We start from the raw sequence: 121896 nt of genomic DNA on the forward strand, positions 1-121896 counted from the left end.
AACTGTTATTTTTATATTTAATTTAGGATTTGGTGATGTCTGGTTCTTTCAAGCATGTGGTAATAAAACCGTATTTTTAAATATGTTACGTCAACGGTTAAAAGACAACTTTTTCAGGTTTGGCATTGTGATTTATCTGAAAGCCCCAAAATGGCTTACCATGCACAGTTTAAACCATCCACTTCATGTGAGTACTATTTGAGTAGTATTACAGTAAATAAATTCGGAACCACATTGACTCGTTTTCGGCTTAGTTCTCACAATTTACAAATTGAACGTGGACGACATTATGATATTCCTCGTGAATTTAGAAAATGTAAAGTTTGTAACTTAAACCATATCGAAAATGAATATCACTTTTTGTTAATTTGTCCAGCTTATAGCCATTTCAGGCAAAGTTACATGATATCTTAATTTTACATCTTTCCAAATATTCTGAAGTTTAATACAATACTGTCATCGTAAGACCCTATTATCAATATGAATACAGCAAAGTACTTGTTTTATGCCAATGCTTTAAGAACACAAATACTCCAACATGTATAATGTGCAATTATGTTAAAACTGCTCATGTTAGAAAGCAAAGAAATGTGTATTATATCTGATACTGTTTGCACCTTAATTGTATTTCGTCTGTGAGATGGCAATTTCAACTTTCCTTTCATTTGAGTATGAGTATGGCTTTTGGTTGATCTTGGGTTGAATTTTGTATAGCCATCTGCCGATCTTACTTGCGTCCCACTTGGCTTACCGTCTTTGGGCTATGGAGGCTTTGATTTTACTTTCTATTCGCAGTTTACTAAAGGGAATAGGCTGTATCTCCACCTTGTCTAGAGCAAGCTTCGCCAGTGTGTCTGCTTTTTCATTCCAGTGAATATGTGGAGGCGGGACCCAACACAGCGCCACCTGTTGCCCTTGGTCCGATAGTTTTGTATATTCGTAAAGAATAGTATTGACTGTGTTTCGCCTGGAGTTTGAGTTTCTGAAGGCTTGAAGTGCTTTTAGCGAGTCTGATAGAACGACTGCCTTTGCTTCCGGTATTTCCGTTATGAGTTTGAGTGCATGACGAATTGCCTCCAATTCAGCGGTGAATACTGACTGACCATCAGACAGGCGAACCACATGTGCTTGGGGTTTGGAGCTGTGGATATAGATCCCGTAATCAGCACTGTTGTTGATAGGATTCTTGGATCCATTAGTGTATATATGGGCCCAGCTGTCCCTGGTGCTTTGAATTTTAGTGATAGCTTAATATCCATTCTTCTGATCATGTGTCTTATATAATATAGCTACTAATTTCAGTAAAAAAATCCCAACTCGGATGGATTTAGCTATGAGACTAAACAGATCTACTCAGTGAACATATCAGTGACAACAAACTGTGAAATATTAAAATATGAAGTACATACACATCAAAGGGATTACAGTTTTACAGGATACCTTTTAATTGGCCTACTCACTTGTGAAAACAAACTGGTTATGTTAACGAAGTCAATTATACTCACTTGTAAATACAATCAGTTAGCATCGTCTCACAAACTTCAGTGAAAACAAACATATTTACAGTTTAATCAAGCCGTTTAAAACGTCAAAGAGATTGCCAGTGTCTGGGTCATATTATTATGAGTAAAAGGGTGTGTATAGGTTAAAAATATTCCACTGTCTGACAACTGGGTGTCTGGACAAATGGGAGGACCACCGCTCTATTTATCGATGAAGTACACATTATTACAACTGTTAAAACTGCCGTTTTCTCTCTCTCTCTCTCTCTCATTTAGCGTAAGCCCCGTGCCAATTGTTTGGCATAAAGACAACACAATCAACAATGTGTTGACAATGGTAAGCGTCAATCTACACATGGCACATTTTACATAGAATAACTGACTTATGATTTTATTTCATTAGATAAACATCCATTTTATTGTCAAGTCGGGTTAACGTTTAATACCAGATTTTGTTCCCTCGTCTTTACGTGGTAATATCTGATAGATCTACCTCGCTTTCCTCGCTGCTGTCAAGACTTTTTTGACCAACCAGGGGCTCATTTGGATATGGACAAATATGTGTAAGGTCAATGAGCGAAAATTCAACGTTTTCATCAATGTCGGGTGATGCCATGGCGAACGCTAGTAATCTACCAAACACTACACAGAAGCACTGATCGTCTGCAAGTCAACTCTCCACAGAGACATCAGGTCACGTGATGACATCTCTGCTTATTAATTGTTGGTAGTTTCCCGAATAGGAGTAGGTTCTTAAGATTTTTTCTACTTATATTGACTTTAGAAAACAAATCGTCTTCAAGATATTTGATATATCCTTTATAAATGATTTAATTCAATTCCATATTATTTTACTGCACACTTCCTTTATTGTTAATGACGACAGAGCATGGGATAACAAGTTCAATTGTCTATTAGTACTGGGTTTCTAAATACATAGAGACTGAGTTATGTTTCTTATGTTGGTAATTTTGTAGCTTTTCTAAATATTGCAATCATATTAAATTTTATTATTTAGATGTCATGTATATATGAGGTCACTTAAGCTTTGCTGGCAAAATGGTTATAAAAGCTTCAACATGAGTGTATGTCAATAAGCTACCAGGAATGGTTCAATAAGTTTTCTAGTTATTTTCATAGAATTTCTACATGTAATTATTACACTTATATCCACACCCAGACGTGGCATAACATCTTTAAAATGTCAGAAATTAAACATGGCAATGGGTAGTAATTACAGATAATAAGCAATACAATTTTTATACGAATTTGTAGTTATAAGCAATCTGAAAAAAAAATGTATTCCGTTTTCGTTCCGTGTTACCACTTTTTATACGCTGCCAAATTTAGATACAATGGCGGACATCGAGTTAATAGCACTGCCATTGGTGCACTTTGCAAAGCGGAGTTAAAGTAAAATGCACAAGTGCAGGTGATTTTGTTCTTACTGTTTGTCGATTAAATACATAGTTGCATGCGACACATTTTATTCTCTGTGGTGTTTATCCAAGTTCTGGTCTCAACACACGCCGCCAGGGCACGATGACAAGCAGTTGACCAGGTCAACGAGCGTGACTACCTGATCCAGTAAGTGGCCTCTTACAACCTGGAGCAGATGAGCTGCCACAATTTGAGCTCCTGGGTCCTCGTGAATTGAGTTCGAGTGGCGAATGGGTAGCTAAAGTAAAGGGTTCGATTTCCAAAATGGGTAAACTTTGCCCCTCTCGATATAGTTGAAATATTATCAACAACGATTTAGAATTATCCCCAACTACTCTCATGAACCCTGTAAGCCGCTGTATGCCATTTGTCCGGGTGGAGTGTCTGGTGCATAACAGGTGAATTCTACCTCATATTTGTTGGAAAAGGTGCATTATATCAGTATAGGTAGTTACTGTGTGTGGAGACCGCCTCCGTGGCCTAGTGGTAGAGCGTCCACCCGGAGAGCGGAAGGTCCGAGTTCGATCCCCGGCCGCGTCATACCAAAAGACGTTAAAAGATGGTACTTGTTGTGACCCTGTCTGGCGCTCGGCATTAAGGGGCTAAAACAAGGACTGGTCGGCTCGGAGTCAGTTTACTGTGTCTGAGTGGGATATCCATGTTAAACTGCGGCATGGTAGCTCAGTGTGCTAGCTAGCACTATGAATCGGCATCAGTCCGGACTAGTACAAGCAACCACACACACACAGAGGTGCATGCATGTCACTATTTAAGTGCAGTAGTATTGGACGCGACGTTAAACCCCATTTCATCTCACCTTGTTGGCCATTTGCTGCTGTCATAAACCACAGGTCTGACCTTCAACACGTTACTTAAAAGTCGGGTAGACGTGCAGCTGGAATATTGCCGACACGTCATTCACTTTATTACTACATGACGTTTAGCCGTCACTTTTGTGCAATTAAAAGATGCAGATTCGCTGAATGGGATATCGCGTCACTGCTAACAAATTACAAACATTATTTTCATAATTACCGTTAGTCCAAAGTAGCCTCTATAAAGGCAGGGTTGGTGCACATTCAAGCGTGTGTGCGCTTCTACTTGTCCGGAATAATGCCGATTTTATAGTGCTAGCCCACTGAGATACTATGCCGCAGTAACCGACCAGTTCTCGTTTTAAACCATCAATGCCGAGCGCCAGGCAGGGTAACAACAAATACCATCTTTTAACGTCTCTCGGTATGACATGGCGGGGATCGAACCCCCGATACGTTCGCTCTCTGGGTGGACGCCTCTACCACTTGACCACGGAGGCGGCCGATTCAATTAGGAGAAAGGGGCTGAATGATGTGTTACCCATTTCCTGTAAATTTAATGAGTTTTGCTTCAGACACTTGAAGTCTGATACTTTAAATGAAAGAACTTGGGTTTCTGGACTATAACTTTTGAACTGAAATGTACACTGTTCATGGTTCGTGTGAATATACTTCTACCATAAACTGTTGCCATGTGCCAAATCTGTCACCGTTTGCGATTGAGCCTGCTGACACGGGGCTACTGTTAGCCCTGGTTATTCGGGCGTGTATTAAACATTTGTGTTGATGCCAAAGGAGTGTGACTCATTTAGCCAAGAGACGGCAACAAAAAAAGGTACAAATCTGTACCATATCTGGTTATAAGTGCGCATGCGTAACGTCCTTATTGCCGACGCATAGATTTTTAAATTGCGAAAAGTGATCGTTGCGCAAGAATCCCGACAGCGCGGCACGAGGTCTACCTCTGAGATGTAAAATAGTACATTGCCTATCTGAAAATGTAAATTTTAAATTAATTGGAAATATAAGACATACATTCCTCGCCACTTTAAATAGAATCACGAAATATCGCGATGATTTATTAACGAAGATATCTGCATGTGTGAAAACAAGCCTTTCCGCCGATAATAAATAATACTTACACCAATATAAAAATGTACGAAGTGCGCTTTTCAAGAAGAAATATCCATTTTGCTTGAAATAAACATCATTGAGTTTTGATCACGTGGTTACAATCCGGGTATCTCCGGCAGTCAGGTGACTATACTTAGCAGCGTGTGCAGCGAACGCACATTACCAACACGAACTTAGAGAAAAAATGTGTAGACATAGTATTTAAAGCGCCATTGACCAGGTTCACTGCTAAATATAACCGTTCAGTCACCTGACTGCCGATTCTAACGCAGATTGCAACCACGTGGTCTGAACTCAGTGATCGGTGACCTTTCACATAATGGCGTGTTCAATGACAGGAGTACGCCAGGTATTTAGAGAATTTTCTTTGATTCAGGATCGTATACACATTAATGAACCATAAAAGTAATCAGAATGAATCGTACAATCTGCGTATTTTTTTGTGTGTTTATGGTTTCCATTGCAACCCTATGACTGGGCGAAAAATACAGTGAGTAAGTGAGGTTTTACGCCGCTTTCAGCAATATTCCAGCAATAATATGGGCTTCACACATTGTACCCATGTCGGGAATCGAACCCGGGTCTTCGGCGTGACGAGCTAACGCTTTAACCACTAGTTTACCCGATCGCCCCCGAAAAATACATAATAATATTAATACTGTCGACGATGTGCGCAAGATCGCGTCAGTCATAGCGTCAAGCGGAACATTATTAACTACATGTATTTGTTTTGTATTTACCCAATCACTGTAATGTATCCATTTTCACTCCCCTAATTCTTCTTACGACAATCTTCCCATGCATATTCTCAATAATGTGATCAAATAAGAAAACGTACAACTTCATGGATACCAACTATTGGACAGGTTTAATGCACATAGCCATCAGCCAGAAATTATTATCCATAAAGTTGTGGATTTTCTTACTTACTCACCAACTTAAAAAAACTGCTTAACGATTCTAAGTTTACAGGCAAAGTTTCAGAATGGTTATTAGTGTTTTGATAAATTTCAGATATCCGTGGTCACTAATATGATTCTTTTGTAATCGAATTCTCCAAACTAGTATCAGATATATTGATTTCAAATGATACATGAAATCACGCTGTGAATGGTGATCCAGTATTTATAATGTACAAAAAGGCGATATATTACTATGTAGGCATATTTACCTTTCAGAAGTCGTTTGCAATTGTGTACGAGATGTTTTGAGTTTTACTGAAATTTAAAGGCTTATAGTTTGTTTGTTGTTTAACGCCGCGCTCAGCAATATTCCAGCTATATGACGGCGGTCTGTAAATAATCGAGTGTAGACCAGACAATCCAGTGATTGACATCATGAGCATCGGTCCACATAATCGGGATCGATGACATGCATCAACCAAGTCACCGAGCCTGACCACCCGATCCCGTTAGTCGCCTCTTACGACAAGCATGGTCGCCTTTTATGGCAAGCACGGGTTGCTGAAGACCTATTCTACCCCGGATCTTCAAAGATTAGTGAGGGTTGAAGGGGACACATGTCCCAGCTTCCAGCAGTTTATCAACTACGAAGGCAAAGAGTGAGTGAGTGAGTTTGATTTTACGCCGCTTTTACTAATATTCCAGCAATATCACGGCGGGGGACACCAGAAATGGGCTTCACACACGAAGGCAAAGAAACATGGAGACATGCGCTAACCTCAAAAGTTTGTTTTGAGCTATACATATTACTACAAACTGCTCTGCTGACGTTACTTTTGTCGAGAGCACTTTTACGTCACAAGCAAACTTCACGTTGGCCGCTATTTCTTATCGAGGACCAATGAATCTTTAGCGTCGCCAGCCGCCTGTTTACTGTAGTTTAGACAGACAGGAGCCCTAGTCTACGTTCACTTGTGGCACGAAGAGACAGGGCCCAGCTTAAACAAACCCTCGCAAGGCTTGCTTCATTTCGTTTTCTAAAGGAAGCAAACAATCCAGGGGCGTAAACTGTTCGAAAATCCCCATGGAGGTTATCCGGTAGACTCAATATAACAGACACAAAGATAACACAAACTATGACAGGCAGAGTATATCTGTTGCATGAAATGTGACAAAGACGTTACAAGGTCATCCCTGGGTAGGGTTGTTGAATGTAGGTTCGTGCCGCACCGCCTTCTACATCACACCGAGGTGAGAGGTCCCCCCGCGACCCATACAATTCTGGGTGGAGTCGGTAGACGGAGGGTGCCCTGTGAGAAGTCTTCCTAGTCTTGTAGGCCAGGAAAATCACCGCGAGGACGATAATGAGAACGACCCCCAGCAGACAGCCCACGAGGATGGTGAGCACGTTGGTGGTGTAGACGAGGCTGCTTGCCGTTGTCGGGGGCTCCGGGCGTGGAAATTCATGTTGGAAGTCATGGTGCGTACCATTATCTTGTGCTTAAATAGACAGGTAACGTTAGATCGGTGTCCGTAAATATGTTTACGCTCTCAAAATCGATTTTCATTTGAAATGCAACAAAACAGCGTTTCTTTCCATGTTTGGATAACCTTCGATCCGCAACATACATTGTTGACATACATTTGTGGATATCATTTTAGGAGTGAGTTTTAGGATGGGTTTAACACCGCTATAACAGTATTCCAGTTACATCACGGGGTGTCAGCTTAATGTGGGGGGAAAGCCAGACGTGAGGCAGGTCTAAGACATTTACCACTTTGGTGAAACCCACGAGCACGGGTATGGTGATGACAGACCTATGAACTTAATCGGGGCGAACCGGCAGAATTACAGCGAATAGCGACACCTCTGACGACTGGGCCACTCGTGAATGGGTTGAGTGAGTATGGTTTTACGCTTTTAGCAATATTTCAGCAATATCACACGGGTGGGGGGGGGGGGGGGAATCGAACCCGGGTCTTCTTCGTGACAAGCGAACGCTTTAACCACTAGACTACCCCATCGCCCCTTGAATGGGTTGAAGAGAGAATACGACCACTGCAGTAGCGTACACACATACCTTTGTCCAGGTCATTGAATAATGACCCGAAGCCTATACAGATAAACGACCCAATTGTGTTCTTGCAGATCTGGATCACTCCATACTTTGGGCGTGGACACGCGTTGTGTTGACACTCGTCGACATCTGATGATAAATATACAATAAACAAAACCCATCATGTTAATGAGACAAGAAAGCCGACGCAGAGGGGTCGAAAGTAAATTCGGATGTAAAAGACTGAAAGCTTGAGAACTCTTACATTCTCTGAGAAAACATAAGTTTACGTGTCAGACAGCCAGGGAGAGGCAGAGACATACACAGACAGACAGACCGCCACAGCTGAGAAAGAGAGTAACATTTTTTTCAGCAAAGCCAAAGGTGTTGATGGAGGAATTTATCTTTCAGTATAAGCATCATACTGAGTTTACGAAACGTGTCAGAATGTATTGATTTCCCTCCCTTCCTTTCAAAAGCATTCTCGTTAAACTAAGTTCATTTACACCAATACCATACCTCCCCGAGGAAGATCGGAGTCAACAAGGTAACATTTCTGATTTCAAAGAGACTGGTTCAAACCTACATTATACTGATACTCGTTTAGTTGAAAGAGTTTGCAAGGAGCATCACGCTGCCAGGTTTACCTTCACAGTTTCTCTGGTTCGCTGTGAGATTGTATCCAGGTCTGCAGCTGCACCTGAAGCTCCCTACAGTGTTGTGACAGAGCTGCTCGCAGGGCCAACCAGTGATACACTCATCTATATCTGGAATTGCATGTAAACAATGTGCCACGATGCGAGTGAATGCCGTTTTTCGTCGCAATCTGCAATATTAATACTTTATCACGACGGCCCGTCAAATCGATATTGGCAAGGCTAACCAGTGATTAACAGCAAGAACGACGATCCAAGCCTTTCCACTCCGTTAATTAGTATTGTTAACTTCGTATTTCATATATATGACGCTTGCGCGATTAGTGTTGGCGAAAAGCCGAAAGAGAGGTAGGTCGCTGACATTTATGCACGTCGGTGAGACCCAAGAGATTGGGCATGGTATGGATGACCAGGGATTATTATCCGGAATCACTAGATTCAGCACCGCCATACTGTCAACGAATCGACCAATGATTTATTGATCCAGGCTGCGTCGTCCTTGCCCACTTCAGCTAGCAATACTTGCAGGTTTTTGGTGTGCTCTGACACATTTTTGCAAGGTTCTCCAATAATATATGTACACAGTTATTACGTCATGATAGATGGAGAAGTTAACCGTCTGTCCTAGATTATATGCAAACCATTATTACGTCATGACAGATACGTGAGTGAGTGAGTGAGTTGGGTTTAACGCCGCTTTTGACATCATTCCAGTTATATCACGTGTCAGCTTAATGTGGGAGGTGGGAGGAAAGCTCGAAGTGATGCAGGTCTCAGACGTTTACCACTTCGGTAAAACCCACGGGCACGGGTACGGTGCTGACAAACCTAGAAACATAATTGGAGCGAACCGGGATTCGAACCAACAATCATAGGTTTCTGGCGTGCCCAAGGGACGCAACTCTGCACAGCGAATCGCGGCGCCTTAGACGGCTGGGTCACCCGTGCCCCCGACAGAGATACGTGACGAACGAGAGAAGGCTGAAACTTTCTGCGCCAAACTAAGATGGACTGTGTTGATGGAGTTGGCTGCTAATACTTTTTCAACATAATCTCCTCCGAGGTCCACACACTTCTGCCAACGATGCATATGTACAAGGATCCCACCGCTGTAGAAGGCTTCCTCCGTCAGCAGAAATGACGTCGTCATTTACTTAATGTTTGACAGTTCTTTCCTGCAGTTTGGTGGAAATATGACGGGCGCCAAACCTGGTGAATACGGACGATGACGCCAACAGACTTGTGCACAGGTATGTTGTCCGGTGGAACAACACGCTGCTGTTTCAACTGTCTAAGCAGATTATCCTGATAACACTTACAGTTACATAGTGTCTGTGCACTTCTTCAACCTAACGACTATAGTAGAGATTATGCATGGGTCTGACCTTTCGGTTGATTAGTACAAAAGTAGGATTCCTTCGAAATCCAAGAAACCTTGTCAGCTGATGGAACAGACTCGTCCCTCAGACGTTACAAAAGATGTAACAAATGTTGTATTTGGCATAACACTTTCTTAGTAAAGTACAGATTCTAGTACTTTTGGGGGTTGAGTCCCCTCCGGGATTCGAACCCACACTGCCCGAGTTGGAGCGTTACAAAAGATGTTTCCACTGTTTTGACTGTTTTGACAAGTTTTGACAAGTCTCTGGCTTGTTCCTAAAAGTTATAAATTAGTTTATGAGAAAAGCCTACAGCATTGACTATGTGGGGTGATTTCATTATCATGTCTTATATCTTATCCACATTTCCAGAGTGGGGGAAGTTGAAGGCCAAGCATCCCTCTTTAGGTGGTTAGGTAAAATGGGATTTTACGTCGCGTTCAAGATTACAGCGCTTATATATGTATCACACTAGGTCTTATAGTGCAATCTCATTGATGCCGATACCATGCCGCAGTTTAACATGGATACCCCACTCAGACACAGTATCCTGACTCCGGGCCGACCAGACCTTGTTATTACCTTGATGCCGAGCGCCAGGGTAACAACAGGTACCATCTTTGAACGTCGTTTTGTAGAATGCAGCCTGGGATCGAACCACCAACCTTCCGCTCTCCATGAAGACGCGCCATCCACTAGACCATAGAGGCAGTCTCCTCACTTGAACTCCGGTGCTTATCTCTAGTGGCAAAGGAAGGTGCATCATCTTCTAAATATGACACCATGTCTACTGGAGTCAGAGATACTGAGAAATGGCGGTAGCCAATATTTTCCTTTTATCAATACAGAATACCAAGTCACTTTCATGCCTGATGAAATCTGCTGCCTGATTGTGTATTTGGTTCAAATGCAGCCTATAAGCATGGACAATATTGTACATAAAAAACATGAAAGCTGTTAACATCCTTTGTAGTTAGATTCAGAACGCTTCAGCCATCCCTCGCAAGCACATACCTGACAAAATACATGCTTGCAAAAATAACGTGCACGGACTCAACTTCTACCATGAGAAATATCTTATGTGTGTCACTCAGTTTTTAAAAGGAATCCTGTTATAACTGAAAAAGGTAAAACACTTCTCATTCGTATTGGGGACAGACCCGAAGACATTTGTTGTGGCCCGAGCCATGTATGTTTTTACCGACACAGCTGCACTTATCAGCGGCAAGAGTGTACCCTTTTCGACAGCGACATTCGTGGGAGATGCCAATGTTGACGCAGATCTGCTGACATGGCTTGGGAGTCATCTTACACGTGTCAGGATCTGAAGTGTATAAAATACCTCATTTACCAAAACCGGCTTTAGATTTGGTTGGTTGGTTTGTTGTTTAACGCAGCACTCAGCAATATTCCAGCTATATGACGGCGGTCTGTAAATAATCGAGTCTGGACCAGACAATCCAGTGATTAATATCATGTGCATCGATCCACGCAATTGGGACCGATGACATGTATCAACCAAGTCAGCGAGCCTGACCACCCGATCCCGTTAGTCGCCTTTTACGACAAGCATGGGTTGCTGAAGACTTATTCTACCCCGGAATCTTCACGGGTCCCCGGCTTTAGAAAACAGGCTTCTCAAAGTATCCCGTGAAATGAGTAGCTGAGAGACCTGCAGTAGTAGTGTTCCAGCTGCATGACGGCATCTCACTGACTGATATCGTGGCCAATGATCTGCACAGCCGGGTATGAGGGCACACAATCAACCATTTCGCCCATTGTGACCACCCGATCCTCATTTTCATCAGCTCTTTCGACAAGGATGGGATTCTGACCTACGCTGCCGCCGATTCCCGACAAGTAATCAGGGTTATCGGATACAAACATTATTTCCAACGCTGATATTTTCTTTTGAATGTTCAGTGGAAAGAGGATACCGTTACTGTCGATATTTTTCAACGTACTGTTGCCGTGTGACAGAGTGAGTGAGTGAGTGAGTTGGGTTTAACGCCGCTTTTGACAGTATTCCAGTTGTATCGTGGCGTGTCAGCTTAATGTGGGAGGAAAGCCCGAAGTGATGCAGGTCTTAGACGTTTACAAGTTCGGTGAAACCCACGAGCACGGGTATGATGCTGACAAACCTAGAAACATAATCGAGGGGAACCGGGATTCGAACCCACAATCATAGGTTTATGGCATGCCCAAAGGACGCAACTCTGCACAGCGAATCGCGGCGCCTTAGACGACTGGGCCACCCATGCCCACAAAGTCTGGAATAGAAAATCCAGTGATTGATATTGTGAGCAACGATCCACGCCGTCGGTGTACGGTGACACACTATAAACTAAGTCACCGAGTCTGACCACCCTAACTGTTTGGCCTTACGACCAGCATTGGTCGTTGGGGATCAGTTCTACCCCTGAAACCCCACTTGGGAACATGGAAGTGTTTCATTGACCAAACTTACATTTAAAGAGTTCTCCTTTAGGTCCAGTTACACCAGGTTCTTCTGCAAAGCAGAACCAATGGGAAGAGGCATTACTGTTGGACATTTCGTGTATATAAAGAAATATTTTAATGATTATTCGGGCAGCACATGTTAATCAAGAGTTGTATTATCTTAGTCTACACAAAGGCATCAAGATTTAAGCGAAAGGGGAAAAGCAGCAAGCCTGTATGGTAATAATAAAAAAATCAGAATATCGAGCTTAAAATTAGCAGTAACTGTTTCACAAGCCATCAGTTGTGCCATGGCCTGTCAGCTTTAGGTATTATTAGTGGAATGACGTCTTAGGCTTTTACCACCTTATTGAGTATCGTCTGCTGGACCAGACAATCAAGTGATTGACATGAGCCTCGATCTACACAATTGAGATACGATGACATGCATCAGCCAAGTCAGCAAGCCTGACCACCAGATCCCGTTATTCGACTTTAAGGTGAGGTGAAATTGGGTTTAACGTCGCGTCCAAGATTATTGCACTTATATAGCGACGTGCATGCTTGTGGCTGCTTGTACTAGTCCGGACATGCCGATTTATAGTGCTAGCCCACTGAGATAACATGCCGATGTTTAACATGAATACCCCACTCAGACACAGTATACTGACTCCGAGCCGACCAGTCCTTGTTTTAGCCCCTTATTGCCGAGCGCCAGACAGGGTCACAACAAGTACCATCTTTTAACGTCTTTTGGTATGACGCGGCCGGGGATCGCGAACCCCGGACCTTCCGCTCTGCGGTCGGACGCTCTACGGAGGCGGTCTACGAGCTCATAATTTGAGGGTGAATCTGGGATTCAGATCCATGACCACCCACCGAAGCCTGGGAGTTGATGTACTGCACACCCAGTTGCGGACATAAGACCATTTAACCGGTTTCTGATCTGAAGTCTTTACATCTACGCGAAACAATCAATCTGAGATTATATTATCTTAATCAGTAGGCATCAATTTTACATCTATATCAGCCTGTAATCACAGCAAATAAAAACTCACCCCTCAACCCCATGTCCCCTGTTGCCCGATCATCTCCAAGCGCTCCGGTTTGTCCTGGCATTCCCGACACACCGGTCTCTCCCGCAGGACCGATACCCCCTGTCTGTCCACTGACACCAGAAGGGCCAAAAGGACCCGTTGATCCAAGGGATCCAGAAACACCTGTAATGCCTGTTGGGCCCCAAGGATCAGTGGGCCCAGTGATTCCTGGCAGACCAGATGGACCAACATCTCCAGTGGCCCCAGTTGGGCCCGCTACCCCACTTAAACCATCCTGTCCAGAGGTGTCAGTTACACCAGGCATTCCAATGTCGCCCTTGGTGCCAGACAACCCTGTAAGCCCTGGATATCCAGTAGCCCCGTTTACACCTGTAATGCCAGTTGAACCTGTTACACCCGTTTCGCCATCTATACAACATGGCATATAATCTTGCTTTGTTGTAAGATTCAAGATTTCGTCTGGATCAGCAAATATTACTCGCTTCCCCAAAAAGGTGAAGGGTCTAGTTTTGACCTGTGCGCCATGATATCCTGTTGTTCCCCCTGAACCTGCTCGTTCCGTTGTCGCAACATCACCTGCTTGTCCTGTTGCCACAACATCACCTGCTTGTCCCGTTGCCACAGCGTCACCTGCTTGTCCCGTTGCCACAACATCACCTGCTTGTCCCGTTGCCACAACATCACCTGCTTGTCCCGTTGCCACAGCGTCACCTGCTTGTCCCGTTGCCACAGCGTCACCTGCTTGTCCCGTTGCCACAGCGTCACCTGCTTGTCCTGTTGCCACAACATCACCTGCTTGTCCTGTTGCCACAACATCACCTGCTTGTCCCGTTGCCACAGCGTCACCTGCTTGTCCCGTTGCCACAACATCACCTGCTTGTCCCGTTGCCACAACATCACCTGCTTGTCCCGTTGCCACAACATCACCTGCTTGTCCCGTTGCCACAGTATCACCTGCTTGTCCCGTTGCCACAGTATCACCTGCTTGTCCCGTTGCCACAACGTCACCTGCTTGTCCCGTTGCCACAACATCACCTGCTTGTCCCGTTGCCACAACATCACCTGCTTGTTCTGTTGCCACAGCATCACCTGCTTGTCCCGTTGCCACAACATCACCTGCTTGTCCTGAGATTCCAGCATGGTCAACATAAACTTGCGGCTTTGTCAATTCTTGATGACCCAGCAAACCATCTACACTAGTAGTGTTCGGTGCACCTTTCTGTCCTGGCACCCCAGTATTCCCTGCAAATACTCCTGCCGAGTCAGCGACACCCATGACACCAGGTGTTACCGTGACGCCGGAATGTCCAGTCCGTCCACGTTGTCCAACCGGTCCCAGAGCACCCACAGTTCCTGTAGAATATGTCACTTAGTTTGTTGTCAAACATCGCGTTCAAGAATTTTGCACTTATATAGTGCTAACCCGTTGAGATACCAAGCCTCAGTTTTAACATGAATACCCCACTCAGACACAGTCCTTATTTTATCCCCTTAATGCAGGCGCCAGGCAGGCTAACAATGAATACCGTCTTTTAACGTCTTTTGGGATTACGCGGCCGGGGATCAAGCCACAGACCTTCCGATCCCAGGGCAGACGTTCTGTCCACGAGATCACTGAGGCGGTCACGGGAGAATCTATAACTACATTAGTTATACCAGGCGTTTTTACATGTCTAGTTTGATTTGTTTGTTGTTTAACGCCGCAATATTCCAGCTATATGACGGCGATCTTTAAATAATCGAGTCTGGGCCAGACAATCCAGGGATTGACATCATGAGCATAGATCCACGCAATTGGCATACGATTTCATGCATGAACCAAGTCAGCGAACCTGACCCCCAGATCCCCTAGTCGCCTCTTACGACAAGCATAGTCGCCTCTTACGGCAAGCATGGGTTGTCTTCACGGGTCTTTTTACATGTCTGACATGTAGGTCTTAATCAGGCGTTGATCCCTGTCACAAACAAAAGCATCTCTGGTAAATCAGTTAAATAATTAGATATACTGTGTTTTACGTCCCAATACAGACATCACATGTACGGGTGTCTAACAATACAAGTGGTTTATAGCATGATGTCCATCATCAATGTACGATGTCAGCGCACGGTGACATTTCGAATAAGTTTAAGCTTATGTTTCAACGATGAGTTTGGCCGATTCTTTTCAGGACACCTCATAGCGTCTTTGTTGTGGGTATGTTTTTTACACGAACTTGATACATATTATAAGCTTCTAAAATATCTTGTTTGTATACAGCCGACCTTTGTGTTGCACTTATGCTGTACATACAATCTCAGTTGTTTAGGAACAATCGTATTTCCATACATGAAAGCATTACCTAATGTTTACATTACAAATTACCTGAAAATGGCCTCAACAATAGGATCCTGCTCAAAGGTCTCAAAGAATCTCCGAATAAAATCAGACTCAGTACTTTCTTTTAGTCTTTCAACTTTATATTGTTTAAGCATCCTGACATTTTCAATCTTAAACTCTTGATATTAGTGAGTGAGTGATTACTGTTTTACGACGCTTTTAGCAGTATTCTATCAATATCATGGCGGGGGGGGGGGGGGGCACTAGAAATGGGCTTCAAACCCGGACCTTCAGTGTGACGAGCGAACGCTTTTACCACCATGCTATCCTATCGCCCTATCTAATATTAACAGCTGAAGCAGTATTCCAATATTTTGAATACCCACGTACCGCTGTCAATAGTGGTCCCCACCTCAACGAAGTTGGTATTGAGGATGTTTCATACTTTAAAGTTATATATTTGAAATCAACTTCATATTTTTAAGGCAAACTTACTTTTTCGATGCTTACATTATCGGATATTATTATTATTGATTTGAACATCTACGTAAAGACCTTTACAACGGCTTCCACCTTAAAGTGAGTGAGTGAGTTGGATTTTACACCGCTTTTAGCAATATTCCAGCAACATCACGGCGGGGAACACCAGAAATGGGCTTCACACATTGTACCCATGACGGGAATCGAACTCATGTCTTCGGCGTGACGAGCGAACGCTTTAACCACTAAAGTACTCACGGAAATGAAAAAAAACCTGTTTTTTCGATCTCAGATTGATAAAAAATGCAGTTAATATACAAAATATATAAATCTTCAAACAAGTCAATTTGTACTAATTGGGCCTTGGCACAAATACAGCGTATCAAAGGTTTTTATTTTTTTTTTACACGTAAAAGTGTGTAAAAATATGAACAAAACAGACTATTGTGAAACTGAGCATAACCAGGTGTTAGTAGATCAAGGTGAATGTCCATGACCTATGACACCTTGACGACAGGTGAAAACAGGTGCTTGAAACCCACGTGCATGTGATTTGTCAGTGGTTAGTGATTTGTGAGTGGCATTGTGGGGTAGTGAATCATCGTCAAAATATCAGAACGTAAAAGTAACATATTCCCTTCTCAAACAACAACTTACATGTTATTATTATTATGTACATAAACATAGCTGCTATATTTATTGTTGTTTTGATAACTTTTTCCCAGGCTAATTTGCATAATGCCTATAGCCTGTTTCTGCCATGTCAATTTGAACTTAGTTTTATTTTTGAATGTTGAAAGTGCCTACAAATTATCTCTTGTAAAGTACATTTTGTATTGAGCACTGAGATAAAACTAGCAAATCCAGACTAGTACTTTTCCAGTTGTTTTGTTATTTCGTATTTACATCTACGTAATGCTTTGTGTCGATTATTAAATCCAGCAAAACAGTTTTTTTTCATTTCCATGAGTACTTTAGGCTACCCCATCACCCCTCCACCTTAAAGAAGAAGGTCATGATAAAGCTCCGATATGTAAGAGTTTCATCTTCAAACTCTTCCCATGATCAACTTCATACTATTCAAGCAAGCTGACATTTTAAATTCTTAAATTATTTTATCTTAATAATGCTGTGTAAAGAATACCCACTTACCAATATCAACAATGGCCTCCACCTTAAAGAAGTAGGTCTTGATGAAGCTCCGACTCCCGTATGTCTGCCCTACAACCAATGGGGCGGGGACATTGTTGACAACAATCGTTCCGCTCTCCTGGTCCGGGATAGTGTAGGAGATTGGGCCAGCGTCCTTGTCGTACATCCATCCCAGGAACTGACCCTTGCTGACCAGAGGAGGCTCGGTCATGTTGACCTAAATGTGACCCTGCTACATTTACAGAATGATGTACGAAAGACCCGGTCCCGGTTCCACCAAGCGATCGTAGAAGTGATCGTACCTCTCATAATCTAACATACAGACCGTCGATGAGCAACGAACGGAAGGGAAGAGGGAAGAGTGGGTGAGCATGGTTGTACGTTACTTTCAGCAATACTGTAGCAATGTGACGGCGGAGGACACATGAGTGAGTGAGTGAGTATGGTTTTACGCCGCTTTTAGCAATATTTCAGCAAGATCCCAGCAGGGGACACGAGAAAATGGGCTTCACACATTGTACCCATGTAGGGAATCGAACCCGGTTTTTCGGCGTGACGAGCCAATGCTTTAACCACTAGGCTTCCCCACCGCCCCTGAAGGACACAAGAAATGGACTTCACACATTGTAGCCATGTTGGGAATCGAACCCGGTCTTAGGCCAGGTACACATGTAGGTTCAACTTTGAACAGTATTTCAGATATGCTTTGTTTTTTGTGTGTTGTTTAACGCCGCGCTCAGCAATATTCCAGCTATATGAAGACGGGCTGTAATTAATCGAGCCTGGGCCAGACAATCCAGTGATAGACATCACGAACATCGATCCACGCAATTGGGATACGATGACAACCAAGTCAGCGGGCCTGACCACCCAGATCTCGTTAGTCGCTTTTTACGAGAAGCAAAGTCGCCTTTTACGGCAATTATGGGTTGCTCAAGATCTGTTCTACCCCGGATCTCGAGGGGTCATGAGGCCTTACATACTTACACAATGCCTGCCCTGCGTCCTTGAGAAGACAACACTCTCCTTGAAGATAAGTCTGTATCCACTTTCGGTCTTCTTGAAGACGAAGAATGTCCCCGTGTAGTCGCTGTCGAAGTTTTTGTGGATGTAGAAGCAGACCTGGAGTAGCCGTCCAGACACCAGGGGAAACGCGTCGTTGATGAACAGCGCGTTGCCCCCCTCATCATAGTACTGTATCCCACGCGTGGAGGCGGAGAAGCCGATTGACGTCGTGTGGGACGAGGCTGGAGGGTTAGCAGACTGGCCGGTGAGAGGTTATGAGCTAGATGTGCACTGATGGGTGTGTACGGAAGTTGCGTGGGCTTGTACACCACTGGATAAAAGGGGTGGGACGTGGTGGTTAGAGGAAGTGAGGAGTGGAGGTTTGTGTTGAATAAGGCTGGGGGTAGAGAGGATGAGAGGTGTCTGTCGGATAAGGCCAAATGTGAAGAGGGGGTAGGGAGGCTGGTGTTGGAAAAGGCTGAGGGTAGAGTGGAAGAGAGGCTTGTGTTGAATAAGGCTGGGGGTAGAGCTGAAGAGAGGTTTGTGTATAATAAGGCTGGGGGTAGCGTGGAAGAGAGGCTTGAGTTGGAAAAGGCTGAGGGTAGCGTGGAAGTAGAGTGGAAGAGAGGCTTGTGTTGAATAAGGCTGGGGGTAGAGCTGAAGAGAGGTTTGTGTATAATAAGGCTGGGGGTAGCGTGGAAGAGAGGCTTGAGTTGGAAAAGGCTGAGGGTAGCGTGGAAGTAGAGTGGAAGAGAGGCTTGTGTTGAATAAGGCTGGGGGTAGAGCGGAAGAGAGGCTTGTGTTGAATAAGGCTGGGGGTAGAGTGGAAGTAGAGTGGAAGAGAGGCTTGAGTTGAATAAGGCTGAGGGTAGCGTGGAAGTAGAGTGGAAGAGAGGCTTGTGTTGAATAAGGCTGGGGGTAGAGTGGAAGAGAGGCTTGTGTTGAATAAGGCTAAGGTGTGTGTCGGATAAGGGTTAGTTGTGGATGGGAAGGGGGGCTTTAGGCTGGAGGTAGAGATATGGGTAATACTTCCGCCCGTATCCCACCACAAAAATATATAAAATTAAGAGGATTGAGCGGCAGTGCATACCTATATGACATTTGGAGGGGGGTACGGACGGAAGTCGTTCCGAGATAGGTGGGCCGAATTCACATCACAAACGTTGGGCGCTCATGATCTCAACGTCGGGGAGGAGGGAGGGGAAGAATCTACGTTCACTGGACAAGAAAACAAAATCGCTCACCCTCTACAGCGTCCATCATGACAACTGCGACTGCCATCGTGGTCACACACGCCGTCATCAGATGTAAACTCGGCGTCATCCTGAATGTCAATATCAACTGTTACACACATTGTCAAGGTAATATACGGGAGAAATTCAGAGTTTGGATGTCCGATGCAAATATCAAAATCCTGTGTTGCGAGGACAACGACCATACTTGACAACTATCGCTGGGCGTTAATTTAAATCACGAACTGTGATAATCAAATGAACAAATCAGTTAGGACTATCTGTAACATATAAAAGTGAAAAAGAATGATATCACCTTTCCTGGGGAACAGACACTACCAACGAGCGTGAAGTCCGTGCACGTCTCGTTTATGACACATCACGTGAGCTCGTGCACGTGCAGGACAGCCTGTTTGGGAAATTGTGAGATCGGTTTCACATCACATTTCCATGGTCTGTTTGACGTTTACATTTTGTATATTTGATTTCAATATTTTCACCCAAATTACGACTTTAACGTATGTTTACTTTACTCGTTAAACACTCAGTTTGCTTCGTTGACGCTCAACAAAAGCTACTGTTTGATTCACCCCCATAAGCACAGCAACATATCAGAGGAAAGTACTCACCTCGGAAAGAGCTTCATATTAATTGCTTCTTGGATGCATTTACACTGGGATAGTTTAAATGGTCGGAGAATTATTCTTCTCGCAATAATTCAATTTGTTGTCATATGTTGAATTATTGTTATATTTGTTTGAGAATAGAAATAGAATAAAAGAATCTTTTTTTAAACGTTGATATCTGAATGTCATCCTTGTGATTCACGTGATCAGTTTCAAGCGTTTTTCCAAACTAAACGACTGTAGCGGTCTTTCTGACATTTATCCGACCTATTAAATTATTTTTTTCATACGTAATTGAATTCGAAAATACTTTGGGATTGATATAACTTGTTGACTGACAAACCTTGTCTTATGTTTACAAGAAAATCTTTACTTAAAAGAGAAATGATGCAAGGTAGATTCGTCCATTTTGTTTTCACTTCGCACAGATAACATGGGGTTAAAATGCATATATATAAACGGTATGCTCTTTTAAATGGCCATTTCGAAGAATTTTTTACATATATGTTTGACATTGCCACGTCAGTCGCATATTTGACAAGAATGTTTGACATGGCCACGTCAGTTGCATATGTGACAAGAATGTTTGACATGGCCACGTCAGTTGCATATGTGACAAGAATGTTTGACATGGCCACGTCAGTTGCATATTTGACAAGAAAGTTTGACATGGCCACGTCAGTTGCATATGTGACAAGAATGTTTGATATGGCCACGTCAGTTGCATATTTGACAAGAATGTTTGACATGGCCATGTCAGCTGCATATTTGACAAGAATATTTGACATGGCCAGAATTAGAATTGGTCTTCAGCAGCCCATACTTGTGTAGGAGGCAATTAATGAGATCTTGTGGTCAGGCATACTGACAAGGTTGATGCATGTAACTGTATCCAAATTGCGTTGATCAATGCTTATGTCAGTCACTGGATTGTCTGGGCAAGACTCGAATATTTACAATCTGCCGTCATATAGCCAACCAAACAAACATGGTCACATCTGTTGCATCTTTGACGTGTTTGATGTAAATGTTTGACATGGTTGCATCTTTGACACCGATGCTTGACATAGTCACTGAGTTGTATTTGACATAAATGTGTGCCATGGTTGCATCTTTGACACCGATGCTTGACATAGTCACTGAGTTGTATTTGACATGGTTGCATCTTTGACACCGATGCTTGACAGTCACAGCAGTTCTATTTGGTATCAATGTTTGACGCCACTCACGTCAATTGCATCTTTGAATGGTCATGTCCTCTATGTATTTCACATGATTATTTACAGTGGTTAAGTCAGTTACTCACTGATAATGAAGTTACAGCCATAAAAAATACATATTTGACATGGGTTGTACAGATGACCATGTGAATTGCAACTACATGAAAGAGAGAAATTTACAGCTAATGGTGATATACACAATACGCAACAACCATCTACACATTCATGACTTTATTCCTGAGAAAGTGAGTAAGTTAGTGTACAGTGTTACATTGAGTATACTTCATACAGCCAACACAGGCTGGTTATGCACGGCAGTAGAAACATGTTACGTTAGACACCATCGCCATCAAACTGCTTGCAAGGTAAGGTGGGAAATGCTAGAACCTGCCTTGCCACTGAGTACAGATCACAGGACGGATAGAACATATCACATATGTCACCACAACAATGTTATAACAGATCACAGATGTTTAGAAACATGGACTTTATATGGGCAAGGGCATGGAGTAATATGTATAGATAAGCTGGATATATACTTGACTTGGTTACACCACACGAACATACACACTGGAGTTAATCTGCCACTAGGTAGTTCCGTTTCCATGTGTCTTGTTAAAATATTAGGCAAGTCTTGTCTAGAATACATATCCTTGTGTGAGTATAGAAATGCAAACTTATTTTTTTCATTTGACAATTTAGTTGCTAAATAAATGAAAAGTCACAAATGAAACATGGCACTAGAAAGTTGTTTTTACAAACAGCTATTTGGTGAAAATAAAAAATAAAATAAAAAAAGTATAAATATATTTTGCAACTCTATTATACTGACATGTTGCCAGTATGAATACATACTGAATATTCAATATAAAAAAACCAAGATGAGACTGAAGAGTTTTAGATAAGTTTATATCAGTCCAGTTTTGCAGTGAACAATGACTTACAAACTGTGTCTGTATCATCCTGTGATGAAATGCTGGATGTGGCAGTCAACTAATGGAGGCATTGTGGGAATTCCATGGAAACATTTATCCGGAAACTGATGACATGACTGTAAATCCACAGTACCAACCTGAGCACTAGTTGGTCAACTGTGAGGGACACATTCCTCATAATATCAGTGGTAATATTTTGATTGTTGTCAAATTCTACTCACTATTCTCTAAACAAATAACAAATACTAAGGAACCAGTTTACACTGTTTGTGTAACAGGAAGCCCATGTGTACATCATTTGCAAAAGCAAAACTTTCTTTCTGCACCACCTCATTGTCAAGGTCTATAACAAGCCAAAACTAACGAAAAATTCTTTTAGCACCAAAAATCGCAACTGGAAAGATGAATTTGACATATGAACTGTTAGGACCACAGTTGAACATTTTGATGTGTGTCAAAGAACTTACAACATTCACAGAAAAGGTACACAATACAAGCATAGAGCTTCTATGTCTACTGGACTAACAACAGATTCCCTGACAGCCTGCACAATATTTGTATGGTGAGAGTGAGATATGGCGCAAAGGATAATTGACATGAGGGACTAGGTCACTGGCCTGCTCTTCTTGTTCATGATCAGATGGTCAGTGTGTGGTCAGGTCTCTTTGACCATCACACTCACCACTGCTGTATCTGGCAGTTCTATCCCTACTATGATATATCCACAACATAACCCTACCTAACAAGCCATGTGGACATCTTATTGCTCTCTGAATCAATACAGTAACTGATACTGCAAGCCTGGACTGGTTATTGCACCATCAACTAATACAACCTGATATAGAAGACACTGAAACATCTACAGACAGCACTTGTCAAAACAGAAATGTGAGCAAAATAATACAAAAACAACATCAACTTGGAATGCACATTCCTGTTCTATATGAGCTGGGAAAACTAACAAGTGAAAAAGATACTGAGCCAACTATTGAAAGTGAGATTAATGTTGGAGGAAAAGTCCAACGTGGTACAGTCCGTTGCCATAATAAATCTGGTCACACCAAAATGCACAGTAAAACAGTGACCAGGCAGAATCAGGGATTTGAATAATTAATCCACAGATCCTGGCATGACTAAGGGATATGACTATTCACAATAAATCGTGATGTCTCAAATGACTGGTTCCACACATTAAGAACCTATTTCATTTAGTTTTCATGCAAAACATTAACACGTTTTTTGTATTTTTGACACTAAAACAAACATGTTACCAACATGCACCAATTAGTTACACAAGAAACAATGCTTTCTTCAGCCTTACACAAGTCCATTCACAGGTCACACGTTCAAGAGTACAGTAAATATATTATACATCTATTATGGCAGATAGCGAGTACTATATAACACATGTGGACACTGACAATACAGTCGGACATGATGTTGATGGAATGATGGAGAGATCACAGCTAGGCATAACACTATAACAATATTAGCATTCTAAAAAATCACATAGCATATGTATAATGGAAATGAATGAATTAATAAATAAATGTATCACAGGTTCTAGGAAAGTACAGCAGCTATTCACCATCATGGAACTAAAAGACGCATCATGAGGCCCTGGTGTGGGTGCCTCTCTGCAGTGTCCCAACAGCATGTCACTAGGCATCAGGAGCATTACCTAAAAAACTACTGAAGGTGCAAGATTTGAGAAAAAGATACTGACCTAAGATCTTAGAGATCAACTATGTTATCAAGTATCAGGCACGTAAAACATTATTTTCAACAGGTAATCCATAATTTTAAAAAGTCTAATGGATTATAGTCATTAAATATTGCCTTGTATTGAATAGTTTTGTGGAACTGCCAATTACAAATGTAATGGTATATTCCTATCGAGCTAAGATAACCATTTATATTGACTTAGTCTGTTTCTGGCAAAAATGGACGGAATTGTGAGGAATGACTAATAAAATACAGTCAAACACTGTTGTGTCGAGGTTTAAGGGACCTATGGAAATACTTCCAGTCATCAGAGGTTCGACTTAACCAAAAATGACGAATAAAAAATATGCAGGGACTAATCTTTTACTTTGAGACAACTGAAAGTTCGGCACATCAACATTGGCACTTCAAAGTTCGACACAATGGTGTTTGACTGTATTCCAATATCGGTGAAACGGATTCATGAAAGGCTTCTGTCTCTGGAATGACTTTCTTTTGTAAATATTTGCAAACCTATTTGGATTTCATCCATACTATCTGAACTTCAACAGAAAAGTCGGCAAAAGCACCATTAACATTTTGACTTCATCTCTGACCTATCACAACACAGAGAAAAATGACTTTTTGAAAATCAACTAACAATGCAACATAAAAGTGAGAACAAATGAACAAATAACATCTTTTCTGGCAAAGACATTCCTTCATAATCTCCATGTTATGAAAAGTATGTAGCTTCACAACAGTAAAATATTTGTATGAATGACATTGAATGTATAAACAAGATACATTTGTTAATGTTATTGGTGTCCCAAGCGTTCATATATTGTGGAAGTTCAAACTTCTGACTCCTGTTCCACAAAGTAATCATGTGCTACGATAACTGAACATACCTCAACATCGGCTAACACTGTCAGCATTAGAAACTACCACTAGTCCTTAAGTCCCAACCAAAATTCACAACAGTTAGGGTATCGATAGGACTAGTAGAAATAACTTCAATTTGGAACTTGTGCCTATTCCTATCATCACTGGGGCAAATGACTAAGTCGCTGGAGGTATGTAGCTCTATGGTTGCTTTGTGGAATGGGATACAGTCATTTGAAATCATCATGGGGATTTCCTGGGTGTGACATTTGCACTTCCCGGAGTTTGCCAGGTCCCGGAGGAGTTGAGGAAAGCTAGGTAGACGGGACCATTGCTGCCACAGGAGATGTCACTCATCTGGGAGGCGGTGTCTGGAGACTGGCTCCGGTCAAGGTCATTAGAGTTGAAGTTGTAGTCTTTTGTTGGATTGATGTTCTTCAGTGTTCCATCAGTATATGCTCCGGAGGACAGTATGGCGTGAGCACGAGTCTGGGAGCGGGATATCAGTTCATTGATCTCTTCACTGCGACTCTTGTACTTCCTGTAATAGAAGGAAGTGCATCAACAAGATGCTGTTTCACTTGTCCACTAATCATGACGAGGACTGGTAGGGGCATTACAAGAACTGCGTATGTACAAAGAACTTGGGTGAAGGTGACCTCACACAGATATAACAGTGATTGCAGTCAAAGGATTTTACAAATGTAATACAGATAGATTACAAGTTCTAAATCTCTGAGCTTCCATTTAATCCATTATAATCCCAGCCCATTTAGTTGTTTTTGGAAATTGGAGACAATCAGCAAAGTTGAATACCAAGCAAATGAACTTGCAGATACTTGTCATTACCAATCTTGAAACTTTTTTCTTTTGTATATTTTTTTTCTACATATAAAAGATATAATTCCGCCCCTCATGTCTTTGATGCCAAGAACAAACTTAATCATTTCTGGCAACTCTAAAATGACATCTGCATGGAGCTTCATTACAAAGTAATCCCACAAGCTGTTGCCTAAATGAGAAACTGGCAAGAGGAGGAGACCGAAACATCATGCAACTACTTACTTTTCCGGGGAGGTACTTTTGCGTCTCATTGAAAACATTTTGTCCCTCAGCCTGCTGTTGTCATCCTCCTGAGACTTGAGTGAGCTCCTTGTGATCTGATGAAGAGCTCGCTCAGTCTTCAGCTCAGACTCCAGGGTGGCGACTTGCTTCTTGAAGCTGTTGGCCAGCTTGATCTCCCGGTCCCGAGCCTCCTTGTCGCTGGATTTCTGGGACTCCATGTGCTGATGCATCTGCTGACTTAGGTCCTGGATCACTCGGTTCATCTCTTGCCTGCACAGGGAACATTTCATAAAGAAGGCATCTATAATATAGCATCAGAACTAGTCTTTCAGGGCCATATTCAACAAAGCGATCTCAGCTACAAGCGTCATTTCAACCATACTTCAATGTATGGAGTTAGAATTATTGTCACTTGGATGGCCATAAAATATCATCGATTCACTAGTTCTAGGGCAATGGCTTTTGAAGAATTATCTGTTAGCACATATTTTCTCACTCAGAAAACAATTTAAAGACTAATTGAATCAGAATTATCAACCTGTTTCTGTAAAGCAGAAATAAAACTTCTGACTCGTCGAGAACGTAGTCTTTTAAGTACTCTGATTTGACACCTCTCTCTTACAAGACCCAAACCCAATCTTTACTGATAACTGATACCTCTCTTTGTCAGGATCTGCAGACACCTTTACTAGATTTGGGCTTCAGCCTAGGGGCTTAAGTTTATGACACCCATACATACATCAATATTATTACCACTATTTGTTCCATGTGAGGACCACAACTACACCACTTAAGCCCATGAGTGACTGCCCTTCCTGTTCTCCCACATCAGCTTTATGAGACTGAAGCCACGTACCACATGCCCTTGTTCTCACTGCTGCCTCCCTCCTCGGCCTTCCTGGCCAGGAATGTGCGGAGTCTCCTGAGCTCCTCCTCCTGCTCGCTGAACCTGCTGTTGAGATCTGACTGCATCTGTTCTTCTATGCGGAGAGAGTCCATGGCCTGCTTCAGATTGGAGGAGTTCTCCCGCACCTGGTCCTCCAGAGACAGGATCTCCTCCTGCAGCTGCAACACACAAGGTGACACATGCTGCATAGATGATATCTATCTGGTATCTCCTCCTGCAGCTGCATCACACAAGCGGGACACACATACTGCATGGATGATATCTATCTTGTATCTCCTCCTGCAGCTGCATCACACAGGGGGACACACATGCTGCATGGATGATATCTATCTGGTATCTCCTTCTGCAGCTGCATCACACAAATGGACACACCTGCTGCATGGATGATATCTATCTGGTATCTCCTACTGCAGCTGCATCACACAAGGGGACACACATGCAGCATGGATGATATCTATCTGGTATCTCCTTCTGCAGCTGCATCACACAAGGGGACACACATGCTGCATAGATGATATCTATCTGGTATCTCCTCCTGCAGCTGCATCACAGAAGGGGACACACATGCAGCATAGATGATATCTATCTGGTATCTCCTCCTGCAGCTGCATCACAGAAGGGGACACACATGCAGCATAGATGATATCTATCTGGTATCTCCTCCTGCAGCTGCATCACACAAAGGGACACACATGCTGCATGGATGATATCTATCTGGTATTTCCTCCTGTAGATACCACGCGCAGGGGGACACACATGCTGCATAGTGGATATCTATCTTGTATCTTCTTCTGCAGCTGCATCACACAGGGGGACACATGCTGCATAGTGGATATCTATCTTGTATCTCCTTCTGCAGCTGCATCACACAGGGGGACACACATGCTGCATAGTGGATATCTATCTTGTATCTCCTTCTGCAGCTGCATCACACAGGGGGACACACATGCAGCATGGATGATATCTATCTGGTATCTCCTTCTGCAGCTGCATCACACAAGGGGACACACATGCTGCATAGATGATATCTATCTGGTATCTCCTCCTGCAGCTGCATCACACAAGGGGACACACATGCAGCATAGATGATATCTATCTGGTATCTCCTCCTGCAGCTGCATCACACAAGGGGACACACATGCTGTTTAGATGATACCTATCTGGTATCTGCTCCTGCAGCTGCATCCCACGAAGGGACACACATGCTGCATAGATGATATCTATCTGGTATCTCCTGTAGATGCCACATGCAGGGGGACACACATGCTGCATAGTGGATATCTATCTTGTATCTCCTCCTGCAGCTGCATCACACAAAGGGACACACATGCTGCATGGATGATATCTATCTGGTATTTCCTCCTGTAGATACCACGCGCAGGGGGACACACATGCTGCATAGTGGATATCTATCTTGTATCTTCTTCTGCAGCTGCATCACACAGGGGGACACATGCTGCATAGTGGATATCTATCTTGTATCTCCTTCTGCAGCTGCATCACACAGGGGGACACACATGCTGCATAGTGGATATCTATCTTGTATCTCCTTCTGCAGCTGCATCACACAGGGGGACACACATGCTGCATAGTGGATATCTATATGGTATCTCTTCCTTCAGATGCATCACACAAGGGGACACACATGCTGCATAGGGGATTTATGTCTAGTATCTCCTCCTGCAGATCCCAAACACAGGGGGACACTCATGCTACACAGAATATATATCCAGTTTCTCACCTTAAAGAACACTGTCTAACAGTAAGGAGACATGGGGTTTTAGCAGGATGTAAAAGACTTAATCTATGCAAAAGAAAACAGATGGGGTCCAAGGTATCACTGATAGCATCTTTTTGGAATATGTTAACCGCACATGGACAAAATCTGATTTTTGTAGAAAACGTATATGAAGAGTATTCTGTTTACTATGAACTAAGCTTGGTATGACAGTGTGCATGTTGTTTCTTATCTTGAATATCACATTCATGCCCATATCATTCCATACTGTTGTAAATAAAAGAGACAAAACCCTTTCTTTACTCATAAGAAATCTCTGCTTAAAGCAGAGTCGATTGTACAACTGGTGCCAAATTCAATCTTACAATATTTTATGCACCAGTATTGCAAATACTATATGAAAAGTACACACAAATATTCTATTAATGAATAATAAAGTAGATGTCTTCAACAGACAAGCCAGCAGTCAGTGACTTACCCGAAGGTTCTCCTTGTTCTTAATGGCGATCTGTTCCCGGGCCTGCTCCAGGTGCACAGACAGCTGCTGGGCCTCCTGGGACAGCTTTGCCTTCTCTGTCTCACTTGTCTCTCTGCAACATTCCACGCAACTTTGCAGGGAGCATTCATTGTGGAGGGAGCCCTTCCATTACCAGGATGTTTTGTTTATTCTAATGAACTAAAGCTAATGGGAAGCTTGCCAATTCAAAGGTATGGATCAAATCATTCATATCATAATGCTCTAAAGACAGGACCACACATAATGAACTATGGACCTAGGACTGTTGTACTGGCTGCAACTGAAGCAAAAGCAGATTGCATCTCAACAGATGCTTGACATTAGTTTTATCCAAGATAAGAGTAGATTTGTGTCCCCAGTTGCCATTACAGTATCATACTTTATGTATAGGATAAAACACGTCTCTTAGGTTTTGGATAAAAATGTAAAACCGCAAGCAAGGGAAAAGCCTTCCAGAGCTCAGGTATTTACATCAACCAAAACCTTGGAGGCTGTCTTATCCAACTTTATGAACCGTCTAAAAGCAAGAAATACCATACAAAATAAGAAAACATCGAGATACCTTATAGTGAAACAATACGGCGTGTCGCGGTATAAAAGGATTTCAACCTGCATCATGGACCAGCTGGAGTCATGACATGTAAAACTGAACAACTTCTCATCACCTGCCCCGGTGGGAAAACAGTTGGTTACGAAGCTTAACACAATGTGAGGTTGCAGGTTCGATTCACATCATGGCATTTTCATGCCAAAAACAATATGACTTGTAACCAAACAAAACTCAATATTGTGTTCGTGTGAAGAGGCCAGTTTGTAAAACATCAGTTGTGAAACCTAGGTATTACAACTGAAATGTAAAACCTCAAAGCAGGTTTCGAAGTGTCGCATTTCGAAACTTAGGTTTGGAAGAGAACCGCTTCAAAACCTTGGTTTGGAATATGCACTGGTTACTAGGTTTACCAAGGTTGACAGGAACCTAAAGCGATATAGGATAACATGGTGATAGGTTTATAATGGAGGAGAAAGGTTAAACAAGCATCAACATCATTACTGCGTTGTTCCTTCATGAAGCACTTCAACTCAAAGAGATTTCCTTTAGTGAGTAGTCTACATCTACCCTTGCATAGCTGCCAACTTTGCCAAATTACAATTAGTATTTTGTTAAGGTCTTCTGGTCTTGACACAAAGTCTGATGATATATATGAATCATATACTGGCCCCTGTTCCACAAAGCAATCATAGAACGAAAGTTAACTCAAATACTTTAACACTGACTAATGACAGTCGTAGCACTGAGGTCGCTTTGTGTAACAGGCCTCAGTACAATACAGCCATGAGATTCCTAAACTCTGATCATTTTATTGCTTAGTTTCTACATTAACTACAGCAACTTCTGATGATCTGAGTGTTACGAATGGACCAGGGGTCCGGAAACGGTCATATGCGCCGGACATGTCCGATTGGGAATCTCAAATGTCCAATTTAAAATACTGCTTACCAGACATTTAAATTTTTCTGTCCGGACATTTTAAAAAACAAACAATGCTACCTTCAGGGTCCAAATAATTGATGAGCGTTATCGTATCCCTTCAACGACTTCAGGTGAATAAACAGGCATAACAAACTTGGTCAATAAAAGTATGAAATTTGATATAAAACATCACTAGACATGATGATTTTACTGTTTAAAATGTATTTCCTTCTCTCAAAGGCATTGTTTTATATGCAGAGATTAAGATTACTGGTGATTCAGTTAAAACGTTCCCAGTGATACCACTTTAAAGAATTTTGATGCAATGGTGGGAAGAAATTGTATCTGAAATTATTATTTTATCAGGAAGAATATATTCCAATATCGTGTTATTTTAGATGCAGCTTCCACCAAATATACTTAAAATTATAAGAACCATAAGCGTAGCACTTTGGTACAGATGGTATGCAGGATATTTTTTGACGTATGAAACGATTTTGACCAGTCACCATAGGGACTTCTCGCACTACATGTATTTCGATTGCGAAAACGTTACATTGACAATTAATAGTCAAACTGCCTCAAATATGACTTTTAGCGAGTCATTGTACTGCATTTATGATATGTGTATCCATTCTCTTGCAACTAAAGTTCGTTCCATGCCGTCAATAGCAGTAATCTGACCGTGGTTGCTGTAAATAACGGTGAGTTGTGCGATCTACCGATCACTTCGCATACGATTTCACTGAAATTATTATCATTATTGAATGAAATATTGAATAATATTAATCAAATATATTGCAAACTCTAGTCCTGATAAACAGTGAACAATTTTTTTTATTACCAGATATTTTATAATGATAGTATTAAATTGCGTTCTTCAGTTTGGATTTGTTGACTTGTATTTCTGGTGTTACATGTACGTGATGTACTCAGCTGATAATGTTTTCTGAGAAGGGGGAAAACATTGTGTCGTTGGAAAACTTGAGTTTACTAAAAATGTCAGTAAATTTTGAGAGCCATGCTTTACCGCGTTATAACCGAAGCGCTCAATAACGAGGGAACACTGTACGTAACAACTTGTTATGTGTGTTAAAAGTCGTATGAAAATACGCTATTTGAAGGAGGCGTGGCCTAAATGCAAATGTCCGATTGGGATTTTAAATTTTCCGGACCCCTGGAATGGACAGATGCAACACTACACAGACTTCATACCAGTTGATAAACAAGACATGTTCATAGCAAATGGTGTAAAGCTGTTTACCGATGTCTATGAAAATGTAGTCCTTGTGATTATTTTCTGCATATATTCTATGAATTAAGGAAGAAATCATGTTTTCGTATTTTAGTTGCAAATCTGTAACAAATCCGAAAAAATATAGGACAGTTGGCAGCTATGTTTGTGGCATACCATGGATATCGACAAGAAATCCAGTCAACTTGACATAATGAACTCACAGTGAGTGAATGAGTTGGGTTTAACGGCGCTTTGAACATTATTCCTGTCATATCACAGAGTGTCAGTTTAATGTGGGAAGAAAGCCCAAAGTGATGCAGGTCTTAGACGTTTACCACTAAGGTAAAACCCACGAGCACGGGTATGGTGCTGACAAACCTAGAAACATAATCGGGGCGAAATGGGATTTGAACACATAATGAACTCACAGGTGTTGTTTGATCTCCAGGTTGGCCTTGCGGTACTTGCCTCCAAGCTGTTGTTTCTGTGTGTCAAGGAGACGCTGGAGCTTGCCAACCTCACTCTGCCAACAACACATTCACATCAACAGTCCCAGATGCAAACACAAAATATAAAATGCTGTGAACTAGGTTGTTGGGAGGATGGGTTTAGACATCTGTATTGCGTCTCGTAGTCACTCCATAAAAGGACCATAATCAGGGCAAATCTAGGATTTACACCTACAATAAGCAAATCCTGTCGAGACTAAGAGGTGTAATTCAGCACACCATATTGCAAATAGAAATGTTGAAAATATATATATAAATATGAAACAGTTTCTTTTCAATAAAGTATTTGTGCAGTAACAATTTTTTTAACAGGGCGATGGAAAAAATTAAAGCTTCTGAAAAGTTGAACCACATTTATAATTAATTATTGTTCCTACCTGTAGTATGTCAACCTGCTCCTGCTTAGCTTTAGCAGCTGACTGGTTGCCATGGAGACCCGCCTCCAGCTCCTGCACCTGCCTAGTCAAGGTCATCACTCTTTCCCGCTCCATCTGCAGCTCTGACTCCACTCTGGCCAGTCGTGCCAGCTGCTCAGCTGTCTTCTCTTCCAGGCTTTGCTGCAGCAAGAACCAAGCATGTGTACAGACGGGACACACACTCTATACTCAAAGGTATTACCATGACCATTTGTTACTATTCAATGTTTAATTTGATATTTTAGAAACTCCACTATTTTTCTTTGCTGTTTATCAATTAAGCCAAAGATAGTCCTCACAGGATTTCTACGGATTATTCATGTCTTAACTATATTACTTATTGACTATATTATTTATTATGAGAAAGTCCACCTTCTTCTTCTTTGAGTTCTCGAGATGGGATTTCTGTGATTCCGACCTCTGCTCCAGGAGTTTTCTGTTCATGACTTCCTCTGCCACTTGACCTTTAACCTCCTCAAATGACCTCTCCAAGCTCTTCTTGTCCGCATCAAGTTCATCTCGTTTCTCGGCAACATTTCTCAAGGACATCTCAACAGAACGATGATTTGCCTCCGCCTGCGACAGAATTTCAGAGTAGCTTACCCATATGCACACACATGTTCCAAGCACAAAGATCTAAATACCAAGTCATAGGTATGCACAAACCATTAACATAAAAGGAAAAAGTCGAAGGTAAGCTATTTCTTGAATTTTTCCGTTTACAGATTTGACTGATCACAACCAAATGTACAGAGTTATGTCCCTTTGGCAGCCCCATCACGGCAGTTCCAATGGGAATACAGATACTGCACATGGCAATCTATCGCAACACAATGTTTACAGGCAACAATCCACTGTACTGTTTCAATTCATCTACTGTAGTACAAGATTACTTGACAGTCAATTTACGTGCTTCTAACATGTATTGCATACATGGATACAAAACCTTCCAAATCATTCAAAAACATGACAACCTACTGACAACTGCATGTGTTTTGAAACGACTCTATGGAGTTAATTGACATTGAAGATTTTTACAAACCTGTAGAGGTTATGAATTCTCTGATGAAATCCTCCTTGGGGCACCTTTTGCATTTTCCTTGCTCAAGAAAATCTACATGACATAGTTGTAACCATTTTCCTTAATAAAAAATGTTACCACACAAAAAACTTCGTTTTTGTATGATATACGACCACCCTTACGGGGCCTCACCCTCCACGGCGCGTCGCGCCAGGGGGAGCAACTCTCACCCAAATCACTTTCAATATGTCTAATGCTGATGGAATGTGGGGAGGTGGGTGGCCGTGCCCCAAGGAGGATTTCATCAGAGAATTCATAACCTCTACAGGTTTGTAAAATTCTCTTTCAGATTAAATCCTCCTTGGGGCACCTTTTGCACCAAGATAGACTCCTAAAGATAATAAACGAAGTAGCATCCGTCAGCAACAGGCGTAAATAAATACATCATATTTGATAATTTAACAGAATAAAATATAGAGTTCAATAAATGGAACCAACCTTATCGTGAGGAACCACCGTCGAAAGGCAGGGGATAGAGACAGGTCGTGGTCGACCATATATCATGATAAAGCCTGTTTTTGCGGCTTGTTTTAAGTTGAGAACTCGAAACACCCCCCACCCCCCACACTTTTTTGAACAAGTGATATAGTGGTGTAGATCACGAGAGACTATAACCCGCGCTGAGCTAGGCCAGAGGATCCCTAAAGATCGAAGGAGTGCGTGTGCAAAATACGAGTATTATCGAGTAGTAAGGACTGATATTTATCGACCGCAGAAGATAAAATCCCCCCCCACCCCACCCCCACACACACACTTTTTTGAACAAGTGATATAGGGGCGTAGATCACGAGAGACTCGGGTAGAAGCCCTCGCTTTACTGTCCCTCAGGCCCCGGTTCAATCGCAGCTTTCATAAGAAGTGCGTTGACCTCGTCACGGAGGAATTCCGCCTTCTCTCATGTAGCAGGCACCGGAGTGTGCTTTATCCCGGGGGGGCGGATGATGTTTCCACCGAGGCAAATGGCCATCCCTTAGAGTGGACAGGGTCCAGGGATTGTGATGTAACTGTCTACCATTCCTTCAGGAATAGAGCCAGTCGGCCGCCTACGGGGACATCCGGCTTGAGGCAGTGGACCCCGGCTGTCGGCAGTTCAATAACTTGCGACTGTTGGTCCACCCGGGGCTCTTTGGGCGCTAATGGGAACCCCGGCCCTGCGAAAAAACTGCTGGCCTCGACCAGCTGCCTTGCCCCGGCCCCTGCCTCTCTTGCTCCTCCTGGCGCCCTTACCTGAAGGAAGCGGCTGCTCCCAAGAAGGTGTGGACTTCTGACACGGTGCGTCAGCGTAGGAGTCAAGTGGCGAGGTCCGCTTACGCGGTTTAACGCTTTGTACCTCTAACAAGGCCTTAGAGTCTTTGATGGAAGTATACAATTGAGCGGCCTCTCGGACCACCTGCTGAGCCCCAGGGAAGAGGGTGGCACCCATCTTATACGGCAAAGCAAGGAGGTCTTGGCGTGTGGAAGTCGAGTATTTAGATACCGACATCCACAGTCTGCGCATGCCCATAACAGCGCACATCATCTGCGAGGCACAGCTATGAATAGCGTCCCCCGCAAGATGACTGAACTTCCGTTAGTTGCGCGGCCAACTCCGAAGAGTCGGCCGGCCCCTCTCCCGCTAAGTCCCTCTGTACAGCCGACAGATACGCGGAGTGTATGGACACACGGAGCTGTTGGCATGCATTACGATATTGCTCCTCGAAGCATATGTAAGCAGCCTTCAACTCCGCACCGCACGCGGGAAAGGGGGGCAGCCGCTGGCCCTGCTTGACCTTAGTCAAGTTGGGGGTCTTCGACTCTGGCATGGGCGCAGCCACCTGAGGCAGTACCTGGACAATCCTGTCCCGCATGTGCCTCAACAAGGAAACAAAGGAAAACGTCCCCGAGGTCTCCGAGTCCTCCCCCTCCCCCCACCTATCTTGATTCCGAGACGAAGAGATGAAGCAGGCATCTGAAGGGGATGCCCGAAGGCCTGGGCCCTCGCATCCCCGGGCTGCACCCGGCCTGAAGCCGAGTCCCGGTGCCGAGGGTTCAAGGGAACCCACCTGGCTCTGGACTAGGTATCCACTAGTGGAAGCCTTGGCCACGGAAGAAGCGTCTCAATCCGCTAGGGAAAATTGTGCGTTGGCAGTGCAGGGGCCGGCGCCGTCACTCCTCAGCTTGGGAGCGACCTCGAGCCGGAGCCGAAGCCCGGTCTCGGATCGTCCGGGCATAACGCAAGGTCTTGAAGCCGCGTCCGGCGCCGACAACGGGGAAGGCTCGGCCCGTAGCTCCTGCCGGAGCTGAGACTTCACCTCCTCCATCATCATCCATCCTCCTCCATCTGCGACTTAAGTAACGCAGAAAAGTCTGCCAAAGACGGTGCAGGAGAGGGTGCAGTGCTTACTACGGGGACCCTTAGAGCCTTCTCCCCTGGCCCCCTGAGAGGGAGCTGGGGAGACAGTCTCGGCAGCCTTTTTTCTCTTTTTACTGTTTTTAGATTTTAGCAGATCTGATATCTACCCCCAACTTTAAGAGACCTTTAAGGTGGAGCAAGTCAACTTGTCTCTTTTTGGGGGCCCGGGGGGTAAAGGCAATGCATATCAGGCATGACCCATAGTCATGCCCATCCTCCGCCAGACATTTTAGGCAGCGTTTGTGCCGGTCTTGGGGGAATGGATGGTAGCAGAACAACCCGTACACAGTTCGAAGGTCTGTAAAAAAGACTGTAATTTCTGAGGTGGGCGGGAAGGGTATTAAAGTGTATCAGGGCGATATAAAGATCGGAAAGATACGTGCATAAATTGTGAAACTAGAAGCAAAGGCGTAATGTAGAATGCGATTTGTAACGCGATACTAATAGCCAATGTCGTAGGATGATTATTACACCAAAGAGGGCGTGTTACGTGCGAAAGTGTAAAAACCCGTAAAAAAGGTAAGTGTAGTTTATAAATTAACACACCACCTTGGGTTTATGTAAAGGAAATAATTGTAGACCAATGCTGTATGATATAACAAAACCTCAAGCCGTTTCTAATGGCCTTGGTGTTACATGTTTCAGCCCATGGAACTACAATATGGACACCATTACGGCCATTTGAATTCAAAGGTACCTTACACATGGCGTATAATTACAACTCCACAACTTTACAATGCGAGCTATTACGCCTTTGCAATGAAAGAAATGTACCATACATACAGTTTGGTCAGCCATGGTTCTTGTCGAACGATGGATTCTCTTATTTTGTCTTGTGTGAAAAATCAGCACGTCTGTCTCTTACAGATGACATAAGGAAAGTGATTTGGGTGAGAGTTGCTCCCCCTGGTGTGACGCGCCGTGGAAGGTGAGGCCCCGTAAGTGTGGTCGTATATCATACAAAAACGAAGTTTTTTGTGTGGTAACATTTTTTATCAAGGAAAATGGTTACAACTATGTCATGTAGATTTTCTTGAGCAAGGAAAATGCGAAAGGTGCCCCAAGGAGGATTTAATCTGACAGAGAATATGGAACTATTTGCTGTGTACATTGTCATACACCCACAACCATTGAGAGGACTCACTTAAACCGTAGGGTTAGTAACAAGGCACTGTTTATTGTTCAATGTGGCAATATTGCAGCTCTATGATGTTGGCCTGTACATACTCCAGTCTGGACCAGACAAACCAGTGATTCATAATGTGATCAACATTCCACTCTGCCAGGGTACCATGACACATAATCAACAAAGTCTTCAATTCACATTAGTCACCTCTTATGATAAGCTTGCTTGGGAGCTATTCTAACCCGGACATAGGGTGAAACAAAAGTTTGACCTGTAAGTATTTCATGGTATGTCAGTTTAAGGAGTGACGCAGGTCATAGACTGTTCCTGAAACTACTGACCACAACTATGGTGCTGTATCTGCTTTTCAAACAAAAGATCCTGACAAGACTAAGGTATGCTACTCTGAACAGTAGATTATAAGACGACAGTGTTCCCAACATCCCTTGAACAGCTGCATCACAGCCATACCCACAGCACACACCATACAACCACGATACATCTCTGACAATTGTCGAAGGATGTAACTCACTTGGTTGAGGGCCTCCCTGAGATGAGCCCGCTCGCCTTCATGCTGCGTCTTGAGTTCACTGATGGTGTTTTTGAGGTGCAGCACCTGGCCGGCGGTGGAGTCGGTGTGAGTCCGCAGCTGCTCTTGGACACTGAGGTAGTTCATCTGCGTCTTAGCCAGACTCTCCTACAGGTAACACAGTGGACAACTCAACATAGAAGACAGCAGTTACATGCAAAGCATATGCAGAACTACATTTCTAGGAGCTAAGAGTCTCCAGCATCTATTCATATAGCAATGTCAATTTGCGCTGTGTTTACACAAAATCCTCCTGGTTTCATGAGTCCTGGTAAACAAGACGCAGAAATTAACCAGTTTGTGTTTAACTTAACTTTTGGGTGGTTAATTGAGGCTTGTTCTAATCATATAATGGAATCAGATCTATCATTTTGTTTCATGATAGCCACTTAGGTAACATTAGCCTGAGTAGTTACGAAGCTGTGAAATTGCTAAACTATGTAAATATTAGTCTCTTTAAATCTACACAGATATATAATATGAACACATGTGTAGACATATCATGTGTAATATCGTCAGGGTAGGTTTGTGATGCATGACACATCAGTAGATCATGAGTGAGTGAGTGAGTTGGGTTTAACGCCGCTTTTAACAGTATTCCAGTCATATTGCGGCGTGTCAGCTTAATGTGGGAGGAAAACCTGCGGTGATGCAGGTTTCAGACGTTTACCACTTCGGTGAAACCCACAAGCATGGGTATGGTAATGACAAACCTAGAAACATAATTGGGGCGAACCGGGATTTGAACCCACAGTCATATTTTTCTCGTGTGCCCAAGGGACGCAACTCTGCACAGCGAATCGCGGCGCCTTAGTCGACTGGGCCACCCGTGCCCCCCAGTAGATCATGGTCTCATCCCACAACTAACCTGTAGCTGAGAGTGGGTCTCCTTCAATCCCAGGATCTCAGTTCTATTGGCCTCCAGCAGATACTTGGTCTCCTCAGCAGCTGACTCCATCTTCTCAACCTTCACCTCTAAAGACTTTTTCTCTCTGAAGGTCAAGGGCAAAAGTTCAAATTATCCATTTTATAAATGAGAGCCAAATGTATCATACACCTTGAAAATCAAGTTATTACATGTATGTTTGAGCTATGAAGCTTGAAAAGTACTCACCGAGTGACATCTTCCAGTTGTGTCAGAGTCCGACCGAAGGCGTTGAGTTGCACATCCTTCAGTCTCAGCTTCTCATTCAGCTCACTGATCTCCTCCCTAGGATTAAACATGGAATATTACCAATAACGATTAAAAGATGGAGTGTCTGAACTTCAGATTATTGGGCATTTCCATAAGTCTCAAAGCTGTTTAAACAGTTGAAGAAATAAGCCACATGCCAAATATTTTTTAACTTCAACGTAAGACTTCAGTCTACACAAACACAATTCCTATTAACCCTTAGATGGTGTGTCATGACTATTGTCATGCAGGAAGCAGGGGTGCATCCATTTCCATTTGATTTAAAGTCAAAACAAAGGACATATTCCGATTATCAGAATCACATACTTCACTGTGATATGAAACTACACAATCCTGATCGATTTTTCACCAACATATGAAAAGGCGGCTGTTTTGCAGTGATAGAAATTGGTACTAGTCCTATAGTCTTTGCCAAACTGCCCAACAATCAGTTCAGGTATCCTAAGGACCAGTTGAAATTTGCCATTACTAAGGGTTTTGCTATATGTTATCATTATGAGGATTAGTGGACTAAAAATGTAAGTTTCTGGCGCTGAATTTTGCATCAGTGCATCAAGTACAGGTCATGCCAAAACCATAAGACTGGTGTTTGTGCAAACAAAAATATTAAAAAAGAGGATCAACTATGACATTATGCTGAAGTTTGCATATATTGAGTCAAACTATTCACTAGATCAAGAGTGCAAGAGGATGAGTGTATATTCCTACTTGTAAGTGTTCAGATCTCTTTCTATGGATTCCCGTTCCTGGTCCATTCGGGTCCGCTGCAGTGTTGCATCTCTGTTCACCGCCTCTAGCTTCCGCTCACACTCATCCTTCACGTCACACATCTTCTTCTCCTTCTCCCCCAGCTGCCGACACACATCCTGGTAGTCTGGGAGGCAGGAATGCAGGGCATTAAGGGTGTGATGGTAAATACATGCAGGATATTAGGGGTGTCATGGCAATGAATTCAGGGTATTAGGATTGTCATGGTAATGAATTCAGGGTATAAGAGGTGTCATGGTAATCAACGCAGGACATTAGGAGTGTCATGGTAATAAATGCACGACATTAGGCATGTTATGGTTACCAATGCAGGGAATAAGGGGTGTCAAGGTAATCAATCCAGGGTATTAGGATTGTCATGGTAATCAATGCAGGACATTAGGATTGTTATGGTAGTCAATGCAGGGTATTAGGATTATGGCGGTAATCAATGCCGGACATAAGGATTGTTATGGTAACCAATGCAGGGTATTAGGATTGTCATGGTTATCAATGCAGGACATTAGGCGTGTCATGGTTATCAATGCAGGACATAAGGGGTGTCATTGCAATCAATGCAGGGTATAAGTGGTGTCATGGCAATCAATGCAGGGTATAAGTGGTGTCATGGCAATCAATGCAGGGTATAAGTGGTGTCATGGCAATCAATGCAGCGTATAAGTGGTGTCATGGCAATCAATGCAGGGCATAAGTTGTGTCATGGCAATCAATGCCGGGTATAAGTGGTGTTTTTGCAATCAATGCAGGGTATAAGTGGTGTCATGGCAATCAATGCAGGGTATAAATGGTGTCATGGCAATCAATGCAGGGTATAAGTGGTGTCATGGCAATCAATGCAGGGCATAAGTGGTGTCATGGCAATCAATGCAGGGCATAAGTGGTGTCATGGCAATCAATGCAGGGTATAAGTGGTGTCATGGCAATCAATGCAGGGCATAAGTGGTGTCATGGCAATCAATGCAGGGTACAAGGATTGTCATGGTAATCAATTCAGAATTTTAGGGGAGTCATGGTAATGAATGCAGGGTATTAGGTGAGTGAGTGAGTTGGGTGATTTAAACGCTGCTTTTAACAGTATCCAAGTTATATCAAGGCGTGTCAGCTTAATGTGGGAGGAAAGCCTGAAGTGATGCAGGTCTCAGTCGGTACTGCTTTGGTGAAACCCATGAAATCAGGTATGGTGCTGAAAAACCTACAAACATAATCGGGGTGAACTATTGTTCAAACCCACAATCACAGGTTTCTAGTGTGTCCAAGGGACGCAACTCTGCACAGCGAATTGCATTGCCTTAGACGGCTGGTGCTGAGCAGATCCATGACCACCGGACCCTGGGAGTTGATGTAGCCTTTTACGTCAAGTATGGGTTTCTGAAGACCTATTCTAACCAAGATCTCACAGTGTGTAAGGAAAAACTAACCATGGTCACCACGTATGCAGAGCCATACTTCTAGAGATTGTTGTCTGGCAAAAAGAGGTCACTTGGTATATAGAATCCAGTTTCTGCCCTACCCACAGTCAGGTTTGTTGATAGAGAGCTGTCAAACATGTGTCTGACTCACTATAATTACAAAGGTCCTTTCTTACCCTGGAAAATTGCTGTCTTCTCCTTCTTGAGCTGCTCCAGACTGTCTCTTTGAGCCAGGTTCTGGCCTCGCTGGCTGTCGTGGTCTGCCTGGAGTGAGTTCAACTGTTCCTGCAGGCTCCTCTCCGATGCTTCACATGACGAAAATTCCTCCTGTGCAACACAATCAGTTCACGGCGTGTTAGCCTAATGTGGGAGGAAAGCCTGAAGTGATGCAGGTCTCAGATGCATACTGCTATGATGCTGACAAACTAGAACCATAATCAGGGCGAACCAGGATTCGAACCCACGGTCCTAACTTTCTGGCATACCCAAGGAACACAACTTCCCACAGCGAAATGCGGCGTCTTAGATGACTGGGCCACCCGTGCCTTTGAACAGTGAGTGACTGTGAACAGTTAATCGTTTGAATTGAAGATCGGTATTTATCATCCAAAACTGGATCCCACAGGAGATATCGCTTGGATGAGATCAAGCGATATCTACACTGTAGATATCGCTGCAATGAAATTACATCACAATGCTTTGCAAACCATTGTGACGTCACTGTTACCATGACGTCACAATCAAGTGACATCACTTATGGCTCTGCTACTTAAGCTGTTTGCAGTACTTTTTACACTGAAGATACTGCTAATTACTGTCTACAAATTGAAAAAGTTGAAAGAATGATGTTGGATGATATAGAGAATCTCACCCTCGTGTCTTTTGATATCAAATATATCAACACTCGTTGATAAAAGTGGCAAAAATCCTCGTCAAGCCTCGGAATTTTTCCACTTTTATCAATGAGTGTTGATATATTTGATATCAAAAGACACGAGGGTGAGATTCTCTATATCACAGCTATTTTTAGTCATCTCGTAATAGTTGCATCTGAAGAAGACAAACCAGTGGCTGGTGGCACAATCCAGTTATCAGGTAGTGATGAGAGTGTCTGTCCAGCCATACACCGAATCTACCCATTCCTCATTTCAGTTGGCAATTACAACAAGACGACTTGGAATCCCCAAACATCTCAACAAATACAGATCTGGTTTTCAGGTTCTTGAAAAGTTATAGACTGTTCATCACAGTTTCAACTGTCAGAAGTCTACATCAAAGAACTGGATCATATCAGTAATAATATTACTTTGTGAAACAGGGCCTGGTCGAGGTAGAAAGTTTTGATAGAAAATCAAAGAAAAGCCTTCACTGGTAAAGTAAATTACAAGTCACTCTACGCCAAGTCTCTTTGAAAAGCTGATATGGAAAAAAACATTGGTTCATTCAAAGTAATGCATCTTTACATTTTCTAGGGTAAACAAAGGGGGGTCCAGGAGTCCTTGAACGTTGCTCTTATATTTATTTTATCTTGAGACCCCCTAAAACGTTTGACATTAAGGCTATAACAAGGACCTCAAGGTTAATTCCAAACATGGTCTGTTAACGTACGAGTACATCGTCATTTGTAGATATGTGCAGCTTTGTTTGACACAACATCTTTACTAACCTTGAGTTGCTCACGCTGCTTTCTCTCAGCGTCCAGGTTATTGAGAAGCTGGTTCTGCTCACGTTGCAGCGTATCTAACTTATGTTGGGTGGACACAAGTTCCTCCTTCTTCTTGGCATAGTTCTTCCGCTCACCAGCCAGCTGGGGAAATATCCACAAAACACTTAAAGTCAATTGTAAGTACATTAAGTCAAAACAAGTTCTACATTCTTAAGTTCATCAGCAAAATATCAATATCAATAAATCATTAAAATGAGTTTTGTTGAAACCTAAAACATATGCTACCACATATACAGGCACACACATCATGACAGCATTGATATTCGAAGGTATTTATGACAGGTACAATTGGTCTTTTCCCGTTCACACAGATCCTAGGATGTATGTATTTGCCCACCGATGCCTGCTCCATCTCCAGTCTGTTCTCCAGCGAGTGACTGATCGACGTCAGTTTCTGGACCTCCTCCTTCAGCTGGTCGACCTTCACCTTCAGCTGTTGGTTCTCCGTGTCAAGGTAGGTGTTTTTCCGCTTGGCCTGGCGTAAATCTGTCTCCAGACTGGCGATGTGGCCCTGTCTCTTGTTCAGCTCCAGCACAGTGTCACGCTGACTTGACTCGGACTTCTCCATCTAGATAAGAAATGTGTGAAGATGTACTTATTTAAAAATATTGAACCGTTTTTTTAATAATAGAAATGGAAATTGTTTTCTGGCTAGATAATACGTGATCAGAAACATACTTATTAGGGAACTTTACAGCCTCATTTCAGGAAGCGAAGGAGTGAGTGAGTGCCTTGTACTTTTTCATAACGTCTGACAACTCAGCCTAAAAACTCTGAGTGGGGACAGTTGGGTAGCCCAGTGGTTAAAACGTTTGCTCATCATGCCGATGACCCGGGTTAGATTCCTGACATAAGTACAATGTGTGAAGCCCATTCCTGGTGTCACCCGCTGTGATATTGCTAGGAATATTGCTAAAAGCGGCGTAAAACCATACTCACTCACTCCTATGAGTGAAGCCTTTGTACCCAATCTTGACCTACCTTTTTGATGACTTCTGACACCTCAGCCTACCTCCTGTAGGTGAAGCATTTGTACCCAATCTTGACCTACCTTCTTGATGACTTCTGACACCTCAGCCTACCTGCTGTGGGTGAAGCATTTGTACCCAATCTTGACCTACCTTCTTGATGACTTCTGACACCTCAGCCTACCTCCTGTAGGTGAAGCATTTGTACCCAATCTTGACCTACCTTCTTGATGACTTCTGACACCTCAGCCTACCTCCTGTAGGTGAAGCATTTGTACCCAATCTTGACCTACCTTCTTGATGACTTCTGACACCTCAGCCTACCTCCTGTAGGTGAAGCATTTGTACCCAATCTTGACCTACCTTCTTGATGACTTCTGACACCTCAGCCTACCTCCTGTAGGTGAAGCATTTGTACCCAATCTTGACCTACCTTCTTGATGACTTCTGACACCTCAGCCTACCTCCTGTAGGTGAAGCATTTGTACCCAATCTTGACCTACCTTCTTGATGACTTCTGACACCTCAGCCTTCCTCCTGCGGACGAAGTCTCTTTCCCGCTCGATGTCCCGAGTCAGTTGCTTGTTCTCATGCTGCAGGGTCGACTTCTCCCGGGCCATGTATGTGTTGAGCTCCACTGTTGCTGTCTTTTCTTTCATCTACAATATCAGAAATGCAATACATTTACCACTTTGGTGAACCCATGAGCACAGGCAGAGATGCAGACTGCTTCATTCTTGTGTCTCTGTACAGGCTCTACCATATTCTGGGCTAGTTATACTTTCAGGGTGAGGCTGATGATCTAACTGTTTCATCAATCATAATGTTCGTGGTCATGCCATTGTAAAGTCTACCAAAGATTGAAAATATAACATACATCTGATTGTCCCACCATGGATCTGAGTCCTACATTAATGGTCAGAGTCTGCTGTGTTTAACAACCCAAAGTAATTAAATTACATCACAACATGACAGTTAATCACAACCAGACAGAATTGAACCCACAATCAGTGGATGATGACAAGGTTAAGGGATGAAGATACATAGCGACTTATTAAGCTTGTTGTGTACCTTCTGGAGGAGCTGGCTGCTGAGGTGGCGGACGTCCTCTTGGTTGTATTTGTTCTCCTGGCGGAGTAGCTCAACACGATGCTGCAGGAAGCCTGTCTCCATCTGCTGACGACTACAAACACATCAGAGTCAGAAAATTATTGTCGAACACCAAAACTAGTAAAATTCTAGATCTTTATTACATTTGTATTCTTATCCTGCATGAATCTATGAAAACTGAGGCAACAACTGCAAAGAAGCTCATGTTATTTACCTGATCTTATCATTGAGGGACATGGATTCCTTCTCCCTTCCTTCCACAAGCAGACGAAGAGACTTCAGTTCTGACAGCATCTGTTCACAGCAATCAAAAGATTCACTTATAAATCTATGACGAACATTAACAGTATCAGTAAGCCTCAGGCTGTGTCCACTCTTTGCCAAAGAGTGTTATAGACAGTGACAAAAATACCATTTAATGTTCAACAGTATTTCAACAGAAATGTACCTGTTTGTCCTGTGCTGTCTGTGGCTCAGGGTAGGCTGTGTTGAAGTTGTCATGCTGCTTGCTGGCCTCCATCTGGAACTTGTGCACCACCTCCTGCAGCCGACTCTCTAGCTTGACCAGGTCCTCCTCTGCCTGAGCCTTCTCATCCAGCAGACTATTCCTCTCCTCAGTCACCGCCTACCACAGTCATATAGAGTAAGGATGGGATATATGGGTGAACCTCTTTATTTCAATTAGGATGACATTTTGGAGTAGGTTCTAACACTGTTATCACCATTATCAAGTGTCAAATCACAGTTAATCTTAATAAACTATCTCATCTTACTAATGTTGCTTTAAAACAACAGATTGAAAATTTTAAGTATCATAAAACATGTGAACTTGTAATTCAGGTATTTGGGCCAGAGGCTGAATTATGAACATGACTGAGAGAGAGTTACACAGACCTGGAGCTGCTGATGCAGCTGCACCTTCTCCGCTGACATCTGGCAGGATGTGGTCCTCTCCCTCTCCAGGTCCTCCCTCGCACGAGCCATCTCCGTCCTCTCCCCAGACAGCTCCTCCTCCTTATACTGCAGGACTGAGGCTGCATCCTGCAGGAACAGGTCAACACCCGGGATACTCAGATGTGGGAGCAATCATCATGCCATAATCTCATAATACCGACCAATTTGCTTGGTTATTCAGCATGAACATATGACATAGAAAATGAATTTGGTTTCTATCTATCAATAAATGACACAGTTTGATTTTAGAAACCAGTCCAAGATGCGAGGGATCTTGACCACCTTTATTAGGGGTTGAGATTAGTTCATTTTCATGAGTTTGACTGGTTATTGTCTGAAAGTCCTAAAGATCTTGTTGTTTTAATTTGGCAATGGCGTAAAAAATGTCCAAATACAATTTTCTAAAATAAAAAAAATCCAAATGGAATTTGACTCCGGCATTTTAGTACTTTAAACTGACCAAATTGGTTGACACTAATCCATATTATTAGTTATTATCCAGGAAACTGAAAAAAAAATATCACAGGATGGCAGAAGTCAGATATTTAGCAACTGCAAGGGCTCTATGGCCTGTTGATCTTATGACCGCAATGTCAATAACTCAAATAGAGAAGGCAACATGTGTCAAAATAAGGGAACATCTTCTCAGAGAACAACATCCTTCTCTGTATTTCAAAGTGAATGCGGATGTATGATACATGCACAAGGAAAGCCACATACCACCAGCTGTCCACGGACTTGATTCAGCTCATTCTCCAGTTCCTGTACTCGGACCTCCATGGCAGATCCAGCTCCTGGTGTAACCACATCGGCATCGGGATCCCGGGGCTGGCGTGCATGATGCAGCTCTCTCTCCACCGCCTCCCGCCGACTCCGCTCCTTGCTCAGCTCGAGCTGAATCATGTTGAACTGTGGGCACATCACAAATTCAACTCATGGACATGTTTACTTGTAGAGAATGACCCATTGACAGACTGACAATATGCCATAAATTATGATATATATTTATGTAGTGGAGTCTTGTGATAAAAAAGTTGAGAAATATTCATGCAATAATTCTTTTATTGTTTCATGTAGCATTTGGGTAAAACGTGACAGTGAGTCAGGAATAAAAAAAGGTTGAACTAAGTGACGACTTTGTCTGTTGATTTTCTGTTCTTTTTTTCAATTATCATCGTGACTTAGGATACAGGAACTGTTTTAATCATTTAAAGGAGCTAAACACTACATTCTTGTTTTTCTACTCTATAAAACAGCAATATTTATAAGGTTAAAAGATTTGCCTTGTGATACTAGGTTTAACATAATACAAATGAACAAAATCATCAGAAAAGATATATTGGCAGTATGGAAATGAGACACCCAAGTTACTCATCTTACAACGCAGTCATCAGGCAGGATGTCAAATAATACATCGGAGATATATTTTTGGACCATTTACATCAGAATTTAAAAATATTAATACAATAACATCTATGCCTCCATACCATTTATGAGGTTGCCTATGTCAGTTCCTACCTCTGCCCTGGAGTGGTTCAGGGAGTTGGTGGCAGCATCAAGTGAGTCCTTCACCAGCTGGAACTGCTGGAGCTGCTCCTCCTCCTTCCCACGCACCGTCTCCAGCATCTGCCCTCGCTGCATCACCTGCTGCTCCAGGCTCTCCACCTGCAACACCACAGTGTCTCGTACAGCACACTACAACATCCGTACCTCATACAACAGTGTCTGATACAGCTTCCATACCTCGTACAACAGTGTCTCTGTAGCACAGTGTCTCATACAGCACAGTGTCTCATACAACATCCGTACCTCATACAACAGTGTCTGATACAGCTTCCATACCTCGTACAACAGTGTCTCTGTAGCACAGTGTCTCATACAGCACAGTGTCTCATACAACATCCGTACCTCATACAACAGTGTCTCATACAGCTTCCCTACCTCGTACAACAGTGCCTCAAACAGCTTCCCTACCTCGTACAACAGTGCCTCAAACAGCTTCCCTATCTTGTACAACAGTGTCTCATACAGCTTCCCTACCTCGTACAACAGTGCCTCAAACAGCTTCCCTACCTCGTACAACAGTGCCTCAAACAGCTTCCCTACCTTGTACAACAGTGTCTCATACAGCTTCCCTACCTCGTACAACAGTGCCTCAAACAGCTTCCCTACCTCGTACAACAGTGCCTCAAACAGCTTCCCTACCTCGTACAACAGTGCCTCAAACAGCTTCCCTATCTTGTACAACAGTGTCTCATACAGCACAGTGTCTCGTACAGCACACTGTCTCATACAGCTTCCCTACCTCGTACAACAGTGTCTCTGTAGTAGTGTCTCATACAGCACAGTGTCTCGTACAGCACACTGTCTCATACAGCTTCCCTACCTTGTACAACAGTGTCTCATACAGCTTCCATACCTCATACTAGTGTCTCATACAGCTTCTATACCTCATACTAGAGTGTCTCATACAGCTTCCCTACCTCGTACAACAGTGTCTCATACAGCTTCCATACCTCATACTAGAGTGTCTCATACTGCTTCCATACCTCATACTACAGTGTCTCATACAGCTTCCCTACCTCGTACAACAGTGTCTCATACAGCTTCCATACCTCATACTACAGTGTCTCATACAGCTTCCCTACCTCGTACTACAGTGTCTCATACAGCTTCCATACCTCATACTAGAGTGTCTCATACAGCTTCTATACCTCATACTAGAGTGTCTCATACAGCTTCCCTACCTCGTACAACAGTGTCTCATACAGCTTCCATACCTCATACTAGAGTGTCTCATACTGCTTCCATACCTCATACTACAGTGTCTCATACAGCTTCCCTACCTCGTACAACAGTGTCTCATACAGCTTCCATACCTCATACTAGAGTGTCTCATACTGCTTCCATACCTCATACTACAGTGTCTCATACAGCTTCCCTACCTCGTACAACAGTGTCTCATACAGCTTCCATACCTCATACTACAGTGTCTCATACAGCTTCCCTACCTCGTACAACAGTGTCTCATACAGCTTCCATACCTCATTCTACAGTGTCTCATACAGCTTCCCTACCTCGTACAACAGTGTCTCATACTGCTTCCATACCTCATACTACAGTGTCTCATACAGCTTCCCTACCTCGTACAACATTGTCTCATAATGCTTCCATACCTCATACTACAGTGTCTCATACAGCTTCCCTACCTCGTACAACATTGTCTCATACTGCTTCCATACCTCATACTACAGTGTCTCATACAGCTTCCCTACCTCATACAACAGTGCCTCTGCAGTAAAGTGGCACAGGGTCTCATACAGAAGAGTGTCTCGTACATCATCCTGTTTAGTACAGAACAGTGCCTCTGCAGTAGAGTGTCACAGTGTTTCATATAGAGCAGTGTCTTGTACAGCATCCCAGTCAAGTACAGCACAGTTATTTAGACAGAACCGTACCTCGTACAACAGTGTCTCTGAAGCACAGTGTCTCTGTAACAGTGTCTCATACAACATCCGTACCTCGTACAACAGTGTCTCTGAAGCACAGTGTCTCATACAGCACAGTGTCTCATACAACATTGGTACCTCGTACAACAGTGTCTCTGTAGTAGTGTCTCACACAGCACAGTGTCTCATACAACATCCGCACCTCGTACAACAGTGTCTCATACAGCACAGTGTCTCATACAACATTCGTACTTCGTACAACAGTGTCTCTGTATCACAGTGTCTCATACAGCACAATGTCTCATACAACATCCACACCTTGTACAACAGTGTCTCTGAAGTACAGTGTCTCATACAGCACAGTGTCTCATACAACATTCGTACCTCGTACAACAGTGTCTCTGTAGCACAGTGTCTCATACAGCACAGTGTCTCATACAACATCCGTACCTCGTACAACAGTGTCTCTGTAGCATAGTGTCTCATACAGCACAGTGTCTCATACAACATTGGTACCTCGTACAACAGTGTCTCTGTAGTACAGTGTCTCATACAGCAGTGTCTCATACAACATCCGCACCTCGTACAACAGTGTCTCATACAGCAGTGTCTCATACAACATTCGTACCTCGTACAACAGTGTCTCTGTATCACAGTGTCTCATACAGCGCAATGTCTCATACAACATCCGCACCTTATACAACAGTGTCTCTGTAGCACAGTGTCTCATAGAGCACAGTGTCTCATACAACATCCGTACCTCGTACAACAGTGTCTCTGTAGCACAGTGTCTCATACAGCACAATGTCTGATCCAGTATTTTCTCACACTGAACCAGCACATCAGTGGCTCATGTGCTCAAATCATACAGAATAGAAAAAAACCAAAACTCATTGAAATGACAACACAAACTCTGATTCATTGGGATGCTGGAAACATAAAAACAATTTGTTTCTCAGGCAATAACTTCTATGTCATACCTGTCCCTCCAGATCTGCAATGTGCTGTTGATGGAAGTCCAGATCCTGCCTCGTCTGGTGCAGTGCCATGTCTGACTCGTGGATCTGAGCTGTCATCTTCAGCATCTCACGCTCCTTCTGTGCCACCTCGCCCTCCAACATTCTCACCTACAAGATACAGTTACACTGTTCCAAAACTGATGTAACTACCTCACTTGACTTCTATGCCACCTCAGCCTCCAACAAGTTCACCTATTTTATTTTGGTACAAATAATGTAATATTGACTTTATAAGATGAGCATACAAGACCCACCATAGTTTTACTAGATTGCGGTTGCGACTCGTGGCTCAACTTGCAGTTTGAGTTAAACCAAATTAGTCTTGGTTTACAGGCACCACTGCCTCCTCACAAAGTCTGCTGTTCATTTTGTTTTTATTTCCATTTAAAGAAACACAAATCATTTAAATATTCTGAGTCCCAAACACACGACCCCGGCAGTGAAATGCAACAATAGTTAAAAACAATGCTATCCAATATAGCATGCAGTTACTTCCCTTTATTACTCGCTGGTGAAGAGATCACCCATTTAATAAACATACAGCTGTACTACACCTTGTGTAATACCAAAGCATGTGCTATGTACAATGGGAACAAGTTTCACTAACAAATATTGAAAACTCCTAACATCCCTGGGCTTATTCAGCAACATTTCATGTAGACATGATAGATCACTGAGAGGAGTTTAAACACACTCAATGATCCCAGCAACCTTGTTGCTGGGCTGACATCACATCGCATTGTTTCGCTGAAGGATGTTGAAACTAAATTCCACAAAATTATGTCATATGGTATTGTGATGTGATTGTAAACGTTATGCTGCGGGGCACCATTCCACAAGGCGATCATATCGCACGACAGTGGTACGTCTATGTGAAAGTATGGGAGTAACGATAACCTTAGCGCTATGATAGTTGTTAGGAACAGATGTGAATTCCAAATGGTATAAAAAAAATGTCAACTTTTGAAGTGTTGAAATATTATTCTGTTAAACTCAATTGGATAATGCTGTGGATCACTTAGATATCTCCCTATTTACAGTGAAATTTAAATATTAAATAAAATACTAAACTCGCTCCCGCGTAATTCTAATTTTATCAAACGAGTGATTAGTACTGGTATCTGATGAGTTCATAAAATTGATATTACACGGAAGCTCATATAGTATTCTATATTCACATGCTCACTGCTTTTATGTGCATATCATCTTATGGTGACAGCGACAATAGAAGTTTGTGTGTTTGTTTTGATGTTTTCAAGCTTGGTCAATGGAAACATGAAATTTATGATAAAACATCCCTAGACATGATGATTTACAAATTCAATGATATTTGTGTACTGTATGTCGGACAATGTTTTATATGCTGAGATCAAGAATTTCTTACACACCTGTGGGTGAGAAACCCATTTGAGATAACTGGTATCAAACATATGTGTGAGATCAAATTCCAGGACCTTGATTGGCTACTCCATGGTGATGACCTGGGGTCAGATGATGACGGACTACTTTCCTGAGTGTAAGTCATTCATAAATAGCTCGAATGTTCACCTATGTCTGTATTGAACAGCAAGACCGTGTAATTAATAATAAAAATAAACAAACTCGTCTTCGTCTGCGAGTTTGTTTGTTATTATTATCAGTTACATTGTCTGTTGTTATGGCAACATAACGGTTTTTTCAGAGTGTAAACCACCTGGATGCCACAGCGACACATATGTCCCTTCTCTTTAACCCTCACTTCGAAATCGAATAAAATTCACAATACATCACACAGAACCTTCACAGTTTTGAATTCCCCCTTCTGTTTATCATTTACTGTCATTTTAGGCAATTCAAAATTACTGAAAGTGACTGAAAGTTAGGTACATTGTAAATCTCGCCAAATCACAATTCACGGCGTTATATAAATATTTACTGTGTGTTTAGAAATCTAAATATCGGATATTAACTCGAATAATTAAAGTAGAAAAATAGCATATTAGTGATCACGGGTATCACATCACTAATGACAATTCTGAAACGTCGCTGATAAGCCTTGAATCGTTTAGAATGTTTTGGAAAATACGCATATACGAACGCCGTATTGTACGTTCCGCCATATTGGATTGTTTACAAAATGCCGGTTATGAGACGCCTATTCGATCAGGTATATTTCAAATTCAGCTGCTATACATGCATCCCTGAATTCCTCATACATTTTCGAAACAACGGATAAATGGTCTTTGTCACCAATGCAAATTATCTAGATGAAATCATGCGAAATAAATTAGGTATGGAAACGAAAACTGTGCTCGGAAAACTGTACTTGCTGAAATGTAAACAAAGCAAAATTCAGATTTTACACTGTGTAGCATTTTTAGAGGTACTTCCGACTAATTGTTGCATACATTGGCTCCATCACGAGTTTGAGAATATTCATGGGAAGAGTATCGTTGCTCTAATTATGGAATTACACATATATACAATACAATGATGTGGTAAATTCAACAGAAGACGTAAAAGTTTCTGTCCTGTGTGACGCCATGACTGACGCTAAATCACGCACAACGATGACGGTAGTTGTCTGCATTTCTGACTAATTCTCTTTGATACATTGGAAAACATGGTAAACAAATAACAGTACGCAGATTGTCAGAATGTTTCTGATTACCTACGTGACACATTTATGTGTATACGATCCCTCAATCAACGAAAACCTTCTCTGGAAATCCCGCGTACTGTTGTCAGTGAACACGCCATTTTATAAAAGTCGGTCACCGGTAGTGATGTCATACGGAAGTAAACATTGTTGTACATATTTGGTAACTTCTTTGAGGTGTAAACTTTCAACTTGGCACCCAGCGTGTTCTTGGTTTTTGTCTAGTATGCATTTTCATCATCGCCTTGATAATCCACAGATATGACGGAAACCTTTTTTGTGTAGGGTCACATTATTTATGAGTAGTAAGCAGCACATAGGATGACGTCACCTATGACAGAGGTGTTACGTATTAATGCGCTACTGCAATCATGAGAATAGACAAAATTCATCGGTTCGATGCTAGAAAGGTGCGATTTTAGGATGTGTAAGAAACAGATTACTGCACTCGTGCCTGTCAGATACCATTGATCTTACAACTCGTTGTTACAAAGCGTATCTAACTCGCTTTCGCTCGTTAGATACGTTTTGAAACAACTCGTTGTAAGATCAATGGTATCTGACAGACACTCGTGTAGTAATCTCTATATATGTGTATTTGTAAAATAAGTCAGAAATAGCAATCAGCTGTTCACACATTTTCTCTCTGATCTCAAATTGATTTAGTTTAAGAAATACTTAATATCATGGCCACTATCATAACTGAAAAGAAATTTCAATACAGTGATAGGAAAATCGAAGACTTTGTGTCTCTAACAACTAATGTTCATTTCAAGACGAGTTCATGGTGAGTTGATGTGATTTGCCGATCAGTTCTTACACGATTTTGCCGAAATTACTGAAAACAAAATTGAACGAAATCTTGGATAAAAGATATATAATGGATTCCAAACATAAGTCCAGATACACAAAGAACACTTTTATAGCCAGATAGTGTAATAACAGGACTAACTTGTGTACTTCATTTCGGATTTGTTGACATGCTACTTTGTGTTGAGAAATACAATCGAAGCTCATCGTATGGATGCATTATGCACACACTGGTAGTCAAATACTATATTCCAGTATTTAACTCATCAAGGAATACATTAATGTAGGGAGGCCCTTTCCCGGGTTGATAGTACACAACTGTTTATTTGGTTAAAAACTAGTTTTAACAATCCCCTCCAAAAAAGACGACAGTCTGCACTATATTTTCAAATACCATTGCCTGAGAACCAATCTTTTGTTGTTTAAACCTAATACAACAAACACACTCTACTTTCTTTGCCATCTCAGCCTTCAAACACTCACCTGCAAACTGCAATACTTCTATAGGAACAAAACTAATACAACCATCTCACTCTCCTCCTGTGCCATCTCAGCCTTCAAACACTCACCTACAAACTGCAATACTTCTATAGGAACAAAACTAATACAACCATCTCACTCTCCTTCTGTGCCATCTCAGCCTTCAAACACTCACCTACAAACTGCAATACTTCTATAGGAACAAAACTAATACAACCATCTCACTCTCCTTCTGTGCCATCTCAGCCTTCAAACACTCACCTACAAACTGCAATACTTCTATAGGAACAAAACTAATACAACCATCTCACTCTCCTTCTGTGCCATCTCAGCCTTCAAACACTCACCTACAAACTGCAATACTTCTATAGGAACAAAACTAATACAACCATCTCACTCTCCTTCTTTGCCATCTCAGCCTTCAAACACTCACCTACAAACTGCAATACTTCTATAGGAACAAAACTAATACAACCATCTCACTCTCCTCCTGTGCCATCTCAGCCTTCAAACACTCACCTACAAACTGCAATACTTCTATAGGAACAAAACTAATACAACCATCTCACTCTCCTGTGCCATCTCAACCTTCAAACACTCACCTACAAACTGCAATACTTCTATAGGAACAAAACTAATACAACCATCTCACTCTCCTTCTGTGCCATCTCAGCCTTCAAACACTCACCTACAAACTGCAATACTTCTATAGGAACAAAACTAATACAACCATCTCACTCTCCTTCTGTGCCATCTCAGCCTTCAAACACTCACCTGCAAACTGCAATACTTCTATAGGAACAAAACTAATACAACCATCTCACTCTCCTTCTGTGCCATCTCAGCCTTCAAACACTCACCTACAAACTGCAATACTTCTATAGGAACAAAACTAATACAACCATCTCACTCTCCTTCTGAGCCATCTCAGCCTTCAAACACTCACCTACAAACTGCAATACTTCTATAGGAACAAAACTAATACAACCATCTCACTCTCCTTCTGTGCCATCTCAGCCTTCAAACACTCACCTACAAACTGCAATACTTCTATAGGAACAAAACTAATACAACCATCTCACTCTCCTTCTGTGCCATCTCAGCCTTCAAACACTCACCTACAAACTGCAATACTTCTATAGGAACAAAACTAATACAACCATCTCACTCTCCTCCTGTGCCATCTCAGCCTTCAAACACTCACCTACAAACTGCAATACTTCTATAGGAACAAAACTAATACAACCATCTCACTCTCCTTCTGTGCCATCTCAGCCTTCAAACACTCACCTACAAACTGCAATACTTCTATAGGAACAAAACTAATACAACCATCTCACTCTCCTCCTGTGCCATCTCAGCCTTCAAACACTCACCTACAAACTGCAATACTTCTATAGGAACAAAACTAATACAACCATCTCACTCTCCTTCTGTGCCATCTCAGCCTTCAAACACTCACCTACAAACTGCAATACTTCTATAGGAACAAAACTAATACAACCATCTCACTCTCCTTCTGTGCCATCTCAGCCTTCAAACACTCACCTACAAACTGCAATACTTCTATAGGAACAAAACTAATACAACCATCTCACTCTCCTTCTGTGCCATCTCAGCCTTCAAACACTCACCTACAAACTGCAATACTTCTATAGGAACAAAACTAATACAACCATCTCACTCTCCTTCTGTGCCATCTCAGCCTTCAAACACTCACCTACAAACTGCAATACTTCTATAGGAACAAAACTAATACAACCATCTCACTCTCCTTCTTTGCCATCTCAGCCTTCAAACACTCACCTACAAACTGCAATACTTCTATAGGAACAAAACTAATACAACCATCTCACTCTCCTCCTGTGCCATCTCAGCCTTCAAACACTCACCTACAAACTGCAATACTTCTATAGGAACAAAACTAATACAACCATCTCACTCTCCTGTGCCATCTCAGCCTTCAAACACTCACCTACAAACTGCAATACTTCTATAGGAACAAAACTAATACAACCATCTCACTCTCCTTCTGTGCCATCTCAGCCTTCAAACACTCACCTACAAACTGCAATACTTCTATAGGAACAAAACTAATACAACCATCTCACTCTCCTTCTGTGCCATCTCAGCCTTCAAACACTCACCTACAAACTGCAATACTTCTATAGGAACAAAACTAATACAACCATCTCACTCTCCTCCTGTGCCATCTCAGCCTTCAAACACTCACCTACAAACTGCAATACTTCTATAGGAACAAAACTAATACAACCATCTCACTCTCCTTCTGTGCCATCTCAGCCTTCAAACACTCACCTACAAACTGCAATACTTCTATAGGAACAAAACTAATACAACCATCTCACTCTCCTCCTGTGCCATCTCAGCCTTCAAACACTCACCTACAAACTGCAATACTTCTATAGGAACAAAACTAATACAACCATCTCACTCTCCTTCTGTGCCATCTCAGCCTTCAAACACTCACCTACAAACTGCAATACTTCTATAGGAACAAAACTAATACAACCATCTCACTCTCCTTCTGTGCCATCTCAGCCTTCAAACACTCACCTACAAACTGCAATACTTCTATAGGAACAAAACTAATACAACCATCTCACTCTCCTTCTGTGCCATCTCATCCTTCAACACACTCACCTACAAAAGACAGTAGGTCCACAGGAAGGAAACTGATTCAGCTAACAGATTCAGCTAACAGATGCAGCATTATTATGCAATATTTATCAACGTAGCATTCAATCCCTGCTGTGTAGTGTACAACAGGTTAGTCACCTTGGCTTCAGTGATCCCAGCGGCCATCAGGTCCCTAGATCGGGACTTGGCGAGGGTCAGCTGCCTGCTGGTGTCCTCCAGCTGCTTCTCCAGGTGGTTCTTTTCCACTGTAACACTGCCCAAGCGGTCACTCAGTGACTTGACCTCATCTTGCAAACTGCTGACCTGCATCAACAATATGACCATAAGTTTTACAGATAAGGATATCAGTTGAACACTGTTCACTCCTGAAAGACAGGGGCCCACTTGCACAAAGCCACCATAGCACTAAGACTATCATAAGCCTTTGTTAAATTTGTGACAGTTGTAGTGCTAAACCCACTTTGTGCAAGTTGGCCCAGGTTGGCTTGGTCAGCCTCTGATGGAGTTTATACCTGCTTGTGAAGATTCAAAGCCCAAAGATACTAAGATAATCATAAGACATATGCAAGGAACAGGCATATCATGGTTGATTATTAAAAGGGCTACTTGGCTTTTCTTGTCCGGTAACATGTTACTTTCATCAAGTGACCTGACAGAGTTGTTATTTTATGAATCCCTTGTCAAGGAGACTTAACACGTTTGTACTTTGGTACATGCAAATTGCTTGTCATTTATCGCTGACTCCAAAAACTGCATCGGTCATTGCTGGTGAAATCTAAAACATTATGATTCATACAACAAATGTATGAAGGACACTTCCACCAGCTGCCCCTACAGGTAGCTACCTGAGCCGTGAGTTGGTCGATCTTTTGTTGCCTCCTGTTGTCGGAGTCGTCAGTTTTGCGGTTGTGGGCAATGTCCAGCTGCGACCTGGTCTCCCACAGCTCCTGGTCCCGGGACTTCAGCTGTGACTGCAGTGTCTCTATCTCTGTCTGCATCTGCTGGGTGTTCCGCTGCAGCTGTGATGTCTGCCCTGTGAGGTTGTGGATCTCTAGCGTCAGGGACTCCACACGAGCTGGAATGATCATAGCCAAATGTTATGATATTAATGCACACTTATAGTGTAACGTATCCACCCCCTAAAGCATGTGTAACTGGCCAAAATATTACCCTGCACAACTCATTTGCAATTCAATCTTAACACTTTAGGAGTACACAACCAAAGCTGCCAGTTTTCTTGCATTAACATTACAATCTATCCCACCAGGTACCAATTTTGCTGCTCGATGAACAGGGGCAAAATTCAAACAAAGTCCCAAAGGATACAAAACATATTGAACAACCTTTGCTTCAGTGTCGGACACTACTGAAATCCTAGAAACCCACAAACGTCAAACTTGACTAGTCTTATCACCCATCGATCCACCAACTCGACAACACTTTGTGAAGTGTATACACACGGAACCACATGACTCCATGTGCATCATAATTTCTTCATCAAGATAATAAATGAGAGTAAGAGCTCATTTGAAACTCACCTTCCTGTTCTGCCGAGACTCTCTCTGCATTACAGTCAAGAGCTGCCGAGGCCAGACTGAGTCGTAGCATGTCATTCTCTTTCTTCATGGCTTCCATCATGTCCTCCAGTGTCTGCAGCCGAGCACACGCCTCGTGCTTCTCTTTCACCAACACCGACAGCTGCCTGCAACACAGCAACATCAGAATTACCTCCCTTTGTATAGCCAGTGTCTAAGCTCTCACGGTATCATAACTCGTATCCAAACGGCAATTGCAAGATTCTTGAAAATGTAGTGACATGTGAATGTTTGTGCATGTCTGCAGGAACGTCATAATAGTGAATAGGGCAAAAGTTTACTTCTGACTTACCATTTTTCCCACATTAATCAGATTGGTTTGAGATTGCAGACTAACAGAAAAACACCCATCTTACACCCCATACATTCTCACTCACAAATTACATGATTGTTGAAATGAAATAGAAATTCAAATTTAACAAACAAACAAAACAATTATAGCTCGCGGAAGAGTATTTTGGGGTAACAACATTCATTGCTTGTTTGTAAACATAATGGTCAGTTGGTTGCAAGTTCAAACATCTCAGAGCTGCATCTTTTTAAGCTTCATGGCACATTCTCTGTGTGCATTATACATGTAGTAATGAAATACTTGTCAAAGCTGTGGTTAAAAGTCCCCTAACACTTGTTTCTACTATCAAACTTCTATATAGTTAAAGCCCTGATATCCAAGACTCTGAGAAAACTGATTCCAGGAATCCTCCAACACTCACTCCTTGTACATGTTCTCAAAGGCCATCTTCTCGGAGCGGATGTCCTCAATCTTCTCCTCGACATGATGCAACTTGTTCTCATATTCCCCCTTCATCTCTCGCAGGTTCTGAGTTGAATAAACAGCGTCAATGGTGTTCGTGTCATGGCACACAATGCAATCATAGACCCATGCTTTCCCCCCTTTCCGGGTTTTCTAGGTAAATATATCAAGATGCAGGAGGTGAAAAAAACAGACAAATTCAATGTTTTACAATGTCAGTGGTATAGTTTTGTAGTCACTGTACAACCCCAGTGGGAGGTCTATTAACGACACAGCTGAAGTCAATCTATTAACACTATGTAGTCATACAGCCAAGAATAAAAAACTAAAGTCAAATTATCAAAGAAATGGTGTTACATATCAAACAAAGAGTTACACAAAGAGGTAATTCCCATTTTCTCACAGGTTGTATATTTTGTTTTGTATTTGCTAAAAATAGAGACACTGATATGGTAAGTAGAATGGTCTTTTTTATGGATGAATGTTACATCCATATTTGGTCAAAATATTTGAAAAAGCTACCTACCATAACCCCTAATGATATTTTTAATGCAAATCTGATAACAATGTTAGAAATTTCCCAGTATGCCTCAAAAGTAAAGTGTGAATTTGGGACATTATCACATCTAGCACAATAGAGCACCCAGTGAACCCATCTTTTTTATTTGTACAGTTAGTTAAATCGTTTAGTTTTCATAATACCTGCCTTAGGAAATGTTAAATACTGAATGCAGGCCAGTAAACCTGAAAAGTGTTCATAGAATCAGTAATGTCTGTGATGCTTGATCACAAGACTTTGTTATTTTCTTCCCTGAAAAACTTAGCTAAACATAACTAACAAAAAAAAAAAACTGAGAGGAAAGCATGATATTTCAAATAACAAGAAAAAACATAAACATAAATTGTTAGTATTTCAACAGATCTTAATGAGACAACAAAATCTATATCAGTTACATTGATAACATTATTGCATATATGAGGACAGTAAATTTCACATGACTATTAAAAGAAGATAAAATATTCTTATCATGAATTTCAATCAAGGTCATATCTTCTGTTCTGGCTATCATACAAACAAGCAGGCACAGTACATACATGGCTTACATGGCAAATGATTTTCTTTCAAAGAGGCATAGTTAAGAATTCCACCTAAAACATGAAAGGTGCCTAATTTTCTAAGCAGGCCCATATTGCAGGTTCACACTCGGTGTATATACCGGTAGTGTACAACATACCAGGAACCGAGGCGTTTTGGAACGGGTAATACACACATAGACGGCAGGTATTGGAACAGATAACAGATGTAGAGGTACAGCACCACATCGCGGACAAACACAGGTTTGTCAAACAACAAATATCAGCAGCAGAAGCACGTTGGCTTACAATCAGCAGAAAGTACATTGTTTTTGTTTGTTTGTTTATTGTTTAACGCCACACTAAGCAATTTTCCAGCTATATGACGGCAGTCTGTAGATAATCGAATCTTTACCAGACAATCCAGTGATTGACATCATGAGCATCGATCCAGGCAGTTGGGATGCGATGATATGCATCAACCAAGTCAGTGAGCCTGACCACCATTAGTCGCCTCTTAGGACAAGTATTGTCACCTTTTACGGCAAGAATGGGTTGGTGAAGACCTGTTCCACCCCAGATAATCAAGGTCAGAAAGTAAATAACTACAAAGAGAAATGAGAAAGATTTGAGTCTGGCATATCTAGGTTGTTGTTGTTTTTGTTGTTGTTATGCTTGTGTGTGACATGCTATTTATTGGGAGGCTGCCTCATCAAAAGTCACAAGTAGATTTTGGGTGAAGAAATTTCAGCATATCCACAACCTGGTACTCAACAATAGGCACATTACATTGCCTGAGTTAAAAGAGATGCCATGTTTCTCGTATGGGTCAATAGAAGCAATCCTTCATGAACTTCATCATATGTCAAAAGGTCGTGCTGGGTTCCTAGCACGCTATCGGATGAAATTAAGGCTAAGCAGATCACCACCTCTAATGCTCTGTTAACCCGATACCATCACAACCAACAAGTGTTTCATTTGCTGAGTGAGTGAGTGAGTGAGTGAGTGAGTGAGTGAGTATGGTTTTACGCCGCTTTAGCAATATCACGGCGGGGGACATCAGAAATGGGCTTCACAAATTGTACCCATATCAGGAATTGAATTGAACTGAATTATCATGGCAAGTGCCATGGCAAACTTTGAAGTGGTGTTCTACTCCATCGGGACACTGCCCCAGTTCACATCAGTCATATGTGGACAGGGCTACTGGATTCCACCTTCTACCCCATCCACTTTATTCATTAGGTCTGGCCCCTAGTGACAACCACCTGTTTTCAATTCTAAAAACATTTGCAAGGTCAGACATTTAATGAGGACCAAGAACTGGTTGCTGCTGTGGAGGGCTGGCTGACAGAACAGGATTTGATCTTCTACAAAACAGGGATAACTGACCTGAACTGTGGGGGGGACTACGTTGAAGACTAATTAAAGCTTGTGGTTCCATTGTACAAAGTGATCTTAGCGCTAAGGTGATGTATCTCCCATACCTTAACATAGACTTACGACGGTTGTAGCGCTAAGGGTTGTTTTGTACAACAGCACCTGTGACAACAATTCAGTTCTAAGTATGCTAGCCTCAATATGTGTTACACCCCATGGTAGGTGTCCCTGGCTTGGAGAAGAAATGGAAGATGTTCTTTGAATTGCAAGGGAACTATGTTGAAAAATAATTTAAGTTTGTGACAATATTCTAGTTCTGTGTTGCTTGGCTCAAAACTTTATGATATGCCCACATACATTCATCCCTCTGAAATTCCCTTGAGAAGTCAAATGATCAAAGAAAACAGATCCTGAGATCTTCCCCTAACAAAGATGTAAATAATGAACATTTTGACTCATAGCATCAGTCGTTGTGCTCATTTATCTCGTTATAGGATAAGGCTCTCTTCCCAGTTTCTCTAAGAAATTTTAGCACTGTGGTTATCATAACTCTTAGTGCTAAGGTGTGGCGGAGCAAAGCTCTGGCTCCATTCTGCAGCACTGCCAGCCATCAAAATAGCAAGCACAAAAGAATTACATAATAATGTATCATCCAAGCATCACAATCGCTATGACATCTCAGGAAAGAAAATTACACAACACAAACAGATACATTATTAAACGCACATTAACTCACATAAACGCAATCAATATGGAACGATAATGAAAACTCCAAAATTTACCCTCCACTCCAAACAGAAAGAAACCAGCCCAAAACCTGTGAAAGTTATAAGAGTTTCCTAAAAACAAAACAAGATGCTACTACATTGAATACAGCACCATTATAGTGTGAGGTCAGTCATGCAAACAAGACTACATTGAATACAGAACCATTATAGTGCAAGGTAAGTTATACAAACAAGGCTACATTGAATACAGAACCATTATAGTGTGAGGTAAGTTATACAAACAAGACTACATTGAATACAGAACCATTATAGTGCGAAGTAAGTTATACAAACAAGACTACACTGAATACAACACCATTATAGTGCGAAGTAAGTTATACAAACAAGACTACACTGAATACAACACCATTATAGTGAGGTCAGTCATACAAACAAGGCTACAAGCCACTACAGCTTCAGTACTTGGCAAGGCCACAACTAACTGACGACAGGGTCCTCAGAGTAGCCTTCCCCCTTTTTCATCAATCTGTGTATTCAGATGATTATTACTGATATCAATGCACAAGATACCAGAAGAAACTCCCCAAACTACTTAAAACTCTAAACTCTAAAACAGAAGATGTGTTATCATTTGGGTATCAATATTAGCCGTGTGAATATGTGAACATCTATAAATCTTGTCTGGCAAATAGATTTAGCGACATAAATGCCAAAGCTAACATATTCTTTACTCAAAATCAGTGTAGGTTTACCGAAATGCTTGCCCTGAGAAAGGGAGGATGAATCTACAATAACATTTACTATTTAGGATATTTTATCATTTGACATATACATACGACCATGGTGACAAATATAAAAAAAGTTCTTTCATGCCTGAAAAGAACATATTCTAATATAATCCCAATAGATTTCTCCAAATTATTCTTGTTGAGAGGCTCTCCGAAGGACATGTACGTAATTAGTTGTGGCCCTGCGACTATTTGAGTGCCAGGTCGGGTTCCACCTGCAGCCCTTGCTCCACATCCTCCCCACACAGCTCCAGGTCCTGTAGATGCAGCTCCCACAGCTGCAGCTGGCATCTTGCAGAGTCACGCGTGTTCCACAGATGACAGATGATCTCCTTCTCCTGACCTGCGGTCAATCCTGCCTGCTTTTCCACCTGAGACAGGATGTACTTGATGTCGGAGACCTGGGTGAGTGCAGTGAGGGACAGTGGAAACACACAGGTGAAACACATACAGTGGTGTACAACCCCCCAAAATCAATGTGCCATGCATCCCCAAAAAGAAAACGTGACACAAAGAATGTACTGAAATAAGCTTTCAAAAGGATGCAGCAAGTTAGCATGGTAAGTAACTTTAGTGTCATCTTATTGTTTGATGATTTATTCTATGGCACAAAAAGGTCATGTTAAGTGCATTAAATACAAAAGTATCTTTAAAATAAGATTACATATGTGGGTGAGTGGTATGTAAAGCCTCTTTGAACTATTTCAGTTTTATCACAGCTTGTCAAGTTAATGAGGGGGGAGAGCACAGTTTGTTGAGGTTAGCACCTAACAGTACAGGGAGGTGGTGGGGTAGTCTAGTGGTTAAAGATTTCGCTACTTGTGTTGAAGACCTGGGTTCAATTCTCCACATGATCACAATGTGTGAAGCAAATTTCTGGTGTCCCCACCGTGATATAGCTGGAATATTGCTAAAAGTTGCGTAAAACCATACTCACTCAGTCATTAGAACAGGGATCATGATCAATGCAAATCTTGGATTCAAACCCATGATCAGTGGATCCTGGTAAGGGACACAACTCTGTATTGGAACTGTAGAGCCATAGACACCTGTGCTCCCATATAGACATGCAACAATAGTGATAACAATGACACAATGCAATTAGTATATCACACAAAGGAAACGATACCCTTATGTTTGTCAGCAGAGTGATATTACTGATGATTCAGACTCTAACAGACAAAACGCCTCACCTTTTTTTGGTCTTGTTTCTGTGAGGATTGCTTGTTGCATGGAATGTTGGTGTTATCGTTGATGAGGTAGGAGTCATCAAGGGGGACTGAGAGACGTAGGTTCTCATTATCAACCTTCAGCTCGCGGCATCTCTGGTCTAGGTTCCGTGACTTATCCTTCTCTCTGTGGAGCTGCCTTGTCAGCTCTTTCTCTGATGACTGTAGAAGGCAGAAGAATGTTATTGGTTTGGTTTGGTTTGTTGTTTAACACCGCACTCAGCAATATTCCAGCTATATGATGGCGGTCTGTAAATAATCCATTCTGGACCAGACAATCCAGTGATTGACATCATGAGCATCGATCCACACAATTCTACTCCATAATCTCACCTTGAGACAGGTATGCGTGTACATTAGGCCTATTCTACTCCATAATCTCACCTTGAAATAGGTATGCAGGTACTTTGGGCCTATTCTACTCCAGAATCTCACCTTGAGACAGGTATGCAGGTACTTTGGGCCTATTCTACTGCAGAATATCACTTTGAGACTGGTATGCAGGTACTTTGGGCCTATTCTACTGCAGAATCTCACCTTGAGACAGGTATGCAGGTACTTTGGGCCTATTCTACTGCAGAATATCACTTTGAGACTGGTATGCAGGTACTTTGGGCCTATTCTACTGCAGAATATCACTTTGAGACTGGTATGCAGGTACTTTGGGCCTATTCTACTGCAGAATCTCACTCTGAGACAGGTATGCAGGTACTTTGGGCCTATTCTGCTCCAGAATCTCACCTTGAGACAGGTATGCAGGTACTTTGGGCCTATTCTACTCCAGAATCTCACCTTGAGACGGGTATGCAGGTACTTTGGGCCTATTCTACTCCAGAATCTCACCTTGAGACAGGTATGCGCGTACTTTGGGCCTATTCTACTCCAGAATCTCACCTTGAGACAGGTATGCAGGTACTTTGGGCCTATTCTACTCCAGAATCTCACCTTCAGACAGGTATGCAGGTACTTTGGGCCTATTCTACTCCAGAATCTCACCTTGAGACAGGTATGCAGGTACTTTGGGCCTAGTCTACTCCAGGATTTAACTTTGAGGTAAGTATGCTGGTACTTTATGCAAATGTTAACATTAGTGTTAGCCTGAAACACTGATCTTTTCTAAGATGATAATATTCTTGAACATACCTGTAAACGAGCATTCTCAGTTAAGAGCTTTTCTTCCACTGTAGAGAGGCTATTGGCCCGATCAGCTCTCTCCTGGTGCAGTCGGTCTTCCGTCACTCGAAGTCGTTGCTCTAATGCTTGCACCTAAGAGGCGGATCAGTTAGCAGCAGCATGGTAAGTGATCATATTGAAGCAGGGTAGTGGATCATATTGAAGCAGGGTAGTGGATTATATTGAAGCAGGATAGTGCATCATTTTGAAGCAGGGTAGGGGATCATATTGAAGCAGGGTAGTGGATCATATTGAAGCAGGGTAGTGGATTATATTGAAGCAGGGTAGTGCATCATTTTGAAGCAGGGTAGGGGATCATATTGAAGCAGGGTAGTGGATTATATTGAAGCAGGGTAGTGCATCATATTGAAGCAGGGTAGGGGATCATATGGAAGCAGGGTAGGGGATCATATTGAAGCAGGGTAGGGGATCATATTGAAGCAGGGTAGTGCATAATATTGAAGCAGGGTAGGGGATCATATTGAACCAGGGTAGTGGATTATATTGAAGCAGGGTAGAGCATCATATTGAGGCAGGGTAGGGGATCATATTGAAGCAGGGTAGTGGATCATATTGAAGCAGGGTAGTGCATCATATTGAAGCAGGGTAGTGGATTATATTGAAGCAGGGTAGTGGATCATATTGAAGCAGGGTAGGGGATCATATTGAAGCAGGGTAGTGGATTATATTGAAGCAGGGTAGGGAATCATATTGAAGCAGGGTAGGGGGTCATATTGAAGCAGGGTAGGGATCATATTGAAGCAGGTAGGGGATCATATTGAAGCAGGGTAGTGCATCATATTGAAGCAGAGTAGTGGATTATATTGAAGCAGGGTAGTGCATCATATTGAAGCAGGGTAGAGCATCATATTGAGGTAGGGTAGGGGATCACATTGAAGCAGGGTAGTGCATCATATTGAGGTAGGGTAGGGGATCATATTGAAGCAGGGTAGTGGATCATATTGAAGCAGGGTAGTGCATCACATTGAAGCAGGGTAGTGGATTATATTGAAGCAGGGTAGTGGATCATATTGAAGCAGGGTAGTGGATTATATTGAAGCAGGGTAGTGGATTATATTGAAGCAGGGTAGGGGATCATATTGAAGCAGGGTAGTGGATTATATTGATGCAGGGTAGTGCATCATATTAAAGCAGGGTAGGGGATCATATTGAAGCAGGGTAGTGGATCATATTGAAGCAGGGTAGGGGATCATATTGAAGCAGGGTAGTGGATTATATTGAAGCAGGGTAGGGAATCATATTGAAGCAGGGTAGGGGGTCATATTGAAGCAGGGTAGGGATCATATTGAAGCAGGTAGGGGATCATATTGAAGCAGGGTAGTGCATCATATTGAAGCAGAGTAGTGGATTATATTGAAGCAGGGTAGTGCATCATATTGAAGCAGGGTAGAGCATCATATTGAGGTAGGGTAGGGGATCACATTGAAGCAGGGTAGTGCATCATATTGAGGTAGGGTAGGGGATCATATTGAAGCAGGGTAGTGGATCATATTGAAGCAGGGTAGTGCATCACATTGAAGCAGGGTAGTGGATTATATTGAAGCAGGGTAGTGGATCATATTGAAGCAGGGTAGTGGATTATATTGAGGCAGGGTAGTGGATTATATTGAAGCAGGGTAGGGGATCATATTGAAGCAGGGTAGTGGATTATATTGATGCAGGGTAGTGCATCATATTAAAGCAGGGTAGGGGATCATATTGAAGCAGGGTAGTGGATCATATTGAAGCAGGGTAGGGGATCATATTGAAGCAGGGTAGGGGGTCATATTGAAGCAGGGTAGGGGATCATATTGAAGCAGGGTAGTGCATCATCATATTGAAGCAGAGTAGTGGATTATATTGAACCAGGGTAGTGGATCATATTGAAGCAGGGTAGAGCATCATATTGAGGTAGGGTAGGGGATCATATTGAAGCAGGGTAGTGCATCATATTGAAGCAGGGTAGTGGATTATATTGAACCAGGGTAGTGGATCATATTGAAGCAGGGTATTGCATCATATTGAGGTACGGTAGGGGATCATATTGAAGCAGGGTAGTGGATCATATTGAAGCAGGGTAGTGCATCATATTGAAGCAGGGTAGTGGATTATATTGAAGCAGGGTAGTGGATCATATTGAAGCAGGGTAGAGCATCATATTGAGGTAGGGTAGGGGATCATATTGAAGCATGGTAGTGCATCATATTGGACCAGGGTAGTGTATCATATTGGAGCAGGCCGTGTTGACAATTGCATACACCAAGGCGTGTCACAGTGAGCGACAGAGGTTGTACAATGAAGTAGATATTTGGGTAGAGTAGTGGCATCAGGAAGGTGATGAAGATGAGACAGTAGTGGGTCAATGTTCAGGGTGCAAGGAGGATGAAGTTTCCATGTTATATATTCAGGGGAAAGGAATTGGAAAATTGAGATAAGATTAGAGAATAAAGAGTCAATAGCAGCTTGTGCAGCAAGTGCACCCAGAGTTTATTTAGAAAGTCATGACATTCACAAACATACAGATAGAAGCCACAGGAAGTGACACACATGGTACATTCATCACAGACACAGGGTGACGGGATCACAGTCAATAGGAAATAATGTGCATGATTGAAAGGATGTACATCAGCAGTGGTTATATTTACATGCGCAGAATATGACAGGCGTCCAATAAAACATCATAACGACAGAATATTTACAAATCGGAGATTGTCAAAGTTTGTGTATTGGGTGTGAGACAGTTAGTATCGGCAAAGCAGAAAGAACAGAAAGAAGAGCATCTTATGAACATAATGCTTCATATATTAAAAAACAACTGAACACCAGAAACATTTTAAACAACAAAATGTAACAACTCACAATTGAAACTGATAAAAAGATTCCAATAGCACTTGCAAAAAGTATTCCAATAATTTCCCACCAGAAAAAGATTATAATCCTAGGCAAGGCTCGATTGTAGTGCTACCAGTGGCGATTATGAGTTATGTACTTTCTAAGTCCTTCCTATTTTCCAATCAGATTTCACCTATCATATCACTTGCATTTGCTTACCAAAAAAAAGGGGATGCCCAGTGAAGATGATCTGATCAATGATCAAGACTTATATTGTAACAAAAAGGGGTCTTACTTCGCGGAGTGAATCAAATCACTTGAACACCTTGATTAAAACATGAAAAAGTTTGGAAAATATCTGTTGACACTAAGTGGTACCTGTACATACAATTAATACAAAGTACAGCTTACCAATTGCTTCTCACTGATGAGAACATGCATCACTGATCTACTGTTACCCACCTGTTTCTCAGCAACCGATGAACCCACCCCTCCTGAATCTATCTGCTGCTGGAGAAGGTTCCTGATCTCGGTCAGTTGCACAACCTGGTGCTGGGCATTCTGGGCCCGGTCAATCTCAGCCTTCACCTGACTCTCACTCTGCTGAAGCAGCATCTTCACATGATCCAGCTCACTCTGGAAACACAACATCCACGCATACACACCTACATACCTTGACCCAGGGCCATTCATCCAACATCTAATGCTAGATCCTTTCACACAGTTGAGTTTCTACCTTGTAACAGTACCTTCAAAACTGTGACCCAACTGTGTGATTGGCATTCTAGCAGTTGGCAAATAAGTAAGATAAAACCCCGCTATCAGTCTGGAGATAACAGTGTAAGAATCTACATTAAAACGTCCCTATATGCAATAAACCAGGAGTTGTTATCCATAAAGTGGTATGTTTTTCTTAAAAACCGTGCTCAGCGTGCTTCCTGTGAACTCCAATTGTGTCATGACTAACTCCTTTATTTCAAGCTCTCTGTTGTCCCCAAAACTTTAAATACATTCTCTTTGTAGATTTCTATTGTGTTTTCTGCACGAAATGTATTGCCACACAACCTTTGAATTTTGTAGTAACGCAACTTTGCATCTTGTAACCTATTATTGTAGATAAAATTATTTAAATATGCCTACCAACAATGAATGAAAAGTACAAGTCTATGAACATTAGCTTCCGTGGTGTTGCTGCCGTTAAATTGTCTGTTTCAATCAGAGGGGCTTTATTGTGATTTAACAAACTCTGATTGACCAATCAGAATCGAGTAATTTCCAAATTCATGGTAGAGTGTTTGTCAACTGACAGATTCCTTACCTTGAGGGAATCGGCCTCAATCTTATAGGCTTCAAAGGCCCTGGATCTCTCAGCATTGGTCCTGATAGCATCAGCCTCTCTCTGGGAGGACTCCAGCAGCTTCTCCAGACTTAGCACCTACAAGACACACACAACACCAACTGATGCCAGGAATGGAGATTGTTGGAAAATGTCACATCAGTTTAAACTGCTTCGGCTAGCATGTAAAATGGTGTGAAATTAACCACTTAGGCCATAACTACAGTATCTTGTCTTGTCTTTCAAAATATTTCTGATAGTGCAGAAGTTATCATCAAAAAATTGTATTGCAATTGTATCATATGAGCATGTGTGTCATACTGATTTTACAAAAACAAGTGTCAGAATTCTTGTATTTCCCAAGCAAGAGCAAGGGTAATATGTTAATTCTTACACAAGTTGCATAAAATATGTATAACACACATGCAAGTTTAATAGTTTCTTTATTACTAATTATTTTGTAATCCTTTTGAGCCCCACTTGAGAAAAATGCTCTGATCGTTTCCACCGTCTTAGAAAACCAGAATTTGTGATATTTCAGATATGACAGCGGTGATGGTCCATGCAAAAAGCAGGAGTGAAAAGCGGAAACATCTTTTTCTTCACCCATGACCATCGCCGAGCACTGTCTTTTTGTTGTCGTAAGGTAAGCAGTGAATGCATTAAGGAGTAATGCAGGATAAGTAAAAAAATGGCTATTTCTAACCCTTGTAGGTATCTCTATTGCGATTCATATTGCGAAATATTGGGAGCTTAGTCCTTTTTACAATGATTGACACTATTTCTACATACTAAAGTAACTATTACCATGTCAATTCATGAGTCTGATAAAGAGTACAGAGACAAGAAAAAACACTCTTGACTGTTGTTACCTCTGCCTGTAGAGTATCGTTATGGCGTGTAAGGGAGACAATCCTAGTCTGAAACTGGTCCATGTCTCTCTGTGTCTCGGATCGTGCCTTGTCATAAAGGGTAGAGATCTCTGTAGCCATGCTGGTTTGGAGGCTGTCCATCTCATTGTGGGCAGAGCTCAGGTTCTGTTCCAGTTCAGTAACTTTGGCTAAAACAAATTTTGTAAGTACAGTCCTCGGTTTTGTTTCAAAGACCAGTCCAGAGGACTAGAGTTAACCTTATTTCACCGATCCTCAGAGTTTGTAGCAAGTCCTGCATGAAGAAGACCTTTACAATGTTAACAATATCATTTTCAGTCAGTTTGAATTTGCAGCAAAATTGAAACATAGAGAACTTATTCAGACTTATAGCCCTCAAATGCTACAAGTCAATGAGGACTACCATCTTTGGATTTTTACTTGTACTCAGCACATTCTTGTAGTCTCGGGCTAGCAGACTAGCATGAATTTCAAAGGCCGAACAACAATGCAAAATCATTAGAACAGGTCCAGTTATTTCAGAAACCTCACCGCTATACAATTACTGGTGAGAACATTCAAATATAATGAAAGGGAGATTACTTTTAATCTCATGAATTGCTTACCTAGATATGCCTTTCTGAGTATGAGTTCAATGAAAACCATAAGGTCTAGGTTGATAGGGTTTTCTACATGACTAGCATCTTGCTACAATATTGCCAAAGTAAAAGATTTTTGAGAAATCAGCACTGCCAATTTATCAAGTGTATCAAGATTCACAAGGGAATGAGTCTTTGGCAAGAGGCTTACAACATTCATTCCCAAGGGGCAGATCATTTGTTATTTGGAGGTATTCTTTTACCAGAACCAGACCATGAGGTCAACAATCGAATCTGACCGGGTGACATCCAGGGCATGAAGATGACTATCCCTGCCACTGTGGCATCGCCAGGAGACAACAAGTCTTAAATGGTGAGATCTTCACATGAGGCAGACGACAGCGGTTCATAAGGCGCCTGGCGTAAGCCTCGTCAAACAATATTGAGAACCCAATCTGGAGGGCAAAACTTCTTAGCCTGTTCTTTTAGCCTAAAACCTCAGACAACGGCCAAAAGCGCAGGGACTGAGGCCAAACAGGAACCATGAGTGATCTTCAAGCAGAGTTGAGCACCGAAAGGTATGTCAAAATAGTTGAGTCAGCATTGTGACGGGATGGGTGTAGAAATAATGAGATGTCAGCCACCTGGGGGACGGTGGCCTCCACTGGAATAATGTGTCTGGGATTACAGAAAGCCTGAATAGTATGCTACTTGTCATCACATAGGGAACGAGTTGAGGTACGATGAGCCCTGGAAACAGCATTTGCTACACGAGTCAAGAACCCTTTAGCTGTCAGGGACTTCTGGAGACAGATTGTAGCTGTCAGGGTCTGGATGAGGCTGTCTGGTGTGATGGTTGAGCAGCAGATTTGGCCAAAATGGAGGGCGCAACACAGGTTCCCCGGCAATCGGAAGGAGACTTGGAAACCAAACTCTGGCCGTCCAGTAAGGCGTGACCAAAGGCAGATTCAGAAGACAGGTCTGGGCTGCATTGTGAATGACCTGGGAAAGAAGAACTGGGAGTGGAAAAGCGTACGCACAGTGAACAGTGTGAGGCCGTTTACTTCCCAACCAGTTCAGTATGGGACCAGAGAGACGTACATTGGCAATTGGTAACTCACTGTAGTGAAGAGATTGACGTTGGGAGTTCCAAGGTGGTCGCACATGAACCCGGACAGGGAGTCTGCCAACACATTGCGGCATCCTGGAATGTTACGGGACCCCTGTTTGTTGATGTAATACACCACCCTGGAGTTGTCCAAAGCGACCAGAAGACAGCTGTTGCGGATTGATCGCCATTGACGAATGGCCCGGATGACTGCCTCCAACTCAAGGTTGTTGATATGCCATGCAAGCTCGGTTGGCATCCAAAGACCTGATGTGGTTTACTGGAGAATGTGGGCACCCAAGCCTTGGAGAGAATTTCTCCACAAATAGATGGTGGATAGCTTGCTGCAGAGGTTCCACTTAAGACATTGATGGGGCTAGCCACCACTCCAGAAACGGGCATAATTCTACTGGTAGAGGCATGAGGGGACCCATCAGGTGGGAGCGCAGACAAGGAAGGAGAAATCTCTGAAGGGGATGCAGCTGAACGCTACCCATGGATGTAAGATCTTGAGTTGAAGTCAACAGACCGAGAAGGGTCTGCCACTAGCGGAGGTCAAAAGGTTGACCTAGTCCTCTCTGGATCCCGGATTGGATGACAGCGAACTGATCCGACAGAACATGTATCAAGTTAAATTCCGTCAGAAAGAAGCCACCAATGAAAGTGAAGTAGTGAAAGGGATAAGATCTTATTTCTCCCCACTCAACCCAACCAATGAAGGAGTTGAAAGGTGAAATCCCGATGAAGAGTCAGATTGATGCTGAAAGACCTGAAAGTCATCATTTCTTCTCATGTATGATCAAATCTCTCCAAATATTCAAAATACATTCAACTTTTTATACACAACACCCATAATTACCACCAGGTAATTTACAGGTAGGATATAAATGGATTATCAGAAGATCTAAATTTAAACCTGTGTGCAATATCAGACATGACATACTGATGGCATCTGCTTCTGATTCTCAGTAAGATCTATCTTACCTGAACGTTGTACACCACTTCAACATGCAGTTTAACAACATACCTCAACGATATGACACAAGGGACACAGGGCTATGTGAGGAATACACCAGTGATTAAACCCCACTCTGAGCAATGCTGTATGAATTACATGCCAGGAATATATATATCCATCCAGGCATACACCCTCTTCACCTCATTATAGCGCAGAGTGTTATCACTAATGTACCAGGAATTTCTTAACTGGCAATTCCATTTATGACATTTGTTGGATATGATAATAATTAGCAATAATAAAAACTATAAAAAAATAGATTGGGTAGGCTTATAGTGAAACTGCGTTATAATGAGGGCATCTCCAGCAGCAGTTGTAAACAGAGCCTATACCATTACTGAGAACATTGGCTCAGTAAGTCTTGTTGGCAGCATAGCTGAATAAACACATGACCAATTATAATCAAAGCAGCTAAATGTCACTGTGTACAAGCTATGAAATAATAACAGTTAAATGATCATAATAATGATCCTGCTCTTCATACATATAGCAGAGTCTGCTTGAACCAGGTTTCTGAACAACTGAAATTTACACCCAGTTTTGAAAGAGGTCTGGATCAGAGAGAATATAGCAGGAGAAATACAATGAGATTTCCGTGCATTGAATACACAATAAAACCTGCAAATCTAAAAACACATAATGTTTTATCACCTAACTATTGAAGTAAATTAGCCTTAACATCCGTTCACATTAAAGATGTTCACAAGTCTGTGTGATTATGTAACTTTATAGTAAATAAAATATTTTAAAATCTAAATGGTTTAATCTCGTCATACATGACAAAAGACAGGTATCCTTATGTAACTTAAGCTGATATGATGTTTGTTTGCTTGTTTGTTGTTTAACACAATACTCAGCAATATTCCAGCTATATGAAGGCAGTCTGTAAATAATAGTGTCTGGCCCAGACAATTTAGTGATTGACATCATGAGCATTGATCTACTCAACTTGGACACAATGACATACAGTCAAGTACCGTTAATCCGACATTGTTGGTTGCATATGATTATGTCATATCAACGAGTAGGTCGGATAAACGCAATTAATTAGTATCAACGTCTGTGATCGAAAATCGGACAACTATACGATAGATAACGATACAAACACGTAATAAAAAAATATAAATGAAATATTGATATTGTTAGGTTACATTGTTAACGGAATATGTTTTCTAATCATGCAACTTCTAAAGCTCAACACAAAACAACTGTTACGGACTGTATGACTTATTCAAAATACTTTTAAAAGCATGGTCTGGAATGGAAGTCGCAACTTTGAAACTGGTACCGCAAAGCTAAGAAAGCTGCTTTCTAAGTAGCTAATGTTAACTTCCTGTTAGTTATTTCATTGGTCGGTCATAGTTCGCGAAAGGTTGTTCTGACGTGACCACCTGTAATGGGATGTCCTTGCATCTGATTTTAATGATATTGAGGTAATCTTAGCATGTGATTAATCCTGTTTTCTTTATTTAAAGCATTAGATCTAATTGTTTAATGTTAAGCAAGTTTTTCTCTGCAGCCATTGTAATATGCAGGTACCAGCCGACTCGTCTTGCATCATAACACGGACCGTGTTCTTGTGGGCAGATGACCACGGATTATGACTGATCATTGTGTCAGATTAACAAGACTGATTAATGAGTGATTTCGGTAATTTGTTGCAAATTAGGTGTGTTGGAGTCGGGAGTGCGATTTAATTGGTTCCCATCATTAGTGTCGGATAAAGCTGATTGTCAGATTAACCAGTGTCGGATTTACGACGGATTTCTCAACCAAGTCAGCAAGCCAGACCACCTGATACCGTTTGTTGCCCATTACGACAAGCATGGGTTGCTATAGACCAGATCTAACCCAGATCTTCTCTGGGGTAGCTGATGTGAGATCAGAGCCCAGTACACTGAGATGACAGATGCATCCTATGATGTCAACATCCACTATCTTATAATTGCAAGTGGATTACATGTTTATTGCAAGAATATTACAAAAGAAAAACTAATCCATATTTCTAATTTCCTTAACATTTTGTTCTACATAATTAGATATGATTATTGATGTAAAGAGGTTCAGACAACCCAGAATGATATATTGACTGACTCTTTGATCACCAGGTCCAGCTTACCGGAGGCCCTGTTGAACTTCTCCTTCATCAACTTGTTCTCCATCACCACGGTCGAGTTCTCCACCTGCAGCTTCCGCATCTGGCTCTCCATCTTCTCCTAAAGAACACAACAGGGTTTCATTGTCACAAAACTCCATATCATATAATAAAACACCCAGTAAGAAAAGTCTCCACAATGATTTTGACAAAGAATGTATTTGGGGTTCAAACTTGCTTCCAAACATTTGAACTAATGCCTCTGAACTTTAGGAAAAAGAGCTTTAAAGAAAAACAGTACTGAGAAGAATGACAGTACTGAGCAGGAAAAACATGTGCCTTAGTGACATTAAAACCTAGTTTGGTGGCAAAGTTGCATTTGAATTTTTGATGTATTGATAGACTGTTCACACACAACACAGGAAAACATAAAATTCAGCCATGTCACACCAACCCATGATCAATGGTGGAATGTTACTAGGATGTCTGAAGCTGATACCTAGTGAGAAATACATATATTAGCGTTCAAACAATAAAGGTTTGTTAACATGACTGCATTGTCATGTTACTGGCCACACTTTCGTGTTACTGACCACACTGTCATGTGACTGTCCACACTGTCATGTGACTGACCATACTGTCATGTGACTGTCCACACTGTCATGTGACTGACCACACACACGCCACACAGTCATGTGACTGTCCACACTGTCATGCAATCTACCACACTGTCATGCAACTGACCTTCTCCACTATAAAGTTTCGGATGTCTGATGTACGAGAGTTGACTGACATGGAGGAAGACATCTTGCACTGAACGTCACCTGGCCTGGACTGAAACAAAACATCAGTTCAACTCAAAAACAGTGTACATTTCATACAAAAAAACGGAAGCTGCCATAGCCCTTGTATTTTCTGGGGCAAATACTAGTGCCCTACCAACTAAGAAAACATGATTGAGTAAATACATACAAGCATATTTAAATATGCTTGAGTCTCACATACAGTGAAACCTGAATCATTAGTCCAGACCTTGTTAATGCAGAAACTGAACCTCTCAAATGAAAAATGTCGGATATGCTGACATGTATACAATGTGACCTTACTTTGCAACTATGATTAGTTAATCAGGAAATCTGCAATAAAACAGACTGTTTCCGTGGGAATGCTACCATCCGGATTAACAAAGTGTCACTGTATTGTGTATACACACTAAACATGGTAAAGTAGATTATAGTTCATTCTAACACAATCATAAATCAACATCAAACGTACCCTTCATGTCCACAATATGGTCAAACATAGTGAGCTGTGAAATGCCAAATAGCCAAAATAGGTAAATAACTCAAATCTGCACCTAGCAATCTTACGCAAGTACCACACATCAGCAACTGCAACTGGGTAAAAGAAGTTAGGTCACACTGACATGCTCTAGCATGGCTACACGGGAAAGCTTGAAAATCTTAAACCAGTCCCAGTTCTACACAGCTTCTGCTCATGTTATCATGAAACTCACATTAATAATGATTTCCGCGATAAACAATGTTTCAATGAATGAAATGTTAACAATGAACAAAGATAAAAATCACAAGTTAAACAAGATTAGCAAACAAAAACATTGTTCTAATATTAACATAATCAAAGGTCCATAGTCTTAAACACATTTCATGCACTTAGGTCAAAACAACCTACATAACCATGATAACTGCATGTTAGTGAATGATATAAAAGAATTAAACATGTTAAAGAAGACAAATTCTGGTAGTTGCCAAAAATGGTAGAAACTTGGATGATGTAGCACAGGGAGAAGGTTATGCCTGTCTATAGTACCCATCTAAAACCTTTTCAAGGCAATTATCACACCTTGCTAAATATAAGACGCGAGGTGCTTTCAAACTGATTTATTAGGACATTCCTACTTTATTTCATCGTCTGAATGACTGCATCAGTACATCTAACATGTCTAAAGACACAATTAAAATATTCAAGTCCACACACCAATGTTTTAATATCATTTTGAGATTGACTTAAGATAATTTCTTATTACATGACCGCCGTGATGCCGCTGGAGTATTTCTAAAAGCGGCGTAAAACCATACTCACTCACTTTTATTACATGACGTCATCAAGCATTACTAGAGAAAATATGATGGTTATATATATTTTTTAACAATAAATGAACAATGTTTGCCAAATTCAAAGCCCTTATAAAAGGTGTTTTATCAAACTCTAAGGCCTTTTTGCAAGACAGATAAATATAAGCACTTACCAATGCCAGGCTGGCAAATTACATGCCATTTGGTGGGGCAGGATATGCTCCCTTTTTGCGAACACCTGGTATCATCACTATTTGACAGTGAGTCATAAACACATTCTCATGATATAATCACTTTTACCATTATAATTAATTATTTTGAAGCCTGTGTGAACACTGCTATTTATGGATGAACAAGTAACTGAACAAAGGAGGATCAAAACAATGGTAGCACGGCACTCTGACGAAACACCTTACCTCATCCACGTCAATGTGGAAGTTCTTTTCCTGGAAAGGAGTAAGGTTTCATGACTACATGCACTATCTCAGAGATGACTTCTCTCGGACACCACATCAGTTAGTTACAATACTGGGGCTTGTTGATAATGCAGGTAATCTTTTTTATCAGCTTAAACATGTTTTACCTTCAGAATTGTATGTTAGCATATTGGGATTTTGATCAAAGGCTGCTTTGCTTAACAAATCTCTGAAAAGATTTTACTGTGCTTTTCATCAATACACAGGGTTTTTCTTTCACCCATGAATATATTCAGCCATTCTTGACTATGTGGTGTTGTGCTTGTTTCAGTCTATGAATAAAGCCAACCATACTTCCGGTGGGAAAGGCAACAGCAAGTGGTCTTGACAAAGACGTCTCACATGACATGGCGTAATTGAAAATTATTCCCTCTTTACACGCATACCCATTGGCTTTACACATTGCGTCAGTGTCAGGCAATGATGTATTCATAAAATGTTAATGCATGGATTTGGGCTCATTTCATTTCAAATAGCACTCAGTCTCATTTCTTTAGCTGACATTAAAGGGCAAGTTCACACAAAAATGAACCTATTTTTCTTGTACTTTTTCCACATTAAAAGTGTTAACCTAGTAGTGTCATAGACAAAAACATAAAAATATCACAATTAATTAACATGTTTTGCGCTTAAACGATTTATATTTCACATTTACCAAGTGTTCTATTTCCATAACAAAAACACCATGGCTTATGCCCCTTGCAATATGACGTCATTGGTGCCAATTGATAAACATTTAAGGATTGACTGTGTATTTTTTTCGGTTCATTGAGGTATGAATCGAAAAACCGATGTGCAAACTGTATGAATCCGTGTAGCGGATTCTTACAAAAGTTTGCACATCGGTTTTTCGATTCATACCTCAATGAACCGAAAAAAATATACAGTCAATGCTTATAATTAATTTCTACAACGTAAAACATCTTTTATCTACAATAGTTTAACCCAAAACAGATGCATATATCAAAAGAGACAAAAATGACGACATTGATAAACATTCCAGGTGTAGGAATACATACAGTGGCGTTACATGAATCAGGTGATCGTTTAATTTATGCACATAACTTGACACGCCTACACAGTCAGTAGCCAATCAAAGGAGAGTGGGTTTAAAACAATGTTCATTGGACCTGTCAATTAAGGCAAGAGGCGAAAAGAACTGCAACAGTCCGACTGTAACGAACCGGAAGAAATATGTCCGAGAGAAGGCGGCTGTTTCAAATAACATGGTCATTTACTGCATGATTCAAACATTACTTCCCTGATTACGGTAAAACACAGTTGGAGAAATGCTAGTTATAAATGAAAGACATAATGAAGACATGAAAGTTGAACCGGGGCGAGCGGGAAAAAAACAGGCGAGCGAGGCGGCACGTTTGCTGTTTCATTCATTCTCGGCCTTCGGTTTCAAAGGGTAGTTTGGACAATCAATATGCATGAAAGTCGCTAAATGTCCTGTGCATGACGATACACGTGAGCAGAAAGGGAATTCCCTCGACTGTAATATTGGGATTCCCCGACATTCCGCAGTAATAAAAGTAGTGCGGTGCAGTGGGCGTGGCTAATTTTTTTTACATTCATTAGGAAATGAATGCAATAACACGTGACCAAATCAGCTAATCAGAATGCAGAAATTTCCATGAACACAACGAACATTTAATTATTATGACGTCAACATGCTTTGTTAGAGCCGCTTCACGTGGTTTAGGTACAGGTGTGTGTTTCTAGTGTCTCAGATGCCAGCCAGCATAGTGTTATGCTGAGTCACCACTGCGCCGGCGTGTGTCGTAGGCCATGTTGTTTTACCGCAAACTGGTACTTTTGCTTTGAGAATAGACAGGGACCCAGTTGAATTGGCACCAATTACGTCATAATCTAAGGGGGATAACCTCAGGCATGTTTAGCTCGAAAAACGAAGGCCTCATAACGGCATATCATTTTCACAGTATTGTGAGCTACCTACTTTCACTGTGGAAAAAGTGAGTGTATATTTTCAAACACAAATACTAACTAATTCTAAAACTGCGTTTTTGTTTAGAAAAAGAAAGAAAGTGATTTTTGCGTGTACACTTCCCCTTTAAACAGACATACATCACCACGACACAGCAAAGCAACCATAGATGAATTTCCCTGAGGTAATGATAACAGTTGAAATTTACATTCATAAATGTTCTATGATACTGTTACAGCTTGACATCTGAATTAGCTTACCTGACTTGTATGTCTATCAAGTGTCATTTGGAAGGGATAGGGTGCAGCAGGGTTGACAGGTGTGGTAGAGTGAGCAGAAGCTGAGACTGGACCTCTAGGGACCACAGGGTAGACAGGAATAGGAGGAGTAGATGGGTGTCCGGAGCAATAGCTACTGTACAGTTGGTTCAGGGTGCCCAGAGCTGTGTCAAACTCGGACCCCAGCACATGCAGGGATAGGTTTGGGTTGGCACTGAATAGTTTCCAGAATATTTCATTGGCTGACAGAGCTGAATGCAAACTTTTTGGCATGGTTCTCTTCTCTTCCGAAGGATGTTCTTCATCATCTGAGTAAGCATCATAACTGAGATTAGATGTCACCCTCAGTGAAGAGTCTCTAGGAGTGAAGACAGAATCTGCATAGCTCAGAGAAGATGCAGAATCTCTGCCTAAGTGTCCAAAGCCAGAGTCTGTGGACATTCCTGTAGCTGGGCTGTAGGTTTTATGGGAACAAGTAGAGCCTGTGACAGAGAGAGGTTGACTTGGCATTGGTTGTCTCTGACCAGTGTCTGAATAGCTGTCTGTGTTTTGTGGACAGAATCTGTTTCCAGAGGAATCAGGGTGTTGTTTTATGAAGTCTGGTTCACTGAAAGACTCCGGGAATGCACTTATCAGCATGTCTGATAATTCTCTGAAATATGTTGTGATATCACTCAGAGCCGAATCCAAATACTGCTTGGTTCGAGGTCTGCTTCCATCTGTCTGTAAGAGGCCTGAGTCCCTGTGCTCTAAGCAAGCTGAGGAAGATGGTTGACTCTGCATCCCAAGTTGTGAGGGAGTAGTATATGAAAATGTCCCAAGTCCTGGAAAAAGAGGTTTCGCCCCAGAAACATGTGAATCTGACCCTCTGGAATTGACATGTTGGTTCTGAAGTCCACTACCTGATGGTGCATTCTCTCTTGCCCACATCAACTGTGAGGGTGTAGTATAATCAAACACTCCATATCCAGGACTCTTCCTCCTTCTTTCTTCAGGATCTTGCTCGCTTCTGAGAAGTTGAGATGGTGTTGTATTATCCGTGAAACTTGTATTGCTAACAGGAATTTGATCTTGTTGCTGCCTCTGCTCAACCATCTGTGATGGTGTTGAATAGTTGAAAAAATAATAGCCTGGGTTTCTCTCATGACTTGTATTTGCTTCAAGACTTCTCTTCAACTCTGAAGTAGTTGTGTTGTCTGGATGCTGAGTGGAAGGCTTCGACTCTCTTGTCTGTATCAGTGTGGATGGAGTTGAGTACTCAAAAGCTCCATATCCAGGACTGTTCATCTGAACCCCTTCTCTCTCTTGATACTTTTGCAACAACTTTGAAGGAGTTGTGTAATCTGGAAGACTTGCCTTGTGGTCTGGATGCTGGGTGGAAGGCTCAGACTCTCTTGTCTGTATCAGTGTGGATGGAGTTGAGTACTCAAAAGCTCCATATCCAGGACTGTTCATCTGAACCCCTTCTCTCTCTTGATACTTTTGCAACAACTTTGAAGGAGTTGTGTAATCTGGAAGACTTGCCTTGTGGTCTGGATGCTGGGTGGAAGGCTCAGACTCTCTTGTCTGTATCAGTGTGGATGGAGTTGAGTACTCAAAAGCTCCATATCCAGGACTATTCATCTGAACCCCTTCTCTCTCTTGATACTTTTGCAACAACTTTGAAGGAGTTGTGTAATCTGGAAGACTTGCCTTGTGGTCTGGATGCTGGGTGGAAGGCTCAGACTCTCTTGTCTGTATCAGTGTGGATGGAGTTGAGTACTCATGACTTTTATTTGCTTCAAGACTACTATTCTTCAACTCTGAAGTAGTTGTGTTGTCTGGATGCTGAGTGGAAGGCTCAGACTCTCTTCTCTGTATCAGTGTGGATGGAGTTGAGTACTCATGACTCTTATTTGCTTCAAGACTACTATTCTTCAACTCTGAAGTAGTTGTGTTGTCTGGATGCTGGGTGGAAGAAGGCTCAGACTCTCTTCTCTGTATCAGTGTGGATGGAGTTGAGTACTCAAAAGCTCCATATCCAGGACTATTCATCTGAACCCCTTCTCTCTCTTGATACTTTTGCAACAACTTTGAAGGAGTTGTGTAATCTGATATGGTAGCAGTACTATCAGTCTGTTTTGACTTTTGTTCATCTTTATCTAGTAGATACTTTTTTGGATCATTGTCTTTTGAGAATGCAATGTCTGTGATTTTACTTGGTCTTATTTCTCTTTGACTATCTGATATTTCAGAAGTACCCTCATATTCCTTTCTACTATTAGACTTTTTCTGTGAGATTTCAAATTCTTGCTCACTAGACACATCCTTTTCCAAAGGCTCTTGAGACTTTCCATCTCTCTCCTGTTCTTCATCAAGAATGATTGGGGAGTCACATTTCACAGACTCATCAACTGCATATTTTGATGTTGTACTGTTTTGTTTAAATCCTTTTCCCTCTCGCTTGAACTTTTCCTGTGAAGTGCTTCTCATCCTGTCCACATGTCTCTGAAGAAGCTTCAGGGGAGTATTATACTTTTCTCCACTATAGTGAGACACCAAGTCACCAACCATCTGGACTTTATCCCCAGGACCGGAAAAAACAGATTTTGCTGCATGCTCTGAAGTACTGGATGTACTGCTATGGCCACTGTTATCAGAGTTAAAACTTTGTGTTGACACAGACCCATTGCCATTATTTTCTGTATTTTCAGATTTTGCAAGAGGTGATATCACCTTGTCACCTTTCCTCCAGTACGAAATTATCACAGGTGGTTTTGATGAGCCTTCGTCATTTGAAAATAGACTTTTCTCTGCCTCTTTACATTGCTTTTCACGAAGAAGCAGTCCTGGAGATTTATATTCCCCCACACTGGGCCGTAAACCAATCGCAGTGCCTGTTTGTGGAGTCGTGTGTCTTGATGAAGCCTGCTTTCGACTAGCCTGTGCACCAATACGAGCACCCAATCGTTCATCACTCAAAATGTTACTGACAACTTTTTTACCACCGGTATCAGCTGCAGACCTGACATCCAGTTTCTCATCTTCAAGAAATGCCTTACGATCTGTATTATCCTTTTTATCCATTTTCTTTTCTGTATCATTCATCTTCATTTCAAGGAGTTTTATTTTCTTTAACTTTTCAACCTTTGGCATGACAGTTTTATTTACCTGAATGGACTGGCTGTTGTTAACAGTTTCTCTTGTAGTATGATCAATAGAGGCATAATTTTCAGACTGTATCTTTCTTGGACTTGGACTTGTATCATGAACAATGGGATCAACAGAATGACCTACTACAGATGGCCTACTGACATCAGATACAATTTCCTTGACACCCTGTGTTTTTGCTGTACTTTCAGCATCTTTTACAACTGTGATATCAGCGCTAGATAATGTCCTCATCTTCAGATTACTCCCTTTCCGTTGTAGAAGTATGCTACTATCACTTTCTTTTTGTAATTGGCCCACAGCTGTCTTTGGTCGACAGCCACATCTTATTCCAGTTTCAGGATCATCTTCAATGCTTCCTTGTGATTTAACATCTGACATGCTTACATCTGAGTTGACTGCAGCATCCTTATCATTTGAAACATCCTCGCTACTTTCATTCTGATCCGAATCTTTTGATTCTGTACTGGACCTAACACCAAGTTTATATGGATTTACAAAATCTGTCAGAGCACCAGGCCCACTGTATTTCTCAATGATTTCTACACTTGAAGATACACTCTCCTTTTTATCAACAACAGTTTCTTCCCTACTATTGTGCAGACTTTCTCTCACAGGGGTGTATTGGGACAGAGAAGGTTTCTCCTCTTCCACTGGATTGTCCTCATAGGCTCTTTCTGTTTCATATGTAGTGTCATTTGTCAGCTCCAGGGCACTAAAATATTGCTCCGAACTCATCAGCATCTTCGTCATAGATACATTTCTCCCCCCTTTGACAGGTGTAGAGGCCATCTGGGGTTGGACGTTTTCAAAGGAAGACGAAGCAGTTTGATACTGAAACTCCTCACTTATTGAGTCAGACTGACTTGGTTGCTGCAGAAGCTCCTTCCCTCTGACTTCATGTTCATCAGTGCTCTGGACATCTTGAGGTTCTTGGGACTGAGCAGTTTCTCCAGCAGGAGAAGACTAACAAGCAGAGATGGAAGGAAATGAAAAGTTTGTCTCGGTCTAAAACACTGTCTCCTATCAACTGCATGAACTTGTATCATAGCATAAAAGAGCATGTGTAGAATGGTATAGTGATGAAATAAATACAAGACTGGGTCTTCTGACCATGCTGTGCTTTGAATATAATTTGATTTAGTCTTACTAACAGAGCCTACTAAAGAGATCAAGACTGTGTCAAGATATGTCTGTTCACATCTAAAGAAGTTACAACGCCAGGGTAGTGAAATGAGTTGTTGTAATGTAAAATAATGCCAACAACACAGTACTGCAATGCTTTTAAATTAGTGAGAGACATATAAATATATATCTATAATGGTTTTCAAACTGCTGATTCAGTCAATACTGTCTTTACAGTAGTCATGGAACCAGTTGTTTGTGATTTATTCCAACCATTGGTTATTATCATATCTGTTACTGAGAATATTTTAAAGTTAAAGTGAGGTAAATTCATATGTTCAATGAGTTTCCTTTAGGCTCTCTTGTAGTCCTTCGAAGATGAATGATGGTGTAAATGTAAACTTCACGAACAGTGTTCATTCTAGAACACGGGTTCCTCAAATACAATTTCAATTGTAACAAAAATATATGCCACCTATGGTAGTTTGATGAATAAATCTTACAAATTTAACATGTTTGGCAGTTGGGCATAAAATAGTTACTACAAAAAATCTGTAACAGGTACGAGTCAGCTTTTGACTATGACAGGTTAACTATAGTAATATCAAAGAATCTTTTTGAGTGGTATCTGGTTTGTCTGGTTTCTGGATAGAGCATGTGAAAAATTGCCATTCATTCATAACAGGTTTGTGGTGATCTATCTTCATCAGTGTTCATGCATTTTATCTTCGAAGTGTGTGAACACAGCAAATCAAGCATGTGCATTGTCTGAAATTCTGAAGACTGACTCTAGCATGCTGCACCTAAACATAGTCAGTTAACCACCAGCAGAAAAGAGACTTTCTTTAGATTTTCGATCCCCCATTTTCCTGTACAGTCGTGCCTCGTTTATACGGACATTTGCGTCATTTCACAATTCGTCCGTATTAAAGAATTTCCGTATAACTGAAACCAGCTTCTTACTGGAAGAGTTACTTTCCTTCAATCATGCAACTCATGACAGATGACAGAGCAAACAGATACATCCACTCAATCTGTATTCAAGACATACACGTTTCAAAAAATCTGTCATGGAAGTTTGAACTTTACCACATTTTGAAGTTTGAATTTTAAACAATAAATCCAAACTGTCCAGATCACCTGTGTTCTTGTAATATGTAATCAAGGTCTGTATACAAGCACAAGCTTTTGACCCCTGACCACTGACGCAAAATGTTACAGCCAATTTTGTCAAATTATGCATTTTTATTTCAATTTATTTAATTTTAACCCCATGAAAATTCATGCACACACTTGCAAGCTTACTACCCAATGAAAATTTTGTACAGATACCTCCTTTATGCAATAGAAAAGGTTTAAGGTATACAGGAAAATGTGGGAACCAAAATCTTGTTTTATCACCCCTGGCCAACTGACTAACATGCCACATGGCGACTACGAACACGACAGACAGGCGTATATCTCTCGTAGGGAGGTAACTTACCATGATGGCCCTAGGAGAGGTGGACTGGAAGGAGGTCCGTGCCTCAGGAAGATTGCTGCCATTACTCGAGTCCCCTGTCAACACATGAGAAGCTGGGATACAGACAGGGGGTATTCAAGGTACAGTGTTGGCATTCAATGGGCATTTTACTATTGATCATTGGTCATAGTCAGTTTCGGCAATGTTAATATTGTGAAAAGTCTGGAAGATTTAAGAATTTAAATCTCCGTGGCTGGCATAGAGCATACACCGTCTGGAGAGTAGGGAGTATAGAATGTAGTGTGTTTAGAGTGTATTGCATCTAAAGAGTCAAGAGTTAAGAGAGTCCAGCGACTGGAATGTAGAGTGTCTGGAGCATCCTACCTGGCACCTGGGGAGTTCCGTGTGTACTCATACTGCCTCTGTGGGGGGAAACACCATCTTCAGCTGAAACAAATGGAGTTTAGATACCAAACTTATACAGTTCAGAACTGTCAACAGTAAAAACTAAAAAGATAAACAAGTGTCTGCTGAACATACGGAAGCCTTTTAGGGCAGTTTGGTTTTTTTTTTCACTTGAAATTTCAATATACTAACTTGAACATGTTGAAATTTCAAGATACTGTGATCTTAAAATTTCAACTAAGTATCTTAAAATTCAAGGCACTAGCTTGCAATTCCAAAATGTTTTGTTGAAATTTCAAGATGTAAAAAACAAAAAAACAAATGGCCCTGAAAGGATTCTGTATAGAAAAGGTGAAACCCCACAGTATTTTAGTAATATTAAAACATGTCAGCCTAAAGGGGGTGGAAAGCCCAAGGTGGCTCAGACTGTAGCCCTAAGATTTGCCAATTTCGTGTGACCCACTAGTGCAGCATGACATTAATGTTTGTTTGTTTGTTTGTTTGTTTAAAAAATCAAATCTGGGCCAGAAAATCCAGTGATTGATATTGTGAGTACATGACTGGGGTACGAGGACATGCAATCAACAAAGTCAGCGAGCCTGACTACCTGATCCATTTAGTCGACTGTTATGACCAGCATTGGTTGCAGGGGACCAATTCTAACCCGGAATCGCCATGACGGGAGCATGTGAGTACTGACACATGTAACAGCCTGTATGAACATACCTGGAAGCCCATGTTGTGGCTCGGTACTACAGTGAGTGGTACTGCTTGGTATTGCTAGCGGAGACTGGTCAGACTGGTCTAACTTGAGGAACACATCCACCACTGACTCACACTGTCTAGAAACACTGCAGATACATAATGATAGACATATTATAGGGCAGGTAAAGTCAACATAGCAACTCTGCAGATTTTAATACTTTAGGGCATGCATGTTTAATCACAAATGCTTGTCCTAAATCAGATTTGAAACACGGAAATTGCATAAAACAGATGATAAAACACAACAGGCGAAATCGTCACTGCCACTGAGGGGATTTCCCTTTCATACTGGGGTAAAATCGGGTTCCTGTATGTTTGATGCGCTGTGCAATTTCAGTGACCAGGCCGGCATCCAGTCTGCCTGGTGGTCAATTGGGGGTCTTCCAACTTGTCCAGCAGCTACTGTCATAGGTACAAATTCACCCGACTGGTATGACAATAGGGGCTAAGACGGGCATGTCACATGACACCACTAATTGGTGTATATCTAAATCTGTACAAATTCATTGAGATACTGCAGGTTGAGAAGGATAACACTGTGATCACAATCCAGTTAATTTGATGACACCCAAGAAGAAGAAAAAGAAGTTTCAAAACATAAACCATGGCCAAGAGATGGAGAATAGACAACTTCTCGCCAACCCAAAACCAGTTAATGATTATCACAACTTGATGCTGTTTCACTTTCAGTTGGACTGTGAATTATGAATATTTGAGTATCTATTGAGGATTTTTGTGTCGCTAATCGTTATCTATGTGTTACAAGCGTCCTGGACAGAGTTTGATGACTGTTGATATGACGCCCACCTTAAACAAACACGATGGGGTTTATCTCATGGCCAGCTGCTGGACAAGTAAGAAGTCACTGTTGATGGTACCAAACAGGATGTTAGTAATATAATGCTAGTTACGGACTGTTCATTGTTATTTTAGTTATTCACAAAATCAAGATCAAAGGTGACATTTCACCCATTCAACAATGTAAACAGTGTTATTATTACTCTAGGAACAGAAATAGCAGAAAAGTAATATATGTATAGCTGCTCAGAGTCACACATCAGCCAATGAAAACTCTGGTCATGCACCGTAGAGCTGGTACCTTTAGGCCACACCCCCAAACATGTTTGTTTGGAAGCTTGTTATGGAGCGTGTGATTTGAGCAATTTCACTTGGACATTTAAATACTCTCTTCTAACATTGGGAATTATTTTCCTTCAGAAAATGACTTAATATATAAGACAACTGATATTCACAAAACAAATCGCAAACATTTTGTCACTTCTTGCCTTTTAAGCAGGAAATAAGATTGTAAGAATAATATATTGATGGAAATATATAAGGGAACACTTAGTCTTAAACACAGTAAGCTCTGAGGTTCACACAGTTTAACCAGCGCTTTTAAATCGATCACACTTCAATAAACCCATCCAACATGTCCAAACTGACGTTCAATTCTTATAATTTCATACTTTGTAGTTTACTGGTCTCGCAGTATAATATCGTAACAATGTTTCCTTGAATTTGAAGTCCTCTGGAACATTGCAACAATGTTATTTTGTCGGTATTTGCCGGCTCTTGGTCACATACGTTTCCCCCACTCATACTCAGTTACGCAAAGAAAAATAGTTCTTTGAATATATACAACATAATCTAGAAATATGTCAACATAATTTCATTTTCTGAACAAATTTACAAACAATATTTGGGATAAATCAGATCTTAAAAATAGGTTACAGGTCGGTGAACAAAAATATATAGATGACCTCGATGCACCGAGGCGAGGTCAACCTTCAAGCGCGGATTTATATATGACGTCACATAAGTTTGTAAAGAGGTGCATTTCGAGTTGAACAGGAGCATGAGGATGAAATTTATAATTCTTGCTGTTGAAAATGACGTTGAAGGAGCAGTTTGGAAAGCACCCCGAGTGTTTTCCAGACGCGTGAACCTACTCATGACACTAGCAAATTAGGAATATCACCGATTTATGAATGTGTTGCTTGTGTTTGGATAATCACAAACCAATTCAGACGATGCGGAATGGACTGGTGGGAATTGAACCGAGTGCTCTGAAACTTGAATGTTTTGTGATAATTTTCAACGTCAGGGTGTCTTATATTTGGAGTTTGGGATTTGTTGCGTGTGCTGTAATACTTAGCTGGTGTTTCTTGTCACCTGAGACGGACCTACTACATGACCTGATACCAGTTTCATTTCTGTGCCCCGTGTCTCCTCATGTGCCGCCGCTTCTCGGCCTAGAATGCACGGAGAAGATCGGTCAACTCAGAAACCGGAATAGTAGATTTCTAATTCCGTCTACGGATATTTTCTCGTCCCCGATGACCAATCAGTAAAACAGGTAGGCAAGTTTTGTTTTTTTGTTTTTTTAAATTTATGTTAATGTTTTATGGTTTCTCAAAATCTTAGATTTTTTTCCCGATACGATACTGAATCGAGTTTTAGTTTGGGATTGATCAGGAGCAGTCGGGGTTGCTCTGCGTCAGCGGCCACATCTTAGCAGGGTACTACACTGTTTTCATTGTTGCTAGATTCTTGTCATTTCCGAAAACAAGGCATCAAAGTCAATATCGCATAATAAATCAATTTTGTTCACCTCAGTAATTTTACAGAATAAATTTTCTTTACTTGTGTTATTAGTATTGAAAGATAGCCATTCCACATTCAAATCACCGTAAGGACAATCCATTTTGTTTCATGTAGCAGCTCGACGACACTAAACACCAGAACCAAAGCATTTATTTATTTATAAGTCAGATGAAATGTTACAAGACCAGGCAAAAATACTAAATGAATAATATTGCTGATAAATGCAGGGATTAAAAAGAAAATAGAAAAAACGAGCTGATCGTAAACACCTATCGAGAATTCGGGGAAACCCCGGAAAGTAGTTCCGGCAAAAGTTCACACGATCAATTTCATAAAAAATTGTTCACATCGGGTGAACTTTTTTTGTCCGTTCACAGGTGTGTGAACTCCAAATATCAGATCACGTGACCACCCATTCAGCCAATCAGCATGAAAGAAAAAGTGTAAACTTCAAAGTATGAAATTATTTACAAATGTACTGACAGTAATGCTTATTTCCCTATATTTTTCATTGTTCCCTTAGCATTATATATTGGCTCTTGTCCTATAGTTCTTGCAAAATAGCCCAATAGTTTTTTGCCCTTTTAAAGGCTTTTGCTACATGTTATCATTATAAACTCTAGTAGACTGAAACTGTTTGTTTATATCACTGCTTATTCATTTCCATCAGTATATATGGGAGCGGTCCTGTTATCTGAACAATGGATCGTCTTACTATTGTCAGTAACATTTGAGTGCAAAGTAGTCTAGCTGTGAAGATCCAGGTTAGAATAGGTCTTCAGCAACCCATGCTTGCCGTAAAAGGCGACTATGCTTGTCGTAAAAGGCGACTAACGGGATCGGGTGGTCAGACTCGCAGACTTGGTTGATGCATGTCATCGTTTCCCAACTTTGTGAATCAATGCTCATGATGTCAATCACTGGAATGTCTGGTCCAGACTCAATTATTTACAGACCACCATCATATAGCTGGAATATTGCCGAGTGCGGCATTAAACAACAAACAAAAGCAAAGTAGTCACATTCTCCACATTCTCACATGATCAAGAGACAGATCAAGGACAGCTAATTTCACACATTTCTCTACAAATTTGATCACTTCTTTTTTTCCATATCAATAACAGTACTTACTTATTATTACTGTTAAACATTTTGATAAACAACACCCCAAGTGTGGATGCCAGCATATTATAAATGGACTTATTATTATTAGGGCATACACAAACTTTCTATAAAAGATAGCTATGCCATAAATCACAAAGAACAATAAAGTGCGGTTTATATCACGATAAAACATTGTATTATCATAACATCATTTCTGAAGATTTGAACATGCGCTGGCAGCTTGCCGTCGTAAATTGGACAACGTCATTTTGAGAGGGTACTGCCTTGCAAATTGTTCCCCATAGATGTAGCTGGGCCAAGCAGATATATGTATGCTATGGCGGCCGAACGATCGCATCCTAAGACGAGATACAACAATCAGTATTGGGAGAAAAGGTGCATATCATAGATGTTAATGGGAGAATACCAAACTTAACCACCCTGTACATCAGATGGACTTGTCCGACATTGCCGAGGTCGAACTGTATTCAGGGAGCCATGTTAAAGGTTGAACATCTTATTGACATCCTTAAAAAGGCTGTACAAAACCTTGATATCTCATGTTAGAAATAAACTACTCGTGGTCGTTTATTGTACAATAAAACACTGCAGGGAGAAAAAACCATGTGGGGTGCAGCTTGTCTGGGAATAATTCCCATCAATAAAATAAATACACAATCAGGATAATTATGTTAAGCATGTTCAAGATGATAATCACGCAATAGTGCACAATTGAAAGGCTTAAATCATGGAAAACGGTTACCAACTTCATGGCAAAAACTAGTACACATATTAAATTAATCTTTTTTTCAGTTAATCTGTGTATTAACTATGGCTCATAGCCTACAAATCACATTACCATTGTTGACACATAAATATCATGATATTTATCTCAAATGTTTCGATATATAAACATGATAAACAGAATTCCATGTCCAGCATAACTGTTTCATTTCAACTTTACCTTGACCTTCTTCCCTCCATCTCCATAACAAAGAACAATCCTACACAAGTATATGTCGTCCAGCCTTCAAAATTCACTCTAGTCCACAACCCTGAGACTACTTAATTGTGCTGAAGACAACCAAAAATCCAATGATGGTAGTCCTCACTGACAAGTAGCATTTGAGGGCTATGTTTCTCAACCAGTTCTCAACGCTTTAATTTTGCTGTTGTAACTGACGAAAACTGACACAAAATGTACACAGAGTAACCATTTTGTCTTGTTCAAGCAGCACAAGCTACAACTCTGAGGACAAGTGAAATAAGGTTTAAACTGGTCCTCCCGATGTTCCATGCATCCCACAACTGCTCTTCTATACTGCACCAACCCTCAATAACTGACATATGGCCCCTCCCTAGGGACCGCACCTACACATGCAATCAATATCTGCTGTCCCTAACATACCACTTGCAAATCAGGGATGCAACAATCAACATCCATTATTCACTAATGCTGCATTGTCGAAAGACAATAATTAACTGTGATATCATAAACTGTTGAACAAATTTTACTCATTGTGGGTTCCATTATTTAAACTATGAAATATTTACTTATGAAGCCTTGACTTAAACCTTGCCTGCATAAAGTCAATGAGTTATACCTGAACTGACAAGTATTACAGTATTATCAATGGAACCGTCCATCCAATATTTCACACCAAGTATATATCATGTATACATGGTATATCTAGTATGTAGTACTAAGTCTATTTAATAATTATGAAAATGAAAGAGCATTCTTTACAGTTTTTCAAATGCACATATGTATTCAAGTAGTCTGGTAGAGGAGACTAGTAGATACTGCCCAAGCATGATAGAAAGAAGTCCATTGATATACAAGCTGATATACGAATATTTCCACAAGAACAATATTGGTTTTGGGGGGATTTAATGCCTCACGCAATATTGCAGCTATATTTAGATTACCTGTAAATAATCGCCTTTGGAACAGACAATCCAGTGACTGATACTGGGATTGTCTGTTTGTTGTTTAACGCCACACTCATCAATATTACGGCTATATGATGGCGGTCTGTAAATAATCGAATCTGGACCAGACAGTCCAGCCATTGACATGATCATGAGCATGAGCATCGATCCACGCAATTGGGAACGATGACATGCATCAACTAAGTCAGCGAGCCTGACCACCCGACCCCGTTAGTCACCTCTTACGACAAGCATAGTTGCTTCTTACGGCAAGAATGGGTTGCTGAAGACCTATTCTACCCCGAGTGATATTGGGAGCAACAATCCACACTGTTGGAGCATGAGGACAGTGTGATAGGACGCTATCAACCAAGTCAACAAGCCTGACCATCTGTTCCATTTGGTCGCCTCTTACCACCAGCATAGGTTGCTGGGGACCAATCCTAACTGGCAACTTCCATGGGGCATGACAGTAGAACAATATGTAATGAAGGGAAATGATTAAATCAGTGCTATTTAGACCCGTTAATCCAACAATCTCCAACTCCAACACACCTAATTTGGAAAGGGTTGATGAAATTGCTCATCAATCAATCTTGTTAATCTGACACATGGATCAGGTTACACAGTCATTTGACCCCTAGAACACAGCCCTGTGTTTTGATGCTGAGGGACTGCAAATTGCAATGGCTACAGTGATAAGCTTGATTTTTAAATAACAGAAGCATCAGTCATATCCACAAAGCTACCAAAATATTACTAGTGTGCACTTCCAGCTTGAAAACATTAATTAGACAACTTCTTAAAGATCCAACAATTATCCTAGTCTCAGGAATCTAAAGTAAAAGTACAACAATAACTGGCAATGAATGATGCAACCATGCTGAAATTATAAAATAACAAATACCTTCACCTTTGATAGACATGTCACAAACATTGAATGTGGTAGGATTTTTGTAAACATGGTAATGATGTAGGCAAACATACAGTTTCATACCTGTAGAGGTAACCATGCCTCAAAAACTGACAATCATATTTTATCATGTATCACAAAATCCTAAACGCTGACCTTGAATCTTGTCATATTTCACCCAAACCTTTCCAAAGCAGGGCACCATCCTACAAAAGGCATTCACCATGTTTAAAGACAAATGCATCAATACTATTTTTAAGAAAGTGTAACCATTTGTGAGTGAGTATTGTTTCACGCCGCTTTTAGCATGTTTAGCAATACTCCATCAATATCACGACAGGGGACACAAAAAATGGGCTTCACACATTGTACCCATGTGGGTAATCGAACCCAGGTCTTCGGCTTGACGAGTGAACACTTTAACCACTAGGCTACCCCACCACCCAATAACCACTTGTGACCTTTTGTGTGTATCTCATGACTTACATTTCCCCATATCATGATGTGTGCCAAACGAATTCCCCTTGGAAGAAGTACAAGGTAGAATAATGTCAAAGGCCAATAATCTTTGCAATTTGCATCATACACCTTAGAAAATTCACTGGTGGCAATGGCACTAAAACTTTAAAACACAAACTTAAACATGTTACAGCAGTTGAGTTTAACAGGGTTGCTAGTAATCTGAAAACACATGACGTGTATCCCCTAAGTACATGTTGTTCAGCCAACATTAAATGAACACCAACATGACTCAATCACACCACCTTGTGTCACCTACTAAATTATCAATCTTGCCCCACCCAAGATCAATAGTTACACAGACCATGCTGACTGTACCAGATAAAGGGACACTAACTCATCCTGCATCAAATTGAATATTCATATGTATTAGCATTATAAGATTACCCAAATCACATAAGGACAACAAATGTTTCACACAAGACACTAATTAACAGCTGATTACAACATCGGGATCTTTATCGGACTGCACTATACTTGTAATGCCCTTTCTTACGTTTATGTTAAGACAACAACAGAAATGTGAATGTTCGAACATGATGAAAACAGTTACTGTGTCTCATATTCAAACAAAAAATGAAAGGTCTCAGTCTAATTTCAATATAGTACCAGGGTTTGGAATAACACTCCTAATAAATGAGAAAATGCAAAACTCAAGGCAGAGACTCCTACTCCACACTCTCAAATGACATTTATTGTTTCAGTTTAAAAATCATGACAATTTAATAATGATAAACATGACAAGTGCCATTGTTGTGTGTGCTGAGAATCAATCAGTATATTATTGCTGACCTATACATGATCGTATTTTGTATATTGCTTGACTTGTGTATCCAGATCAAAGGGAATATATTGGCATGCCTCATTAAGCATTGCCAGGCAAGGGTTATTTTACACTACAAACTGACAGATTGTTATTTCCCAATGGATTGCGTTTGTGGAAGTAACTTGAAATCTTCAACATCTGGCTTGTTTTGTTAGCATAATTACAAATGGTAACTTCTATTTCAAGAAAAAGCATGACTGGTTTAATTCCAATTTGGATACAGACTACAGAAAAAGAAAACCTACTAATTATGCTAATTTGCAAACACATTTTAGTTGTAATGCCTACAGTATAAATCATGATTATTATCAAATAATAAACATGATGAATAAAGATTTTGTTTCAACATCTCACATGTTAAAACCAACATGATTAACACAAAACAGTTAAGTTGGTGGGTTGTTTTACGCCGCACAAAGAAATATTCCATCTAGATATGATGGCTGTCTGTAAATAATCGAGTCTGGACCAGACAATCCAGTTATTAATATCATGAGCATCGATCCATGCAATTGGGATCGATTACATGCATCAACCAAGTCAGCGAGCCTGACCACCCGACCCCATTAGTCGCCTTTTACGACAAGCATAGTCGCCTTTTACGGCAAGCATGGGTTGCTGAAGACCTATTCTACCCCGGAATCTTCACGGGTCAACAAAACAGTTACGAAAAGTATCAGGGGGCCCATAGAAATTGATATATCCAGTAGTTTTTCAAGAAGTGTTTTTAAGGTATGGGCAGTCATGACTAATGGATGGACGACAGATGAATACCCCTGCCCAAATAAAACTGGATTATTGTGTCTGAGTGATCAGTGACCTTTGTCGTGCTCGCTTCTACCACAGACTTGTAAATCCGTGCTTCTACACATGACCGAACAGCCTTACACAGCACATGATTCAGGGAGATTAGTCATGGATCATTGGATGCCAAAGGTGACATATGGCACACTTCCTTAATTTCCAAGAATTCTACTGCTGTCATATAACTGCATGTACAATGAACAAGTCAAAAGTCATTAAGCCTATTATCATGATTATAGATGGGGATTTCAATGCTTTGAGAAAACAAAAGACAAAAGAAAATCAACAGTTGACACTCTGAACAATGGGTCTAATTCTTACCATGCTAAGCAAATTAGAATGTTAGCTTAATCTACATGCAACAAGAAATCTACAATTTTGATCAGTATAATGATGCAAACAGCCATGCTGTTTTTAGTTCCCCCTGACTCGTAAAGTAAATATAGTAAACAACGGTTATCAATGCATGGTAAAAACAAACTAAAAAAGATCAATAATTTTAATTTGTTATAACCGTAGTTTATTATAACCATATATAACATATTTACAGCAAATGGACGGGGCCCCAAAACAGTTTGTTATATCTATCATTTTGTTATAAGGGTGTTCGTTATAAACATAGTTTACTGTATTTGTGTCCATTCTCAATTTGTATGTGCATAGTATGCATCCACAAAATACATCCAGAAAATCCTGGCTATTAAACTTCTATCATCAGCCATGTAGTATGTACTTTGGTCCATTTTGACTAACCTTGCTAACAGTGGTCTGTTTTGACCAGACACATGGGCTGTCATTACAAATTCAACTGATCGTTGCACCCCTGTAACCACATCTTTATGAATCACCACTAAACCACAATTGGGGTTGTAGTTATTTTAGTGTAGCTTTGATTCAAAACATTTCTTGGTCCATACCTTTACCATGCTAACAAGGAAATAATTATTAAAAGCATTTTTTTTCAATATTATCTAAAAAAAATATAGCTCATGCATGTCAATCATGTGGGTAAAACTTCCACCCGTATCTATCACCCTAAAAAAATATATATAACTAAAAGATTGTGCGGCAATGCATATTTGCAAAATATTTATGCCTTTACCTATACTTAATTTGAAACTGATGCTTATTCGAAAATATATGTTGTGGACCATTTTGACTTGCCTATAATCAAATATTTGAGGGCAAGCATATGACAGTCAACATCGCCAAATGTGTTTTTTTTCCATTTATGTTGGAACTATTGATAAGAATATACCGGTAACCAAAGGCTTAGGCAAAAACTAATATTTCTTGATATAACTGCATTATGCGACGATCAGTTGCTGGGTTTTCCAATGTGGCCTGGGTTCGCGAAACTGAAAGAAAACACTCTTACATCATTTTGATTCAATTTGCGATCAAAAGGAAGTTTCCGCCATGACAGCATTATGTCTAACGTGTGCTAACTTACCAAATTTAAGCTGTATGCGTAAAATTCAGTTGAACCCACTTGCAAAAGCGCGATTTATCCTCCATTTGTAAACAACTTTAACGACTCTGCCGGAAATGGTTAAGAATGTTTACGACATAGGCATTAACACGGTAAATATAAATAATATAATATAAATTGTCATATTCCTGTATGAAAAGATAGACATACATCATACTACACCAGACAAGGTAACTATTCACTACTAATTTCAAACCGTAGAAAATGACAACTTCTTTAACGACATTCATATGCTGGTTCCCGGCTCCCTGTTCCAGTCCACTTGCGATATCGAAGACGGGGCCCAGCTTACGACATTACAATCTGCTCGTATCACGTGACTTTTCAGACACGTTGTCCTTCCCAGACAGAATGACCTCGCGAGTCCTGACACGTTTAGATATATTGTAAAGTAAATAATAGTATAGCTTTCAACATGTTAAGTAGTCACATTACAAAACGAACAATGGCTTTTCTTGGTGAAACCTTATCTCAAATGTGTTGATCAAATTAACCATTAAACAGGGATTGTAAAAGTGCTAAACGATTTTAATGTAACCAAATGAATGAAAATATATTGGATTCTTGCGTTTTGTGAAATGTTGACACAGGTGATAATGATATCAGTTTACCCTATGATAAATATTATTAGTAAATTTATATGTGCATGCTGTGGATGTAATCATGTAGCTGAAGACGCGTACACGCGGAACCCCGTTCCACAAAGTAACCCCAAATCTTAACCTCAGAGCTACATAGATTGTCGTAAGTCTATATGTTTATGTAGGGGAGAAACGATCGCTTTGAGGAAGGGCGCCCACAAATTGCAAATACAACACCCAAATTACGCACCGTAGACCGGATTCGCCTCTATTGAAAAAAAATAGTGATTGCGTTACTTTTGTTGTTATTTTTTCGCCCATACACGTAATATTTTGGGGCATATTCTCCATCGTTTCATCATGTTGTCTGACATGAATGTAAATTTGTTGTATACTGACACACGTGGGTGAGCAAGAACAGCGACACAAGCAATAGGGTATATGTGAGTGTTCTGTATGAGATTGCTGTGAGTGTTTGGTATGAGACTGCTGTGAATGTTCTGCATGAGATTGCTGTGAGTATTTTGTATGAGATTGCTGTGAGCGTCCTGTATGCTTACCTGTTTGTATGCTTTGAGCGGGATTTTCATGCGGATGTAGGTGGGGGTGTATGGGTGCCGGTGTGGGTGTGGGTGTGGGTGTGGTAATATACAAAGTTACAACTAATTTTTCTTTTCTTTTTTCTCTTTTTTTTTCATATTTTAAATGTACCATTATGTAATTAGTGTCTCGTAGGCCAACTGGCCGGGTGCTGTTTTTTAATGAAATGTTTATATGTCCATATATTTTGTACTGCAGCATGTGACACTCTAATAAAACAATTTTCTTCTTCTTCTTCTTCTATGTTATCTAAGATTTCAGTTTCTGTTGAATACATGCGAGGGCATCAAAGCGAGACGGCATATAATTATAAGCACGTATACATGTACTGAATGTAAAATTGACAAGTTGTTTGTTTGAACGGTTTGCTTCCGCTGCTCTGGTATAATTTGTGAAACGGTGTACGTTTATACATCATGTAGTACATTTTGAAATTGTGCGTTAAACGTATGCATCCCTATTAACATGTACGTGTTTTACACTACATAACCACCGTCATATCTATAGCTGGAATATTGCAAAAAACAAAACAATTTTCATCATCGTATCCTCGCTAGTTGCGACAACAACGTGCAACTGTGCGAAAACGAGGGCGTAATTTTTAACTTTATCATTTGTGAAATCGTGAATGGCTAATGTTGATATAGAACCAATGAACATGATTGGAAAGGCCCTCTTACCAGGTAAATCAAAATTGCATTTTTTTAGAAATGGCCTTTTTACCGGTATTTTTAATTTAATTTTACCATGATCATCATACATTTATATTTAAAACATGATCGGTCAAATGAGTATGGACAAAAATGCATGGGCAACGAACCCGGAAAATGAAAAAGAAATAGCACTGCGAATAATTCCCAATTTATTGTTAATCTTCTTTTAACCCACTTTAAATAAAGATATGATATTCCTTCGATATCGTTTTCATTGCAGCAATAATAAATTTTACACTCGTTCAGAAGTTATCGCGAAATGATTAAAGCTCATCGGCGGTGATTGTTTAGTGGATTTCATGTCACTTTTTATGTAAGAAGATGCACACTGTATAATACATCAATAATTTAATTACCAATGAGTAGAGAAGAATACACCAATATATATAAACCGCCCAAGATCATGCGTGTAAATTCACCTTTTATGGGCGCTTCCAAAACAAATTTGTATACAGTGGTGACTGTTCATTATTATGAGAAACGCTTTTATGCTTAGGGAGGAACAGCCAATGACAAAATCATCCATTAAAAAGGACGACCATGTCAAGTTATGGTCTAGGAAATAAATTGTCATATGTTTCCAAGGTGCTTCTAAGACATTGTGACCAGAGAAACAATGTGGGTGTTAAATTACAGTTATTTGAACATGGTCTTGTCGAATTCTCAATTGTTTCGAACCAGTTGTCAGGTCCAGGCGAATTCCTTTATCCTATCTTTAATTGATCTCTGATTAATCGAATTGTCGGTTATCTGGAGCATATTTCGTTTGTCCCAAATGAGAAATGCAAGTAGAAAATGGCTCTGATAAACCGAACTGAAAGTAAGTATTGCTAATGTACGTATCCATCAATGTGAAATTTCAAATTCAGTGTCTCTATCATTATCCTTTATTGATAAGTTAACGCTGTTGCTTGTTTAAAATATACTTTTGTATACGATATTATTCGATTGGTGTGGTAAATGAAGTGGGTAAACTCTTTCCAGATGTGTTGCACTCTTCTCAGAACCAAGTATTGTTTAAATATATATTGTTCACATCCATTATTGAAAGTGGACTGAAAGAAATTATAACAGAAGCCCAAGATGGATTCACACATGATCATTCGACGAGCGATAAATCTTTGTTTTACAGCAAAACATAGTCTTTAGCGCAAAACTATATTTGAAAACCAAAGCATCGTTTTTATGCTGCATTTATTGACTTCCGGAAGGCTTTTGACTATGTTGATAGGATTAAATTATTATATCTTCTTTTACAGAAATGCATACGTGACAAACTGTTTAAAGAGTTAAAGAATATGTATGAAAACGTATGTGCTTGTGTTCGTATCGGACATTTTAGAACTGACGCGTTTCAGACTTCAAGTCGATTCCGACAGGGTTGTATGTTAAGCCTACTGTTATTTGTATTCGTTACAAACCAACTTGCTTACAGATTTAGATAATAGTGGTATTTTTGTTCATGAGTTTATTGATTAAATCAAATTGTTCCTGTTTGCTGGTGACATTGTCTTAGTAGCGAACTCTGTCATTGAGTTGCAGACAATATCAGATAAAATGGAATCTTTTTGTGATACTTGTATATGGGTAAGTATTGTATTCAGAAATGACGGTGTTGTCAAACGAGTTGATAAATGGTACTATAAAAATACAGTAGTGAAAAAGTTTCAGAAAAAAACATCAGAAATAAACATATTATAAATACTTGGGCATTGTCTTTTTATCTCGTCTTCTTTGGTCTAAGGCATGTGAAACCCCAGCGACTAAGGCAAAGAAGGCATGTTTTCCTATATTTAAGTTAACTAAGCTTTATACCTATCTATCATTTAAGGTATTTGTTTCTATATTTGATGATATAAGCCCCGTTTGCATATTATAGAATTGAAATATTTGGATTTACATTTAGGGAGGTCTAGAAAAAGTCCAAAGAGTACGAGAGATATTTGTAATGTTAATCACAATAAAGCATCGTTCAATGCTGTCTTGGTAAGGTTAATTGGGCATCTCATGTGAGAATGCTGTTGCTTTAATCAGGTGTTGGATATATATATGCATGGCGATGTGGAGATATTATGGAACTATTCAGGAGAAGATGTATTGACACTGTCAACAGATTACTAATAGCAATTCTGTGTTCTTAAATCATAAATCGTGTTATAAATCACCATTGGGAACTAAACTCTATGTAAACTCATGAGTTGATAAGGGCCTTGTTAGAGTATTGGCGAAACCTTCACATGGTTTAAAAGTACAAAAACATCATTTCAGAAAACAGTTGATAAAAACTGAATTATTGCTTCAAATGTGATAATTGTACCGGATATTTTCCTAATTTAAGTTCAAAGCGAATCCGTTGATCAGGCGTACAGCTGGATCATCAGTGCTTCCCATGGTCAACAGTATATTCGGTTTGTTTGGCTTCCATGGGGTAAAACCCGGCTTAGAATAGGCCTCGAACGTCCCAGGGTGGTCGTCAGAGGCGCCTTAATGGATCGGGGCGTCAGACTCTGTGACTTGACTGACTGCAATCGTACACCGACGGCGTTGATGGTTGCTTGCTTGCCTTAGGAGGCGACCAATGGAATCATGTGGTATGGGCTCGCTAACGGAGTTGATGCATGTCATCGTATCTCAATTGCGTAGATCGATGTTCATGATGTCAATCACTGGATTGTCTGGAATTTAACCGAGTGCGACGTAAAACAACAAACAAACACCATAACACCCTTTGATTGTTGGCAAATTCATTTATTTACAGACCTCTGTCGTACTCCTAAAGAGGCGTTATAACAAACAAACAAAACAAAAACAAAATGGTATAAACATTCTTCCTTCCAAGGTGATGTTGTATTGAGATGAATAACCACTACCAATGTATGACCCGTCTCTTGGCCATCCAGCCCAGCGGTCAAGCGCTGGACCTTATTCGATTCCCCACACAATTACCTGCAGTGACACAACTAGGCTGTTATCAAAGGGACGTCCAACCATACTAACTCACTCTCACTAACTCACTATTCATACTCACATACGGACACGTCGGAACCTACACGTCATGCTGGAGTACATCACTGAGTTTTTTCCGTCTTGACAATTATGAAAAAACAACAACAACAAAAAACACGTCAACGCCAGAGAATAATCACTCTCGTTTATCGCCGAAACAAATTCCATTGGGCGTATAAGGCAAATTAGTAGTGATAATTATATGAATTGATCACTGAAAAATCAGTGATCACACCATGTGTCCTGCTTTACCGGTAGCACCCGACACTCACATAATTTCCACTAAGTGTTTGTTCTTTTGAGTAACCACAGTATGAGATATTTCATTGCGCAAGTTGTCGTTAGCGCGGACAAACATGGAGATTCGAAGGTGAGATTCAGTAACCGGTGGCTGTCGCCGTCTTCGTACTCGGTTTTGCTCAGTTTCACTTACCAGTTTGGTCACAATTGGATTACAGTAAACTCCGGTTATAACGAACACGCTTATAACGAACTGACGGATATAACGAACTTACTTTTTAGTCCCGACTATTTGCTGTAGTTATGCTGTATATATGCTTATAACGAACTACGGTTATAACGAACTAAAAATAGTAGCCCCCTTGAGTTCGTTATAACCATAGTTTACTGTATTTACATGCAGAAATAAAATAGCTGGAATATTGCTGTCTGCTGCGTCAAACAAACCGCAATCACCCTGAAGCAAACATGCTTGTAATAAAGAATTTTCAACAATATTTTATAAATTAATTAGTCAACTTCATCTGTACTTTAAACCGTACCCACAGCTTATAATTAAAAATCATGTTTAATAATGATGAAATTAATATCCAACATCAGCTAAATAAGCTCTTGATATTTTCATGAGAAATTTCCTAAAAAATCGACCTTGAAAATAAATCGAATATAGCCACCAGACATTCGCACTATCGCAAGTTCAAGGCCGCCATAGAGAGTAAATTATTTTATTAATGCTGACAGTATACATGTACAGTCAAGTCCCGTTAATCCGACATGGTTGGCTGCATATGATTTTGTCAGATTAACGAGTATGTCGGATAAACGAAATTAAGTAGTATCAACGTTCGTGATCGAAAATCTGATATATGTATATATGTATACATGTATGTCCGTATAAAGCTGTGATAGTAGTCCTGTGAGTGTATCTCCACCACGTGGGATGTCAGTTTGACTAGTAAAGTCTCCTACTTTGTGATGCTAGTTTGATGACGTTGTGTCATTTTATACCTGTGTCTATATCAATACAACGTTGTAATGTTGTTGTGTGCGTATATGTACCTACACCAACGTTGTATTAAATCGCTGTGACTTGGCTTATTGCGGGTCTCGATGACGTAGATCGTTGCTCACAATGTCGATCACTGGATTGTCTGATCCAGGTTTAATTGTTTATAGGCCGACGTCTTATAGCTGGATTGTTGCTGAGATAAACAACACACAGACACACGCGCACAAGCAGACACACGCACGCACAAGTATACACGCACACACACAAACACAAACACACATTTGCTCTCTCTCTCTTTCTTATTCTCTCTCTGTGTCTCTCTCTGTCGTACACACAATGCAAAATAACAGCGTTGTCAAGGATAATGTTTTATTTATCTATTTTACATTTTGTACATTTGTTGTCGCAGTTGAGTTTCTTCTTCAACCGACTTCCATCACGACCCCCAGCGCCTGCAACAGACACTGTAAATGTCAGAAAAAATAGACAAAACAACAAACACCAACCAATAGGAAAAGCAAAACAATGATCGACCAAAGAAAGAAACAAACAAATTATATGATTACAAATAAACATTATAAAAATAGATTAATTTCTAAAATCATACGGCGAAAAGTAGTGAATAAATTATTTTTACTGCAAACAGTCAAGAACATTGAATAATAATTAGATAAAGATCGACCAAACACAAACAAAATATTGCAATATTTAATCATTATTGACACAAGTGAATTAACACATATGAAATAAATTAGCATAAGTTTGTAAATCCTCAAACCCAGTAAGATATTCGTATGGTGACTTTGTATCGTTATTTCATACATATATTCATATAATTTTCACCGCTATTGTGCTTTTTACGGCCAATGATATATGTTTCGGCGCATAATCGAGGCTGGTGTTGACGTATTTGTATTTAGATCTCGATGTTATATTCTTTTGTTGAATATAAAAATGGAGAATACTCAGAACTACATCATCACTCTGTCAGTTTTATTACACGACGACTCTGGCTCTTCAGAAATGAAACGTTTTAATATTAAAACTATGAGTCAAGTTAAATTAAGGAGATAACATCCGCGTCATGGAATTTGAGGTCGCCAAACTGTATTGGATACCTCTTTTTTAAATTTGGAACGGAACGCTTTAATAAACTGCAAGCTATCTGCTGTCTATTTCTAACGTGTTTCCTGCACAATATGTATGGCCACACATACCTTGAATATTGTAGTTACTGCAAATCTGCATTTTATTACCTATACTTGAACATATAATTATTTAATATTGCCCTCCGTCAATGAGTGAGAACGATAACTTAATACTGTTCTCCGCGGTGATGCGGTCGTCAGAACGGCTATTTCCATCAGAGATGTTTATTGTGATTTGATACCACTGATTGACCAGAATCAATCATTGCCCAAATTCATGGTACAATGCAAATTGTTTACTAATATGGATCTTTCATAACTCGCTCAGGTGAGTGTTTTGAAAATAGTATAATACTTTTCTACCATTTACCAGCTGATGGCGTCTAAAACGAACATTAACTTTCATACAAAAACGTTTAATATTTATAAACTATTTTCAATGCTTTTTATAAACTGTATAGAAAAGATGTTTGTGGGGTTCTCCTTAATACTTTAATTTTTGAACAAGTATATTTATAATGCGCCAAATACAACTCACCAAGTGAATGCTAATTGCGCTACATTAGTATTACCCACGTCAGTGTGGGTAGTCGGTGGGCACTCGGGTTTCATTATCAGCTCCCCGGGGAGTATACAACCTTCCTGACCCTTCCTCATACAATCAGCCTTGATGGGAGATCCAAAATTCAATCAGTTGATGATGTTTGATTTTTACTCACTGTTTTATGTCTCTGTGTAATTAAAGTGAATACACCCAGGAAATATGATTAGTGAAACCCTCACTCACTTTAACAGTTACACCAATGTTCATTCACCAATTTATAGTTATAGAAAACAACATATGACACGAAGGACACACCACTTAGGCCAGGTAATTTGTTCGTCAGATGTTAGATTTCAGGGTTTTGTTGGCGTTCAAATGATACATTCCTCATGACAATGTAATTTATATTCATTATCCTCCCTGATCTTAATATATTTTATTGAATATAAACAAGCATTACCACATATGTCATATTTGTAGAATTTTCAAGGAAGGCCAGTCGTAAGTGAGTGAGTTGGGTTTAACGCCGCTATTAACAATATTCCAGTTATATCACGGCGTATCAGTTTAATGCGGGCAGAAAGCAGGTCTTATACGTTTTCAGACTAAAGAATGAAATCATTGTACATCTTATTTGTTGACAACAGCATATTCGATTCATAAATTACCCTTTGTAAAAGTATTTCACTGTTTAACTGTACGCATATTATATGTGTATGTCTTTGTATCAAGATATATTGTTTGTTTTCACTCATTATCAGCACATATTTATTATTGTTTATATTGTTACAACATGTAAGGTAAGGAGAAGATCCACTAAGTATTAGTACCTTGTACCCAAACTATTTTCTAAGCGCAAAACTCTACACTAACCCATAGATAAAAAGCCGCAACGGCTGATCCCGTGGCCTTGACCTCTTCGATCCTGAACTTAGAAAGCGTGTCCTTGACCTCATCGCTGACTTTATTACTGAGAGCGTCTAAGCTGAAGCGGCTTATCCGGTTGATAAGACTATCGTGCCCCTTTATCCGAAGCAGGTGCTGAACATCAGACCACGTCTACAGAAGAAAAAAAAATAGAAAGTTTGGTAATAGCCGATGGCAAGTTCCTGCGATAGCCTTGTCCAGCCCGTTGGGAACGAAACACAGGACACTATACTGCTTTAGGCGACTTACCTGCAATGGCCTATCTTCTCCCAGTAGAAGGTACGTTGACCTTAAGACCACAAAACAGATGTTATTAGGACGCTGACAGTCAGCCACATCGGTCACAGTCTGTGATGTTAGCGTTTGCATGACCATGTTATATTGCTTCACACGCAACTGTCGACTCAGAAAGTCTCGGGCCGATTGCACTACTGGGGAAGATTCCAAGTTCTCACTGATGACAGACTCGCTGGATTCAGCGATCGCCTTCATCAAGCTGTCCAGATCGTTGGCAGACCTTCTTTTCTTGATTTCTGTGAAATAACGACATCTGAAGGTACAGGACATCAATAAAGGAGATTATTAGAATAAAGGAGAGGATGTTATATGCAAAAGTGTGTGTTACTATGAAGATGTATGTCAAGACTTTTGTCATTGGATTGTGTTATCGATATTGCAGACGATGAACTTCAAAGGAATTTGTTAGGTCAGATATCTTCAGATTTTTCTTATCGCCGATCCCTTACGATAATTTACACCATGCATACTGCCTACGTTTTTTCACAACCATCAAATAGTACTTTAAAGAAAGAAAGGTTCATTTTCTGACAAAATACCAACAAGTAAAAACTGTCAGCATTGGGCTAAATGTACTAGAGTGGCTAAAGTACTTGTATCTTAATTGAGAAATGAGAGTAGCACTTCGCTAGACTGCAAACGACTGAAAATTTGAAATACTGAAATTGAACATGTGAAGGAAAATTCAAATTTTGTTTGACACTTTGGAAACAAATTAAAGACTATTAATTTCAATAGGACCTCTCCTACCTTGCTAAGAATAAAGAGGCCGAAATAGATCAGGTATCCATATGCGATGACCAAGTTTACAACGGCGTGTGGTCCCATCTTATAAGGGACGGTGGGGTAGCCTAGTGGGTAATGCGTTCGCTCTTCACGCAGGAGACCCGGGTTCGAATCCCCACATGGGTACAATGTGTGAAGTCCATTTTAGCTGGTGCCCCCCGCCGTGATATTGCTGGAATATTGCTAAAAGCGGCGTAAAATCATACTCACTCACTCACTTACACACTCACAATTGAATTAATTATCATATCATCCTATTTGAGATTGTTGTGTTCAGAACACTCAACAGTGGGTACATACCTTCCTCGTACAACAAAGCAAGTGCGGCCATTTCTGGCTTCAGGCTGGTATTCAGATGACCATTACAATGGAGTCCATGCAGAGCCATTTCCAGCTGCTTCCTGTTTCTGTTGTTCATGGCGCTGGAGAGGTGATTCCGTGTGTAACCTTCCTGTGATGCCCACACTGACGAAACAACCAACAACAGATGATCAGTTGGAAATTGTAATGCCATAATATATGGCATGTGACCAAAGAATGATTATTAAATGTTAGTATGTACATACGTTTCTGCAAATTGAATAGGCACGGACATGTATTTTAGACATAATCAGTTTGTTTCACACATCAACATTTATTTGCTCAATGTATTCCATGATGACAATCGACCGCCTCCGTGGACTCACTAGCGAGTAACAGTCATTCTAAATATTTGGAGCATTGAATATAGTATCCCAATTCTGATTTTAATCTTTTTCGAGAGTATATATACCACTGTGATGTATTTGAAACGGGTTTTGGGTCATAAGTTTTAGCCTAGTAACGTTTTGATAAATATGTTTATAATTCTTCTTTCAAATCCAATTTTCAAGTGGATACTTTCCTTCTTCCGGCAGTTTACATCACGTTAATAATCGAGTGTGAACCAGACGTGCCTGAAAGCATTAGCAACAACCAACGCCATCCGTGCACGATGACACCGAATCAGTGAAATCACAGAACCTGACCACCCAATCCCCTTTATTGCGACAAGCATCGGATACTGGAGGCCTTCATATATTCTTCCCCGGAATCCCCACAGGAAACATACAACAAGAACACATCACTATTTAACGCATACCTGGACTGTTGTTATTAAGGCAGATTGTCATATCCTCGGCTACGTTGATATTGGAGCATTCTGTGTCACGGTCGACTTTGTCGAAGGTTGTCGCAAGATGTTTTAGATGTTCCCGGTCCAGCAGATCCAGAACACATTTCCTGTCCTGCGTTGGCTGCACACAAGACAATATTGCAAATAGTAATATGATATTGATATTGGTAATCTAGATCAACACATGACATACATGGAGCCAACAGCACCCAGAAAATGTTGGTAATCGATTGAAGTCAACTGTACAAATCCGCAGAACCAGCAGCGAATTAGTCTCATTTGAAAAAGATTAATTTAAATTAAATAATCCCCTTAACATATAAGTGCACGTTAAAGCCATCAATGTACCGTAACTGTAAATAATCAAGTCTTAGCGATACAAACTAGTGGTTGACAGCATTGGCAGCGATCAACGCCTTCGGGGCACACAACCAGATAGGTTCCACATAGTGATCACCGTATCCTGATTGTAGTCTGATGTTACGACAAGCACTAGTTTCAAGGGTCAATAACAATAGAATGGAGAAACTAAAGTATTCACTATTGCTTTGTCCGTTAGTGTTTACGATCTCGAAAGGATAGGCATATCAACGTCCTTTTCCCTCAGATATAGACATTATCATTACTGTTGTGCGAGAATGACATTATTTGTATTGTTTTTAAAGGTTTTTATTAACCTTTTTTTCAAAATATACACGTTTGTACTTGAGAATGTAGGTGTCACCAATACTCACGGAGACGAGGTTGCTTACCGTATGCTCTATCTCATACATGTCCGGATGGACTGTGAGGAGGAAGTTCAGGACGTTGACCAAGGTGTAGTTAGTGTGGGGCATCCTCACAAACACCTGTAGAGCGAACTCGTCATCATCTATTTCATCTTCAGGAACACTGACATGGAACACAACACGATTTTGGGCAATCACCTTCTTCACACATGCTCTCAAGTCACCTGCCGGTAAGGTATGATGGCGTAGGACCGCTTCAACTTCCATCGGATGGGTATGGTGGAAGTCAAATATATCAGTCCTCGTGGCACGTATTGGCACAACGCCCTCAGGATGTGATACACATCGAAGTCCCAGACCAACAGAACGTTGTCCAGGACCAAAGCCAAGAGAGGAACGAATTGGGAATGGATTATTTGTCATGTTTCTTTCAAAACAGTCCAGTCGAAACTCTGCTAGTGGATGCAGCATGTGCGTAAGTCCTCCATAGATGACAAGTTTGTACACGCCCAGGACAGGGAGGCGGACGTATATGTTGATGTGATCATCTTTTGCTTCTTTACAGACATACATTTCAAGTTTCGAGTTGTTGAGGATTCTTCCGCTCAGGTTCTGCTTCACAAACAGAATATAGCTGACGTTTGCATATGTTCCGCATTTGTGATTAAACTTGATATGACACATCCCCGATTTAGAAGTCAGTGAAGATTTGTGTTCACTTGAAAGCGTCAACCCTGATGTAAAATAAGCACTGTGGAAATAAGGTGCTTCATAGAAGTCGTCCAGTGTCCAAGTCTTCTCGACAAGCTGCCATTCGGATTTTTCCGGCCAACAGAAATACATGAAATCGTCTGGATCTGGGAGGAAGAAAAATTCATCAACAACGTTGTGATCATTATTGTTCACGGAGTCGTGGCTGTCTGGTTCTACCTCAGTCCTCTGTGTGTTGGCCTGGTTCTTACCGTTGATGCCTGAGTAGGCCCTAAATGGGTGGACGATACACCACAATCCATCTACATAGACAGCCGTCCAGTTGGAAGACATGCACGCGGGGATGTCTTCCCCTGCCTCGTAATCCTCACTCTTGCACTTTCCTCGTATCATCACACAAGGGATGTCTGCCGCTCTGAAAGAAACATGAAGATAATTGGTTGATAAACACCAGTTCTCGCGATCTGTAACTCGGGAGTGCCATTATTCTGCCGAGGTGATTGCAAAATATACATTGATTAAAGATGTCGTTTGGTGATGGCGTACCATATGGATGTATGATAACCCACACTGGACAGTGACCTACCACATGGATGTACGATTATCTTACTATGGGCAGCGACTTACCATATAGATGTGTGATACCCTTAATCAGGACAGTGACCTACCATATGGATGTATGATTCCCTTACTCGGACAGTGTCCTACCACATGGATGTATGATTCTCTTACTCGGGACAGTGTCCTACCACATGGATGTATGATTCTCTTACTCGGGACAGTGTCCTACCACATGGATGTATGATTCTCTTACTCGGACAGTGTCCTACCACATGGATGTATGATTCTCTTACTCGGACAGTGACCTACCACATGGATGTATGATTCTCTTACTCGGGACAGTGTCCTACCACATGGATGTATGATTCTCATACTCGGACAGTGACCTACCACATGGATGTATGATTCTCTTACTCGGACAGTGTCCTACCACATGGATGTATGATTCTCTTACTCGGGACAGTGACCTACCACATGGATGTATGATTCCCTTACTCGGGACAGTGACCTACCACATGGATGTATGATTCCCTTACTCGGACAGTGTCCTACCACATGGATGTATGATTCCCTTACTCGGGACAGTGACCTACCATATGGATGTATAATTCCCTTACTCGGACAGTGTCCTACCACATGGATGTATGATTCCCTTACTCGGACAGTGTCCTACCACATGGATGTATGATTCCATTACTCGGGACAGTGACCTACCACATGGATGTATGATTCCTTTACTCGGACAGTGTCCTACCACATGGATGTATGATTCCCTTACTCGGGACAGTGACCTACCACATGGATGTATGATTCCCCTACTCGGACAGTGTCCTACCACATGGATGTATGATTCCCTTACTCGGACAGTGACCTACCACATGGATGTATGATTCTCTTACTCGGACAGTGACCTACCACATGGATGTATGGTTCTCTTACTCGGACAGTGACCTACCATATGGATGTATGATTCCCTTACTCGGACAGTAACCTACCACATGGATGTATGATTCTCTTACTCGGGACAGTGACCTACCACATGGATGTATGATTCCCTTACTCGGGACAGTGACCTACCACATGGATGTATGATTCTCTTACTCGGACAGTGACCTACCACATGGATGTATGATTCTCTTACTCGGACAGTGACCTACCACATGGATGTATGATTCCCTTACTCGGACAGTGACCTACCCTATAGATGTATGAATCCCCCCCTCCCCCTCTATTTTGGTACGGGACAGTGGCTTACCATACAGATCCATGATTTCCTATCATGTCTTTGTTTTAAGTCATCGGATACAGAGTGAGTAGAGATGATCCATGATAAAACTGATGCCATAGCTTCAATACTCATTGAAGGTGGACATTATGTATGCAACTCATTATCATTAGCTGTACCATTCAAGTAGCCATACCAGTCGATGTGCCCAATAATGACACCACAAGCCCCATTACCAGAATTAACAGGCGCATGAGGTATTGATGAATTTTCGTCATTACTGATTGTCCTGAATCCAAAATAGACTCAAAACATTAGACGATGCAATCAAATCTTAACTGTTATACAACTACAGAAACATACAGAATTAAGATGAGCCACTTTTACGTTAAACGGTACTCGTGTATACAGAAATACGCTGTTAATCCGGACAGTGTCGTTCGGGTCAACACACACGGGTTACCAACCGCAATGGGCCGGAATGCCAGGTTTTCGGGGTGCGGCCCAACGGGTTTAACTGTATACGAAAAACTCACTAAAGCACAAACCTGCATAACAACGTGAAGAACTCAGTATAGGTGCCAAGGTTTTTCTTCATGAGCTTCATGTATCCCCTGGGCGTCATCGGGTCGACGACACCAGGGTAGTAGCTGTGGTAGATCTGCTGGCTGCCCAACCAAGTAAAGATGGCGCGCACCTTATCCAAGTCTGAGACAAGACCGCGTGTCAGGGAGGTCTGTAGCTGGCCATAGGTTGTCTCATCACTCACAATTATCTGCGGAATGAATGGCATATATATATATATACTACATTTGATAGGCATATTCAGTACTGAGTAGTGAGGGAGTGTGCGACCAAAATGCGTGTGATTAGCTGTCTGTTGGTTTGTTGTTTAACGCAGCACTCAGCAATATTCCAGCTGTATGACGGCGGTCTGTTAATAATTGAATCTGGACCAGACAATCCAGTGATTGACATCATGAACATCGATCCACACAAATGGGATACGATGACATGCATCAACCAAGTCAGCGTGCCTGACCACCCACCCCGCTAGTCGCCTCTTACGCCAAGCATAGTCTCCTGTGGCATGGGATGCTACCGCGGATCTTCACAGGTAGTGACTGGCTGTATGGAGATGGTGTCATCCAAAGAGTAATCCACGCTGACATGGAAGTGGAGCATGTTCAGGTCCTGGTGAAGTAAGTACACACTTTAAGTACACCAGATGCTGTCCTCTAGTTACGTAACAGTATAAAATAGCCAAGTACCCCGCTCAAAAAGTATATATTGATGCATATTCTTATGCATGATCACATCGACTTCTGCCCTCTCCGTCAATCTGTTAGATTATTCGTCTCTCTTTTGCCTCTGGTGGGGGAGTCTAGTGGTTAAAGGTTCGCTCGGCACGCTGAAGGCCCGCGTTCGATTCGCCACATGGGTACAATGTGTGACGCCCATGTCTGGTGTCCCCCTGCAGATTTATTGCTGAAATGGCGACAAACCCAACTCATAAACTCTTTTGTATGCAATCTGCCATACTAATCTAACAGGATGATGTTGACGATCGTACGTTGGTTTCCAGTGGAACATGATTTCTCACACAGGATTTTCGTGTATACTCGTTGTGGGTCTGGGTAGGTTTGTTTGTTTGATGTTTAACGCCACACTCAGCAATATTCCAGCTATTTGACAGCGGTCTGTAAGTAATCAAGTCTGGACTAAAAAATCCAGTGATTGACATAATGAGCATCGATCCACGCAATTGGGATACGATGACATGCATCAACCAGTCACCGAGCCTGATCAACCGATCCCGTTAGTCGCCTCTTACGCCAAGCATTGTCGCCCTTTACGGCAAGCATGGGTTGCTGAAGACCATTCTACCCCGGATGTGATTATGATTGAAACTGGGACAGTGGTCGATAGTGTGATGATAAACTTCAAGCCATCAATCAGGGGACAACAGAGAGTAGGTCCTTCGCAGTGGCCATCCGTTAAGCTCTTACTTCTCACTCATTAGTCATTTTGACCCCGTGGTACCTATTCTCCGTGTTACTGCTAGGAACATGTCATGGGCTTTCACTCTACCCATCATAACCTTGCTGCTTCTCCTGACTGGAGAAACGGTAATGGCGTCTCCACGATCTTATAAGTATTTGATTCCATAACAGTTCTGGCACGTGGTCTTGTGCACAGCGCACAGATCACTAATCAGGTGAAGTTAAGCAATGTATCGGAGAGTAGATGGATGGGTGACCACGTTCAGCAGCTTGACACTTGAGAGTGTTTCTTGGGCTTCGTTCCTGCCACACACTGACGCACATGTTGTGTCTCCTTTGGCAAGTGACTTTGTTCGAAATGTGTCTCTGTTCACCCAGCAGTGAGTGGGTACCCGGTAGGATGAGGTGGTAATGTGGCTGTTAACCTTCTAGCGCCTCACAGGCAGCTTGGGTTGTATACTCCCCAGGGAGCTGAGAATGAAAATCGAGAGCTCACTGATCCATTGACTGGGGTAATAATGTAAGCGTCATGAGCACACGAGCTGGTATGGAGTTTGGCGCCATACAAATGGACTCATTATTATTATTCTACTTGTGCAGATATATTGTTTTATAATGCTCCCATTCATGATACACATGTACTTACTGCTTTTGACCTGGCATCAATGGTCAAGAAACTTTCGAACTTGACCAAATCGCACTTCTTCAATCTAGACGGCTTTGGAGGTGGATAACCTTTCAGAGTCCGGGGAACCAATATCTGCACACAAAACATTTCAACAACTTCAACACAATCAAACACAAGCAACGAGAATTCATCGAAAATAACCAACTAGCTATGAGGAATAACGGATTCCTGTTCTGTGTGAATTTAAGTGTGACAGATGATCCGTGCATTCGAATTTCGAGTAGGTTATTATATATATAACCCCTTGTAAAATGAAGAAAACTCATGAAATATCAACCCTACAATGAAACCGATTTTTCTGATGACATAATGATAATCCGTGACGTCATGAACATTGGATGTCTTCTTGTGTATTTTTCTCAACAAAGGATCAAAATGACGTCATATCAGTTTAAATGATCGCCCAGCACGTGTGCAAATATCGGAAAGTAGATAAAATACACACCTCAAAAAGAAAAGAAAAAAAGAAACGCACGGGTAGTATGTAGTTCATTGAACCTGACTAAACAAAAATCCGGTATATAAATTGGATATATGTTATTGGAAAATGTTGGTGGCCTGATTTTGCGACAAACGGTGCGTCAAAACGCAGCCATTATCGATTTGCAATGTCTTAAACGGCATTGTTTTCAAACTTGTTAAAAAATGTCATGGAGGAAAACAGTAAAGCAAAATGCACGTGCATGTTATGGCATTCGTAACTCGTGGTAGTGGCTGTAAAAAGGCAAGCATAAGCCAATAATTTGTCATTCAATTGTCAACGTTTTTCAAGTTCGAAAATGCCGAGACTTAGCGCTGCCGATCGGAACATCGCCATAGGGCGTATCCAAAGAGGGGAATCGCAGTTTTCTGTTCCACGCCACACGTCCTCCAGAGCACCATTTGCCGCCTTTGGGACCGATACACACAGTTCAATTCCACTGCACTTCCACCTTCTTCCAATCATTGGCCGCCAGAAGGAGCTGTTTCAACAGAACAACGCTCCCCCGCCCACAGTCGTGTCACGGTAGACTACCTTCATAATGCCAACATCAAAGACTTGCCCTGGTCGTCGAGATCTCCAGATCTCAACCCAATCGAACACCTCTAGAATGAACTCGATCGATGTGTACGTCAACGTCAGAACACGCCGCAGACGCTCCCACAACTGGCCAACGCATTACAAGCAGAATGGCGCAGAATTCCGAAGGACAGAATTCGTACATTTATCCAGTCAGCGCCGAGGAGATGCAGAGCCGTGATTGCTGCGGGGGCAATCACACGAGATACTGAGCATAGCGCAACCTTGTGGCCTTATGTGACGTGACAATGAACAGTTTTCAATGACCATGTGACGATCGAGCTCCAGAATTTCATATTTGTATCTATGATATTAAATAAGATATATCGACTTTATTAGGTAAAATAAATTTACTAAAAATCTGCCTTTGCGTTTCTTGTTTTGAAGAGTGTAATACATCTTGAACTACAAGAACAGGCGAAAACAACTCTGTGACACTGACTCGGTGATGCCCAGATCCGAATTCAAGCTCACAGTGAGACGTCAGATACATATAATGTACAATATCGAAGCAAGTCATAATCCCCCGGTGCTGCTAACATTTACATAGATGTGGTTTTATCTGATGTTGACAGTATCCAGAACGAACACCTAATTAACAGTTCAATTATCATATAAGTAGAGCCTTGTGCGTGATCCTTGATAGGGTGTTAAAACCAGTCGCTACCATTCACACTACGGATTGACAGGTTTTTCTACGCCGATGCGCGACGACAATGTGGACTTCTATCTGTTTCCGCATGCGATGTAGCGCTGTGGGGTCTCATTTTTCAAAGGCAAAGCTGAATCACGCCGTCAGTTGTGACCTATTTTATTGATGTAAGCCGTTTGTCTATATAAGGCCATGTTGGATTTATATGTTATACAACAAAAAATCAGTGTTATTGATTGTACAGTTCAAAATTTGTTTCACCTTTTACAATTGTGTTTGGAGAATTTAATTTAACGTTGAGGTTAATCATTTTGTTCTTATCTTAGATAAACTTATTTGTGCTCATTTTATTATTATCCAGCGATTTCTTATGATTATGATTTTGTCGCTTTTATTTTAATGATGGGCAAGGTTGCCGCACGCAGCAATATTCCAGCTATATGACGGCGGTCTGTACATAATATAGTCTAGACCAGTCAATCCAGTGATTGGCATCAGGAACATCGATCCATGCAATTGGGATACGATGACATGCATCAACCAAGTCAGTGAGGCTGAACCCCCGATCCCGTTAGTCGCCTCTTACGACAATCATAGTCGCCTTTTACGACAAGCATGGGTTGCTTTAGACCTATTCTACCCCGGATCTTCACGAGTCTATCTCAATACGTTTACTAAGTATTTGCCTGATGAATTGGCAAGAAGTAGCCCTGAAAAGACGTTACACAAAATAACAGAAGTTGTTATGTGTACAAGTTAACTGATTTGTTTTGTGTTAAAAGCGATGATTTATTTGTCATAAGTAAGCGAGGTTCGGGGGGAATTTGAGGGCAAAATAACCAGTGGTTGTAGAAATAGCAGACTGAAAAGGCAATTGAGTGGTGAAAATGTGTGACTTTACTGGTTATGTTGATCATGCTACGAATACGAAAATCTCTAACCTGTGCCGACCCGTGAAGATCCGAGGTAAATAAAGGTCTTCAAGAACCCATTCTTGCCGTTAAAGGCGACTATGCTTGTCGTAAAAGGCGACTAATGGAATCGGGTGGTCAGGCTTGCTGACCTGGTTGATGCATGTCATCGTATCCCAATTGCGTGGATCGATGCTCATGGTGTCAATCACTGAATTGTCTGGTCCAGACTCGATTATTTACAGACCGCCGGAATAGCTGGAATATTGCTGAGTGCGGCGTTAAACAACAAACCAACTAACCAATCCATAAGAGAGAATGATAGGATGTTTGAATAATCACGTGTTCAATAACAGAATTGAAAGATGGATGATTAATAGTAAACAGTATAACGACAGCGGTACAAACAACACAAATCATAGAATGACCTTATTTCATATTCTGATGTTACAGTTAATGTAGCGTAATGTTTACCCCATCGAAGACCCTGGGTTGGTTTCCAACAAGAGTACAGTACACCATGCGAAGCCAATGCTTGGTTTCACCGTCGTTCTATTTACGTAACATTGCTAAAAGAGGCGTAAATAATCCCAGTACTAGTGAGAAAGGAGTTTTATATAAATCGTTTAGCAAGGCGAGGGGCAAGTAGAAGGGGCTCAATCAATATCCTTGTTTGACCTGTGGAGGTCCCACATATATCTACAATGGTACGCTTTTTAAACCATAACTAAAACAGTGTTCTGTTTACTCACCGGCGTTATTGAAGGGAAGTCTGGATCTGGTTTGCTTGCTCCGAAACCCATGTCGTTCAAGGTAGATTCAAATACACCCACTGACGAAAACAGTGACCCTGCGCTACTCTTCTGTCAATCAGCGTACATTAATTAATCCAATGCAGGAACGGGACTCAGGACAGCATGTCTCCTTGTCTGAGGCCAACGAAGGACTGCCTGCACACGCATCGATATTGGAACATATCCAAGTTGTTAATACTGTACAACACGCTAAGTCACTTGTATTTTCACCGATTGCTTGTAACGCTGACACTGTGAGTTTTCCTCTGTGTGAGATCGCTTGTACTTCCTTATAAAACAGTTCGAGCACTCAGCTTATTACAAAAAGCTGTCCCGTTATGGCAAAGAGTTATTTTTCAGGTAATGGGTTCCAGCGCATCGGGTTTTATACGTGGCCATTGACTCCAGGAATGGGATCAAAAGCAATGCCAGTAGCTTATCATTAATGATAATCTGATTTACTATCCTCTGCGCCACCGACTGATGCCTTATGGTGGTATTTACACATATATAACCAAATTGGTTGGAAATAATCCCGCTATTCTCAAAGTTCAATCTTGTTGCATAGCCCAAGTCTTTTGTGTAAGACCTGAAGTAGAATCTGAATATCATTTTTGTTTACATTGTCCATATTATGACAGTTTGAGACGTAATGTTGTACCTTATCATTTTTACACAAATGTAACTTTTGATAAATTTGTAACACTCTATACATCTAAAATCCCATGCATAATGAATGCTTTAGCTAAATATATATTTCGTTCTTTAAAATTGTCTAATTCTGATATCATGTATTGTATAATGGGCCGGTGGCCCCTTTACAGAAATAAAGCTCTCTCTCCCAAGCGAGATTGCAATATATTGTGCTTGATTTAATACCTTCGACACGAGTGGCTCAGCCGTAATTCGCTGTGCATAGTTGCATCCCTTGGGTACGCCAGAAACATGTGGTTGTGGGTTCAAGTCCCAGGGAGCCCCGATTATGTCTCTAGGTCTGTCAGCACCATACCCGTGCTCGTGGGGTTAATTAAAGTGGCAAACGTCTGGGACCTGTATCGCCTCGGGCTTTTATATATATATATATATATATATATATATACATACATATATATATGTGTGTGTGTGTGTGTGTGTGTGTGTGTGTGTGTGTGTGTGTGTGTGTGTGTGCCTTGTTTACCTCAGCATAAATCCAGATATAAGACGACGGCCTGTAAACAATTGAATCTGAATCAGACAATCCAGTGATCGATATGGTGGAGCAAAGATCAAATCATCGAGACACGCAGTCATCGCGACTGATCACCCCATCCATTTGGTCGCCTGTTACGACCAGCATACATGTAGGTTGCCGGGAACCTGTTCTGGCTCAGAATCGGAATACCTGGTGGAGGACATGATAACATTGTTTAATGATAATATATTATAACAATGAACGCCATATCCTGACAGCGATATAACACAACATCAGTGTAAGCACATATACGCCCACAACATTATACCGTTATTTTGATATGCATACAGGTATGAAATGATACATCAAACTAGCATCACAAAGTCGGAGACGCTACTCATCAAGCTAACACCCCAGGGGGTGAGACTACTATCACAGCGTTTTACGGACATACATGAATAAACATCGAGACGACATCACACCGTTGTAGGGACATACAGCAAAATACGTTTATAACGAACAAGCTTGTAACGAACTGACGGATAAAACGAACTTAACCGGCTATTTGCTGTATAGATGTTGTATATATGCTTATAACGAACTAAAATTAGGGGTCAACTGGAGTTCGTTATAACCGTAGTATACTGTGTTTACTTATCAGATTAACATAACAATGTTATGGAAAAAGATAGTTTTGAAAATAAGATCATTTTGTGACTTACAACGTTATTTAACGTTACATGATGAGATGTTTCTTCCCCGGTCTCTGTTATAGATGTATATCAGTAATTACAACTACCCGCAATGGAATGTGTTAATGATACATCTAGGAAGGGTATCCCATAAGTTTCCGGCCTCAACATGAACGGATATCCCAAACTCAACCAAACTGCACCTGTTGCTAGAACAGTATCTCTGCACGTGGATGACATGCAAAACATGAATCCGACGTGCTACAAGTTCCTATAAATTGCTATCAAACAGCATGGCCCCCTCACATTTGGAAAAAATGGAGAAGACCGAATGTAGAGTCGTTATTAAGTATCTATATTTAAAAATGTTAACACCAAAGCAAATTCATGATGACATGGTACAAACATTAGGTGACAATGCTCCTTCGTATAGTACGGTCAAACAGTGGTGTGCTGAATTTACAAGGGGCAGGCACAGCACTGAAGACGAACCACGGTCTGGTCACCTTTGTGAAGTGACTACCCAAGATGAGTGAGTGAGTGAGTTGGGTTTAACGCCGCTTTTAACATTAATCCAGTTATATCACGGCGTGGCAGCTTAATGTGGGAGGAATGCCCTAAGTGATGCAGGTCTTAGACGTTTACCACTTCGGTGAAACCCAGGAGCACGGGTATGGTGCTGACAAACCTAGAAACATAATCGGGGTGAACCCTACCCAAGATGAGGTTGCAGCTGTTCTTGATACAATAATGCAGGACAGACGAGTAACTGTTAGACTGTTAGCTATTGCACATGACATGAGTAAAACATCAGTGGAACGAATAATCCATGAACATTTACACATGAACAAGGTGTCTGCCCGTTGGGTGCCCAGAATGTTGACTGAAGAACAAAAACGTCAGAGGGTCATGATTAGTCAACAGCTTCTGGAACACTTTCGGAGAGATCCACGTGCTTTCACGGCTCATATTGTTACTCAGGATGAAACCTGGGTTCATCATTTTGACCCAGAGACAAAAAGTCAGAGCATGCAATGGAAGCATGTGACGTCACCAACACCCAAAAAGTTCAAAAGCATATCTTCCAGTGGCAAGGTCATGACCTCCATTTTCTGGGACTCCGCGGGCGTAATCATGATAGATTATCTACAGAAGGGTTCCACCATTAACGGTGAATATTATGCAGCTGAATTGCGCAGATTGCGTAATGAAACCAAAGCAAAGCGCAGAAGGTAAACTAAGCCGAGGTGTCTGGCTCCTCCAGGACAACGCACCAGTTCACACCGCCCAAGTAGCAGTGAGCGCTGCACATGAATGTGGCTTCAAGATCCTGCCTCACCCAGCCTATTCTCCAGATCTGGCCCCCTCTGACTTCTTCCTCTTCCCTCAACTCAAATCTGTACTCAGGGGCCGAAGATTTGGGACAAATGAGGAGGTCATCACTGCTGTAGAGGAGTTGTTAGGGTCACGTGACAAACAGTGGTTTTCTGACGGGTTAAATATGCTGGAGAAACGGTGAAACAAGTGCATTGAGGTCAAGGGAGATTATGTTGAAAAATAAGTAAAACAGTTTTTATATAAATCGCAAATTACTTATGGAGCCCGGAAACTTATGGGACACCCCTCGTATATGTCACTGAGACATCAAACAAACCAAATTTATTACATCTTCCATTTGACATTATTACTCATGGGATATAATCTAAATGTGAATGATCATGTGGAAATATCTCTTTAGTCTCCATGTTCTATACACCAGGCTGTGTCTCATGGCTCTTGTGACTGTTTGTCTCACGATGAGGCTCGTTGAGAAGCACTGATGTCATCCATCACGTGACTCTCGCGATCCACCCGTGCCACCTCACCCAATTAGGAATTGGACATCACCAGATGGACAATATCAGTTCAACATTCCAAATAATCAGTAAACTTATCGGACTATGTGACATCCCCGATTTGAATGTACGACATCACCATCTGGACAATATTACATCACCGTCTGAACTATATGACATAACCCTCTGTGATATATTACCCCAC

General features: G+C 41.2%; 3 protein-coding genes across 3 annotated transcripts; 1 reads left to right on the forward strand and 2 right to left on the reverse strand.

The window, feature by feature from the left end:
• Positions 1-22241: 22241 nt before the first annotated feature.
• Positions 22242-97691, reverse strand: LOC139468872 (early endosome antigen 1-like). The gene is made up of 39 exons (XM_071251040.1): positions 97618-97691; positions 87421-87545; positions 86674-86736; positions 86311-86384; positions 78264-78293; positions 76496-76585; positions 75776-75872; positions 70935-71122; positions 70045-70161; positions 69189-69362; positions 65865-65987; positions 64686-64883; positions 63708-63893; positions 59482-59588; positions 58712-58875; positions 58019-58248; positions 57312-57476; positions 50546-50692; positions 47635-47781; positions 46837-47025; positions 46057-46203; positions 45611-45787; positions 45377-45456; positions 45124-45235; positions 44556-44711; positions 43422-43652; positions 43025-43165; positions 41535-41685; positions 39890-40055; positions 39101-39196; positions 38855-38978; positions 37930-38094; positions 33171-33374; positions 32760-32939; positions 32302-32396; positions 29127-29238; positions 26860-27068; positions 26004-26273; positions 22242-25479 (listed from the first exon to the last, which is right to left on the reverse strand). Exons 3-39 carry the CDS (start codon positions 86702-86704, stop codon positions 25182-25184), a joined length of 5571 nt encoding a protein of 1856 aa, XP_071107141.1. The 5' UTR covers positions 86705-86736; positions 87421-87545; positions 97618-97691; the 3' UTR covers positions 22242-25181.
• Positions 97692-104227: 6536 nt separating this feature from the next.
• LOC139468251 (lim and transglutaminase domain protein ltd-1-like) lies at positions 104228-118002 on the reverse strand. Its single transcript, XM_071250099.1, has 9 exons — positions 117952-118002; positions 114535-114648; positions 112434-112660; positions 109413-110514; positions 108628-108781; positions 107808-107972; positions 106674-106957; positions 106371-106556; positions 104228-104257 (listed from the first exon to the last, which is right to left on the reverse strand). Exons 1-9 carry the CDS (start codon positions 118000-118002, stop codon positions 104228-104230), a joined length of 2313 nt encoding a protein of 770 aa, XP_071106200.1.
• A 2730-nt stretch (positions 118003-120732) lies between these two features.
• On the forward strand, positions 120733-121375 carry LOC139457388 (histone-lysine N-methyltransferase SETMAR-like). Its single transcript, XM_071238795.1, has 2 exons — positions 120733-120984; positions 121121-121375. The coding sequence occupies exons 1-2, from the start codon at positions 120733-120735 to the stop codon at positions 121373-121375; spliced, it is 507 nt and encodes a 168-aa protein (XP_071094896.1).
• Positions 121376-121896: the final 521 nt, after the last annotated feature.

The sequence above is a fragment of the Haliotis cracherodii genome, unplaced genomic scaffold (genome assembly GCF_022045235.1).
Source record: "Haliotis cracherodii isolate W230 unplaced genomic scaffold, xgHalCrac1.p SCAF_1, whole genome shotgun sequence".
Lineage (NCBI taxonomy): Eukaryota > Metazoa > Mollusca > Gastropoda > Lepetellida > Haliotidae > Haliotis > Haliotis cracherodii.

What these genes read in the sequence shown, in the direction of transcription:
- LOC139468872 (XM_071251040.1), bottom strand. Translation starts at nt 86,704, where the DNA reads ATGAGTACACACGGAACTCCCCAGGTGCCAG. An exon ending in CGGAACTCCCCAGGTGCCAG is followed by an intron (nt 86,385 to 86,673) that starts GTAGGATGCTCC and finishes ATGTGTTGACAG; the next exon opens with GGGACTCGAGTAATGGCAGC. An exon ending in TGAACCACTCCAGGGCAGAG is followed by an intron (nt 47,026 to 47,634) that starts GTAGGAACTGAC and finishes ATGTGCCCACAG; the next exon opens with TTCAACATGATTCAGCTCGA.
- LOC139468251 (XM_071250099.1), bottom strand. Translation starts at nt 118,002, where the DNA reads ATGGGTTTCGGAGCAAGCAAACCAGATCCAGACTTCCCTTCAATAACG. An exon ending in TGTATGAGATAGAGCATACG is followed by an intron (nt 108,782 to 109,412) that starts GTAAGCAACCTC and finishes TCTTGTGTGCAG; the next exon opens with CCAACGCAGGACAGGAAATG. An exon ending in CCTTAATAACAACAGTCCAG is followed by an intron (nt 107,973 to 108,627) that starts GTATGCGTTAAA and finishes TTGTTTCGTCAG; the next exon opens with TGTGGGCATCACAGGAAGGT.
- LOC139457388 (XM_071238795.1), top strand. Translation starts at nt 120,733, where the DNA reads ATGTTGACTGAAGAACAAAAACGTCAGAGGGTCATGATTAGTCAACAG. An exon ending in TTTTCTGGGACTCCGCGGGC is followed by an intron (nt 120,985 to 121,120) that starts GTAATCATGATA and finishes TGGCTCCTCCAG; the next exon opens with GACAACGCACCAGTTCACAC.